Genomic DNA, 144,179 nt, shown 5'->3' with positions numbered 1-144,179 from the left:
CATACAATGTAGAATAAAAATTAATGTGTTCTTTACTTAAGGGGAGTTTTAACAATTTTTTTTTAAAAAAAATTCGGATTTTTATCTCATTATAAAATTTGCAATTTTCCAAATAAACTCACGTATAAACTCACATGGGAAGTATTTTATTGTTATTTTTTTAAATATAATCTACACTCATCAGTATCTAGAGAAACACCCATTAATGCTTCAAAGATTAAAATAAAACATTGTGATACAGTTTTCTCAAAAGTGATGTTAATGGTAGGTTAGGTTACATTCTGATAAGATTTACACATCCTAACAAGGGTGTTAGGTGAATTTGTGTGTTGTAAAATATGTGGAGGGCCAGTTAGTTTACATAAAGACAGTGAGGTTTCAAATGGAGTAGCCAGGAAACTTGTCATCAATTGTGCCAGTTATAAATATTGTCACATAGAGGAAGGTGTAATTAGATGAATGACAAACACTAACTTCACTTAAGAAAGGTTTATTCAGGACCTGCACATACAAGAGCGCAGAGCGAACTGCCTCTGGCCAGAACACATACGGTATATATACAGCTACAGTACATTCCAGTACAATGATTCTTGCCATTTGTGGATACTTCTAGAATGTACTAAAACCAAATATAGAAATTAAAATTTGCCAGTTCAGGTGAGTTTTGAACTCACGATCCTCCATGCAATAATCTAGTATCGTAACCACTACACTACGGTGACTGCATTACTTGGTTTCTTCTGCGATATTGCTCCCTCCTTAAGGGAATAGCGCCTCGGTGTTACATCCTCCTAGTCCGGGAATGAGTCATCGGTCAGCATACTCCGACTCCCGATGACTGATGTTCGCCTTGGCGGTGATCTTCTTAGAACTTCCCTTGCCGCTACATTCTTTGTTACCTTTTCGCTTGTTGCCTGTCGCTGGAGCTTCGAATTTACCCTGGGTTGCAGGATCCTTATAGGGCATTTGAAGGTCGTGAACCATATCTCTGACCTTTCATTGTCTTTGTGTTGGTGTCGAAATCTTCAACTTCATAAGTAACATCAGACAACTGTCTTACAACCTTATAAGGTCCACATTAGCACCTGAGGAGCTTCTCAGCGAGACCAACCTTCTGAACAGGAGTGAAGACGAGGTCACCAGGCTGGTAGACAACAGGGCTGTGGCTCGTGTCATACCTTCGGCGATCGTTTTCTTGAGCCTGCAGCGTGCAGAGTCGAGCTAACTGCCGAACTTCCTCAGCTCTGGTTAACAGCTGACCAATGTAGTCATCATCCACATCATCAGGATGTAACGGAAACACAGTGTCTATCGTCTGTGTCGCCTCACGCTCATGCACCAGGAAAAATGGCGTAAATCCTGTGGTGTCTTGTTTGGTGGTGTAGGCAAACGTCACGAAAGGTAGCACCTCATTCCAGTTCCTCTGCTTAACATTGATGAACATTGAAAGCATGTCGGCCTTATCTCAGTCACAGGATTCGATTGAAAAACTTTCCCTCGATCCATAATTAATGATCTTGGGGCACCATGTTTTAATACAATGTCTTCTACGATAAATTTGGCTACCTCGCATGCATCGGATGTTTTCACGGCTTTTGTAATGGCATAGCGCATCAGATAATCAGTGCAAACAATAATCCATATATTGCCACTAGAAGACTTTTGAAATTATCCGAGGAGGTCAATCCCAACATGCTGGAAAGGCATTTTGGCTGGTGGAATTGGTATGAGTCGGCCAGGTGGTTTCTGAGGAACTGACTTTCTCCTCTGGCACTCTCAACAGTGCGACATATAGTGAAGGACACTCGTAAATAAACCTAGCCAGAAAAATCTCTTGCAGATTCTATCATACGTCTTAATAAATCCTAAATGTCAGGCCTCAAGTGTGTCATGGATTTTCTGTAGAACATCTAAGCGCATGTGTTTAGGAATCACTGGTAGCCACCTCTTTCCAAATGGATCAAAGTTTTTCTCTCCACGTAATCCATTAACTACCTTAAATTGTCCTTTCACATCCTATGACCGATTTAAGGCAAGCATAATTTGAGATATCTTGGCGTCCTCCTCCTACTCAGCAGAGAGATCCTGGAGTGCAACGAGACAATCACTACCTTCATCAAAGTCTTGATGGTCTTGCACAGGGTTTCTTGAGAGAGTCGGCATCTTGGTGTTTTCTCCCACTTTATTACACTATGGTAATGTTATACTCTTGAACCCCCCCATGAACCATGGACCTTGCCATTGGTGGGGAGGCTTGCGTGCCTCAGCGATACAGATAGCCGTACCGTAGGTACAAACACAACGGAGGGGTATCTGTTGAGAGGCCAGACAAACGTGTGGTTCCTGAAGAGGGGCAGCAGCCTTTTCAGTAGTTGCAAGGGCAACAGTCTGGATGATTGACTGATCTGGCCTGGTAACAATAACCAAAACGGCTTTGCTGTGCTGGTACTGCGAACGGTTGAAAGCAAGGGGAAACTACGGCCGTAATTTTTCCCGAGGGCATGCAAATTTACTGTATGGTTAAATGATGATGGCGTCCTCTTGGGTAAAATATTCCGGAGGTAAAATAGTCCCGCATTCAGATCTCCGGGCGGGGACTACTCAAGAGGTTGTCGTTATCAGGAGAAAGAAAACTGGCGTTCTACGGATCGGAGCGTTGAATGTCAGATCCCTTAATCGGACAGGTAGGTTAGAAAATTTAAAAAGGGAAATGGATAGGTTAAAGTCAGATATAGTGGGAATTAGTGAAGTTCAGTGGCAGGAGGAACAAGACTTCTGGTTGGGTGACTACAGGGTTATAAACACAAAATCAAATAGGGGTAATGCAGGAGTAGGTTTAATAATGAATAGAAATGCGGGTAAGCTACTACAAACAGCATAGTGAACGCATTATTGTGGCCAAGATAGATACGAAGCCCACACCTACTACAGTAGTACAAGTTTATATGCCAACTAGCTCTGCAGATGACGAAGAAATTGAAGAAATGTATGATGAAATAAAAGAAATTATTCAGATAGTGAAGGGTGATGAAAATTTAATAGTCATGGGCGACTAGAATTCGGCAGTGGGAAAAGGGAGAGAAGGAAACGTAGTAGGTGAATATGGATTGGGGATAAGAAATGAAAGAGGAAGCCGCCTGGTAGAATTTTGCACAGAGCACAACTTAATCATAGCTAACACTTGGTTTAAGAATCATGAAAGAAGGTTGTATACATGGAAGAACCCTGGAGATACTAAAAGGTATCAGATAGATTAAATAATGGTAAGTCAGAGATTTAGGAACCAGGTTTTAAATTGTAAGACATTTCCAGGGGCAGATGTGGACTCTGCCCACAATTTATTGGTTATGACCTGTAGATTAAAACTGAAGAAACTGCGAAAAGGTGGCAATTTAAGGAGATGGGACCTGGATAAACTGACTAAACCAGAGGTTGTACAGAGTTTCAGGGAGAGCATAAGGGAACAATTGACAGGAATGGGGGAAAGAAATACAGTAGAAGAAGAATGGGTAGCTTTGAGGGATGAAGTAGTGAAGGCAGCAGAGGAACAAGTAGGTAAAAAGACGAGGGCTAGTAGAAATCCTTGGGTAACAGAAGAAATATTGAATTTTATTGATGAAAGGAGAAAATATAAAAATGCAGTAAATGAAGCAGGCAAAAAGGAATACAAATGTCTCAAAAATGAGATCGACAGGAAATGCAAAATGGCTAAGCAGGGATGGCTAGAGGACAAATGTAAGGATGTAGAGGCTTATCTCACTAGGGGTAAGATAGATACTGCCTACAGAAAAATTAAAGAGACCTTTGGAGAAAAGAGAACCACTTGTATGAACATCAAGAGCTCTGATGGAAACCCAGTTCTAAGCAAAGAAGGGAAAGCAGAAAGGTGGAAGGAGTATATAGAGGGTCTATACAAGGGCAATGTACTTAAGGACAATATTATGGAAATGGAAGAGGATGTAGATGAAGATGAAATGGGAGATATGATACTGCGTGAAGAATTTGACAGAGCACTGAAAGACCAGAGTCGAAACAAGGCCCCCGGAGTAGACAACATTCCATTGGAACTACTGACGGCCTTGGGAGTGCCAGTCCTGACAAAACTCTACCATCTGGTGAGCAAGATGTATGAGACAGGCGAAATACCCTCAGACTTCAAGAAGAATATAATAATTCCAATCCCAAAGAAAGCAAGTGTTGACAGATGTGAAAATTACCGAACTATCAGTTTAATAAGCCACAGCTGCAAAATACTAACACAAATTCTTTACAGACGAATGGAAAAACTAGTAGAAGCCGACCTCGGGGAAGATCAGTTTGGATTCCGTAGAAATACTGGAACACGTGAGGCAATACTGACCTTACGCCTTATCGTAGAAGAAAGATTAAGGAAAGGCAAACCTATGTTTCTAGCATTTGTAGACTTAGAGAAAGCTTTTGACAATGTTGACTGGAATACTCTCTTTCAAATTCTAAAGGTGGCGGGGGTAAAATACAGGGAGCGAAAGGCTATTTACAATTTGTACAGAAACCAGATGGCAGTTATAAGAGTCAAGGGGCATGAAAGGGAGGCAGTGGTTGGGAAGGGAGTGAGACAGGGTTGTAGCCTATCCCTGATGTTATTCAATCTGTATATTGAGCAAGAAGTAAATGAAACAAAAGAAAAATTCGGAGTAGGTATTAAAATCCATGGAGAAGAAATAAGAACTTTGAGGTTCGCCGATGACATTGTAATTCTATCAGAGACAGCAAAGGACTTGGAAGAGCAGTTGAATGGAATGGACAGTGTCTTGAAAGGAGGATATAAGATGAACATCAACAATAGCAAAACGAGAATATGGAATGTAGTCAAATTAAGTCGGGAGATGCTGAGGGAATTAGATTATGAAATGAGACACTTACAGTAGTAAAGGAGTTTTGCTATTTGGGGAGCAAAATAACTGATGATGGTAGAGTAAGTAGAGAGGATATAAAATGTAGACTGGCAATGGCAAGGAAAGCGTTTCTGAAGAAGAGAAATTTGTTAACATCGAGTATTCATTTAAGTGTGGGGAAGTCATTTCTGAAAGTATTTGTATGGAGTGTAGCCATGTATGGAAGTGAAACATGGACGATAAATAGTTTGGACAAGAAGAGAATAGAAGCTTTTAACAGACTTATCACGTGCACTACTCATGCAAGGTTTGTTTGTTAATATTGCCCATGGACCATATGAGTTGCTTGGAATGTTTGAAATTGATGGAGGCTTCACAGAGGCCCACGAGCAGCTACAAAAATTAAAGTCCTTCCAGAAAGAGCCATGCTTGCCTGCGCTGAGGTGCAGTAAGTTCCACAGAGTTTGCCCAATAATGATTATTTCACCTCATCAGCCATCCACTCATTGGTGTACAGCACCTCTCAGGATGAGTTCTTTTTTACTATCTATATCATCATCTATGTACATACTCTGCACCACTACTACTAATTTACTTTCTTGTTCCACTCACAAATTAGGTGACAGAAAAACAACGTACTACGTTCTCTTTACCTGCCCCAATTTCTCTTATCTTGTCTTCATGGTCCTTACACGAAATATATGTTGGCGGGAGCAGAATCATTCTGCAATCAGCTGCAACTTCCGGTTCTCTAAATTTCTCAGTAGTGTTTCTCAAAAAGAACATCATCTTCCCTCCAGGGATTCCCAATTTAGTTTACAGAGTTTTTCCGTAACACTTGCATTTGGCCAAACCTACTGGTAACAAATCTAGTAGCATGCCTCTGAATTGCTTTGTTGTCTATCTTTAATTTGATCTGGTGGGGATCTCAAACACTCAGGCGGTACTGAATAACTGCAGTACTGAAGAATTGGTCACACTAGTTTTCTGTACTTGTCTCCTGCATAGAAGAGCTACTCCTAGAACTGTCCCATTAAACTGAAGTTGGCAATTTGCCTTCCCAACTACTGTCCTTATGTGCTCGTTCCACTTCTTATCACTTTGCAATGTTGTGTCTAGATATTTAATCAAAGTGACTGTATCAGACAGCACACCACTAATACTTTGTTTGAACATTACAGGAGTGTTTTTTCCTACTCATCTGCATTAATTTATATTTTTCTACATTTATAGTAACCTGCCATTCATCACACCAAATAGAAGTTCTGTCTTTTTCCCAAGCACTGTAGCATCATCAGCAAACAGTCGCAGATTGTTGCTCACCCTACCTGTCACATCGTTCATGCGTATAGAGCCAGAGTGGTTGTATCACATTTATCCATTGTCTCTGGTGAACACTCACCATCGAGGATAATTTACTGGGTTCTATTACTTTCGAAGTTGGAACCACTCGCATATCCGAGAACTTATTCTGTTTGCTCAGACCATTGTTTACAGTATGTACTGGGGTACTATGTCAACGAATTTTCAGAAATCTAGGAATGTGGCATCTGCCTGATATGTCAATGGAAACTTTTCACTCTCAAGGAAATTTATGATACTCAAACATAGAATATGCTCAAGAATATTGCAGCAAACTGATGTTTTGCTTGTAATTTTATGGGTCTATTCTTTTACCCTTCTTATATACAGGAGTCGCATGCACGTTTTTCCAGTTGCCAGGGACCTCGCATTGGGTGAGAGATTCATGTTAAATGCAAACTAAGTAAGAGGCCAGTGGAAAGAGTACACTCTGTCAGTGGTGGATTAATGAAATTTGGTGGCTGTAGACAGTTGCCTGGAAGAGAAAGAAGGTCTATGGTTCCTCCCTATGACAGTTAAGGGTGAAAACCTCTAAAAACTGCTATTAAACCTGTTTTGATACTTAAAAATATCAAAGAATTGCAAAAATTTGCTTTATTTTAGACAAAAATGCTCTAAATTTCTTGAAAGGTGAAACATTCACAGCCTTTTTCTAAGTAGCTTCATTTATATAAATGTCCATTTAAAATCCTATAAACTGAAATTGGAATAAAATAATTTTAAAATGGCAGTTTTTAATTTGGTGACAGTTACATTTTTGCCACTTTTGTTCAGAACTATATATACTTATATATTTAAAATAATATCTGTATACAGTTTTGAAGAGTTACTTACATAGATTTTTTTATAATTTCTATTTTCGGTACAATATACAATTATTTTGAAACAAACATAGCAGGAATAAAAATGTAATGTGTATATATACTATATTAGTAAAACAATCTATTTGAGAGTAATACCTCCAAATAAGTACAATGTAGGCAGTGAGAATGATATGACCTATTCTTGAGTATTGCTCGAGCATTTGGGATCCCTATCAGGTCGGATTGAGGGAAGACATAGAAGCAATTCAGAGGCGGGCTGCTAGATTTGTTACTGGTAGGTTTGATCATCACACGAGTGTTACGGAAATGCTTCAGGAACTCGGGTGGGAGTCTCCAGAGGAAAGGAGGCGTTCTTTTCGTGAATCGCTACTGAGGAAATTTAGGGAACCAGCATTTGAGGCTGACTGCAGTACAATTTCACTGCCGCCAACTTACATTTCGCGGAAAGACCACAAAGATAAGAGAAGAGACATTAGGGCTCGTACAGAAGCATATAGGCAGTCATTTTTCCCTCGTTCTGTTTGGGAATGGAACAGGGAGAGAAGATGCTAGTTGTGATACGAGATACCCTCCGCCACGCACTGTATGGTGGATTGCGGAGTATGTATGTAGATGTAGATGTAGATATTATAGTGTTGCAGTAATTTGGAAGCTAAATTAAGGTGCATAAAACTGTAGTTTTGAATGTAACATTGTATTTTTTTAATATAGTGAGTGGTTAAAATCTTACACACAAGCCTCTTTTACAAAAAAAATTATTGTATGTATATTTTTTATTTTAGTTCTCTACTCGTACAGGCACGCATCATGCATATTAGCAGCTGATTTTCACTTTTTTCAATTTTTGTATGAACTTATACAGAATAATCTAAGTATGTGAAAGCTAATTACTCACCCTTTTAACGTCACCAGAGAAAAATTGGTTTATCTACCAGTACTTAAGAAAAATATCTTTTCTGTTCCTTCCAACCTGCTCAGTACACCTATCTATAGTTTTTTTCTTTTTAAATAATGATGTCTCTATGGACATAGAACAAAGTAAGCCCAGTTAAGCAGTTTCGCCCACAACAATTGCTCTACCAAGTCTCACTGAGTTTCACTGTTGAGGAAGATACCTCTGATGTTGCAGTTGCCACAAGAAGGAAAGAAAGAATCAACATTGAAAATTTCTGGAGTGCTAAACTGCAAGCATTCAACTGCATAACCTGAGAGAAGTATTTTGTTTGCATCTTCCCTTTTTTATTTTGCCACCCATAGCTTGATCTCTGCATTCAGAATAAAAATACAGCCACTTTCATCCTCCCCAATTTGTAGTACTTTGTAACCAGAGTTTCTGCATTCCTAATCACTAACGCCATGAACCTTGTTCGAGATGAGCAGATTTTTGGTAGGTCTGTATTGAGATTCTACAAATTGAGATGATGATTTCTAGATCAGTGTTTATTGTGTCAAGACATTCACACTAAAATAATTTTCTGTACTTGATGGAGGAGCAGTAGGCCTGTTAACATGTCAGGAAGTGATCCTGGGTGTTTCAATGGTGCTTCCTATAATATCTGCCGGTTTTTTTAGCTTGATAGTACAGCAGGCAGAACTCTGCAGCCACAGTTTCTCACTTTATTTTTAAAACTGATGACTATCAATCAAGATTACTGTTGCTTTGCTAACATCAGTAGTACAAAGGATCTGGTCCAGGATGTGCAGTAGCAGGGTGGTTGGTTATCAGGGACTCCAGGTGGTCACTACTCATAGGCATAGTCCAGTTACTCTTACATAGCTATTGATTACACGATAAGTACGTACAGTACAGCAGTCAATGCTCTTGCGGCCTAATGTCACACAGTTGTAACTAGTGACGACTGCAACATGAGAGCTGACTGAAAAAACTACTTGTTACAATTAATTTTTAGTAGATGAGAAGTCAACTACAATGTCACTGGGAGTAACAGGTTTGAGTGCAGGAGATGTTGAGGGCATTGACCGATTTAGCTCCAAGGAACCAAAGGCGATCAAACATAACAAAATGGTTGGGAAAGTAGTTGTTAACTCAACTGAAAACTTAAATACTCTGCATAAGTTGGCGATACTGGTCAATATTGTTAAAGGCATGAATTAAATCATTTGTACTATTTAGTTGTACAGTTTGTCTGTTCCACTTAAAATTGAATGAATTCATTGGCTGAAATAAATTGGTGTTATTATGGAATACAGTAGAAATGGGAGTTAGGGATAATTTGCTTTCTGAATATAAGGTAACTTGGAATATTTGGGTATGTAAAAAATGTCACTTGACAGTTCACAGTTTTCTATATCTACCAAAAGACTACCACCTTGCATCTGTTAGGTAAAGGGAGAGTAAGATTTTTTGCACATAAAAGTTTGGTCAGTTTTTGAGCTGGATGACTAGTGTTGCCATCTGTGAACTGTTGTAGGAAGGGCTGAATTAATATTTTCAGCTTCCTGGGACAGTAGTTCCAAGGTTGAACATTAGCAAAGGGATCTTTCTCTCTCAGCTGTATACACAGCTGTTGTGAAATACTGAATTTGAAGGACAGACAGATTTTCAGATGTGCTGACATTCACATGAAGCAGTTTGTGACAAAGCTATGAAATATCTTCAGTCTGTTTATTAAAAAGTATGTCTGTAGATGGTGCTGAACAAAGGCATGGAATGGCGCCCAGAATACTGGATAAGCATATACCCAGTGAACTTCAGAGTGATGCTTAGATTTAGCTAAGGGGATGGTGACAAACAGAATTGATACATTTTTCCTCATGATTGCATCACCACCATTCAGTTGATAGTGAAAATACAAATTTTGCATATTGACAGGTCAGGTCATAGTGGTAGGAGTAGTTAGTTTCCTTTCCACAGCCAACAGCAATGACAAAAAAAAATTAGGGTGTAGCAAAGCACTCTTCAAGTGATTAACCGCATTAGTTGCTATAGCATACCTCAAATAATTAGAAGCATCAAGCAGACTATCAGTAATTCTAAACGATAGAGTATATAGTTTTACATGCACATTCAAGATGTTGTATTCTTTTTGAAATTCTTTCTGGATCATTCTAGTCCAGTTGTAAATATCACTGAAATGAGGAATGAGCAGCTTAACAACCTTACGTAAGATGGTGTTATTGTTAACTGCCTGTTGTGTATTGTGTAATATTACCAAACGTTCAGAAGATTTTACAGTATGAGAGTATACTTTTCATAGCTGCTCTAAGTTGCCTCTCACTTCAACAAAGTCATCATTAGTTAAGGTTCCAAAGTCAGTTCGAAGTAATTACCACCAAAATCAGACAATGCCTCTTTATGTCTAACGAGACTGCTGGGGGAGGGGGTAAGGATCTAAAAAGCAATCAATTTTCTTTTTGTGGCCATAACTGCTACTTTAACTTGTGCTTTAGCTGTTACCCAACTATGGTACCATGAGATTTCTGAGTCCCATATGATGTGGTTGAAGGGAAATGACTCAATACGACTCATGATTTTGTGTATGTGCTGGAACTGCTCGTCTACTTCAAGATAAGTTTAAATTTACCACTAGCTACTACCATACTTGATTGTGGCTTAAAAAGAACACTAGATTGATGTGGAAGGATTCTGACAGATAGACAAAACTCATAATAAGAAATAGTCATCAAATCAAAAACAAGAATCATTATCCTTAAGCATAATTTAATGGAGTCAAGGAAGTTGAACATTTCAGTGAAAGAAGACAATGTTAACGTTTGACTCAGTTGTCAGCTTGTTGCTTACAAGAGATGATCATACTTTCCGCTTCTGAACATGGGAACTTAAATATTCACTCACTCACTGTTATCAACGTATAAATACTTAGCCCACATTTAGTGCCATCTGCGGCATTGTGGATACTGTCTTGAGTGCTGCTCATGCCCACACCCTGGTCTGTACAATGCCATATCATAGCTTGACAGTTTCAAACAGCGGATCTCGGTGTTGGTGGGTCACTGGTTGGTTACCATCTGGTGTGTTCTGTGGATGTCTCAACTGCTTCCAGGGTCTGAATCATGGTCATTTTTCTTGTACATCAGCTGGTACCTGCTCAAATAGGGCTATACATGGTTCACATGCATTGTGATAGAGCAAAATGTCAACTGGACGTTTAATGTGACTGGGGAGATGATTTCAAGGACTTTATAAATTCCTTTATGGTGCTGTTTAAACCTCCTGATGCAACCGTTCTTCAGTACTGGATTGCTCAAGTAATTAAGTCTCCAATAGTTTCACGATAACGCCGAGTGGCCTACTGGAGAAATGAATGGTGACTTTGAGCCTTAAATGCTTCCACACGTCATGTAGTTTGCTGGCTAAGTGTCATGTTTATTGCTGCTGCCTCTTGCTGATGTTGTGAGCCAGCCACTGTGGTCGAGAGGTTCTAGGCGCTTCAGTACAGAACCACGCTGCTGCTACGGTTGCAGGTTCAAATCCTACCTCAGGCATGGATGTGTGTGGTATCCTACTTAGGTTTAAGTAGTTCTAAGTCTAAGGGACTGATGACCTCAGATGTTAAGTCCCACAGTGCTTAGAGCCATTTGAACCATTTATGATGTTGCGAAGTCAAATGGTGAGGTCAGTTGCCTCCCATGGACGATTTCCTAATGACTGAGTTGTGTGCTGGTGTGGACCTTTGTGTTGTAAGTGGTGAGTACATATGGTAGGTAGATGTTCCATGAATCAAGCTTACTGAAAACATAGTGATTTTTCATTTTCATGAGGATTCTATGAACTCTTCCCACTCGGCCATTCCCCTCTGAATGAACAGGTGGTGTCCTTAGCTTGTCAGCCTTCAGTAACATGCATACTTGCTGTAGGGAGTTGGAAGTAAAATTGTAACCTTGGTCACTAATTATAGAAGAAGGTGAGCCATATTGATCCAGTATTTAACAAAACACACATCTTATGGTCTCAGCACTTGTCGTCATTAAAAGGTATCTCACGAAATGATTAAGAATAATCAAGATAATGACATGCATCTTTTGTTTCTGGTAGAGGACCTACAGTATCAAGGACCTACCCATTCAAATGGTGTACTTGAGTCTGCAAGTTCTTACAGAGGTGCTTTGATTTTGCCCACATCATTGCACTTACTGCACGAGTCACAATGTGAAATGTAACTACAAGCATTAGCTTTCCAGTTGGCCACTGATAGATTTGTGCTGTTTGTATGTTAGTTCCTCTTTTGCCTTTGTGTCCTGCCAATTGACTGTTATGACAGTCTTTTAACACTTGTTCTTGTAGAGCTTCAGGTAGAACTATACGGTGCTCTTGTACAGTATGCGATCAACAACTCTGAATTAAGGATCTTGTTTCCAGCATTGATGCTGCGCATCAGTCTCTTGCACATTTGTCAGTCCCTCTTTCCTGCTGATTGTGTGTGCCACTTTTCAGTTAGGTTGGACTCCATCTGTGGTTATCCCGTTTCCTAAAAATTGTTTTTGAGGCACAGCAAAATGACATGGATGTGGAAAGATTTGCACTTTGTAGTCTCTCACATATGACCTATAGTCATGCTATTGCATGTTTTGGCAGAAATTGATAACATCGCCAAGCTATACCAGACATTGAGTGGGTGTTAATCTCCTGAGTACAGTATATATCAGTCGTTGGAATGTTGCTGGTGCATTCTGAGGATGTAGGGAAGACACTTGTATACACCTGTAGGCACAATAAACTATGCTTTAGTCCTATCATCTGGATGTACAGGCAGCTGATTGTACCCTCTGGTTAGGTCACAAACTGAGACAAGTGTGTACAGATCAACTTAATCTATGGAGTATACTCGATTTAGCATTGGATGAATATCCAATAATGTCACAGCATTTAGCTTCCTGTACTCTGCTTTTATTCTCCTGTATGAGATTTCTTCCTTACAATTACTGTCCTATGAGTTATGCCCAGGGTGGATCTGACAGTTCTCTAGGTTCAATGAACCCCACTGCTAGGCATTTCATAATCATCATTTCGACTATATAGAATCCTGTATGCTAACGGGCACTGCTCCTCCTTTATGTATCCTGTGTTGAGTGATTGGGAGGGGGGGGGGGGGGCAGTTTATCCTGTTTTCAGAAATATTAGATCAGGTAAGTAGCATTGGCAAAATCATTTTGTGGCCCTCTGCTGATAAATGATTTAATTTAGTAAGCAGTTCTTGTGTATTGGGTTGAATGCTTCATAAGTTGATTTCTTCACACTGTCATTAGGTGGACAGTAAGGTACTACCTGCATGTCTTGCTTCCTGGTAGGTACTTCTATCACATCATGTGGTCCTACATTTGACACTGTGGAAACAATAGTTCCTCACAGTAGCTCCGCTTATGCATTACCCGTATTAATGATTCTCATTTCCTACTTGGTCCTTCTTTAATGACACCGAGAGTTCTCGTTACATAGCAATGCCTCTGGTCTAGCAAGTCACTGTTTACTGATGGCTCTGTTAAAAAAAAAAAAATCACTTCCATGCTCTTCAGCATTTTCATGTTGATATACAGAGTTTTTCCTGTTACTAGAGGAGGCACTCACTTTAGTCAAATGTACATCAACTCAGAATGGCATTATTGTGATGCTATTTGGTTTATGCATTACCTCAGTGGCACTAACATTAATTCAAGTCTGACCTATTGCAGCCATAATCGTTATGACTGAATTGGATTTCTCTTTGTGCTACACTGATCTGAGCATGGTCAACGCCAGGAAATCTAGCCTCAATATACCTTTGTAATATTTCTCTCCACTCCTTATCACTTGCATTTCAGCCACATAATCATATTGGTCTATCACCGAGTTAATCACTTATCCATAATAGTACACCCATTGCCATTTAACCTTTTAATTGTACAGCTTGGCTGCCACCAACTTTCTTCCTAAACTGTATGGCACCATATCAAAGAAATTTGAGCCCCTGTATTGACTAGGAAACGGACATTTTGTCCTCGGTAAATTGTGTTTACAAGCAACCTACAGAACTGTCATCAGTGGAACTTGCAGAATTACTGCTTCTTGTGGGGTGGAAGTAGTGGTGGCTCCTCTGTCATTTAATGTACTCTCTCAAAGGTCTCCACCTTCGGCCCTGAATTGCCCCTCTTACAGTTTCGCAGTATGCGACCTTCCACTTCACAGGCGAAACATTGAATAATTTTCCTATGAAAAGTGGGGCTTTGTTGCCTGTTTCCATTATAGCTGGTTCCCGAGTACATTTTGAACACACAACACAGTTTTGATCAAGTTGAGATATCCGAAGATTCTCAAAAAATCGAACTGCCATCTGTATTACTACTTCAAAATGTCTCACAAATTTCATTGCTCAGCTAACTGCACACTATAGCCAATTCAAAGATGTATCTAATGCCATTTGTATGGATTCAAACAATTTTGCTTCATTGTGTGAATTGTTATCACTGAGCTCATATGTGTTACAATTAACCTAATTCAATGCGCAAAATGCTCAATGGATTCTCTGTTCAAAATATGCATGCTGTGTCGTTGCACCCTGTGAAACCTTGCTGGGTTTTTCTTCTTGTATGTTGTACAAGTCTCTGTTTAAATTCATTGTAAGTAGTTGCATTCCTGCATATGGTATCAGATATGACAAAATGAGTACATCATCTTGTATTCACAGTTTTGCAACAGTTTCTTTGTCCGGGTCACTCCAGGATCATAAACTAGCTGAATTTTCCAGTTTACTAAAATACGCATGAACATACTCATCTGATCGCCTGTAGAAGAATAGGACTGCAGGGATCAAAGAGAAGTTCTTAACTACCACTGAGCCACTGTAATTTCATTGGTTATACCCCGAGGGCTGCCATTTAATTGACCATTGTCCCTTCTACCTTCTGTATCTGCTTTTATTGCTCAATTTCTAAGCATAACTGCGCTATAACAGTCTACAAATCCACACCTTGCTGTGTGTCCATCATGACTGATTGCCTGATTACTCCAATTATTAAAAATTTGCCATAATTACCGTTTGGATGCACATCAAGCCAAGCCTGTATCTACAGCAGATTTATCTTCAGTGCTGGGTATTCTGACAGAAGAATGCTATCTGCATCAGCCTTGCTCCACTTCTTCATACAGTGACCAAACATGAACTTCTGTGAATAATACTGATCACTGCTACACTCCATGGAAGGCTGTAGGTTTCATTCTCTCCTCAGGAATAGTGATGGGTAAAGGAACACTAATAACCCCACTGCTGACAACATTTTATAAGGGATGTGATACAGGATTAGTGGTTGAGGTCGTGAGGGTGAGAAGTTGGTTAGCCTCATAGTCATAGTCCAGTTACTTTTACTTTATTCATAACACTATACATACATATACTCTAGTAGTAAACACCCCAGCAAACATCCATCACAATCACGATGCACAGAAGCTGCAACTGGTGACGACACAATAAGACAGGAGACGAAAAAGACCTACATGTATTCAGTGTGAGTAGCTGTATCCACTGCCGACAAACTGTGTGTGGATTCAAAGGACACAGAAATGTGTAAACAGCACTGGTAGGTGATTGTTCAATTATCCTACTTCCACACTCAGTCGGGTTCCCACAGGCACGAATTTCTTACACATGCATCCCCCCCCCACCAGTTAGCTTACATGCGCATTAGCATTTCCACATGTCAAAGTTGGAATGCTACTTAGGCCACTTTCAAGATGGCGACAAGCGAAATTATTCATATGGGGGTTCAGCAGCTTTTAGCCAAAGAGCTTACAGTGATGCTGAGGAACAAACATCAGACACACCAATGTTGGACATGGAAATGGATATCTCGTAGGAATTGTTTGGGAATATGCAATAAGCTAACAAGGGAGTTATCTGCTGAGGAAAACACTTCATTCAAAAGTCACTTTCAAATGAGTAAAACCAATTTTTAATCTTTTTGAGACATATTTCTGGTTCCATACAAAAGTTTAACACATGTATAAGATGCTGTGCCAGCTTGTATTAAATTACAAGTAATACTGAAATACCCGAGCACAGAAGTCACTGCAATATATGTATTGCATTCCAAAGAGCACTGTTTCTAAATGTTTATGTTAACTACAATATAATGAAGGTAGATTGGAATGTAAGGTTTTTGTCTCAACAGTTCATCTTTGATACTATTTTCAGGGATAGTCAAGGTTCTGATAGATCACAGGTGCTGTAAATGAATGTTTTATTGGTGCAGTACTTAATTTTGTAACCAAATTTTATACTTCTGTGCAGAAGTCATTACTGTAATCAGTGATAGATATAAAAATTGTTATACATGCACAGGATTTTAATGAGGCTCAAGTCTTTTCTTTGCAAAACATTATATTTCTTGGGAGGCAGAATATATCATTCTCCAATGAGAGCTGCAGAGAATGTTGTTTCTGGTTTTGAGCTTAGCAGATGTCTGTGTCAAGTGCTCCTAGAAGAAAGCAGCCTGTCTAATGTGATCCCAAGGTATTTTGGATGCATATTATGATGTAGTTTGTCTCCTTCAAAATAGAATCGATGGCCGTGTGTCCCAATTTATTGGACAGATGAAAACATTAAACTTCTGTTTTATTTGAGTTTGGTTATAACTTCCATTTCCACAAATAGTGGCTAAAGATGCCTAGATCAGAATTTAGGATTTCTTCAGTTGTTTCAAAAGTTTTGTGTCGGGTATGTAATCTTACCCTTCCACACATCACCATTAAAGTTCTCAATCTTTGCACAACTTTTAAGAATTATGAGATGAGTAAGATTACAAAAGAAGAAATTTTTACTTATCTTGATTATCTCATTGTTGTTGTCGATGGCTTAAAGTTTTGCATAGGAGTATTTCTTGCAGCTGAAAATTTTTATTTCTTAGCTTCGTGATGACAAAATAACTGTTGAAAGGTTGACTGTTGTTATGAATATCTTTTTATTTTATCCCACTCTTCTAAATCACACTGACTTTCAAATTTCCACATTTAAAAAAAACAATAATTACATTGTTGTTGACAAGTTCAGCGAAGTATGCGTGTTTCTATCATAGACGTGCCCACCACTAATTACATTCTACAGTACTCACGTTAGTCCAAAGAGTTTACAAAGCAAAAGTGTTTACAAAACATAATTATTTTATAAAATAATCCAGAAATGAATTAAATAATTAGTGTTAGATTGTTCAATTAATAATATGAATTTTAAGTATGCCACAAATTTTGTAATTTCAAATATTCTGAAATGAAAAGTAAGTTTAACTGCTAGTACATATCAACTGTAAAACATTAATTTCTTTTATACACATTTTAGCCTGTAATATAACACATCATATACAAAATCATATGAATTCTTTTAATGAAACTGCTGGGATAATTTTAACCTATGTGAGATTCGAGATTACACATGGCATCAGTTACCTCAAAAGTAATATTAGAGGAAGATGAGTCATTAAAATATCCCCCTCACAAAATCTGGAAACAGGGTGTTTCCAATATTTTGTGACAGACTATAAGGTTTGACAAACGGTGCACAAAATGATGCCCAGGATAGGAGAAGGATGTATAGAAGTGTCTGATCCATAACATATTACAGAGAACATAGGAAAAATATCTACTATACAAATCATAATCTATATGTATATCAATATTTATATTTTCAGATCTGGGGAACATACTGTCACAACACAAATAACAGAAGGTAAAAACTAAAACATTACACCACTTAACTATAGAAATATTTACAGAGACAATGTAAATTACTATAAATTATTAATTTTGAGTTAAGATCTATACAATAAAATCTTCAAAAAAGAGAAGAGAAAAAAATTCAGAGCCTACATGTACAATAAGTGAGCCAACTCGCAAAATTCACAATGGTGGGTACAGACCAAAAGAATATACTCGATCACAAGTAGGAATCACTCAGCCATATAAACCATAGTATTTACGGATATGTTGACTCATGAAAGAACAAAATAATGAAAAAAATTTAGCGCCTAAGTTTACAATGTGGGGATTAACCTGAGTACAAACCAGGAAAAAAAAAGTTCATAATCATATCAATGAGTATTGTGAGAAGTATCCAGCTTCAATCAATGGTTGTACCTCCTCCTTGAGGGCATTCTGATGCTCCTGATTCCAATCTCAAATAGTATTCTTCTTCAAAAGTTCACACAAGCATGGATCATTCAAAGATTGGCAACTACAAAATTTTCTATAGATCCAGTTAATCCAAAAAATGATTTAAGCCGTTTTTTGTTGTGAGGAGGAGGAAAATTAGCAATAGCATCAAGTTTCTATCAGGTACAATTCATTTTTCATGTCCTTAAAATTTAGCTTCTTCCACACCAAATTTACACTTACCTGTTTTCAAAGTCATGCCTATGCCTGTTAATTCTAATTTTAAAAACCACATCTCTTAACAGATTCAACTATTGCTTCCAAGTCTTTTCTGTGACCAGAATGTCATCAACATACACAATTAATTTTGAACTCACTTTACTTCCTAAAACAGAATCCAGAGCTCTAATGAATTCAGCTACAGATACATTTAGCTCAAATGGCACCACACAATATTGAAAACACTTACCTCCATACAAAAATGCTGTATATTTTCTAGAATTAATTTCAAGTGGGATCTGGTGAAATCCAGAGGTCAAGTCCAAACTAGTCATGTATTTTAAGTAATTAAATTTGTGTAACAGCTCATTCATGTTCTCAGAATGATCATTCTCTCTCATAAGAAATTTATTAAGATGTCTAGAGTACAAAACAATTCTAATTCCACAATTTCTCTTACTTCCCACAACTAAAGGATCATTGTAAGCTTCTCTCTATTACACCCCATGTTTTCATTTTCTGAATTTCTTTCTCTACATCTTTCGTTTTTGAAAATGGTATATTATATAGCTTGAGAAAGAAAGGCTGATGATCTCTAAGGTCAAGTATACACTGATAGCCTTTCACTTTTCGTGGTTTTACACAAAACACATTTCTAAACTTCAATAACAAATTTTTAAGTTGTTGCTTTTGAATGTCATTAAGAGTCATAGCTTCCTTTACTTTAGAATCCGCTACACTTTCAAAATCTTGATCCTCAATCTCTTGCCTGGTACTCACCTTCGTTCACAATATTTTGCAAATAGTTACAACTTATCCTACAGTTTAAGATACGGAAATTAGTTTTCACATAAGTATTAGTTTTAGGTTCCAAAATAAAGAATTCTTTAGCATTCCATCCAAAACCAGCCTCAACTTTGACTACCCCATCCATACCGAGAATTATATTTTCTTCCAGACTAGGGATTACTAAGCATCCATGTTCAAGAGTCTTGCCTTCTATACTAAATGTTAAAAGCACCTGAGATTGCACCAATTTGCTTTGCTTGCCTGTAGCTCCTTTTGTCTTTACACTTCAATGGACATTTCCAAAAAAATCTTACAATACTGAATTTTGTCTTTAAATTGTTCAGATATACCACAAATTGAGCTACCTGTATCAATCAAACAATTCCCTTCACACTGATCAATCTTAATCTTAATGTAAGGACATCCAAAATCTGAATTATCATCTCTGCTATTAGACACTTCATGTGAAAGATCACTTTCAATCTCATCAAATGCTACATCTGCACTGTTTTTGGAGGGTTTTTGCCAGGTACTGATTGAACACGCTGAATGGCTTCCATAGCACAATTAACAATACATATTACAGAAGGAACACAAAATACATTACTGTCACTATTACATGTCCTACTTAGATCTTCTTTTATGTCAGTCCACCAATTTGGATACAAATTTTGACTAACCACAGGTAACTTATTCTAGAATGTAAATTTATCTACATTATCATCAATTTGGTCCCAAATAAATTTCAAAAAATTTTCATCTTTATTCCCTAAGCTAACAGATAACTCACCTTTACTGTTTGGATCATTACTCGGCAAGACATTAATGAAAAACTGCTTTGACTGGACTGGTATTCCACGACTCTCACTTACAAAATCCAAACATCGCTTACCTTGCCTGTATTCACAAACTACTCTGAAAACTTTATTAAATCACAATTCTCATCACTATCAAAGTTACACACCTCACCTACATTTATTTCCAATAAGCTACCAGTCTCAGACTTACCAACATCAGTCATTTCACAGCTCTCATTCACATCTACATCAAAAAGACCACCTAAGTCAGATCCAATACAGTTATTACCTGTTTTACATATATCAATAACAATGTTTTATGACCAAGAGAAGAAGTCATTAGTACACACATCAAAATTCTCATCAATCTTACATTCTGGTTCGTGATTAATATCTACATCATTATAATTAAACACAGTATTCCAAAATTTTAGATCAAAACATAAATGAGAAATCTGATCTTCCTTCTGTTCAACTTCAGATACCTGCACTACATTATTAATACTATTATTATTGTCTAAATGTACGTGTAAACTGGGGGTCTTGTACTTGTGTTTCCTCGCCCCAAAACTGTGGGCCTTCGTTGAGGTGAACCACCATTTCCCGAATAGTTGCCTCTATGATTGTTTTTCCTATTACATTGTCCATGGTTATCCCCATTGTCCCTGTTCTGCTGAGGATCAAAATTTCTGTCTCTATTACCATGTTGACTCTGAATAAAGATACCACCATATTTGTTTCTGTAGTTGTTACCAATGTGACCTCTATCATTTTTGATTGTTATGGTACATGTTTCTTTCTACTGAATATTCAACCTGTCAACGTATCTTAAAAATTGTTCAACCTTTCTGGTAATCTCCTTTTAAGAGCATCAATTAATGTCATTTTGTCAAATGACCTGTCAAGGTGTGCTAATTTCTTAAGCTGATTCTTACAAAATTCTTTCAGAGTGCCATCCTTATTCCTATAATCTGGACCATTCAGAAATTCACTTTTAATTCTTCCTTGTTCATTTTATGACCAAAATTTGTTTAAAAAACTTTTTTCGGAACTTTTATGTCTCCCACTTACTTAAATTTAGATTTACTCAGGACAGAGCTTAGCTTTGCCTTCAAGACATCTTTTAACAAATTTAATTTTTTTATCATCACTAATCCCCAAAACAAACCTGTCTCTACAGTAGTCTAGAAAATCCACTGGATGTAAATTATCTGATGGAAAACTTTTGATTGGAATGTTGGACCATGCAATACCATCATTAGAAAACAGATTGTTGTGAATGAAAATTTTCTGAACTAGTGAAATGTTTTGATCTAGAACATTTACAGTATTTAGCATACTGTTTTCAACATTTAAAATTTTTTGATCTAAACTACTGAAGCTCTGTTCCATTTTTTCCTCTATGACCCTCTGCTGAGTTCTGACATCGTTAACATTCTTCTCCTGTTGCGAACATTTTCTAACTAACTCATTTTGCAAAACAATAAATTTATTTTCTAATACATCGACTTTCTCATTCACACTTTTTAATCCATCAGACAACCCATTTTTTAGTTATGAAATCTGATTACTTAGTTGGTCTATTTGGTATTGTACCCTGTCCATTTTATCATCGTTCTCAGATCATATTTCATTGAATTAACTGATCATTGACTGCACTAAATTTGCAATTGATGTCTGTTTTTATTTCTATTAACTAATCATTATCTGCACTAAATTCGCTATTGTTATCTGTTTTTATTTCTATTAACTGATCATTAACTGCACTCAATATTGCCAAAATCAACTGCATAATGCCAGTTTTCACAGTTTCTTTGCCTTCTACACTTTCACTTGGTTCAAACACGTCTAGGCTGTGTCCTACGGCTTTCACTTCATCACCACTACCCTCGTCTCTATTCATTTTCCTAGCAGTCACGAGTCCACCAAGACAGATTAATTTCGCAAATGATTTGTACTTATCTTTTCTGATATCCTTCGTTGTAGTTGTCAAGTCCTCCTTCAATTCATCTGGTCCGTCATTGTTGATATTATATGGAATTCTTGTCACTGTTGATACGACTTTGTTGAGCAGCCTTCTGGTCTTCTTTCTCAAGGTGACTGGGGCTTCCAAATCTTCAATTATATAAAAACTGCAAATACACATATGCAACATCCATTCTTCTTCTGCAACAGACAAAACTTCGTTATCAGTCAACAAATCCCAGACGAGCCAGCTCCCACTTGTAATCTTACGCTCCCACACATCATCATTAGAGTTCTTATTCTTTGCACAACATTTGAGAATTACGAGAGGAGTAAGATTACAAAAGAAGAACTTTTTACTTATCTTGATTATCTTGTTGTTGTCGTCGATGGCTCCAAGTCTTGTCAAGTAGTACTTTCTTGCAGCTGAAAATTCCGATTTCTTAGGTTCGTGATGGCAAAATAACTGATGAAGAGTAGCCAGTTATGATGAATATCTTTTTATTTTATCTCATTCTTCTAAATCACACTGACTTTACAAGTTCCATATTCAAAAAACCAATAATTACATTGTTGTTGACAAGTTTAGCAAAACACGTGCGTTTCCATCAGAGGCATGCCCACCACTACTTACATTCAGCGGTACTCACATTACTCCGAAGAGTTTGCAAAGCAAATGTGTTTATAAAACAAAAGAATTAGAGTTACATTGTGCAATTAATAATATGAATTTTAAGTATGACACAAATTTTTATAATTTCAATTTTTTTTTAAAGAAGAGTATTTCTAACTGTTAGTACATATCAATTGTAACATAATTTATTTTTTATACATTTTAGCCTAAAATATAATACACTGTATACAAAATCATATGAATTCTTTAATGAAACAGCCGAGATAATTTTAACCTATGACTTTTCTGGAGACTAGAAATCTACTCTGTAGGAATCAGCATGGGTTTCGAAAAAGATGGTCGTGTGAAACCCAGCTCGCACTATTCATCCATGAGACTCAGAGGGCCACAAACACGGGTTCACAGGTAGAAGCCGTGTTTCTTGACTACCACAAGGCGTTCGATACAGCTCCCCACAGTCGTTTAATGAACAAAGTAAGAGCATATGGACTATCAGACCAATTGTGTGATTGGATTGAAGAGTTCCTAGATAACAGAACGCATCATGCCATTCTCAATGGAGAGAAGTCTTTCCAAGTAAGAGTGATTTCAGGTGTGCCGCAGGGGAGTGTCATAGGACCGTTGCTATTCACAATATACATAAATGACCTTGTGGATGACATGGGAAGTTCACTGAGGCTTTTTGCAGATGATGCTGTGGTGTATCGAGAGGTTGTAACAATGGATAATTGTACTGAAATGCAGGAGGATCTGCAGCGAATTGACGCATGGTGCAGGGAATGGCAATTGAATCTCAATGTAGACAAGTGTAATGTGCTGTGAATACGTAGAAAGGTAGATCCCTTATCATTTAGCTACAAAATAGCAGGTCAGCAACTGGAAGCAGTTAATTCCATAAATTATCTGGGAGTACGCATTAGGAGTGATTTAATGGAATGATCATATAAAGTTGATCGCCGGTAAAGCAGATGCCAGACTGAGATTCATTGGAAGAATCCTAAGGAAATGCAATCCGAAAACAAAGGAGGTAGGTTACAGTACACTTGTTCGCCCACTGCTTGAATACTGCTCAGCAGTGTGGGATCCGTACCAGATAGGGTTGATAGAAGAGATAGAGAAGATCCAACAGAGAGGAGCGTGCTTCGTTACAGGATCATTTAGTAATCGCGAAAGCGTTACTGAAATGGTAGATAAACTCCAGTGGAAGACTCTGCAGGAGAGACGCTCAGTAGCTCGGTACGGGCTTTTGTTAAAGTTTCGAGAACACACCTTCACCGAAGAGTCAAGCAGTATATTGCTCCCTCCTACGTATAGATCGCGAAGAGACCATGAGGATAAAATCAGAGAGATTAGAGCCCACACAGAAGCATACCGACAATCCTTCTTTCCACGAACAATATGAGACTGGAATAGAAGGGAGAACTGATAGAGGTACTCAAGGTACCCTCCGCCACACACCGTTAGGTGGCTTGCGGAGTATGGCTGTAGATGTAGATATTTGAGATCATACATGGTATCGGTTATCTCTCTCTCTCTCTCTCTAATACAGTGGAGGAGGAAACTTGTAGAAGCGTGTGGTCCACTGGGCTTGATCATATAGGAGGAGGAGGAGTAGCAGTAGTAGTAGAAGAAGAATGTTAGAGGAGTATGATTCATTACAGGTGGCTATTGCCCAGTTGTCTGCTTAGTCAAACTTTCTGGACTGTGTTGGAGGGATATCAGATATATATAAATTAAACAAGAGAGGAACAAGGATGGATCCCTCTGGTAAGCCATTACCATTACTCAATACTTTGGCGCAGCTAGTGTCTTTTTCTGTACTTACGGTAAATGTCCTTCCCGTTAACATGTTGTCAATTAGTTTTGCTGTCCATTTGCACAGGACAAGCTGCAATAATTTATTAAGCAGTCCATGCCTCCCAGCTGTGTCTTTTGCTATGTTTAGATCAAAGAAAGCAACTGATGTTTTCTGCTTCATTAGGTATCCTGCCTCAATAAATGTTGTAAAAGATAAGACTTGATCAGTTCAGCTCCATCCTGATCGGAATTCAGCTTGCTCAAGAGGAAGATTCTGAAAGATTACTGGACTAATCCGAATTTAGTATTCTTTCAAGAGCTTATAAATAGTGCTCAGTAGTGAGATTGGGTGACAGTTCTTAAGCTGGTCTTGTGCCTTGCTGAGCTTGAATATTGCTATGATTTTTGATTGCTTCATTTTTTTGAGAGACTGAACTAGATATCATAATCTCAGAGAAGAAATCCGTAGCCATCTTTTTGTGTAGTTCCCAATACGCAGAATAAATTCTGGGCAGATTCCTTCACTTCCCAGTGTCTTTCTGGGCTTTACAGTTTTAAGAGAAGTAGACATTTTAAGTATAGAGAAAGTTCTTGAGAAGTCAGATTGTTCATCAGTGTTCTTTTTGAGCAATGTAAGGTTGTGTCTGATGTATCTTGCATGAGTTTTACCTCTTGGTGCTCTTGATGTGGACAGTAAATGTGATACAATCCTATTAGCTGATATACGAGTGTTGTTCCTTACCTTAATTTTGTTTCCATCAAACTTCCTTAGTAATGACCATGCTTTTTTACTCGATGTTTGAAAACTGATTGACTCAACTGCCTCTGTACATTAATATGCCTGGCTATATTGAAGTTCTGAAGCAGGTTATCCACTATTTCCGGGTGCCTGCTTTTTTAGAAATTCATCATATTTTTTCTCCGTAGTTTCATTCCAACTTGGAATGGGTTGCTTCTTTGCTGCACTTATCATAGCTCCAATAAGCCTTTAATAGTTTTTTTTTTGCTTTTGGGGGAACCCAACCAAGACATTGTCCAGATTTTTAGAACATACATCCCAGTTTGCTTTTCTGAAGTTCCATCTAGGTCATGGAATGGATGAAACGAGTGGGATATTTGTCCCTATTTCAATTAAGATTGGATGGTGTTGGTTGGGTGGGAAGCCTTGTAATACAAACCGCGAACTTTGGAGAGGTAATTTATATCCATTAGTTGCTACAAAGCATAGTTCGCATTATACTCGTCTCCAAGCTTCTGATTTGAATATTACCTTATCCTTTGCGTCAAATGGCAAATATAAGCTATTGTTGTCTGCCCAATTTATAACAACTTCACCATTTTCATCATTTTCCTTATATTTCCATTGAGTATTGTGGCAGTTAAAATATGTGGTATATGGAGGGGTGTTATGATACCAGGATGACCTGTGGAGTCCAAGAGATAGCTGGGGGTCTGTATACATTAATTACTGTTAGTTCCCTACTTTTACTGTGACTTTGTGGATGCCATTGAGATCAGATACAGAGCATAGATGTGTATTCTTAACTGATGATCGTACATATGCTGCCACTCCATAAGCATGGTGGTATGTTGCTCCTACTAATTCGAAGCCAGGAATTTATCCTCTGATTCATTTGTTCTGCATTTTCAGTGAACATTTCCTGAACAACAACATCAATGTTATATTTTGATAAACTCTTCTGTAGGACTTGGCATTCTGATTTACTTATGCCTTCAATGTTGATTTGATATACCTTGATCACAGGTAAAAAAGTTTATAGCTGGAGGGTCCTGAGAAGAACTGTGCGAATCCATGTCTTGTGACAAATTCATTTTAGCCAGGAGGTCTTTAAGGTTATCTGGCTGCCTCTGCTTCTTGGATTTAGATATTTGCCTGGAAGTGACTGTTCTTTAACACCACTTAGAGGACATGTGTGACTTACGGTATGTCATGAACATGAACACCAATGAGTTGGATGGCTGAAGGAGCAAAATAATCATTATTGGGCAAACACTGCAGAACCTGCTGCACCTCAGCCCAGGCAAGCAGAGCTCTTTCTGTAAGAACTTTAATTTTCCTATCTGCGCTCGTGGACCTCTGTAGAGCCTCCATCAATTTTAAACATTCCCAGCAGTACATATGAAAAACTTTTTCCTTTCTACGTAGATAAAGCATTATAGGAATATGCAATACAACTTTAATCTATCTTGAGACTGTGTAACGGCACACTGTGGGTTGAGACAGTTAAATCTACTGAACTAAACATGCTGTTAAATGCTAAATCACTTGGAGGGCAAGACATAACAATGCACTGCACATCACATTTAATTGCTGTAAAGGAGTTGTAATTCTCTGGGATATCATGAATATTGATGCCAAAGATGTGCAACAGGAATGGGACAGCAAAGGTGTCACAAGAATTTCACAAGAAAAGGAAATACGAGCCAGAGAAGACACCACCTTTTGTTCTGACATTCAGTGTACCAAAGTTCCCGAGTACACTGCAGCAGGCCTTATCCACCTTAAAGTTAAGTCGTCCTACCTAACACTACGCACTAATTTAATTGTAAACATTTCAGTTGCACCACCCCAATTTGCAAAGGACAGTAATATGCAGAAGATGTGGTTCAGCTGCTCACGAATCAAGCACTCAATTCCCTGTTCCATCCGTGTGTGTTAATTGGTTCCAAAACCATCCAGTCTGGAGCAGACACTATCCAGTACATACGGAAGGGAAGAAAATACAGGAGATCGAGCTTATGCAATGCATCTCATATTTCAAGGTGAAGATTTTTTTGGCCACTCAGCCTCCTGGTTTTGTAAAGTCTTTCACCTTAGCATTGAATCAGCCTGCACCAAAGAGACATCCAGACACTGATGGATGAACAGAGTACAACAACCTGCAGTTACAAACCTATGACTTTGTTTAAACCAAGTATGCGTACAACACAGACAATGCTGGCAACCCCATATCCAAAAGGTACCATTTTCATACTATGACCATTTCAATTCTGATATTTAACTTATCCACTTCTGTCTGAGGAACTGAATTAGGTGTGAATAAATACTAGTTATAGGTAACATTTCGAAAGGAAACATAATGAAAAGCACCCATTAATCACTTAATCACATTTCTTTGTATTAACACTTAAACATCAGGTGTTTATATTATTCCAATACAAAAAAGGAACCTGGGATACTGTATGTGCAGAACAGTACAGATGTATTACAACAGCAGCTCGATGTGGTGACCACCACTGTTGTTACAGACATTGTACGAGGGTTGAGCCAGAAGTAAGGTTCCAAAAGGCCTCCAGTCACACGGGAAGATGCTAGGCGAAATCAGTCAACAGCATTGTGCACAGCTGTTCCCAAACCCTTGATTTCATCTGGCCGCACTTTGCTGTGCCACTCCGTATTGGTTCAGCAGCTGTCTGCGATGGAATTGCCCATTATTGATCCAGTCATGTGAGAGGTTCGTACCATAATACAGTTTTTGCATGCAAAGGGAACTCCACTTATAGATACTCATAATCAGTTGACAGAAGTGTATGATGACAAATGTATGTCCATTCAACAGATCTGAAAATGGTGCAGGGAGTTTACTGCCAGTTAGGAGGTGGCCCATGATGAAGAACGGAAAGGAGGACCTTCAGTTTCTGAGGAAGTTATTGAGATGGTCCTATGTGAAGAGCTTCAAAACAGGGGGATCACTGTCCTTGAACTAGTTGCTTGGATTCCTGGTAGTTCTTACAGTACAGTTGAAAGAGCTTTGACAAAAAATTGGGGTATCACAAGTGCTGCATTCGACGGGTACTTCATATGCTGACAGCAGAACACAAGGAGAAACGCACTCACTGTGCACATGCCAGTGTCAAGAAGATAAGGAAGGATTGTTGGACTCCGCTGTTACAGGAGACAAAATGTGGGTGTTGCGTTTCACACCTGAAATGAAAGAAAAATCCAAACAATGGTGTCACTCAGGGTCACCAGTTGCAAAAAGTTCAAACAAACTCCTTCAGCTGGCAAAGTCATTGCTACTCTGTTTTGGCATCGTAAGGGGAGTGTGGTGATCGATTTCATGGAATATGGGGCAACAATCAATCCAGGCAGTTATTGTGAAACACTACAAAAACTCATGCGAGCTATCCAGAACCACAGGAGAGCATGACTGACAGAAACTTCACGTTTCCCACCAAACACAGGAACTTTTGACAAACTTCGGTTGGACTGTCATGCCTCACCCACCTTATAGACAAGACCTCAACCCTAACGATTATCACTTGGACCTCAAGTTAAAGGAACAATTGAGAGGCCAACACTTCCAGCATGACGATGAAGTCAAAGAAGAGATGAAACGCTTCCTCAGTGGGCTGGTGGTGGAGTGCTATAACATGTGGAGACAGAAATTGGAGCACGGTCTACAAAAATGCATAGAAAAAGATGGTGATTATGTAGAAAAATAGACCTAAGTTTCTTCTTTCCAACAATGTAAATTTCTATGAAAATAAAAAAATGTTGTCTATTTGTAAAAATGAAAAGAACCTTCTGGATGAAATCTCACACCTATGAAGCATGTTGGTACACACTCCCAATCCCATCTGGCGTCTCTTTGGTTTCTAGTACAGCGGCCAGAACTCATGCCAGCAGATCTTCCCCCGTCTCTACAAGTGTCTTGTAAATTAAACTTTGTACATGAACCCTTGTCAGGTGACTGCGACACATCACCCTATCTGCCCCACTGCATACCAGGACAAGCAATTCTGAGATTTTTCCCTTTCCACCAGCAGACATAGACATGTTACAGATCTGGACAAAAACCGACATAGAATGGAAATGGTACTTTTACAGACCTGGATTTCTATTCAAAATGTTATGTGCTCACCCCCATCTTACAAGTCCTAGAAGTCTGTAATGGGAATTAACACCCTGCATGTTCTCTCTACCTGCCTACCCCAGCCCACTTCATGAAGACGCTCCGAATGAACTCAATATTCAGCTACTACTCCTTCATCTACACACCACATATAATGTGCTATGAGACCAAGCAAACAGCTGCCCCAGTAGTACAGTCATTGAGGACCTCTTAGTCATCACATACATGTCTGCTGAACAGAATGCAGAGGAAGTGCTTCATCACTGCAGCAGGATTACTCATACCTATCTTGATATGCTCTCCATCTCTCACATACACTGTTCAATGGGAAATTGTCACAGTGTTGCCCATGAGTGACCATGCCACAATCTCGACTCACCTTCCAGACATACCAGTGTCAAATAAAACTGCCATGATGGATGCTCAGTAAGGCAAACTGGATGCTATATAGACAGTTTTCTGCATCTGAAGACTGTGACATCATCCACAAATGGGAAGATAACATTACCAAGATGATCCACCACACCACTGAAGCATCCACTGCAAAGGCTCAGCCCGCAACAGAAAAATGTTGCTGAATTATTAGGGACAGCAAGAAGAGATCATAAAAAAAGTTCTTCAACACCATTCCAATGAAAGTAAAATTGTATGGGAGAAGGAGTTCTGTTGGTGTGGGAGATGCACAGTGGCAGCTGTAATGTGGAATGATAGTCACCAGACCAGATAATGGTGGAATATTTTGCCAGCTTTCCAAAATTACTGAGTGGCAGTTGAGAAGAGCAATTGGGAATTCAGGTCCAACAATGAAGAAGAATACTACTGCCCCTTTTTCATGTGGGAGCTAGAGTCAGCATTATGTAGAGCTCCAGACACATCAAAAGGATTCTGCACACCTAGGAGGGAGCAGATCTACACCTTGGCTCCTGAAAAGACCTAGAATTATTTTAGATCCGATAAATTTTGATGAAGAATGCACTCCAGATCTAAACTTTAACTCTTCCACACACAAAACAGTCCAGACCACATAGTATATAACTGTTATGATCAGTCCATGATGAATTAGGTCATCTTCAGATTTACAATTAGAATAATTTGAATACATTAGTATTCACTATCATCTAAGCTATTTATAGTAATATGTGGAAGAGATAAATATGTAAATATACCATCTTACTTAAAATAATGGAGAGTTGCTACCACCAGCATTAGCTACTGTGCATTGTTATAATTAAGAAGACACGTTAAGCTTTGTGACTATATATGGCAGCATCAGAGACTTGGTATTACCAATCATAATAGAATGACAGTGCCAAATAATGTATATGTTGATGAGTGTTCTTGTGTTATTAGTACATTTATCTCATAGTCTAAGGTAAGAATAAAATGTATTCAAACATAGCAGCTTAAAAAATTAAATTAAAATATGTGGTGCTACCATTTTATGGGCTAGTAGTTTGGTTATCATCAGAATGTAAAATGTTAAACAAATTGGTTAACTGGGTTGTTACACACGGATTTTAATATGAAGCTATATTAAATTCAAAAGCTTGTGACATAATTGCCACTGTGTTGTGTGTATTGTAGATGGCACAGTTGTAGTGTAGTAACTATTTGCTTCTGAAGAAGCTAGGCTGGTGCTGGTTCTGTAATTTTGCTGGCACTGTAGACATAGCATCCATTTCCACGCACCACAAACAGCACAACTTCCAGAATAGTGTGTTCTGAGGCAAATCTCATTCAGTTATGTGCATCTACACCGAAAAATCTGAATATCGTTGAATAGAGTCTCTGTAAATGTTAAAGTAAGCACTAAGATTAAACTGAGTTTGTTCACAGGGTGTTGACTCTGGTTTGTTCTTTATGTTTGTGTAAATTTCATTATCTTGTAAAAAGGTTAATACACATCCCTTTTGTTCAATATGTAAAATAGTTACCTGCTCTCCTTTATTTTGAACACAGAATGGTTTCTGTTTAATAGGTGCACTCCAAAAGCCATTTTGTAGTTGAGTGTGTGAATGCTCCTTGAACAATATTTGAAAATTCCTCCCCCCGCCGTTTATCAAACGTATTGTTTATTGCGATCTCCACATGTAACTTTGTAAGCACCTCTGTACATGTATTACATTTTCACCATTATCAGTTTGACTTAAAAGCAATTTTTACATCACATTATTGAAACCAGTTAGTGATTATGTCCAATAATTTACTACTGTATTTTGTCACGCCAAAATTATTCTTCAGATGATCTTTTGTAGTTTTGGTATTATTATTTTCTCTGTTTTCTTTCCATAAATAATCTGTAAATGTCAGCTTAATGAGACAAAAAGAGCTAGCTACCTTAAAGCAAATAGTGTTCGCCAATAGTCATCATGAGTGAGTTCACCCAGTCAGTCATGTGGATTGGGGACAATTTGTGATGTTAGGGTCTTGGGTTAGAGGAAAGTAAGGGCATATACTCTCCAATAGGACACCATCTAATGAAGCACTGTGATGTTCAAACCAACCTTCAATTTGAGGAAAAAAGTCAGGATTTGGGAGTTTTTTAATTTACTTTAATATTAGCAAATTTAATCACACTTATTTTACTGCACATGCATTGTTTTAATATTGTATTTTTCCTTTACTCCTGTGCAAACTTCATTCTCTTTTTTGCATCAAATGTCTCACAATTATACCTCAGGTTTTTATTTCCAGAATACCAAACAGTATCACAAGATAAGAACCATGATGATTTATTGAGACCACATTACAAGTTTTAATCAAGAAACCAACTGTATCAATCACTCACAAACATTAATGCAATCATTGGTAATTGTAATAGAGCTCTGCTTATGTAGTAAAATATGTATGCGTATAATTATGAAAGAGAAAAAGACACCAGTATAACTGAAAGTAATGTAACATTATAAGGGCCATATTTGCTACCACACTCACTGATTTTAAGTAAACAACATTATTTTCAAAAAAAGAGAGAATTGTTTAAGTTTCTTTGTAGTTTGGGGATTTTGATTAATATGGAGGCAGATTACCTAGTGGGAGTCATTTCTAATGGAACCATATTCAAACATCTTAAGAGGCTGTGTGAAGAATGCAGTTTTAATGCAGAGGGTGTTGTACAGTGAGGAGATGTGGTTAAGGAAGAAACTGAATAGTACATTCAACACATTATTTCTAAATAACACAATAAGGAAATAGAGATTTTCAAATGTCTGAGTTGTTGAGTACATGAGGAAGATAAATTAAGTAAAGAACACATTAATTTTTAATGTGATTGTATGCCATAGTACCTTTATGCGAGGCTCTCACTAGAACTTAGTGTGAAACAACAGTCTTAAAGAGAAGGGGTCTACACTCAAGAAAGAGACGTTAAAGATTGCAAAAGAGGTGGCAGAACTTTACCATGTCTTAGAGAACAAACAGAGTTAAAACTACAGGACACTTCAGTAACCAGAAAAGAGAGAGCCATGTCCAATAAAAGGCACTGCAGTTAAGAAAGGCTACATTCTTCAGAGAATATCACAATAAGATGTCAAGGACTCTTTCCTTCATGAAAGCACTGGACAGAAAACCTTCAGAAGATTCTGAGAGAAAAATTGTGCGTGATAAGAAATTCAGGTCATCTAAAGAAAATACGAGGAACTTGAAGAATTAGAAACATCTTTTCAAGAAGAGGTTTTGATGAGAGAGAACTACATTAATAAAGTCTAACATAATCTCAGAAAACTGTCTGTATATCTTCAGGAGACCACAACTTATCAAGAAAATTTCTTAAATACCATCACAGCCACTAGTATTTCAACTGTACCCGCTCAAGAACACAAAATATGAAGATGTGAAATAAGGAAGCGAGAGAATATCCCCTGTACCTAAAAGGTATCAAAGCAGTAATTCAGGAGCTGTGGAAGAAGTTGTGTTTTGGAAAACATCAGCTTTTATCATTACTGGGGTTTTACTCTGAAGCAAGAATTTAAGCCTCATTTCAACATTTGCATTGTTGTTGTACTGGACACCACATTGTGTATTATTTACTGGTTCAATAGTGCAAAATTGAAATGGTTCAGAAAGACCAAAGTTTTAACCAGTTATGAATGGAGGGATTGTACCAAGTGATAGCTGTAGTTCGTGTCATGACTGCGTCCAAAAAATCCTGCCTGTGACTGGTCGCAACAAATACTGGTCTACTTCATATGAAACTTTTGCCAATGAACTAGTCTCATTGTATTGGTGCAACAGTTCACGATTTCGTCACTATTATCCGTTGAGCTAGGTGACGGGAGCTGCACTGTAATCCAATACTGTAAGAGAAGAAAAATATTATATACATACTACTGTTTCTTCTTCAAAAGATGCTTAAAAAGACAATAATAAAATCAAACAAGTATATTTTAAACACGGAAGTGTTTTTTCAGCATATAAAAAAACTGAGGTGTTTAATAACACCATAATATGGTAGGATGGATTTGTGATCCCAAGTAATGAAATTTTTGATAAACTCCTAAATAGTTTTTTTTAATATCTTGAATAAAACACTTCCAGTTAGAACTTGGGGCAATCAAGTGACAAATAAAGTAAAGTGGATCATCCACAGCATTAAGAGTTCCAGTGTAAGAAAAATGCAGCTGCACAGGTAACAAAAATATAGTAGACATTATGATTGTATTGAATTTTGTAGACTTCATAAAATTATAGTTAAAAGAGTTGTCAATGCAAAAAAAATAGAAGGATAATTTTAAATCATAAAAATAATACAAAGGCCGAACAGTCAGTTACTACATCGGTAGTAGTTGTTAAATTCTGTATCCATGAAGTTTGAAAAATAATCCTTGAAGGAAAGGTTATTGTAGGTCCCAACTGAAATACCTGAGTGCTACAATGAAATCTTTACAACTGTAGCAAAATCTGATCTCAATACAACAAATTATCAAAACAAATACCTTTGGTCTTGATGAAAATTCTAAGCACCCGTCTGTGACAGATGTAAAATAAATAAATAAATGCAAACTTAGCATTAAAAACACGGACAGGGCTGCAAAATTAAATTTTTGTTCAATTCTTTTAATTGTGAAGGGTAATTTTCATTCATTGCTGGCCTCTGTTGAAGAATGTGAAGTCAGATTTGGGCTTTCACATATGAAAAAACTGTAATAATGCTACAAAGTACTGTCATATTTATACAATATTAAGATATTTTAATGTAGTAATAAAGACACTTACAGCTATACTAGTAATGTCTAAATAGTTTAAAATTGTAGCCATTAAACAGAATCAAACTGCCCTCATTTATTCATAAAACCTAATCACAATTTAGGTCCAACATATTCCAAGTCTTACAGAGACACTGCACTTTTCCAGTACCATACTGCTTCCTCTTCATATTGAAATTTTGTCTTCAAGATTTTCTTCTATGCTGTTGACCACGTATCTCTTTTTAGAAAGCAAAAGTAGTCAGGCAGCATCCTTCATCCTGTCTTGATAATATGATACTATTTCTTTGATATCTTGATGAGGCCTTTCTCCACATTCGTTACTAACATCTCCAAGATTTTCATGGAAGAAGTTAAGATGACTATGAAGAAAATGGATTTTAACACTCATATTGCATCCTAAATTTTTCAGTTATCTTATCCATGTGCTGGTGCCACCTTAGTTTATTACGGATCTGGATGCCTAGGAACTTTACACATGGAGCATCATTCAATGTGTGCCCATTGAGCTTTATTTTGCTCTCTTTTAAGTCATTTTCATTTGAAACTGAGTAATATGAGTCTTTGTAAGATTAAAGGTTAAGTTGTTTTTTGTGAAACAGTTGTAAGCCTTTTTCTTTATTCTCCTGGTGTATTTGCACCATTCATCAGTATTCTTGTGTCATCAGCATACATCTGTTACTGAAGTACATATACTTTGGGTAGTTGGTCTGTTGAACATACGAAGAAGTCATTACATAGTCAACAGAAAAAGTAGCTGTTGCAGAAAAGAAAATGAAGCTTGTTGGGCAGAAGACAAATAACTGAAGTGAATTTGGGAAAACATTACTATACACAATGAAATCTTTTATGTGAAGCAAATCTCCCACTGTAGATCAAAGGAATGGCCAGGAAGAACACCACACAGAACTACAGAAAAGATTTCAATAATTACAATCAACAAAACTTGACATGTAGCACTTATGTGGTCAGTTTGATAAAATTCTACAGAAAATTATTCAAGAAGCTAAATTGTAAACAACAAAGTTGTATATGAGAGATGATAAAGTTACTAAATGAACTATAAGAAACTACATACATAAGTAGAATACTCATGGAGTGAGAAAAGCAGTAGAGCAGTATAGCTCATTAAAATGCTCTCCAAGCACAACACAGCTTTTGCATCTATGTCTACAAACATACTCTGTAGGCCACCATACGAAGAATGGCAGAGGGTACCTTGTATCATTACTAGCCATTTCCATCCCGTTTCATTCCCAAATGGAGCAAGGCAAAAACGACAATCTATATGCTTCCTTATGAGCTCCGATTTCTCTTCTCTGGCATTTGTGGTGCTCTGATGAGATGTATGTGGGTGACAGCAGGTTTCATACACTATAGTTTCATCAGCAAACAGTTACAGATTGCTGCTTACCCTATCCATCAGATCGTTTACATATACAGAAGACAAGATTGGTACTATCACACTTCCAAAGGGCATTCCTATTTTATCTTTGTCCCCAATGACCACTCATAACCCAGGACAAAATACTGGGTTCCATTACTTAACAAGTCTTTGAGCCACTCACATATATGAGAACCTATCCTTTATGTGCAGACCTTTATTAACAGTCTACAGCGTGACACTGTGCCACGAGCTTTCCAGGAACTTACAAATATGGAAGCTGTCTGTTGAGCTCCATCCATGGTTTGCAGGATATCATGTGAGAAAATATCAAGTTAACTTTTGGATAAGCAATACTTTCTCAATTGGTGTTTATTTGTCGTTAGAGGCTTTTCTCTCTCGAGGTAATGCACTATATTCAAACTCAGAATACTCTCATGAACTCTGCAGCAAACAGATGTTAAGGATTGTACACTTCTTTTACATGGGACTCACCAGCACTTTTCCCAGTCACTTGGAGCTTTGCACCAGGCAAAGGATGCACGATAAATGCAAGCTAAGTAAGGGGGCTATTGGGATACCATCTGGGTCTGTAAACTTCATTGTCTTCAACTCTTTCAGCTGCTTTTCAGTGCCAAGGATGCCTATTTATATATCATCAATAGGGGAGTTTGTGCAGTGGTCAAACAGTAGTATGTCCATACTATCCTCCTGTGTGAAAGATTTTTTTTTAATGTAAAATATAAAACTACTGCTTCTTCTTCTTCTTTCTTCTTACTGCCTTCTAGTGCCACACCAGGCTGGTTTATGAATGACTGGGTAAAAGCCTGCGACTCACTTATCAATTTTATGTAAAACCAGAATTTTCCAAGATGTTTCACTAACTTATGACATGGAAATTGTTGTAAACTTCGTACATTAATCTTTTTACAGACACATGATTTTATACTACCTTTTGACAGTTGACATTTTTGCGTTATTTTTTGAACAGAGTGTGCAATAATGTCTGTTTCCTCAGAAGTTCCTAAATTTTCTTTTTGAACCACTGTGTGCCTTTTCCAGTCTTAATCTACTTACTCTGAACATACTTCTTCAGTATGTGATTTATAACCAGTTGAAATTTTACCTACCACCCCTCTATGTTCATCATACTGCAACTAACTGATGTCCACTCATTATCTTAGTAGTGAGCTAACAACTGCTAATCTACTCTTTCCAGCACAAAAAAAAAAACTACTTCACAAGAATTACTGTCCATACTACCAGCAATAAACACATATACTTCCCAGGAAGCTTCAGGAAGGGAATGGGTGGGATGTCTGTGATATGTCAATTGTGTTCCTCAGACAGGAAGAAACAGCATTCTGAATATAACTACAACATTCTATCAAAACATGTACAGTTGTGCAGGTGCTGATGAAGGAGAGGAACAGTAGTAGTAGGATTAGGAGGAGTTAGAGATGGGCAAACTCGTTCACCTTGGGAACTAGTTCACTGGTGATCGCTCTTTTTTGGGAACCATTCATATATACTCATTCACCGTTCATTTGTGCATGGTATTTGGTTCTTATGAAACTGAAGATGGAAGGCGCCAAGAGAGGGCACTTGTCTCCCCTCTGGAATACAAAGTTTTTATTCATTACAGAATTCTCACACACTTGTAGAAGTAATTTTCATGACTCTGCAAAACCTCTCGTTTAGCCAACTGTAGCATTATGTGGCTGATCACAGTGAAATAATATAAGGTGGCACATGAAAAACTGGCCCTTAATGCAGACTGCTTGCCAATTACGTGCAATTTGTTGACTGCTACAATCAGAATAGATAAGTGTGTAATAATTAGGCAGAAATAAATAACAAGTAAACTAATGCAGTCTAGTACTCGGGGCTGATTTTTCGTTCGCCACCCTGTACCACTGAAATAATATTGTAGAAGTTATTGTATTCTCTTTACAAAATGTGACACCAGACGCTCTATTATGGAGTGCAGGCTTCATACGGTTGTAAGTTGGTCTGCCTTCCATAACAATGAACATGCTGTTTTACCATGGATAAAAAAAAAGACAGAAAATGGCCACTCCTGTGTGCTGTGGCGACTTCCTTTGCATGTGTAATAACAAAAAAACTTGCCATTTATAAGTATATCTTCTGCTGTTTATTGAAGTACGCCAATATGCTCTTTTGTTACCTGAAAAGATGTATGTATGACATACCACATAATTTTTATGTAATTTATGTAATTATAAAATAAATTTAATTACCAGTCATGGACGCTGAATAGAATATGAAAAGAACCACAGTCCAGATTCCAAGAAAGGTTTGAAACAGATCTAGAATAGGCATGCACAGTTAACGAGATGAACAACAACTCGCTACTGAACTAACTAGGAGCAGTCGGCAGTGGAACTGTGAGTGGTCACACAAAGAAAGACGAGACCGGCTGAGGGAGACCAAGACCGAGACAGACGGGAATGGGACTGAGGCTGGTACGAGACCGGCCGACATGCCATAGCGGGAATGAGACCGACTGTTTCCCATTCCCAGAAACTATAAGAAGAAAGCTGCGACCGAAGTGAATTATGAAAGACCTTTCCTTAGAATTCATTCCTCGCTCCTTTCGTTCATCCTGGTGAACTGTTCCTTTAGATCCATTAGTTTGCGAACGACCCATCTCTAGGAGTAGGAGTAGGAGTAGGAGTAGGAGGAGGAGGCCTGTTGATATTCCACTTATAACAGCCGCAAAAATTCAGTATGAACCAACAAAAAATAAAAACAGCAGACTTGGTTCACATGGATTAGATTAGATTAGATTAGTTTTCGTTCCATAGATCCGTGTTGAGGAGATCCTCGTGGATGTGGAACTAATAGTATAAATATATACAACACATCATTTGTTTCTATTAAAAAATTCGTCAATGGAGTAGAAGGAGTTGGCCACTAGTAAGTGTTTCAGGCTCCTTTTAAACTGATCTCTATTTGTAACTAAATTTTTTATGTTTGCTGGCAAATTATTGAAGATGAGTGTTCCTGAGTAGTGGACCCCTTTTTGAACTAAAGTAAGTGCTTTTAAGTCCTTGTGCAGATCATTTTTGTTCCTGGTATTGTATGTATGAACTGAGCTGTTTGTTGGAAAAAGAGATATATTATTTAGGACAAATTTCATTAAGGAGTAAATATACTGAGAGGCAGTAGTTAGTATACCCAGTTCTTTGAGGAGGTTTCTACAAGACGTCCGTGAGTTTACTCCACAAATAATACGTATTACACGCTTTTGGACTCTGAAAACTTTTGTTTGACTTGAAGAGTTCCCCCAAAATATTATACCATATGACATTATGGAATGAAAGTAGGCAAAGTATGCAAGCTTTTTCACTTTTATGTCGCCTATGTCTGCTAACACTCGAATTGCAAATACAGATTTGTTAAGGCGTTTCTGCAGTTCTGTGGTGTGCTCCTCCCAACTGAATTTATTATCAAGTTGTAATCCCAGGAATTTAAGACTGTCAACCTCTTCTATCTGCTCTTCTTCGTACTTTATGCATGTGCTGGGTGGAAAGCTCTTACAGGTTCTGAATTGCATATAGTGAGTCTTTTCGAAGTTTAGTGTCAGTGAGTTGGCTTTAAACCATTTATTAATATCCATGAAAATATCATTAGCAGATCTTTCTAGAACTACACTCGACATACTATTTATTGCAATACTTGTGTCATCTGCAAACAAAACGAACTCCGCTTCTGGCAGTGTAACTGATGAGAGATCATTAATGTACACAAGAAAAAGCAATGGCCCTAAGATGGATCCTTGTGGGACACCACATGTAAATTCTTCCCCTTCTGATGATGACTGATGACTTAGTTCACTAGTCCCTTGCACTGACACCCTTTGTTTCCTGTTAGCGAGGTATGACTTGAACCATTTTGCAGTACTGCCCGTGACACCATAGAATTCTAATTTATTTAAAAGGATGTTGTGGTTTACAAAATCGAATGCCTTTGACAAATAACAGAAAATACCTACTGCTTGTAACTTGTTATTTAATGAATTGAGTACATTTTCACTGTAGGTGTAAATAGCCTTTTCGATATCAGAACCGTTCAGAAATCCAAACTGTGTTCTTGATAATATGTTATTTGTGGTCAGATGGTTGAGAAGCTGCCTGTAGATTACTTTTTCTAAAATTTTTGAGAATGCTGGCAAAAGTGAAATTGGTCTGTAGTTTGATGGCATCTCTTTATCCCCTTTCTTGAATAGAGGCTTAACATCTGCATATTTCAGCCAGTCAGGAAATGTCCCAGTTATAATTGACTGGTTACGCAAGTAACTTAGAATTGTACTAAACTCACAAGAACATGCCTTAATTAACTTTGTTGATATTTCATCGTAACCACTAGAATGCTTTGTTTTTAAATATTTTATTATGGAAGTTATTTCTTTTGGTGATGTGAGTGACATATTCATGTTCCTACAGCCATTTGTAAAGGCTAGTTTCAGATATTCAAGGGCATTATTTACTGATCCTGACAATCCCATTCTATCAGTAATGGATATAAAGTACTTGTTAAATAGATTTACCACACTATGCCCATCGGTTACTAATCTGTCATCTACCCTTAGTGCTATTTGCTCCTGTTCCTTTCTGGTTCTACCAGTCTCCTCTTTCACTATATCCCATATTGTTTTTATTTTGTTCCCTGACATTGCTATCTTCTTCTCGTAGTGTATTTGTTTAGATGCCTGAATTACTTTTTTTAATATTTTACAGTATTCCTTGTATTTAGCTAAATCATCAGCACTGGAGCTATTCTTGGTCGACAGATACATTTTCCTTTTTGTCTTACAGGAAATCTTTATTCCTTGTGTGATCCATGGTTTTATTATAGACTTCTGTTTAATTTGAGTAACTTTTAGAGGAAAACAGTTTTCAAACATGGTACTGACATTGTTCATGAATGTGTTATATTTTTCATTCATGTCATGAGCACAAACACCTGTAATTATAAAAAAGAAGTATGCAGCGTATCCCAAGATGAATGGTCAGTACTAAGGGATATGACACAAGCAATCATTCAAAGCACGAATGTCAATTTTTTAAATGAACACACCGCCATTTGACTGTATTGTTGTTTATTTAATTACGACCTAGGTTTCGGCATTTTATGCCATTTTCAATTGATTGAGTTGATGTCATTAACATACATTGTAGGATATCAAGCTCAAAATTGACCGTGAATTAAGAAAAATATTGGTTCCGCACACAATGTAAGATGTAAAATCATCATCGAAAAATATCAACAAATAATAGTGGGAGCACATCATATTTAGTAAAAGCATGTTTACTTGGTATGAACCATCTTTTATATACCTGTTTTTACTAAATATGGCGTGCTTTCACTATTTTACTCCCAATGATTTTACATCTGGCATTTCATCGGGAGCCAATATTTTTCTTAATTTAAAACCAATTTTGAGCTTGATGTCCTACAACATATGTTAATGACATCAGCTCAATCACTTGAGCTTGATGTCCTACAATATATATATATATATATATATATATATATATATATATATATATATATATATATATATATATATATTAATGTCATTAACTCAATCACTTGAAAATGGCATAAAAGGCCGAAACCTAGGTCGTAATTAAATAAAAAACAAGACAGTCAAATGGTAGTGTGTTCACTTAAAGAATATTGTATGATTGTTGCTCAGCAACATAAAAAATACCTAGTAAACATGGCCTCTATGAAAGAGCTATGAGCCCTTAAACTTCTACATTGTGAAACAAATCACTTCTATAGTAAGCTCTTTGCTTTCCATATTTTGGGAGCAGATAGTATGGACCAAAACAAAAAAAAATTGTCTAGTAAACATGGACTCTAAAATGAATAACTTAAAAGCTAGGAGGACTTGTTGACCAGGAGAGATGTTGTCACAGTAGTGAAGAAGAACAAGTATTCACAGCTCTTAAGGTGTGCACTTGAGACCCCATGTTTATTGGATTTTTTTTTCTTTCTTGTTTTGGTCCATACTACCACCTCTGCAAAACTGGGTAACAAAGAGCTTGCAGTAGACGAGATTTCTTAGTTGATGAAGGTTTCTTGGGTCTCCAGCCGTATGGTAGCGTTGATATCTCACGAATCTCTCCAAGAATCTCGACACTTCGTCAGAAGATGGGTAGTATGACACTTCCCAAAACGTTGTGAGATATCAGCGTTACCACCCGGCTGGAGACCCGAGAAACCTTCATCAATAGTTCACACTGGGAAAGCCTACAGTCACATATACGACACCTCTACGGCAAGATTTGGTAGATTTGTTGCACAGTATCGAATATGAAGAAGTGCTCATCGCTCTTAAGGTACGCATTTTCGAGGCCATGGTTACTAGACTGACCAGCCTGTTTTGCTTTCAATGATTGCTCCTGTCATATTCCTGAATACTGACAATTCCTCATGGAATACACAACTGAACAATTAAAAATTTACTTTCACAATGTTCATGAAGTTTCTTAAATCTCCTGTAGCTCTTAAGTTCCAGCACTAATCCATCTTTCACTCAATGATACCTTTGCATGTTAAAAATGTTTGTGATCTTTAAACAAACAATCACAAAAAGATTATACAATAATAGTAACACAGGAGCCAAACTAAGAACGAATGCAGTGTCTTCAAACATTTTCTTTCAAATGGAACTATCCTTTCCCCCTCCCTCCTGCCCATTTTCCCTCCTCTCCAGAACACCAAGTCTCATTGAGTTGCACTTAGTGATACAAATATTTCACACAGTCGTTAAGATATTGCAGAGTATAAATGCATTTAAAATCCAGAGTCTTCTGTTGTTATTATGGTGTGTTGAGTGGCACTCAACTCTCAAGTTTTGGCACTGTCAATAGACAGATGCATTGCTGAGATTCCTTATTGGCTTTCTAGTGCAGTTGGGCATTCAGTAAAATGCAGTGGACTCTCCAAGTACAAGATCACATCTATTGGCATCAATCTTTTTTGCATTATTATAGATGTTGCAAGAACTATTACTTTGGATGCTATGTGGTAATATCTTTAATTCACAATTGTTTCCTTGCAGTAAAACTGGGGTTTTAAAAAGCCTTTTCACACTACCGATGTTGATGCAATGAATTAGATACTTTTCCTCAGAAACTTATCTTCATAAAGTTCTGTTGATTTGGTTCATTTTAGCATCATTCTTCATAAATTAATATTTTCCTAGCATTTCTGTGTTTCTAAAAATAGTTTCAACCTAAAGTTAGATTTAGAAACTAACTGAAAATGTAGGTATTTTATACATTATGTACTGTAAATTATTGAAGGCATACCTCAAAGTAAACTTGATCTATGGAGTTAGTTGTCACAGCAAGCAATGCTCAAACCTTTTAATTAGCCAAGTATGTCTTATCCTTCTTCTAATAATTTCCGGGTATGCAGCCGGATCCCGTAGACATTATACCACGATATTTCGGCCCAGAGACGTCTGGCCATCATCAGGTCAGTACAAAACTACTGAAGAGCCCAGGTGCAGTCGCGGTATTTATGCCGAATCTCGCGCACACGAAATGTACTGGCATCCTACAGCGCATGCGTCAAGTGTTGACATGCGCGGCAAAGCCGAGTTGTATGTGCTACCTGCAGTGGTGAAAGTAAAAGATCATCTAGTCATTGAGTATCGAATGACGCTGTTTATTCTGCTGTGATTGTATAATTTTAATAACAGGATTCCCATTTTTATCCAGCTGAAAGCTGGACATAGTTCCACTGATTCTTTGATTACGGAATCCCAAAATCCGGAAATCGGAGCTAAAAGTTTCGTTCTATTCCATTCCATTGAATGTCCCAAAGAAATACAGTGCTCTGCTACTGCCGATTTTGATGGTTGCCGCAGACGGGTGTATCTTTCATGTTCTGTACATCGTTCATGGACAGTTATTGTCGTCTGGCCAATATATGCAGAGCCACATTCACAGGGAATTTTGTAGACGCCTGCTTTCTTCAGTTGTAAATCGTCTTTAACAGATCCAATTAGGGCCCGGTTCTTTGCTGGTGGACAGAAGATAACCTCGATTTCATTTTTCTTCAGTAATCTGCCTATTTTCGACGACACATTCCCGGCGTACGGAAGGAACGCAGTTGATTTATAGTCGTCATCAGCATCCTCAGTGCGTTGCTTCTTGTTATGATAGTTGCGCATGGCCTTCCTTATTTGGCGTGAAGTGTACACATTCTCTTTAAAAACCTTCTCCAAGTGTTCTAATTCTGTGTGGAGGTTTCCATCATCCGATATTACATGCTCTCGATGTATTAAGGTATTGAGAACACCGGCTGTTTGTGCTGGGTGATGGCAGCTTGACACCTGGAGGTACAGATCTGCGTGAGTTGGTTTCCTGTACACAGAATGTCCTAATGACCTAACATTTTTATAGCATACTAGCATGTCTAGAAATGGTAAAGTGCCATCTTTTTCAATCTCCATCATGAATTTGATGTTCTCATGTAATGAGTTTAAGTGATGAAAGAATGTCTCCAGTTCCTGTCTGCCAAGAGGCCATAAAACAAAAGTATCATCTATGTACCACCAGAAGACTGTAGGCTTTGAAACAGGAGACTCAAGTGCTTTCTCCTCAAAGTCCTCCATAAAGAGATTAGCTCCCACAGGGGACAAAGGGTTCCCCATGGCGACGCCGTCTGTTTGTTCAAAGAATTCATCATTGGATAAAAAGTACGTTGAGGAGAGTATATGTTCAAATAAGGCCGTCGTTCTGCACTGAATAAGTTACCACTAAGATGTAACGTTTCCATTAAAGGCACTTTGGTAAAAAGTGAGAAAACATCAAAGTTGACTAATAAATCCGAGCTGCTAAGCTTAACTTCCTTCAAGTGACTGACAAAATCCCCAGAATTACGTATATGGTGGCAACACTTACCCACGTACGGCTTTAGTAGCGATGCCAGATACTTTGCTGTACAATAGGTCGCAGCACCAATATTACTCACTATTAATTGTAGTGGGGCACCATCCTTGTGTATCTTGGGAAGACCATAGAGTCTTTAGTGGTACTGCATTGTGTGGTCTCAATCTCTTGATAACTTGTTCAGGTAGAGAACATGTCAACACCCGACACATGCGCTGTAGGATGCCAGTACATTTCGCATGCACGAGATTCAGCATAAATACCGCGACTGCACCTGGGCTCTTCAGTAGTTGTGTACTCACCTGATGATGTCCGGACGTCTCTGGGCTGAAATACTGTGGCAGAATGTTGACAGAATCCGGCTGCATACCCGGAAATTATTAGAAGAAGAAATGCACCAGGAAAATTTCAGAAGTCAAATGCCTTATCCTAGCAATGCGTATTTCTCACAACAGTAGTATTAACTTTTGGATGGTGCTCCACCCTTCCATTGGCAGAATGGAAATATATGAATTTTAAATAATTTTTTACTTAACTTCCTATCAGGTCTAAGACATTTTCAAGACACCAAATTTACCTTATTGACAAAAACAACTTTCATTCTGAACAACGGCATTAGTCCACTTTTGAAGAAAAGTGTTGGACGTCAGTTTTGAGCCCCTTGTGACTATTTGTACAAGTGAAAGCACATCAGGAATATCTTTAATACACCAAAAGATATTTGACATGATACAGTGGCACATCTTGTACATATCATTTTTCTTCAGCCTGCCCCCAGTAGCTGAGCGGTCAGCGCGACAGAAATTCAATCCTCAGGGCCCGGGTTCGATTCCTGGCTGGGTCGGAGATTTTCTCCACTCAGGGACTGGGTGTTGTGTTGTCCTAATCATCATCATTTCATCCCCATCGACACGCAAGTCGCCAAAGTGGCGTCAGATTGAAAGACTTGCACCCGGCAAAAGGTCTACCCGATGGGAGGCCCTAGTCATACAACATTTTTTTCTTCAAAGTTTTAATGATTTTCTCATGAAAGGATCATTTTAGCTATGAGTGGTTTACTATGTTTATGCTGTTCAAGACAAGAATCATCTGTAAATGACATTGTTCTTTTAAGAATGTATGTATTTCCTTCAAGTTTCTTGAGAGTTCTTTCCTTTACTCGTCAAAGTATAGGCTTAAACATCTTAACAACAGTGTCATGACACTTTAATAATAAAATATAAATAGCAGCTTGAAATACTGCATCTGAACAGAAATAGGAGAAATTTCAGGTAACTCTTTGGATTAGTTAGTTGGTTGATTTGGAGGAGGGGAGCAAACAGCGAGGTCATCGGCCCCATCGGATTAGGGGAGGATGTGGAAGGAAGTCGGCCACAGACTTGCAAAAGAGGCATCCCGGAATTTGCCTGAATTGATTTAGAGAAATCACGGAAAGCCTAAAACAGGATGACCAGACATGGGTTTGATCCATCGTCTGCCCAAATGGGAGTCCAGTGTGCTAACCACTTTGAACTTTAGAGATACTTATGTTACAATTAATGCTTTCCACTAAACTGTTCCACAGAACGTACCACTGCGACCATGTGCATCAGTCAGAGAAGTGTCAGCTCCCAGCTTCATCAAAAGATGAACAACGTCACTCTGTTTCTCACGAGCTGCAACATGTAATGGTGTCACTCTATCAATGTCTGAAACACTGTTAACATCTGCTCCTAGTTCTTTCACCAGGAACTCAATCACCAATACACTTCCTGTGCGTGCAGCATGATGAAGTGCACTCAGTCCTTTCTTGTCCTTGTCACCTAGGGCATCATAATATGACAGGATAACCTTCACTGTTTCCAAGCTTCCACTAGCAGCTGCGTCAAGGAAAGGTGAAACACCACACATGTCAGTACAACTCAGCATCTCCCTGCAGCCACACTCTGAGCTCAAAAGGAACTGTAGTACTGATGCCCTACCATGGAGAGCTGAAAGAAAAATTTGCAAGACACACTTATATCAATCATAGCATTGATAAAAGAGAAGTAGGCTTTATCAGCCTTAACATGTAGAGTAAGTTATGTAGACAAAACTGCAGAAAAACAGAACATTATTTGCCTTCCAGTTTCAATGCCTTTAGGTATAGAGATATTTTAAGAAATGGGACAGCTGCAATGCAGTGAAAGAATATTTACAGTTTTCTTTCACTGTATGCTTGATTATCAAGAACCATGAAAGGGTCCATGTTGAAATAATAATATCAAGTGCCACTCTATGGCACCATTAAATCTGAAAGTTGTGTGTGAAATTACATGCCACTCCAAAATTCAACAGTGTCTCTTTTATAAATTCCTTTTTGTAAAAATTCCCCCACAAAGAAATTACATCCAGCCCAACAATGAGCTGCACTGGTCCAAATAAACAATTCCAAAAACAAAGCAGTCATACAGTGTGACATTTTTATGCATACAGAAACACCGCCTGCTAAAAGACACATAATTTGCAGAAGAAACAGCCTCTTCTATCTTTTGTTTGACCAGAAGTTTAGTCAATAATTAATGTCAATTTTTTGTTTATATAACAACCTTCAAAAACCACCTGTAGCCCGAACAGGCAGCCGTGCATGATCTGCACAGAAGGTTCAAGTTGAGAAAGAAAACCTTGTGGCCAACATGTGTCATCAGGTGAAGCAGTTTCATGAAATACTTATAATGTGATGTTCTGTGCATGAATCAGTTAGTTTTATGTTCTCTTAACTTTCATTTGTGAGCTAAAGAAAAGCAGTGATAGCTTTGTAAATACTGGTCTGCATGAAAAATGATTCATGGACTTTTATTCTTTCCAGCATTATCCGCACATCTTTGTTTATCTGTACACAATGAAAAGTCACCCTGTATAATATTGTGCATTCAAGACTGATATCTGATAAGGCTCCAGAACTAGTCTCAGTTATAAACACATAATGCCCACATAGTACTAGGAACAGAAAGCTGGCTGAAACCAAATGCTAATAGCAATGGAGTTCTAAATTCTGACTGCAAATTATATTGGACAGGTAGGGATTCCAATTTACCAGATGCAGACTGGGAGACTCAAATTATTAGAGTGAGTACTATGGACAGGGTATCATGTCAGGCAGTAGTAGCCGACCGAGACAGACGCAGCAACAGGGAAGTAACAGCTTTTGTGACATTTCTGAGTTCCTAACCGGGAGCGAATTTTATTATATCATCTGTGTGCTTTAATAGTTTAGTTTCTTGAGTTTCTGCATGTAAATTTAATATCTAATAGCCACAGGTCTCCCATTTTCATTTGCGTCGGAAAGTAAACAGATTTTGCGACATATTACAAGTTCCTAATCAGGGGCACATTATTTAGTTTCATCTGAGTGCTTCGGTAGTTAGGTTTTTGAATATCTGCGTATTATTAGACACAGTTCGTGCGTTTTCGTCAGGGTCTACAGTAGAGTTGCGCAATACGTGCCAATAGTCCATTTATCTGCATAGTTTAGTTTTCCACAGTCTTTAGTATGGACAGGGACAGCGATTGTTGTGTGCAGATGCAAGCAGAGTTGGTGAGACTTCGCTCTCAGCTTCAGGCTGTGATGGCTTCGGATGCACAGCTTGAGGCTGCAGTGGATGGGCACCACTGTTGTGGGCTGGCTGTGGGAATCCAACGAACGTACAGCATATCAGAGTCCTCCGATCGGTCCTTGCCAGTGGCCAACCCAGTTACAGCTCGCACTGAGGCTACCCCTCACCTGTGGTCAAGTGGGAGGTCGCCCCGGGGCAAAGCAGGTGGCGAAAGACTTCCCAGGCGGCCGCTGTCTGGCTGACACTGTTGCTGAGCCAGATGCTGTCGCCTGTCCTGTTTCAGAGGAAACCACTCAGCCTGCAAGACCCGAGCAATCACAGAGGGTGGGATTATTGGTAGTTGGGAGCTCCAACATTAGGCGCGTTATGAGGCACCTTAGGGACTTGGCTGACAAGAAGTGTAAAAAAACCAATGTGCACTCCGTGTGCATGCTGGGTGGAGTCATTCCAGATGTGGAAAGGGTCCTCCCGGATGCCATGAAGAGCACAGCGTGCAACAAACTGCAGGTGGTTGCTCACGTCGGTACCAATGATGTGTGTCACTTTGGATCAGAAGAGATTCTCTCTGGTTTCGAGCGGCTAACTGAAGTGGTAAAGGCTGCCAGTCTTGATTGCAAGATGAAAGCAGAGCTGATCATTTGCACCATAGTCGACAGGACTGATTGCGGACCTCCGGTACAGAGCCGAGTGGAGGGTCTGAATCAGAGGCCAGGATGGTACTGCGACTGTGTAGGCTGCAGATTCTTCGACTTTCGCCAAAATGTGGTTGGGTTTCAGTTTATGCTGAATAGGTCAGGAGTCCACTATATGCAGGAGACGGCTACACGGGTAGCAGGGGCTGTGTGGAATGGACTGGGCTGTTTTTTAGGTTAGAGGGTCTCAGAAAAACACAAGAACAGCTTCAGTCACAAAGGGTGCAGGATGAACACAGGAAGAACATAGATACAGGAACTATTGGTATAACAGTTGTAAATTTTTGTAGCTGTGTTGGGAAAGTACCAGAGCTCCAAGCGCTAATAGAAAGTACTGATGCTCAAATCATAGACACTGAAAGCTGGCTAAAGCTGGATATAAGCTCAGCCGAAAGGCTAGGCTAAACACGGTTGGCAGTGGCGTGTTTGTTGCTGTCAGAAGTAATTTTAGTTATCGCAAAATTGAAGTAGATACTTCCTGTGAGTTAGTATAGGCAGAGGTCATTGTTGGCAACAGGAATAAAATAATAATGGGATCCATTTACCGACCTCTCAATTCAGATGATACAATTGCTGAAAGGTTCAAAGAAAACCTGAGTTATTTCAAAAATGTACCTGACTCATACGATAACAGTTGGTGGTGACTTTAATTTACCCTCGATATGTAGGCAAAAATACATGTTTAAGTCTGGAGGTACGTATAAAACATCATCTGAAATTGTGCTAAATGCATGCTCTCAAAATTATTTCGAGCAATTAGTTCACGAGCCCACGCAAATAGTAAACAGTTGTGAAAACACACTTGACCTCTTACCAACAAATAATCCTGAGTTAATAATGAGCATCAAAACTGATTCAGGGATTAGTGAACACAGGGTTGTCGTAGCGAGATTGAATATTGTAATCCGCAAATACTTGAAAAATAAGTGAAAAATATACCTATCCAAAAAGCAGATAAAAATTCACATGGCGACTTCCTGAGAGACTCATTCTAAATTAATAATATAAGTGTAGACCAGATGTGGCTTAAATTCGAAGAAATAGTATCGGCAGCAATTGAGAGATTTATTCCAAATAAATTAACAAACAGCGGAGCTGATCCTCCTTGGTATGCAAAACGGGCTAGAACATTGTTGCAGAAACAATGAAACAAACATGCCAAATTTAAATAGATGCAAAATCCTCAAGATTGGAAATCTTTTACAGTAGCTCGAAATTTAGCGCGGACTTCAATGTGAGATGCTTATAACAGTTTCCACAACGAAACTGTCTTGAAACCTGGCAGAAAATCAAAAGAGATTCTGGTCGTATGTGTAGTATGTTAGCGGCAAGAAACAATCAATGCCTTCTCTGCGCGATAGCAATGGAGTAAATATTCCAGAGATTGAATCAAGAACAGCTGCCAACATGAATAACTTGGAAGTAAATATCGTTGGAGTAGTCAAGCAACTTAAATCACTTAATAAAAGCAAGTCTTCTAGTCCAGACCATACACCAATTAGGTTCCTTTCTGAGTATGCTGATGCATTAGCTCCAAACTTAACAATCATATACAACCATTCGCTCAACGAAAGATCCGTACCCAAAGACTGGAAAGTTACACAGGTCACACCAATATTCAAGAAAGGTAGTAGGAATAATCTACTAAATTACAGGTCCATATTGTTAATGTCGATATGCAGCAGGGTTTTGGAACATATATTGTGTTCGAACATCATGAATTACCTCGAAGAAAACGTTCTATTGACACACAGTCAACATGGCTCTTTATTCACATGAAGTGTTGAGTGCTATTGACAAGGGATTTCAGATAGATTCCCTATTTATGGGTTTCCACACAAGTGGCGCATAGCAAAACTGCGTGCTTATGGAATATCGTCTCAGTTATGTAAGTGGATTTGTGATTTCCTGTCAGAGAGGTCACAGTTTGTAGAGATTGACAGAAAGTCATTGAGTAAAACAGAAGTGATTTCTGGCGTTCCCCAAGGAGGTGTTATAGGCCCTTTGCTGTTCCTTATCTACATAAACGATTTGGGAGACAATCTGAGTAGCCATCTTTGGTTGTCTGCAGATGATGCTGTCGTTTCTTGACTAATAAAGTCATCAGAAGATCAAAAGAAACAGCAAAACAATTTAGAAAACATATCTGAATAATGAAAGGTGTGAGGTCATCCACATGAGTGCTAAAAGGAACTCATTAAACTTCAGTTACACGATAAATCAGTCTAATCTAAAAGGCATAAATTCAACTGAATACCTCGGTATTACAATTACGAACAACTTAAATTGGAAGGAACACACAGAAAATGTTGTGGGGAAGGCTAACCAAAGACTGCGTTTTATTGGCAGGGCACTTAGAAAATGTAACAGACCTACTAAGGAGACTACCTACACTACACTTGTCTGTCCTCTTTTAGGATACTGCTGCACGGTGTGGGATCGTTACCAGATAAGACTGATGGCGTACATCAAAAAAGTTCAAAGAAAGGTAGTACGTTTTGTGTTATCGCGAAATATGGGCGAGAGTGTCACAGAAATGATACAGGATTTGGGCTGGAAATCATTAAAAGAAAGGCGTTTTTTGTTGCAACGGAATCTTCTCACGAAATTCCAACCACCAACCTTCTCCTCCGAATGCGAAAATATTTTGTTGACACTGACCTACATAGGGAGGAACAATCACCACGATCAAGTAAGGTAAATCAGAGCTCATACAGAAAGATATATGTGTTCAGAATTGTGAAAGTGGTTCGATGAACCCTTTGCCAGGCACGTAATGTGATTTGCAGAGTATCCATGTAGATGTAGAACTGTTCTACATACCATATCCGAAAACTACACTGAAGTTCCAAAGAAACTGGTACAGACATGTGTACACAAATACAGAGAGATGTAAACAGGCAGAATACGGCACTGTTGTCAGCAACGCCTATATAAGACGACAAGTGTCTGGCACAGTTGTTTAATTTTTTACTGCTGCGACAATGGCAGATTACCAAGATTTAAGCGAGTTTGAATGTGGTGTTATAGTAAGCATGAGCGATGTGACACAGTATCCGTGAGATAGTGATGAAGTGGGGATTTTCCGGTCTGACCATTTCACGAGTGTACCATGAATATCAGGAAAATGATAAAAGATCGAATCTCTGACATCACTGTGGGAGAATCGTTCACCATAACAGAACTGCAACCCTTCTGCAAATTGCTGCAGACTTCAATGCTGGGCCATCAACAGATAGCAGCGTGTGAACCATTCAACAAATCATCATCAAAATGGGCTTTTGGAGATGAAGACCCACTTATGTACCCTTGATGACTGCACGGCATGAAGCTTTATGCCTCGCCTCGGTCTGTCAACACCGACATTGGACTGTTGATGACTGGAAACATGTTGCCTGGTCGAATGTTCAAATTGTATCGAGCGGATGGATGTGTATGGGTATGGAGACAACCTTATCAATCCGCGGACACTGCAAGTCATCAGGGGACTATTCAAGCTGGTAGAGGCTCTGTAATTGTGTGGGACATGTGTAGTTGGAGTGATATGGGACCTGTGATATTTCTAGATACGACTCTGACAGATGACATGTACAAAAGCATCCTGTCTGATCACATGCATCCAATCATGTCCAGTGTGCATTCCGGCAAACTGGGGAAATTCCAGCAGGACAATGTGACATCCCACACATCCAGAATTGCTACAGCGTGGCTCCAGGGACGCTCTTCTGAGTTTAAACACTTCCACTGGCCACTAAACTGCCCAGACATGAACATTATTGAGCATATCTAGGATGCCTTGCAACATGCTGTTCAGAAGAGATCTCCAGCCCCTCATACTCTTATGGATTTATGGAGAGCCCTGCAGTTTAATGGTGTCAATTCCCTCCAGCACTACTTCAGACATTAGTCGCGTCCATGCCACATCATGCTGTGGCACTTCTGCGTGCTCGCAGGGGCCCTTCACGAGATTACGCAGGTGTACCAGTTTCTTTCGCTCTTTAGTGAAACTTGGGCAGTTAAGCATAAGATTAACATGTGAGGGAAATATCATTGATTTCGAGCTTTAAAAAAGGCCTGAACTTTTCAACTCAGTTAATGAAGGGTGGGGAATCTGTGCTTACAGGGGTGTTATAACAACATTGATTACAGGTGCAAATAGGAATGTGAAGAAGGTATATCTGCTAGGTGAGTGCAACGTGAAGATTTCAGATTATCAGAACAATTAAGGGGACCAAACAGTGTTTCAGGGAAAAAAAAAAAAAAAAAAAAAAAAAAAAAAAAAAAAAAAAAAAAAAAAAAAAAAAAAACGATTTTCAGTTTTCATCATATTTCGATAGAGTAATGTTTTATTTAAGTACTCTGAAAAGGATTTTGCTGAAATTTTCTTTTTTCGAGCATTTAAAGAGCATTTTCCTACCACGTGTGTTTATGTACTACACCCTCTTTTCTGCATATATTTTAGATCTTTATATTCCCTACATTGCATGTTAGTGGTTTTTTTTTCCCCCCTCCCGAGTTTGTTGGCTATCCTTGGAATGCATCGGTTGGTATTCTTTTGTTTCTGCTGTTTGTAAACAACACAAGGGTGATAGCGAGTAGTTGTTATAGAAAACTTGCAGGTATACTCTGGGCAGGCAATTAGGAGAAATAAAGAAAATCTGGAGGCAATGAAAAGAGATGATTGGGCCATATTCTTCCATAAGTCATCTACTGATGATAAGCCATGTCATGGATTGTGCCCATCAGGAGAAAACTTGTGGTGCAAATACAATAGGGCTCGGGCAACTGGAGAATCTTATTCTCACCAGCATTCTCTTCCTGCTTCTGTTATTACACCAATTAAACATATTTTCAGAGACTTGGCTCATCCTGACCTTCTAAGGAAATGTCTGCATGGGCAGACACAGAACCCAAATGAATGTTTCAACAGCATAATTTGGAACCGCCTTCCTAAAACTGTATTTGTAGGCATGCATATGATGAAACTAGGAGTTCATGATGCTGTTATTACATTCAATTGTGGTAATATTGGAAAGTGTTTGGTATTGAAAAAGCCGGGAATTAATCCTCGTGAAAATATGATCACTGGGCTGCAACATTGCGATAAAATGAGGATAGCGTGTAGGCTTTCACGGCCGGCATCGTCAGTAGTTAAAACTTCCGGGCTGAGAGGCCGTGGTCGAGAAGGGAGAAGAAGTTCTACTGTTCGACCACGGCCTCTCAGCCCGGAAGTTTTAACTACTGAAAATGAGGATAGCTGATGCAGACAGGTCTGCATCTAATATGGCCAAGAAACCAAGACAAACATCCAGGAAGGTGAAAAAGAAGCTGGAAGATCTGCTAGAGGCCAAAGGAGGGCCATCATATGCAGCAGGACAGTTTTAATTAACTGTAAGTAACAAATTTCAAAAGTTTTTTCTTTAAAGTCAATTTTCCACAAACTAAAATTTTCAGTTCATATGCCCCATTATATAAGAAACTATCATAGATAAATAAGTGAAATTTTCAGAGACTCTGCATAACATAAAAATCCACCTCTGGTACTATATTCATTAATATTCCCCCATTAGGAAGTTCACAAAAAAAATATTTTCTGCAGAAAAAACTTAATATTTTTTGTTAATAAATTTAAAAAAGTATTTCTTGAAAACTATAAAAGGGATTAAGTAGATTTTAGTACAGTTGACTCTATTAACATCATGTAACATACAGTAAAATATTAAGGTCCTGCATCAAATAGTTTTTTCTGAAATGGGTCTAATACTTGCCAAAATTAACATGGGTTAGATAGGCAGGGTGTGGTCCCCTTAACATCAAAAATTCATTTCTGCGACAAAAAATATTGAGAATAAATGTACAAGGTTCAATACTGTTGTACCATGTGCCTTAGAGGCGTATGTGTCGAACATGTTTTGAGGACTGGGAAAAAACCTACTGGGGTTTGTGAAAGCTAAAATTGAATAACATGGGTCAGGGAAATCTGTCATAAATGGTGTGTGTGTGTGTGTGTGTGTGTGTGTGTGTGTGTGTGTGTGTGTGTGTGGCGAGGGTGGGGAGTGGGGGTTTAGAGGCACTCAACAATGAGGTTATCAGCACCGAAATGAGAAGCAAAGTAGTCTGGAAATTAAGAAGCAACAGTGAAATATATCGAGAGAGAGAGAGAGAGAGAGAGAGAACAGAAACAATAAGAAAAAGAGTAACATTTTTTGACATTTATACAGAAGCCAACAGACTGACGAAGCAGACCTACAAATATCTCTGGGTAAAGAAATTAACAACAAGCCAGATTCAAGAATTTAAAAAGAATTTAGAAACACACAACATAAAAGTGATGTAGAAGGACATCAAGGAAGAAGTAGTATTAACAGTGACTCAAGAAAGGGGGAAAAAACCATGGTTGAAAGATGCAACAATACTGGAGGGAAAGAAAAGAGGAGATGAGAAGGAACTGAAATTGTCATGTGGTCCCCATTTGGGTGTGAGATAAAAAAACCTCTTGAAAAACAAACAATGTAATACTAAATAAGAATAAAATACAATAAGTCCATATCCTACAGTTATGCACCAGATATATACACTACTGGCCATTAAAATTGCTACACCAAGAAGAAATGCAGATGATAAACAGGTATTCATTGGACAAATATATTATACTAGAACTGACATGTGATTACATTTTCACACAATTTGGGTGCATAGATCCTGAGAAATCAGTACCCATAACAACCACCTCTGGCCTTAATAATGGCCTTGATATGCCTGGGCATTGAGTCAGAGCTTGGATGGTGTGCACAGGTACAGCTGCCCATGCAGCTTCAACACGATACCACAGTTCAGCAAGAGTAGTGACTGGCGTATTGTGACGAGCCAGTTGCTCGGCCACCATTGACCAGACATTTTCAATTCGTGGGAGATCTGGAGAACGTGCTGGCCGGGGCAGCAGTCGAACGTTTTCTGTATCCAGAAAGGCCCGTACAGGACCCGCAACATGCCGTTGTGCATTATTCTGCTGAAATGTAGGGTTTCGCAGGAATCGAATGAAGGGTAGAGCCACGGGTCGTAACACATCTGAAATAAAACGTCCACTGTTCAAAGTGCTGTCAATACGAACAAGAGGTGACCGAGACATGTAACCAATGGCACCCCATACCATCACGCCGGGAGATACGCTAGTATGGCGATGACAAATACACGCTTTGAATGTGCGTTCACCGCGATGTCGCCAAACACGGATGAGACCATCATGATGCTGTAAACAGAACCTGGATTCATCTGAAAAAAAATGACGTTTTGCCATTGGTGCACCCAGGTTCGTTGTTGAGTACACAATCACAGGCGCTCCTGTCTATGGTGCAGCGTCAAGGGTAACCACAGCCATGGTCTCCGAGCTGATAGTCCATGCTGCTGCAAACGTCACTGAGCTGTTAGTGCAGATGGTTGTTGTCTTGCAAACGTCCACATCTGTTGACTCGGGGATCAAGACATGGCTGCACAATCCGTTACAGCCATAGAGATAAGATGCCTGTCATCTCCACTGCTAGTGATACGAGGCCGTTGGGATCCAGCACGGCATTCCGTATTACCCTTCTGAACCCACCGAGTCCATATTCTGCTAACAGTCATTGGATCTCGACCAACGCAAGCAGCAATGTCGCGATATGATAAACCGCAATCGTGATAATCCTACCTTCATCAAAGTCGGAAACGTGATGGTACACATTTCTCCTCCTTACACGAGGCATCACAACAACATTTCACAAGTCAACGTCAGTCAATTGCTGTTTGTGTATGAGAAATCGGCTGGAAACTTTCCTCAAGTCAGCACATTGTAGGTGTCACCAGCTGCGCCAACCTTGTGTGAATGCTCTGAATAGCTAATCATTTGCATATCACAGCATTTTCTTCCTGTCAGTTAAATTTCGCATCTGTAGCACGTCATCTTCGTGGTGTAGCAATGTTAATGGCCAGTAGTGTAGTATACATACTGCTCAAGAGAATTAAGAGGAACATGACTTAGGGTATCTGTCATACTCCAATGAGCAGTAATTTTGGACTGGGAATGTTAGCAAATTATACCTCTATCTTTTTCAAATTAAGCACATTTTTAAGTACACAACAAAACATCATTACAATTTCATTCATTTCCACCATAAGAACTGAAATGTCTAACAGTTGTCAAAAACAAAGTGGAAACAATCATTCAACCTGTCATCTTGGGTGTTTTTCATTGGGCTTTGAGAGTTTCAATAATGTGTAAGCCATCCATGCATGTTTATCATGGCCCGACACCTATGTGACATGCTCCTTATAATTCTACGGAAGTCAACCAGGTCATGACCCACTGTGGCCATGCCACTATTTAAATGCCCTGGCTTTGCAAGACATCACATAAGTGACGCCCACCACACATGCACAAGGAGGAGTTCAGGAGAACCACCATATGCAGCAGCCTACAAATAGTCCAACTATCTATTTGGTGTACTGCCCGGTAGTAAGGTAACTATGGACCACGACAAGATCCATACAGCTGTTAACACTATCTCTCCACATCAGCACAGAACTTTCCTGGACAATGTTTGGCAGGTACCACACACCACGTCTCCACACATGAACGTGGCCATCACGTTGTGTCAGAAAAACCTTGACTCGTCTCTGAGTAACACACTTCATGAGTGGCAAAGTTGCCAGTTGACACAGCAATGGCAGAACTGAAGGTGAACTGCAAGATGTTGTGATATCAAGCAAGGTACTCGAACAGGATGTCTGGGTCATAAGGTTATTTCTCATAACATACACCCTACATTACAATAGGACACAGTGGCTCTTCTATGGTCATCTTGCAGCAGTCTGGAGGTAGCCGTACAATGCCACAATGCAGAGATGGATCTCATAGCGGTCTTCACGTGGGGGTGTAATGCATCGGTGACCTAGTACAACTCGTCTTGTATACTGACCTGTCTCCCTGTAGCATGTCCACAACCTATGGAAGAAAGATGGAGAGCCATTTGCATCTGCAGCAAAAGAATGGAAAGTTCATCCTGCTTGGCTCAGACAACTCTTGCAATTGATACTGCATTAACATGTCGCATTGCATGTACTTGCACTTGAGTACAAAATTCACAAATGACAACTGCAGTCTATGTATATCATTAGAGGTTAGTGGGACACCAGTATTCACTTCCTTCTGCAAGGTCAGAAGTCATCTGATACTGTAACACAAACACAGCCAATAGATGGCAAATGGTTTAAGCTGTTGCATACATTAAAAGTGAAGATCTCAAGCTATGCAATAAGATCACAGATACTGTCTGTATCAAAACAGATTTAACATGCCAGACATTGATGCATGTATTCCCCTAATTCTTTTGAGCTGTACACAAGTCCTCAAATTAATTCTAAATAAAACCCCAAAACCCACATATTTTGCACTGACCTAGGTAAAACTTGAGTCACAGTGCTGATGTACCTCAATGGGATTTTTATATTCTGAATAAATACCAATAGTTTTCTGAGACTCTAGAGGACTCGAATCACTACACTCCAAGTCAGTTGGTAGTGGTTAAGTTTTATGGTAACAGTATCCCTACGCAAACAATAAATAGCATGCCAAATCAATTATAAACAATTACATAAGGTATAAAAGCAAAAACAGAAAGAACTGTTACATATATTGTAAACAATAATCTACTGGATGCTATTCAATCTGTATATTGAGCAAGCAGTAAAGGAAACAAAAGAAAAGTTCAGAGTAGTTATTAAAATCCATGGAGAAGAAATAAAAACCGATGGCATTGTAATTCTGTCAGAGACAGCAAAGGACTTGGAAGAGCAGTTGAACGGAATGGACAGTGTCTTGAAAGGAGGGTATAAGATGAACATCAACAAAAGCAAAACGAGGATAATGGAATGTAGTCGAATTAAGTCGGGTGATGCTGAGGGAATTATATTAGGAAATGAGTTTTGCTATTTGGGGAGCAAAATAAATGATGATGGTCGAAGTAGAGAGGATATAAAATGTAGACTGGCGATGGCAAGGAAAGCATTTCTGAAGAAGAGAAATTTGTTAACATCGAGTATAGAGTTAAGTGTCAGAAGTCGTTTCTGGAAGTATTTGTATGGAGTGTAGCCATGTATGGAAGTGAAACATGGACAATAAATAGTTTAGACAAGACGAGAATAGAAGCTTTCAAAATGTTACGCTACAGAAGAATGCTGAAGATTAGATGGGTAGATCACATAACTAATGAGGAGGTACTGAATAGAATTGGGGAGAAGAGGAGTTTGTGGCAAGACTTGACTAGAAGGAGGGATCAGTTGGTAGGACATGTTCTGAGGCATCAAGAGATCACCAATTTAGTACTGGAGGGCAGCGTGGAGGGCAAAAATCATAGAGGGAGACCAAGAGATGAATACACTAACCAGATTCAGAAGGATGTAGGCTGCAGTAGGTACTGGGAGATGAAGAAGCTTGCACAGGATAGAGCAGCATGGAGAGCTGCATCAAACCAGTCTCAGGACTGAAGACCACAACCACAACAACATCTGAAAATGTAACTGATGCAATAAACAAGTGCCTGACACTTCTGTTATTTGTATTCCCCTGCACGTTTGAACCTTGTCGAATCTCTGTGGGAACTGTAGTACGCAATGTTTTTATACTTGCCCAGGAAACAGTGTTTCCCAATGTGCAGAGAAGGTTCGCAGCTACAACACTGTTGCCCCTACAATGAACAACCTGAGAGTAAACACGTGAACAATAATGAAAGGAAGACAAACAACAGAGATGGCACAGCAGAATAACAAGCCCTGGGAGTAAACCAAGGTCGAAAGCCTAATATGTAGCGAATTCACAACCAGGACAATGATGTGTTGTGAGATTATTACAATAGCCCAGAGAAATTGAGACTGACTGCAGAGCCACTCACTGCTGGCTTTAAAGGGCAGCCGCAGGTGCTGACAGACTGGCAAAGAGGGCTAGTCCTCACAGTGGTGTTTGCAGCAGCAACACCAGCACGCTGTCTAGCAAATGTTGTCAAGTAACCCCCGTGATGTGGGACCTCATTCTTCAAATGTTCTCCCGCTAAGTGGACTTGGTGCTGAGCATCACCTAATAGTTTCTTCAGTTCAACCTGGAATTTGTCCCAGCTATTGAACTTCTCTTCATTGATCTTCAACTGCTGCTGGACTGTACCATTCAAGTAAAGGTACAAATCATGTCATCCCACCTCTTGTATTTGGTGTCTCAGTTGAATTCTTTCATCCCTTTCATTAGGTCCTCACCAGTGTCTCCAGAAAATGCTGATGGATGCATGATGTACAGTTGACATAATGCTCATTTGGAATCCACTAATCTCCTGAATATACAGGCCTTGGGAACAATGTGCTGCTTTGTACTTCAGTTCCTGGCCATGTAGAAAACAGATTTTATGTTGCTTTGTTGGAGCAGTGGTGTTGAGATTTTGAACTACACGGTATGTGCAACAAAAAATATCAAGTTGTAACCTCATCCAAGTCCAAAGTCTAAAGCAGGGTCATCAATGAAGTTTTCCACTGAAAGCACATTTAGTACTGATACCAACATACTGGCAGAACAGAACTACATCCTGGATGGAGGGTGCTTTTATTTATACAAACAATGAATATTCCATAATATGCAAATATTATGAACATAAGAGATTTTGAGAACATTCTAGAAATGATAAATACTAAATAACGAATATTTGCTGGTGACTGGAGTTGCAACACGTCAGTCAATAATGCAGCACAGCTCATGACAGTATCGTTGGTTCAAAGAATTTCTGTGCACATCTAACCATTCCCACAATACCCTATACCCATTTTTAAAATCACTTTCACATTTAGTAATTCCTGGTGGTGACTTTCAAGCACACTATTCTTCATGCTAGCTGGTGGCAACTGGAATCATCTAGGTAAACATCAGAGTACACAAGCTTGCCGTACATGCTATGCCTCACCTTTTCATTCAACAAAAACATTCAAACATGTGAATTGTTCTTTTATTGCACAAACCATAATGAATTTGATGTCAGGACACAGAGAGTGACTCAAATACTGTTTGGATTCAAAGGTCATTTTGCCACATCCCACAAATATTGTTTTAAGCGATGAAAGTTAAGAGCTATCTTTTCTGACAGTTCCATAAACAGACTGAAAACCACTTGTGACAGGGAAATACATGTCCACATCATTCACTTGTTTGTAGTACCCTCTACTGAACAGATGGAAGGTAATTGGTAGCTCTTGTTTGAAGAGTTAAGCTATAAGCTAATCAAACTTGTCACTGATGAGCTGGAGTTAGTCTTCAGTAAGTATTTTAGTGAAAAATGAAATTATAGAATGTAACAGAACTACCAGCGTTTTGAAAGGGTAATTCTTGCAGACAAGTCGGTGGAGTTCTGTAAATGGTATTCACAGTGCTTGACACACGGACTGAGAAGAGTTTTAATGTACACTCCTGGAAATGGAAAAAAGAACACATTGACACCGGTGTGTCAGACCCACCATACTTGCTCCGGACACTGCGAGAGGGCTGTACAAGCAATGATCATACGCACGGCACAGCGGACACACCAGGAACCGCGGTGTTGGCCGTCGAATGGCGCTAGCTGCGCAGCATTTGTGCACCACCGCCGTCAGTGTCAGCCAGTTTGCCGTGGCATACGGAGCTCCATCGCAGTCTTTAACACTGGTAGCATGCCGCGACAGCGTGGACGTGAACTGTATGTGCAGTTGACGGACTTTGAGCGAGGGCGTATAGTGGGCATGCGGGAGGCCGGGTGGACGTACCGCCGAATTGCTCAACACGTGGGGCATGAGGTGTCCACAGTACATCGATGTTGTCGCCAGTGGTCGGCGGAAGGTGCAGATGCCCGTCGACCTGGGACCGGACCGCAGCGACGCACGGATGCACGCCAAGACCTTAGGATCCTACGCAGTGCCTTAGGGGACCGCACCGCCACTTCCCAGCAAATTAGGGACACTGTTGCTCCTGGGGTATCGGCGAGGACCATTCGCAACCGTCCCCATGAAGCTGGGCTACGGTCCCGCACACCGTTAGGCCATCTTCCGCTCACGCCCCAACATCGTGCAGCCCGCCTCCAGTGGTGTCGCGACAGGCGTGAATGGAGGGACGAATGGAGACGTGTCGTCTTCAGCGATGAGAGTCGCTTCTGCCTTGTTGCCAATGATGGTCGTATGCGTGTTTGGCGCCGTGCAGGTGAGCGCCACAATCAGGACTGCATACGACCGAGGCACACAGGGCCACCACCCGGCTTCATGGTGTGGGGAGCGATCTCCTACACTGGCCGTACACCTCTGGTGATCGTCGAGGGGACACTGAATAGTGCATGGTACATCCAAACCGTCATCGAACCCATCGTTCTACCATTCCTAGACCGGCAAGGGAACTTGCTGTTCCAACAGGACAATGCACGTCCGCATGTATCCCGTGCCACCCAACGTGCTCTAGAAGGTGTAAGTCAACTACCCTGGCCAGCAAGATCTCCGGATCTGTCCCCCATTGAGTATGTTTGGGACTGGATAAAGCGTCGTCTCACGCGGTCTGCACGTCCAGCACGAACGCTGGTCCAACTGAGGCGCCAGGTGGAAATGGCATGGCAAGCCGTTCCACAGGACTACATCCAGCATCTCTACGATCGTCTCCATGGGAGAATAGCAGCCTGCATTACTGCGAAAGGTGAATATACACTGTACTAGTGCCGACATTGTGCATGCTCTGTTGCCTGTGTCTATGTGCCCGTGGTTCTGTCAGTGTGATCATGTGATGTATCTGACCCCAGGAATGTGTAAATAAAGTTTCCCCTTCCTGGGACAATGAATTCACGGTGTTCTTATTTCAATTTCCAGGAGTGTATTTTAGAGGTAGTAAATAAGTAACCTCAGTAGTTCATAATGGGATTGGCACGTCTGCGATCTTGAAGAGGCCACATTATCTCGGTCAAACTATTCCACGAGATTGAATTCTTCTTATAATCTTCTAAAATGGTTCAAAACTGTTTCAAAAAGCTATAGTTCTTCTGAACATTCATTGTGTAGGATCAACAATGTGTTTGGTATAGGTGCTGTTATCTAGAAAGGCACTGATTCTTCCTCACTGTGTTCATCTTGCTAGCTGTGAATAGGAGAGGCTGTAAGATGTGTTGATCAGTAACTGTTCTGGAGGTCTTCTCGTATTTTAGCTTGGTAGCCAGTTGTTATCAATATCAGTGCAAGAACTCACACTATGTTAAGTTCAAGGAGTCTTGGAGAGACAGATATTCACAAGCTTTCGACAAAACAGTCTACAAATACGGAAGCTTGTGTCATGATTTTTGTGTGGTAGTATTTCAACACATGTTTACAGATGATAATGTGTTACCCAACAGCTGGTTTATTTCACTGCAGAATTCTGGTGTAGTAACTGCATTTTTGAAAACTTCCTCACATCCTTTGTATCGTGTTAGAGACTTTTCTTTTCACTCTAGGACCTGTGACATACTTGCTCCAACTCTTCACAAAGGCCATCACTAAACTCCTCCTACAGATGCAGTCACCCACACACTATGGTTAATGGTAAGTATTATCAGTAAATATAGGGTGTGGAGAAAGGCTGCCCCATATCCAGTGGGTGCTAATCTGTTTATGAAATAGTTTGGGGAGACAGCTCTGAACTTGTCACAAGTGAAACCAATCCATTTATTTAAATATGTTAATGGCACCTTTATGGCATACTAATGCAGGCCTGTGGAACTGGAAACTACTTCTGCATAATCTGAGCTCAGTACTTCCAAATGCGAAATTCATGATGAACCATGAAAAGGATGGATAACCCCACTTCTGTACATTGTTGTTTTTTATTTTTTATTTATTTTTTCCCCTGTCAGATACCAATATGAATATGTAATCCATAAAGAAAGCCAAGCTTGTTGAAAGCAGAACACTGAATGAAAGCCAACAACTAGAACAAGGAACTTCAAGCACAACACAGTGTCGAAACCCAATGAGCAGAATGGTATGATTGATATTAGCTTGTGCATTGGACTGTACTAGAATGAATCATGGCTGGCTGCCTGGCTCCATTGGCATGAGTGGTGTGGCCCATAAGACATGCTGTGCATGCTCCTGGTGGTGATCGACAACTGTGAGCTGTAGCGAAGCATGAAGAGCCGGAGAATGAAATCAAGAGTTTGTAGTCAGTCAACAGATGGAATTTGCTGTCATACAAACACTCATGAAATTTCTTGACCTCATAAATGATTGTCAGAGCCTGCTTGTCAATTTCTAAATGGTGGAGGTGTGCTGCAGTTAACGTTTTACAGGTGAAGGCAACTGGCCACTCAGAATCCTCTGACAACTTATTGGAAAAAAACTCCCATTATTCTGTACTGGGACACATCTGTCATGAGTGGCAACAGCGGACCCAATGTATATTACATCTGGCATGGCACCATCTTGAGACCATTCTTAAGGTGCTGAAAAGCCTGTTAATGGGCATCCAATCATACTCATTTGATGTCGTCCTTGTGCAGCTGATCTATGGAGCATAAAATTTTCACTAGCTGTGGAATAAACTTGGGATAGTACACAATCAAGACATGAAGAGAATAGAGGATTTTGAAATGTGGTACTACAGAAGAATGCTGAAGATTAGAGGGGTAGATTGCGTGCTATTTTTCTTGCATCACTCCGAGAACCAAGGCTTTAAATTTGCATGTATGTCGCCTGTCCATTGCAGTTTGCCTTGAAAATGGAGGGGTGTTCTCCCACCGAAATATCAGCGGTCACTGAAAGTGTTACTTGGCTGAATTCCTGGAAGTTATTCGAAAATTGTGTCACTTGTGCACTCACATCTGTCAAAGTATTCAAACAGATATTTCTTATAAATATCTGTGGTTATGTTAATGAAATTTTAAGCTATTACTATCATTTTACATAAATGAAATATTTTCATAACTTATTGTTTTTTTAATTATTGTCTTTTTCATCACATTAAGGTTGTAACAATCACTTTTACAATATATACACACACTCTAAGACAATAAAATAAAATAAAATAAAATAAAAAATGACGCACCTCGAAACAATTATCCCCATGGCACGGAAATCTGTAGATGTGATGAACAAACAAATGATGACAAGCTCAGAAAATTGGATGATTTATTCAAGAGAAAGAACTTCACAACTTGAGCAAGTCAATAATGTGCTGCTCCACCTCTGGCCCTTATGCAAGCCATTATTCGGTTTAGCATTGATTGATCGAGTTGTTGGATGTCCTCCTAAGGGATATTGTGCCAAATTCTGTCCAATTGTCATGCCAGATGGTCAAAATCTCATGCTGGTTCGAGGACCCTGCCCATAATGCCCCAAATAATCTCAATTGGGGAGAGATCTGGTGACCTTGCTGGCTAAAATAGCATTTGACAAGCATGAAAGCATGCAGTAAAATCTCTCATCGTGTATGGGTGGGCGTTACCTTGCTGAAGTGTAAGACCAGGATTGCTTGCTATGAAGAGCAACAAAATATGGCATAAAATATTATCAATGTAGTGCTGTGCTGTGAGGGTGTCATGGGTGACAACCAAAGGCATCCTGCTATGAAATGAAATTGTACTCCAAATCATTATTCATGGTTGCTGGGCCACACGGCGAGCAACAGTCAAGTTGGTATCCCACCACTGTCTGAGTCATCTAGAGACATTTCTTTCACTTGGAATCTCATTGACTGGAGTAGAATTGTCTTCAGCGACGATTTCCACTTCAAATAGAGACCCGATGACCAGTGAAGGTGTGCCTGGAAATGCCTCGGCCAGTGGAGGGATACCATCCTCTCTGTCACTCACCATATGGCCTGACAACCAGGAGTAGTGATTTGGGGTGCCATTTCTTTTCATAGGTGGACTCCTTTGGTTGTCATCTGCAACACCCTTACAGCACAGCACTACAGCAACGATATTCTATGACGCATTTTGTTGCTCTTCACAGCAACCAATCCTGGGCTTGCACTTCGGCAAGATAATGCTCAAATGCACACAATGAGAGTTTCCACTTTTGTCTTAGTGATTGCTAAATCCGACCATGGACAGCAAGGGAGCTGGATCTCTCCCCAATTGAGAACATTTGGAGCACTATGGGCAGGGCACTGCAACCCGCTCAGGATTTTGACAATCTAATGCACCACCAATTGGATAGAATTTGGCACTGTATCCCTCAGGAGGACATCCAACAACTCTGTCAAGTCAATGCCTTGCCAAATCATGACTTGCATAATAGCCAGAGGTGTACCAACGTGTTGTTGACTTACACAATTTGAGAAGCTTTTTCTGTTGAATAAATCATTCAACTTGTCTGAAACTGTATCCATTTGCTTGTCTGTACATGTATATAACATCTATTGATTTCTGTGCCACTCAGATAATTTGTGGTGTATTGTTTTATCTGTCTTAGTCCAGCTCAATTTTGCTTGATTTACTTATTACAAACAGCAAAATACATACCTGCAGTATGTAGTATGGTTCGTTGGTTGTTTGTCTTGATTTTCAGTGCATCAATATCAACAGATGCTAGAAGCTTTATTTTGTTTTCATCACCTAAACGCACAGCAAGATTGACTGGTGTCCATCCATCTTTGTTCTGAGCTTTTGTCTTTGCCCCAAATCTGAGAAGCAAACTGACAATATCACAAGATGATATGCCAGAATTAGCACAAGCAAGCATAAGTGGGGTCCATTCGCCTCGTTTCACAGCATCCACAGTTACACCTGAAAATAATTAACAAAATTTTATTGCAGATTTTCAGCTCAGAAAAACTAATTTAATGCATCAGTTTTGTAATAGCAATATCAGCAGCTGGAGTGCTTGGATTGTGCAAAGCAATTAATTTACTTACTTTACTACAAATTTCTGAATGGACATGAATGTTTGTTACCTTCTGTGTTTGTAAATTAGTACTTTGTTCTTGTTTTCTTTCGTTTTATGATTGTGTACATGAGTTAGGCTGTAATGTAAGAATTTTGTAATGTAGTTTTCACTCACCTATAAGTGCCACTGTCACCTAATTTGAATAGATGAAAACTTATCTCAGCAGTCTTTCGGCAGCTTTCTCAGGAAGGAAGATTAAGAGCACCACTTATGCCAGCCAGAATAGTTGGTTTGTGCAAAACATTTAGTTAACAGACAGAAACAGTAGTCATGCCAAGTAGAAACATGGCCGTAGTATGACCGTTGTAGGGTCATTTCATCTCAGATGTGAAGGAGGCTCAATCAGATGGGATTCATACTGGATCAGCTAACAACAAGTAATGATACTTGTCACCATCAATAATACCAGTTATATGGTTAAACTGTAGAGAACCACTTAATAGTGTCAGATACACTTTACACTGAGAATGAAGCCACTTGGGTAGCAGTGTATGTGTTGCTTCCACATGATGGTTGCTTTTTCAGGTCAGAACTACTCTTATATCAGACCAATATGTAATTAGGTGTAGAGGTGCAGTAACAAACAGAGCAACAAGCAAGTCATCTGAATTTCTTATAGAGATGAATACAGATCCTCGAATGTCAGAACAAGTAAATGTAATATTATGCAACTGAAAAAGCATTCAGAGAAAGATGTCAGAATTACTTTCACTAATTAATGGTAGGAAATCACATTTAATACTTTGAATAGGAAGGTAGCTAAAATCAGAAACAATCAGTAGCAATCACAAGTACATGCAGGATATCAATGGTGACGATATATTTCTCGATAAATAAAATGACAGAAGTGTCAAAGGTGGGCCATAAGTCGTCTTTTGGTGTTACTATCACAAATGCACAGCAATCATCATGTGTGTGGAATTTTTCAATAGAAATTATGAAAGTTTCATATGTGAATGGCCTTCTCAAGCCATAGAGATAGTGGGAGTTTTTAGTAAGTAAATAATGTGGTTCACACAGTCATAAACACTGTCACAATACTGCAAAATAGTTCACTTCACAAAATGCAGAATAGTAGTATTCTATGATTACAACATCAAAGAGTCAGAATTGGAATCTGTCAACTCATTCATTGGAGATGCCAGGTGAATAAACTTCAGTTTATTTATAAGATAGTGGGAAAATATTGAAGGATACAGTCTACTTACAAAACACATGTGCGTCTCATCCTAGAATACTGCTCAAGTGTATGGCACCCACACCACACAGGACTAACCAACAATACTGAATATATACAAAGAAGGACGATATGAATTATCATCAGTTTCTTTTACTCATTGAAGAGTATCACAGAAACACTGAAAAACCTGAATTGGCAGAGGCTTGTAACTATGTGTGAACTATCGTGTGAAAGCCTACTTACAAAGTTCCAAGAGCCATAATTATTAGGTAAATAAGCTAGGAATATATTACAGCCTGTTACATGCTGCTCCAGTAGGGACTGCAAAGACAAGATTAGACTAATTACAGCATGCACAGAGACATTTAAACAGTCATTCTTGCCATATTTCATTTGCAAATGCAATAGGAAGAAGCCAAAATATGTGGTAAAATGGGAAGTACCCTGTCCTATACAGTTCATTATAGTTTTCTGTGTAGTGATGTCGATGTAGATTCAAACATAGAATGTTGGATGCTAGAACATATTGTTGCTAATTTATTTCAGACACCACTCTGTGTAATAGTTATATCCACCAAGGTAAATAGTCATTGGAGTGCAGATCATTGATCACTCACTACTGAGGAGTGTCTGTGAGGGCCGGAAAGCACATTGAGTAATCAACATTGGAGAACCACATCGTAGCAATGATAAAGTGTTGGTGCTGTGCCCGCATTTTAAATAAAATAACTCATGTTTTCCAAAAGCATGAAGCTCTCTCCAGCTCAACTCGTGGGTTAGGTTGTTGCAGAGACCCATCACACATAACCAGTAAATCCCCAATTCTTTAAAGAATCATACTTTCATGAATAAAATATGTAAAAAAAGTTTGATTATTTTACAAACGAATTAGTGTGTTAAATATTCGACATTAAGGATGTAAGTGAGAAAAGTTTGGAAAAGGTCTGAAATTATGCTTAAGTTTGTCAGAAACTGCTATATGCTCTCATTGTGAAACACTGAATGAATATTATCTGGGTAATTTGTGCTGCATTTTAAGCAAGAGCTAGTATTTCATGCCTCTCAATGTTTATGATGTCATATCTCATGAAGTATGTGTTGTACAATAATATATTTTGCATGTACATTCAGTGGTATATGTGGATCCTGACTGCAAACTGTGTTTTGAATAGTCAGTAGTAAAAAGTAATAAATTAAAAAATCATGTCTGATGCTTAAGTTTTACTGCATGCAGAGTGAAAATGTAGTAAGTGGTAAACTTGATTCCTTCCATCTTTCTTGGGGGTGTCAGAGTGAAAAAGTTTTTTAAAGCTTTGAAATTATCTGTGAAGTTTGTTGGAAGTCACTAAGCATTCTCATTCTCAAATACTGGATAAATAAAGTCCAGGTATCTACACGCTGTCAGTTATGTGCTTCAATACAACAGTTTCTGACTGTAATGCTTGTCTTCTTGTGTTCAACTTTTAACACAAGAATACACCTTTTAATGAGTAGAATATAACAATCATTTTAATTTCTTAAATTTTGTCAGTAATTACACAAAATAATGAAAATGAAAATTTTGTAACCAAGGCCTTCATCAACAAAACAAACACACAAACACACAACACACACACACACACACACACACACACACACACACACACACACACACACGACAGCAGTCTCCGGCAACTGAAACCAGACAAACAGAGAGAGAGAGAGAGAGAGAGAGAGAGAGAGAGAGAGAGAGAGATATGGCCAAAAGCTATAATTGTGAGAGTCTTTTTGTTGTGCCTACCTGCGACTCAGCATCTCCACTATATAGTGAGTAGCAACCTATCTTTTGTTTGACCACACGAAAGGAAAATTCATTTCCAGTTCACGTAAATTGGATTTACTTTCATTTCTGTGCTGCTTTTCCTTGACTGGGCACACAAACCAGTATAATTTTAATCTAAGAAGTACTCCAATACAGTGTGCCTATCAGGTTAAACCGCGGATCAACTGCCACAGTCTCGAGCAGACAACCCTGTTTTGCATGCCAAATGAAGAGTTCTGCCTGGTAAGTTGCATGTAACAATATGCGGCTCTAAATTACTCCATTTTTAGTTGATATGCTGGAATATCTGCTCCGAATAAACATATAGAAAATAGTTTACCTAGAAAAATAAAAATGGACATAAATAAACTAAGATTGACTGGTATTCAGAAACAACACATTATATTGTTTTCCACTGAACAAAGTTCTTCCCAAATGAATTAGCCTTGATATGTGCTTGTTATTCAAAATCATTAACGTTATGTTGGGAAAAAAAAAAAGTGCAAAGGTGAACACAAAAGTTTCTGCTACATGGTTAGCAAAGACCATGTGTGTGGCTTGGTGGCTCAGTGGTAAAGTGTCAGGCGAGAGTTCCAAAGACGATGGGTTTGATACTCAGGCAGTCCTTGGATTCTGAGCCCTCATTTTTCACTTCTTTCATCACTGGCAATCTTCGTTATTGTTAAGAATGACAAGTTCACCATGGTTCAGAATCCACATTAAACTATAGGTCCTCCTATAAATGGCTCGGTAAGTCAAGGTCAGAGGAAGGAAACAACATACCACCTCTAATGGAACGGTACCTAGTAAAGCACTGTAGTATTCAAAACCTTCAGGTAGACGACAGATTTACTTTATTTAAGGCCAAATAAAATTTATAAAATAATATACTTTATTGAGCTCTTCACAAAAACAATATAATATTTACTATAAATGATTTAGGAAAGTTCTAGACACACACACACACACACACACACACACACACACACACACACACACACACATGCACACGCTATGACCCTAGGTGGTGCAAGCAGGATGAACAGTGCCATGCTCCAGTTCGGCAAGTGGACTGGTTGTGGTGGAGGCAGTGCAGGGTGAAGTGGGAGTGGATTTGAAGAGGGGGGCGGGGGGTGTGACAGGATGGATAAAGGGGAAGCTGTTGGGTGGAGAGCGTGGAAATACTGGGTTACCTGAGATGAGATTGAGGCCAGGACAATTACGAGAGTGGAGCATGTGTTGTAAGGATAACTCCCATCTGTGTTGTTCAGAGAAGCTGGTGGTAGAGGAAGGCTCCAGATGACATGAATTGTGAAACAGCCATTGCAGCTGAGAATGTTGTGTTGCATCTTGTGCTACTAGGTGGTAAACTCTGTTCTTGGCAATAGTTTGGCATTAATCCTGGTGGACAGCTGGTTGGTAGTGATACCAACAGAAAAACCTGTGCAGTGTTTGCAGCATAGTTGGTATATGCTGCTTCCACAGGTGGCCCAGTCTCTGATGGGTCAGGATTTGCATGTGACAGGGCAAGAGTATGAGGTATTGGTTGGGTGGAGTGGGCAAGTCTTGCACCTTGGTCTAGCACAGGGATATGATCTCTGTGACAAGGGACTGGGAGTGGCATAGGGATGGGCTTGGATGTTGCAGAGGTTGGGTGTGCGACAGAACGCCACTGACCAGAATCCCTAGCCACGGGGATCGTATCCCTCTGGTAGACTAACGTGCAAGACCTGCCCAACTGACCATCCAGCACCTCATACTCCAGTGCTGTTACAGGATTATCTCACCAGAGTCTGGGCCAACTGTGGAAGCAGCCATTTAATATACAAGCTCTACTGCAAACACTGTACAGCTTTTTATTTTGATACTGACTACCAACCAGGCTGTTCATCAAGATCAAGACGATGCCCACCGCCAAACTGTTGCCAAGAACAAAGTTGACCACTTTGTGGCACAACATGAAGCTGAGCACAATTTACTCAATTTCAATGGATGTGTCATACAACGCAAGTCACCTGGACCCTACCTTCCACAACCAGCTTCTCTTAACTATGCAGATGGGAGTATTACAACACATCCTATGCTCCTATAATTGTCATGGCCCCAATCCCTGGTAACCCATCCAACAGTTTCCTTCCTCTGTCCCGTCACCCCCTCCCAATTCACCTCTCCACATCATCTTCAAGCGTGTGCCCCTCCCCACTGGCTCTGACAACCATGCATCATGTCCCTGGCCTATAGACCAGCAACCCTCTCTCCCATATTCCTAGCCAGCAAACCGGTTGCCTCCCTCCGAGCTGCTAGCCTCTCACCCTCAACACCTCTCCCTGCCTCCTGTTTCTCTCTCTCACCTTCTATCCACCCAACGAGACACTATCCCCACTAAATCCAGTCCACCTGCCAAAATGGAGCATGTCACTATTCATCCAGTTGGCACCATGTAGGGGGTATAGGTGTGGTGCGTGTGCTGTGTGTGTGTGTGTTTTTCACTCTAGCTTGAAAAAGGATTACTTTGAAACGTAGCAAGCTTGTTTTCCTTTGTGAGTGCCTATTGACAACTTAACACTTCTGATTTTCAGTGCATGGTCTCCTTTAATACAGAGATATTTATAAAATTTACTATATCAAGATAATATTTACTATGCCCATTTCCTTCAACAGAGCTGCAGCCCGAACTTGTACAGTTGTTCATACCATTAAGTACAGAAGTGAGTCAGCTGTTACTTGGGAGTACATATTAAGTTGGGCTGGAATCAGCAACCTACATTTCACTAAAGGAATAATGGGCAACATTACACATTGATATACTGAAGCCAGAAGTGCGCAAAGACAAAACAAATAGGTTTGAATGGGAAACAGTGGTACATGAAGTACTAATTGTACACCTAATATTACCTTTGATGCAACCAAAGTAAATGTTGTATGCTGTTAACCAGCACTGGTCATCATAAGAACTAAAAGCAGAAAGAGAATAAAGTTAAATAAGAAAACTACTAACTTGAATTTCCTCTTTTCAGACAAAGAGCACTAAAAAGTTATGAATACAAGTATGCTGGTAACGGGAATGTAAATTAAATTTCGCAAAAAAGGAAAGATAAAACAGTCTTTATAGATTTATGTATCAAGGAATATGTTACCAACAGGTCAAATCTCTTTTTCTTCTAGTAAATAAAAGTCCTAAAAAACAAAATCTATGAAAAATCAGTGTCAAAAACAACAGAACCTTTAGCCTTGAAGTAAAGAATAGTGTGATCCCTAAAGGAGACACTTCTGCATAAATGGACATTGAAAATTTATACATGAATGTACCTATTGAGGAAACATTCGATACCAAAAACGAACTAGCACATCACAATTACATGAATCAAGGAGAAATAACTGAATTAATGAAAATGTTACAGTTTCTTTCCTAAAATTATTTTGTATCTAACAACACACATCAAAAAAAGATTTCCATCACCAAGGTTCCCAGAAGTCCTGAAGATAGATGTTACTGTGGATAGTGTGTCACAGACACAGTCCCTTTGACTGTTCAGAGATATCACTAAACCTGCCCGAAGATGTAAACAACCATGCATGAGCAGCACCTACTAGACGGAGGAGGTCCACATTGTTACTTCGTGCCAGGAAGGGCTCTCAGCAAGGGAAGTGTCCAGGCACCACAGAGTGAACCGAACTTATGTTGTTCAGACATGGAGGAGATACAGAAACTATCGATGACATGCCTCATTCAGGACGCCCAAGGGCTACTACTGCAGTGGATGACCGCTACCTATGGATTATGGTTCGAAGGAACCCTGACAGCAACGCAACCATGTTGAATAATGCTTTTCACGCAGCCACAGGACGTCGTGTTACAACTCAAACTGTGTGCAATAGGCTGCATAATGTGCAACTTTGCTCCTGACATTCATGGCGAGGTCCATTTTTGCAACCATGACGCCATGCAGCGTGGTACAGATGGGCCCAACAACATGGTAAATGGACTGCTCACTATTGGCATCATGTTCTCTTCGCTGATGAGCGTCGCATATGCCTTCAATCAGATAATCGTTAGAGACCTGTTTGGAGGCAACCAGGTCAGGCTGAACAACTTAAGACACACTGTCCAGCGAGTGCAGCAAGGTGAAGGTTCCCTGTTGTTTCGGGGTGGCATTATGTGGGGCCGCTGGTGGTCATAGAAGGTGCCATAATGGCTGTACGATACATGAAAGCCATTCTCCGGCCGATAGTGCAAGCATATCGGCAGCATATTGGCGAGGCATTTGTCTTCATGGATGACAATTCGTGCTCCAATTGTGCACATCTTGTGACTGACTTCCTTCACGATAATGAGATTGCTCGACTAGAGTGGCCAGCATGTTCTCCAGACATGAACCCTATCAAACATGCCTGGGATAGATTGAAAAGGGCTGTTTATGGATGACATGACCCACCAATCACTCTGATGGACCTAAGTAAAATCGCTGTTAATAAGTGGGGCAATATGGACCAACAGTGCATTGATGAACTTGTGGACAGTATGCCACAATGAATATAGGCATGCATCAATGCAAGAGGATGTGCTACTTGGTATTAGAAGTGCTGGTGTGTACAGCAATCTGGACAACCACCTCTGAAGGTCTTGCTGTATGATGGTACAACACGCAATTTGTGGTTTTCATGAGCAATAAAAAAGGGCAGAAATTATGTTTATGTTAATCTCTATTCCAATTTTCTGTACAGGTTTCGGAACTGAGGTGATGCAAAACTTTTTTTGATGTGTTTCGATAATATATTGGTCTTCGTATGGGGAACTGCATAGCTGCAGCCTAGTCAAAGATTTTTAACAATCTACAGAATGCATTTTTAATAACCAATAATGATTTCAGGGCTCATACTGTCTACAATAAATGATATGTGGGCTACGCCATTATTCATTATAGAGAAAATAACACACAAAGGGAGGAGTTGGGGTTGGATTGTTTGGGGGAAGAGACCAAACAGTGAGGTCATCGGTCTCATTGGATTATGGAAGGACGGGGAAGGAAGTCGGTCGTGCCCTTTCAAAGGAACCATCCTGGTATTTGTCTGGAGCGATTTAGGGAAATCACAAACAACCTAAATCAGGAAGGCCGGACGTAGGATTGTACCATCATCTTCCTGAATGCGAGTCCAGTGTGCTAACCACTGCGCCAAATGGAGAGTTAGCAGACAAATTTAGTGATATGCATCTAAAAATTGTTTACCCAGAATTTAAACTAAACAGTGTAAATAAAATATTGGATTTCACAATCTGTAACACAAATGGAAAGCACAGTTTTTGGATACACGGGAAATTGACTTGAACTGATGCCATTATGAATGCTAACACTAAACACTCATTGTGGCACAAACAAACATTCATTGTGGCACAAACATGAATATTTTTAAACCAGGTTTTTTGTCAGCAATGATAACAAACCAGATCTAGAGGCTTTGATATTCAAGAAAATTACTAAGATAAATAACATAGCCAAATAAAATCGGTATACAAAAAGTTTGCCATAATGAGGTTCAATAGCAGTATGTCAGACACGATCAAGCGTGTCTTCCACAGGAAAAGAACTATTATCAGTTTTAGAACAACCAATAACATGAAAGCTAAGATTTGGCATTTTCTTCCTATTGCAACAGAATAATACGAAAGATCCAGGTATAGAATATGTCATGGACTGTTACAAAAGCTACATTGGCCAGACTGACATATCATTCAACATTTGTTTTACAGATCATTCTTACGCCAATAACAAAATGACATTGGATCTGAATATGAAAAAAGGGGGATATAACATTCCAAATTCTGAAACTTCCTGGCAAATTAAAACTGTGTGCCCGACCGAGACTCGAACTCGGGACCTTTGCCTGTCGCGGGCCAGTGCTCTACCATCTAAGCTACCGAAGCACGACTCACGCCGGTACTCACAGCTTTACTTCTGCCAGTATCTTGTCTCCTACCTTCCAAACTTTACAGAAGCTCGCCTGCGAACCTTGCAGAACTAGCACTCCTGAAAGAAAGGATACTGCGGAGACATGGCTTAGCCACAGCCTGGGGGATGTTTCCAGAATGAGATTTTCACCCTGCAGCGGAGTGTGTGCTGATATGAAACTTCCTGGCAGATTAAAACTGGGTGCCCAACCAAGACTCGAATTCAGGACCTTTGCCTTTCGCGGGCAAGTGCTCAACCATCTGAGCTACCGAAGCACGACTCACCCCCGGTACTCACAGCTTTACTTCTGCCAGTATCTGTGAGTACCGGACGTGAGTCGTGCTTCAGTAGCTTAGATGGTAGAGCACTTGCCCGCAAAAGGCAAAGGTCCCGAGTTCGAGTCTCGGTCGGGCACACAGTTTTAATCTGCCAGGAAGTTTCATATCAGCGCACACTCCGCTGCAGAGTGAAAATCTCATTCTGGAAACATCCCCCAGGCTGTGGCTAAGCCATGTCTCCGCTATATCCTTTCTTTCAGGAGTGCTAGTTCTGCAACTTTCGCAGGAGAGCTTCTGTAAAGTGTGGAAGGTAGGAGACGAGTTACTGGCAGAAGTAAAGCTGTGAGTTTCGAGCATGAGTCGTGCTTTGATAGCTCAGATGGTAGAGCACTTGCCCGCGAAAGGCAACGGTCCCGAGTTCGAGTCTCGGTTAGGCACACAGTTTTAATCTGCCAGGAAGTTTCATATCAGCGCACACTCTGCTGCAGAGTGAAAATCTCATTCTGAATTCCAAATTCTGTATATATTCAACAAGAGCAGGTATTTAGATGTCCTAGAAGAATTTGGACTTTATACAGTAAAAAGAAAGGAATGCACTGCCTTCAGCTACCCTGTTGACTGTGCAAAGTGAGCGATTGTCACCTGGTACATTGTGCAGCTGGTACACAAGTGTCACCTGGTGTTCAGGTGACAAAGCATTTTTCTTCTAAGAAGAACAAATACGCCGGGAAAATTTCAGAAGTCACATCAAATACCTTTACGGGGAGGAGATGGTTCAGGATATCCACGTACTGGATAAATTACGTGAGAAAAGAGCCAGGTTGCTGTGTTCACTAAATTTTTTACTGAAATGTAGAAACAATAACTTGATTCCAACTTTCGCCAGAGTTGTTCATTTTATTAACAGTGTGGCCGCCAACAATATAAAACGCAAGGCGAGTCTGGCTTTATTAAGAGAACGAATCCGTTATACGCGTCGTGAGTTAGACACTGTTGCCAGGAATTTATATTATTTACATCTGAAGATTGCAGCAAGATGTTCTTCCCTTAGCTGGGACTGGATTGACGGTGTATCTTGGTCCAAGGCAGACTGGGCTCACAGGAACAGTACGAACAGGCAAAGTGTGAAGTTTAGCCAACTCGTAACACGAAAGCCGCGAGAAGCTATCTCTGGACGATCCGTGGTGAACCTTACGGAGAAATCGTTTGACGATGCGACGATGTCAGTGCTTGCGAAAGGTTTAAACTTCGCCCCTACTCCTGTTTCACTGCCTTTAACGGATTTCATCAGTTCCATTGAGGAAGCTATTAGACGTCTCCCTGCGGATAATGCAGACGAAATTCGACGTGAATCTTGCCGAACGTTGTTGAAATGTACGCCACAACGGAGTAACATCTCGCCAGCTGAAAGACCTGCTCTCCGCAGCCTCAGAGAAGATACTAGCACAGTCGTACTGCCTGCGGATAAGGGTAACGCCACAGTTCTTCTGACAAGGGAAGCCTACAACGAGAAGATATATTGTCAGCTAAATGATTCCACGTACCGCAGAATTGAAAAGGACCCAACAAGCCGAATATCAAGGAAAACTGCTACCCTTTTGAACGACTGTTCTCTACCTGAACAAATTATCAAGAGATTGAGACCACACAATGCAGTACCACCAAGACTCTACGGTCTTCCCAAGATACACAAGGATGGTGCCCCACTACGATTAATAGTGAGTAATATTGGTGCTGCCACCTATTCTACAGCAAAATATCTGGCCTCACTACTAAAGTCGTATGTGGGTAAGTGTTGCCACCATATACGTAATTCCGAGGATTTTGTCAGTCGCTTGAAGGAAGTTAAGCTTAGCAGCTCGCATTTATTAGTCAGCTTTGATGTGGTCTCACTATTTACCAAAGTGCCTTTAATGGAATCGTTACATCTTATTGGTAACTTATTCAGTGCATAAATGACGGCCTTGTTTGAACATATACTCTCCTCAACGTACTTTCTATTCAATGACGAATTCTTTGAACAAACAGACGGCGTCGCCATGGGGAGCCCTTTGTCCCCTGTGGTAGCTAATCTCTTTATGGAGGACTTTGAGGAGAAAGCACTTGAGTCTGCTGTCTTAAAGCCTACGGTCTTCTAGCGGTACGTAGATGATACTTTTGTTGTATGGCCTCATGGCAGACAGGAACTGGAGAAATTCCTTCATCATTTAAACTCTTTACATGAGAACATTAAATTCACGATGGAGATTGAAAAAGATGGCACTTTACCATTTCTAGACGTGCTAGTATGCCGTAAAAATGATGGGTCATTAGGACATTCTGTGTACAGGAAACCGACTCACACAGATCTGTATCTCCAGGCGTCAAGCTGCCACCACCCAGCACAAACAGCCGGTGTTCTCAGTACCTTAATACATCGAGCGCATGTAATATCGGACTATGAAAACCTCCACGCAGTATTAGAACACTTGGAGAAGGTTTTTAAAGAGAATGGCTACACTTCACGCCAAATAAGAAAGGCCATGCACAACTGTCATAACAAGAAGCAGCGCACTGAGGACGCTGATGACGACGTTAAATCAACTGCGTTTCTTCCATACGCCGGGAATGTGTCGTCGAAAATAGGCCGATTACTGAAGAAGAATAAAATCAAGGTTATCTTCCGTCCACCAGCAAAGAACCGGGCCCTGGTTGGATCCGTTAAAGACGATTTACAACTGAAGAATGCAGGCGTCTACAAAATTCCCTGTGAATGTGGCTCTGCATATATTGGCCAGACGACAAGAACTGTCCATGAACGATGTACAGAACATGAAAGATACACCCGTCTGCGGCAACCGTCAAAATCGGCAGTAGCAGAGCACTGTATTTCATTGGGACATTCAATGGAATACAATGGAACAAAAATTTTAGCTCCGGTTTCCGGATTTTGGGATTCCGTAATCAAGGAATCAGTGGAAATACGTCTTGCCAATAATCTTATAAATCGTGACAACGGCTTTCAACTGGATAAAACTTGGAATCCTGTTATTAAAATTATACATTCACAGCGGAATAGACAGCGTCATTCGATACTCAATGACTAGATGATCTTTTACTTTCACCACCGAGGGCAGCACGTACAACTCGGCTATGCCGCGCATGTCAACACGTGCGCGAGAATCGGTATAAATACCGCGACTGCACCTGGGCTCTTCAGTAGTTGTGTACTCACCTGATGATGGCCGGACGTCTCTGGGCCGAAATATCGTGGCAGAATGTCGACGGGATCCGGCTGCATACCCGGAAATTATTAGAAGAACATTTTTGAGGAATTCATGTTATTTTCATTCCAGGTATCACTACATTACCATGATCCTGTCACAAACTTGCACTACATAATTCTGAGTAATTTCTTCTATGTTTTTAAAGTTTTGTAAAAGCTTATATCACTAAAACTTTACCTTGAGGTTTTTGGCATGTATTTTTGACATTACACCTCATCTTTATATACAATTTGCTTGTAAGTTTTATTATAAAAGTCTTTCCATAAAGATATCCTTTTATTACAATATTTTAATAAAAGGGCATTTTTAATGAAGTCATTAATATGAACTTCACAAACTCTGTGCCTTGAAATTGTGTACCTGTGCATGAGTGGGATAACAGTCTTCATATAAAATTTGCACGCTGTGCATTACCCAGTTTGACTAAGCATCACTTGGTGATCATCTTATACTGCATTTGGTCAGTCTAGAAGTGTTCTCTTTTTACTTTTCATGTTGTTTGTGAAAATTGTTAATTCTGAATGGTAATTTTTTCTTTTCTCTTTTTTACATCACTGAAATACGGAAACATTATAAGTATCTTTAGCACATTATGTGCTAGTTCTGTTGTTAACAAGTAATAACTGTGCATCACTTTTATTATGTTATGCTACATATTTATTACTAACATGTTCATTTTTGGGTATGCAGTATTTCAATTTTATGTATATCTTTTTAGCAACTTTATTAAATTGAATGCATAAAGCCATGTATCCACAGGCAAGGAAAACTTGCACATACATCGCCCTTCCCATCATCACCCTCAGAGGCCAGTAAAGTGGCCCACAGATCGTCAATATTAATGTGCAATATTTCTGCATGTCTTGGATTAATGGTGTTCTGCAAGTTGCTGAAAGGCTTCTTGTTTATTTTTGTTTTTACTATGTGTGTGTGTTTTGTCATTCATCAATTCCTAGGTGTGCAATAATACTGACAGTGTGGGGGTTGGTTGTGCAATAATACTGAGCACATCAAAAACTTCTGAAATCTGTTGCACGATGGATGGATGGATGGATGGATGGATGGAGGTAGGTAGGTAGGTTCAAATACAGAGCCAGAAGTATGGCTCATTCCACCAGGATACAGGCTTTTGTCTGTACAGCTCCACAACTACAGTGGGGGATGAGTGGAAAGGGGTCAGTACATAGGATAAAACTATGGGTTAATTGAAATAAAATAGGATGGTGGATTTCTTTCAGGAATGAAAGGAGAAGTGCCATACATCAGTAGTCTCCTTGATAGTGCATAATTTATTACATAGGACAGTGGCCCACCAGCTGTTGTTCCAACTCTGGCTGAGGAGAGATCTTATTTGTACCCACAATATGCAATTGGGATCATAAAAGTGAAACTTGGGTAAGTAATCACTGCTCTAGCCAAATGATTAGTCAGTTCATTCGCTGGCATACTCACACGACTTGGGGCCCAGAGGAAGACAAGTGAGCAGGCAGTAAAAATAAGGTCAGGGAGAAGGTAGTGAACAGCAGATATCACAGGATGGCATGAGTAACATCAATCAATAGCCTGGAGCTGCTCATTAAGTCACTACAAATTAAAACATGGTCAACACACGTCTCTAGTAAACCATTGTGCTCTGTTAATGGCTATCAGATTTTCTGCAAAACATTACATGTTCCCAGCAGCAAATGTTGTTCCTGACTGGCTAGAGATCTAAAAGTATATCTTGCCCTATCCATGGTTTTAGAGCCATCAATGTAAATGATGGTGACACCCTGTCACTCTTGAGGAACAGAGAATAACAAACACTGAAAGGTATGGGGGCAACTAAAACTTTAGGTCCTTGAAACAGATCAGTTCTAATTTGTGGTCTGGGTACTAACCTAGGGCGTGTGTGTGGCATAACACAGGGAGCACCATCTGAGGGAGATGAGCAAAGGTCCTGACAGGGCCTTTAGGTGGACTCCAACTGGGTATCCCATCCAAGGTCAAATGTCTGATGGTCAACACCCTTTGCATGTAAAAAGAATTCGATAAACTTAATGACTAGGAAGTTGTCGGATGATAATTAAGCTAGTGACCAAGAGCTTGTACCACCAGAAATAGAAAAGTAAGATTCCCCACTTTGACAAGGAGACTGTCTACGGGACTAGTTCTGAAGGTGTCAGTGGCCAGTCTTACTCCACGATGATGGGCTGGGTCCAACAATTTCAAATCTGAAGGTGCCACTGGTCCATTAACCTGGCGACCAAAGATCTATCGAGCCACAATCAGAGCCTGGTAAATACAGAGGACTGTTGTGTGATCCACACTCCAAGACATTTGGGCAAGGAAGCACAGTGTGTTAAAGCTTTCACATGCAGCTAGTCTTCAGTTGATAAAAAGAGGTCAGTTATATCAGCTTTTTATCAAAGAGAAGACCCAAAAATCAGGACTGTGCAACAACATCCAAGTGACGGGAACCCAAGTAGAGTTCTGGGTCAGCATGATCAGTGGTAGGATGACAGAAATGTAGGCCTAGTCTTTTCACAGAAGATAAATGGAAGCTATAATGAAAGGTTCATGCCAGATGTCACCTTGGATTAAGGATTCAACTGAGGCTAGAACCAGTGGAGGGCTGAGTGATGTACCAACTGTGAACCTGAAACAACTGGTGGGATAAAAACTGATGCATAACTATCAGAAGGAAGCCCCCCAAAAGCCCCGATCGTGGAGGGCTAGTAAAATGTAAATGTGCCAAGCAGTGTTGTATGCCTTAGTAGGTCACAAAAAGACTGCAATCAGATACTGATGTTTAGAAAAAATCATGTTGGATTGTTGTTTCCAACCTACACAGATGGTTGGTTTAGATAATCCATACTAGAAATCATACTTATAGTGGGACAAAATACCCTGTTATTCAAGAACCCAGCATTACTGTTGATTACACCATTCTTTCAAGCAGTTTGCAGAGCACATTGGTGAGGCTAATTGGTCAGCACCTGCAAAAGACACTGCGTTTTAGCCTAATGTAAGGATTGGGACAATGAAGCTATCTTGTCACCGCAAAGGGAACATACCTTCTAGCCAAATACAGTTGAAGAACTTGAGAAGATGGAGTCTTTGGGTAACATTTATATCTTGAATCATCTGATTATGGATCAAACCTGGCCTGGGGCCATGTCATGCGACAAGTCAAGAGCCTGAAGGAGTTCATTACAAAATTCAGTCTGACACAGCATAAAGCAGGTGTGGGCAAATAGTGGCCTGCAGGCAGCATTAGGTCAGCTAATGGTTTTCGTATGGCCTGCCAATACAGAATTTTTATGTGACAGTTCCTATCTTTTCTGAAACACAAAGTTAACTAATGCATGCAAACATTTTAAAAGGTGTGGTCCTTCACTAACCTCTGCTTCCATATAGTGGCCCACAAGCCAAAACTATTGCCCAACCCTGACATAAAGGATAGGGAAATGTCTTCGGGGCTTTTGTGTGTTCGAAAATTAGCTGAGTAAGAAGAGGAGGCCAATACTGTCGCAAAGTAGGTTGCAAAGTGTTCAGCAAGAGCTGATATGTTGGTGGAAATACCAGTATGAAGCAGCAGTCTTGGAAAAGTTGTTGATCTTTGGTGGCCCAGTAGACTACAGAGCCTGGCCCACACCTGAGATGAAGAGGCATATGTCTATCAAGGAGGAGAACTTAGCGGTCCAAGTATACCTTTTTACAGCATTTAATTAGATAGGAAGCCTTAGTGCAAATCTGTTTAAAAGAGATGAGTGTGTTCTGTGAATGATGTCACTTAAAATGGTGCAGGGTCTCTCTACAAATCTGAATAGCCACTGCAATGTCTTTGGTCCAGTAGGGCACTGGCCAGCGGCACTAGGGAACTGTAGATATAGGAATAGAAGCTCCAGAAACACATGTGATTGCACCAAAGATGTAGCCCACCACAACCTCATCAACACAATCTGACAGAAAGGGAGCACAATGTAGTATCTGATCAGTCAGGCAGTGACATGATGACTGAAAAGTGGCCGCCATTACAAAGATCATCATGTAATGACAATTGTAGCAAAACCACAAGAATTGGGGGGGGGGGGGGGGAGATCATACAATTACTATCCAAATAGGTGTCTTGGGTGGCACTGAATTGGGTAGGAGTACCATCAATGAGGAGACAAAGATCATGATCAGAAAGAAGCTGGTCAATCAGGCCTCTACCAAACAACATGGTATTTCTCCACAGGGAGTATTGCACATTGATATCCCCAAAGCAGGGCAATTGCTGGATTAAGGCGGTCATGTCAAGGTATGTAAGTGCACTGCGTGGGACTAAATAACCATTACTAATAGTGATCACTGGAGTCATTTGCATTCTTGCACTGCTATTATTTCCAATGTGGTATGGAGGGTGAATGTACTCACTGACAACATCAATAACAGGGTTTCACAGAAAACATACTATGCAAGCAGATAGTTTGCGAAGGCCAGCGAGCAGAGAGAACTATGGCCCCTCTATCAAAACAGGGGTGGGGAGCCTTGTGGAGACTTGCATAAGTGAGGAAATCGAGCCTGAGGGAAATCGATCCCGAGGGAAATCTAGAATATTTTTACATCCCTGTCACATTGTAGATCGATTACATAAAGCTGCAGATCAGCAAGAATTGGGTTCAAAAAGCTTTTTCATTTTCTCATTCAGTTGCAATACGAATCCTGATTTATTCCCCTACATGTTTGAAACTTGGTCTCTAGACATAAACAAATACATTCCACGTCACACCTACATTTTCTTCTTTTAAGACTGTCATCTTCAGCTGTGAGCCTGTGATTCCTACACTTTCACAGAGCACTAAATAATACCCAACAAACTATTTGTAAAGATTCTGCAAGCTGGCTCTGAATGTTGTCTGCCATAGCCAGTGTGGGGCAAGTGACCTGCATCTCCAAGGTCACCAAAGTAACCTTCCTGAGATTTCATTCTTTCTCTCTCTTTCTCTTTCACTGCTTCTGACACCTGACAATCTTGTGAGGACTTCTCCGCATAGGTGTATAAGTGGAAGAGGAGAATACAACCTTGGAATCCACCATCAATGGCACCTCCACCCACCGGCTGGTGTCTGGCTGCCAGTCTGTAGGTTTCTGGGGAGAGAATTCCCAAAAGTGAGCCCTGTCACCAGTAGATGCAGGAGTGGGATGCCACTTGTCCAGCCAGGTGCATAAAGTGGTTGCTGAAGATGGTGCTGCAGAAATCTTGAAAAGGAAGGTCCTATCATCCTCATGGTCTAATTTATTTGCACGATTGACAGAGAACGATGTCAAGTGAGTAAATATGCCAGTTGCTGCTGATGACTCAGCCACATTTGTGGTGGAAGTCAATATCATAGTGACAGCATGTAAATGATCACACTTTTTCTGAGCTTCAAAATAAGTGAGGTGATTTAGGACTGTCAGTTGTTGTATTTTACCTTCCTCTTTGTGGATTGGGTAGGATGGGCGTTCGTGAGGTTGACACAGAGAGTTGGTAGCGCACATGGTGAATTTTTATCAAGTTGTCGGCCACAGTCTCCGCAAACTGGGCCGTATGTATATCAGGAAGACATTTAATGCAATGCGTCAGGGGTTGGACACATGCCTTCACATTGCAGTGGCAAACCATTATTTTGACCTTCTCTGGAAGCAAATACCTCTCAAAAGCAAGATCAAATGCTCCTGTGTCAATCTTGTTGTCTAGTCAGCACTGACGTACCCAAGGGATGAAGTGGATACCTCTCTTCTCTGAGTATTCGTGTAGTTCTTTATCTGTCTGCAGCACTAGGTCCCAGTGAAAACTTAAATCCTGCACCAGGTGCAGATTCCTATAGGGTGTGATGGTAACAAATACATCACCAAGCTGTTTATGAGAGAATAATGCCCACGAATGGCATTATTCTTCCTACGGGAAGAGAGTTCGCCAAATATGTTTTCAGTACTGTGCTGCCTAACAAAGGAATCTCTATACAGTTAACGTGGCCTTGAAGAATTTGCATTCATTTTCCAAAAAAAAAATGTAAAGAATTTTTTAAAGGACTTTTTGGAGAATTTTTTTATTCACAGTGACAATGTTTTCAATATTCTCCACAAAGAACATTGGTTCAGTAAAGAGAAAGGACCCTCCATCTGTTTGGATGCAAACAACAAACTGAGGGGAATAACTGTCAAATAAATTGCTTGGTCTTATTTTCCTGCCACAGTGTAACCAAAGAGATCAAGTCCTTAAGACTGTAATGAGTTGAACTAAATTGCAGTCTGTCTGAAGAGACTGCCTGGGCCTCATGGCCACTGCTTGATAACTTTTGTCATCACACCAAATATCCATCATCACACTGCCTACTCTGAATGAGGGCTATCCCCACAGGTGCCACCCAGCAAGGCAAAGACCACTTGACATGATGACCAGAGCTCTGAGACACAGTGTCACCACATAGACGTGCACCTACTCCTTGAAACGCACAAGGGCTTGACAACTCAGTTATCAATAGTGTGGTGCCTGAGTGGGCAGGAGTGCTACCACATGGACCGGGTACCATTTTGGTTACTGACTGACCTTCCTTGGATGGCCGAGAACTTCTGTAAAAAAGCTCGAGATGGTGGAGCTGAAATCCAAGTGTGGGGACTGAGAATAATTTACTGGAAATATGTGGTTTAAAATGAAACGAACAAAGTGGGAGAAACCATAATGTACATCCTATGAGCAAGCTAGGTTGTCAGAAAAGAATTTGTCCTAGAAAATAAAATAGCCCCGCACCTTGCTCAATGTTGGGAGATAGGACAGTCTCAGTTGTCTTCTGTCCGCCGTCCTTGTCGCATCTCACATTCATGTGTCATGTTCTGCTTTGATGGTACTTAGTATTGGCTTTCATGCCTTTCTCAGTAGGAAGCCAATGTCCCTCTTGATTAAATTATACATCATGTGAAATTCAACTACTACATTAAAGATGCAATCCCAAAATTTATCAGTGATAGTCAGAACTTTCATTTACTAGTAATTCATTTTATGTTTGTTTTGGATTGCCTGTCCAAAAGAAGTTTTCCCACATTCACAAGGAACTTGGTACATTCCCACTTTTTGGAGACTCAGGTCATCTTTCCCCTCATAAAGCTTGTGTTTTGGCTGTTGGGTGGAACACTGGCATTATTTGGTGTTTCTGCAGTAATCTGTTATTTTTTGACAATACATTGCCAGTAAATGGTATGCAACTGCTCTACTTATCTTCTATTTTCCTATTTCCATCTTCCGTATTGTTCTTGGGGCTCTTGCATCACAGAACCATTAAAATATCATCATTGCTGTATCCATTGTTGTGGAAAACGCATTCCAGGTACAGCAGCTCTGCCATCAGAGATGGAGTATGCACTGTGTACTAGAGTGTTGAGCATGCTGTTCTTCTGTGAGGGATGGTGGCAACAGGAGGCATGAAGATATAGATCCATACGCATTGGCTTAAGGTGTATGCTGTGCGCAAGTAAGCCGTGGGACCTACATTGAAACAAGAGGTTGAGAGAAGCAAGTCTGCCACCTTTTTCTACTTCTATGGTAAACTGGATGTTTTCATAGATGGAATGCAGATGTTCTAAAAAATTCTGTAGTTTTTCAGGTCCATGTGCCCAAATGAAAAAAATGTCATAAGCACACCGAAAGAAACAAACAGGTTTTAGTTCAGCAGTTTCTAGTGCCTGTCTTCGAAGTTCTCCATCAACAGATTTGCTACAATTGGTAAGTGGAGGCCGCTCAATGCTACATCATTGGTCTGCTCACTCTATAGTTCACTGAAAACCAAATGAAGAGCCAGCCTGGCCGTGGTCAAGGAAAGGATCCCTTTCACTTGACATGAGCTTAATGTTAATGCCAGAGTGCTCTTCACACTTCATCTGCAGATACCCTCTATACTCTCAGCAGATTCAGGGGACTGGGTTCATGGAGTCACCTGGGGCCAGTCAGACTGGATGTACAAGAAATCAACCAAGAACCAGAGTGCCCGATTTCCAGTTAAGCAGTCACAAGATGGTGCAGTCAACAGATGCACTGTGATGAATCTCATGGGAAAACCACAGGACAACACAGCAACAGCAATACTGGAGAAAGGTCTGAACTTTGTGTCAACACCAGCACCTCTTCCAACTCCTGAGATTGTGAGCACTGTGGAAGAGGCTATCTGAGGAGCACCAAGTGATACTGTAGAATTCTCACCAACTTGGCTCCACCATGAAGCAACATCTCCAAAACATCAAGGACAGCACTTTGCACCCTCAGAGAAGACAAAGAAATTGTGGTCCTTCCAGCTGATAAGGGCAGTGACACAGATCTCCTCCAACGTAAGGAGTATGAATGGAAAATGCAGCAAAGTACCTCCACTTTGTTAAAGAACGTGGTGTTTGCCGGCAGCATTGCCAAATCATTTCACCAGTGGGCTGCTGTACCACCCAGATAGTATGGCCTGCCAAAGACCCACCGGGAAGTCATGCAACCAACAGTGAGCAATACTAAGGCACCAACATATCCCCTGGTGAAGCATCTGACATATGTGTTGGGCCCTCATGTCGGCAAGTGTACACATTTCAGTTGAAACATTATGGTCAGTTTTGATGATGTCCAACTTTCCACTTGAGTCCCTTTGGAAGACTCCATAAAACTAATCAGCGAGAAGTTCGTTCTTGAGCTGACACCGCTTTTTAGACATTTCTTTTGGGGGACATGCTTTAGCATATGTGTTTTCAGTAATGTTGTTAGGTAATTTTGCATATTCAAATGTTGTTTTTGGTAAAATATGTACACGCTGCCAGGGCCCCAGAATAAAGAGGGTTATTTCTCATTGGGGTATAGTTGACAAAGTAAAATAGATATTATTTTCCTAGTCTTTTCTACATATACAGGGTGTACATAAAGTTCAGGAACACTTTCAATTATTTATTGCATGAGAACTAAACATCGTATAGATGTCATACATATTGTATTTTGAAGAGAAACTCTGAAATTTTTTTTACAAACATTCAATATGCGATGAGTGACACAGCAGATGTCAATACAGTAATTGAATTCTTGCCATACCTGTCCCAGCATGGCATCGTCGACTGTGGCAATCGCTTCCCGTATTCTCTCACAAACATCTGCTACATCACATGGTAGAGGCAGTACATACGCCAGATCTTTCATGTGTCCCCACAGAAAAAAGTCACATGGAGTGAGATCTGGTTATCAGGGAGGCCATTTCGAACTCCAAAACACAGAAAGCTCGCTCCGCACCTGAACTCGCCATGCTTGCGACTAGTGCTGACTATAGGCAAATTACCAACTCCGCTGTGGCAGTATACATGTTTCTTTTCTTTTCTTTTCTTTTTTTTTTTTTTTTTAAGTGTTAAGGGTTTTTCTTCACAATGATGTATATAAGATATCTGTACAATGTTTAGTTCTTGTGTAATAAATAACTGAAAGTGTTCCCGGACTTTACGTATACCCTGTATTTAAAGGAAGTGATTTCATCTTATAACAGGACAATGGTAATAAGCACACAGCCATAAATACTAGAAAATGGTCCTGTACAACACCACAGAAGACATTCCAGTCTCCTGGAGTTGAAAATTTGTGGACCATATTACAATCATATTGCAAATAAAAGGAATCAAAATCACTTCCGGAAGCCCCCATGAAAACTGATAGAATCAATAATTGCTTTCAATTAGTACTTACATAGACTAAACGAAGCACCTGCTTACTGTGGTACTTAGTATGGCGCGCGCGCGTGTGTGTGTGTGTGTGTGTGTGTGTGTGTGTGTGTGTGTGTTCTCTCACAACCCCCCCCCCCCCCTCCCAGGTGGCAGTTCCTTTGTATCCAGCTAAGTGGGTATTGCTAATGGATGTCATACATCTTTTTGCATTCTTCTTCTTCTTCTTCTTCTTCTTCTTCTTCTCCTCCTCCTCCTCCTCCTCCTTTTTTTGTCTGTGGGTCTAAACATAATTTCAGCCCTATGGTTGGCCAACACTTTCCACATGCAATGTGTATCTTTTTAATAAAATGGATTGGAAACTTTCCCATTTGGTGATCACTGCTCATCATTAATCCTGGCTTTCTCTGTTCTTGGATGGAGGGCTTGCTCTGTTTCCTTATTGGAGTCACCGTTTTTCTTGAACTCTGACTGTAAGTGATTCAGCTCATCTTGTAAAAGCAAACAAATTTTATTAGCCCTGTCGACCAATGCTTTAATAACACCTCTTTTTTGGTCTTGAGTGATGGCTGTATTCTATATGGAGATATTGATCAGTTTGTGTAGCTTTCCTGTAAATCATATGGCACAAAGTCTCCAAAACCTTTCGATTGCTGATAAATCTAGAATAATTAAGTAGTGTATCGTTTTTTTTTTCTCTTCATTTTAAATTCAATTTTTGGGGTAATACTGCTCTGAAGTACCAAGAAGACATCAAACTCCTCTTCACCATGTGTCTTTACTACGAAGGAATCACTTAGATAGCAGTACCATTTGGCTGGTCTTTTATTGGCTGTTTGAAGAATCAATTCTTCATAAATCCCTGTAAACAGGTTGGCAACAACTGAAATAAGAAGTCTATCCATGACCACCCCATAACTTCACTCGTAAAATTCACTGCTCTATCGGAAATAGGCTGTAGGGAGACAATGTCTAAATACAGCTACTATTTCAGTCAAAGATATCTGGTATATATGAAATAGTTTTGTCACCGGAATCATTGGACAAGGGTGGTTTGAAAAGTTCTCGGAATCACCAAGAGAGGTCAGTGCTATCACGAGTTGTTCACAGGATATTCATTGGACTGCTACCTGTAAACACGTGCCAAGTCAGTGCTCCTGGAAGACAGCTGTGGTGATGACTTGGCACTGTTGTTGTTCACACATACAGATTTGCGAAGATGGGGGTGGAGAGGGGGGGGGGGGCAGCGAGATTCGAGCAGTCATTAAGTACTTCGTAAAGAAAGGTATGAAAGCAAAGGATATTCATGCTGATTTCCAGAATGCAATGGGGGAGCCTGCTCCTTCATATTCAATTGTTGCCAAGTGGACAAATGAATTTAAATTTGGCTGGGAGAGCTTAGATGATGATCTGCACAGTGGTCAGCCAAGATGTGTCACTACTCCAGAGATCATTGCAAAAGTGCACAAGATAGTCACGGAGGAGTGCCAATTCAAATTGCATATCAGAAGAATGTTTGCCTCGTTTTAGGAGAAACTAACAAAATTCTTTGCACCATTTTGTGACCACATCTGAAATTCAGGAGCACTACTATACCCCAGAGACAAAACAACAGTCAAAGCAGTGGACATATGTTGATTCTCTGCCACCAAAGAAAGCAAAGACAATTCTTTTGGCAGGAAACGTCATGTCATCAGTGTTCTGGGATGCGAAAGGGATTCTGTTTGTAGATTATCTCTCCACTGGGCAAGCAATTACTGGAGAATACTATGCTAACCTCCTGGACAAATTGCAGCAAAAGATATGCGAAAAAAAGGCCATATTATCAAGGAAGAAAGTCATCTTCCATTAAGACAATGCGCACCCGCACACATGTGCCATCGCCATAGCAAGATTACACAAACTAAGGTATGAACTGTTGCCAAACCCACCTTATTCAACTGATATGGTTCCATTAGACTTCCACCTCTTCCCAAAACTGAAAATTTTTCTTGGTGGATGAAGATTCACTTCAAACAAAGAAGTGATAGCCAGAGTTGACAACTATTTTGCAGGCCTGGAGGAAACTCACTTTCGAGATGGGATCAAGACACTGGAACATAGTTGGACCAAGTGCATTCATCTACAAGGAAACTACATTGAAAAATAAAGAAAGCTTCAGTGATGCAAGTACTTTTTTTCTAATCTGTTCCAAGAACTTTTCAAACCACGAAATAAGGACATATCACAGCTGACAAGAATATCACACAGGTTCACATTAATGTTTCTTAGCTTTTCAATAAAATTCACTAGGTTTTTGATATAATTGTCAGTTCTACCAACAAAGGTTTGTAGCAAAGAGGCTAAATATCTATCCATCCTGTTGGTGGGAGACCCTATGTAACTCTCATTTCTCAAACGAACCACTGGCTTGTGCACTTTTGAAGACAGTCAGTCAGGGGGATAAGCTTCAGTTCAGCAGAGCCATTTCTTATTGTGCCCAGCAGGGAGGGGGGAGGGGGGGGGAGGACTTTAACAGTTGATTGATCCAAAAGATCATTAACCTTCCTATGATAATCTTCAATCATCATCATGATTATCTTTTTCAGCAGTAAGGACTATGATGATGTTATCCACATTGATAACCCTCAGCATCTTCCTTTCTGCTTGTGACAAATTACTGTTAGTGTTAGTGGCATGGGTCAGACTGTTCCGATAACAAATGGATGTTGATGATATGAGAATGGTTTCAGTACCATTACCTCTTGATGGTGGCTTAATGAAGTAACTTATTTGTGGTTGAGGCTTTTTGTGTACTGTTCTTTTATCACTTGTTGCCACAATATCTTTCAATCCAAGAAATATGTTGGGTAATCTGGATTAATATCAATAAACTTGATAAATGTGTCCAAAGACAAATTTCCCTCATCAAAAACAGTCTTTGAGTCTTTATTAAGTGCATATCTGCAATGACGCACAGTGGAAAAAATGCAACTGTAAAACAAAATGCGCCTAAAGCCTAAATAAACTTGTCATTGACACCACAGTGCAATGCAGTCACCATGAATAGTCTAGCTGTACATGGCTGAAAAAATAATGTTCCCATAATACCTTCATCTGATGATGCCGCAGTGGCTGAAAAACTACACTATACAATCAAAAGTATTCAGACACCCTCAAACACATACATTTTTTTATATTATGAGCATTGTGCTGCCACCTACTGCCAGGTACTCCACATCAGCGACCTCAGTAATCATTAGACATCGTGAGAAAGCAGAATGAGGCGGTCCGCGGAACACATGGACCTCCAATGTGGTCAGGTGATTGGGTATCACTTGTGTCTTACACATGTACGTTAGATTTCCACACTCCTAAACATCCCTAGGTCCACTGTTTCCGATGTGATAGAGAAGTGGAAACGTGAAGGGACACGTACAGCACAAAAGCGTACAGGCCGACCTTACCTGTTGACTGACAAGACCGCCAACAGTTGAAGAGGGTCATAATGGGTAGTAGCCAGACGTCTATCCAGACCATTGCACAGGAATTCCAAACTGCATCAGGATCCACTGCAAGTACTATGACAATTAAGCGGGAGGTGAGAAAACTTGGATTTCATGGTTGAGCAGCTGCCCATAATCCACACACCACGCTGGTAAATGCCAAATGATACCTCGTAAATATTGGACAACTGAGCAGTGGAAAAACATTGTGTGGAGTGCTGAATCAGGGTACACAATGTGGTGGTCCAATGGCATGGTGTGAGTATGGCAAATGACAGGGGAACGTCATCTGCCAGCATGTGTAGTGCCAACAGTAAAATTCGGAGGTGGTGGTGTTATGGTGTAGTTGTGTTTTTCATGGAGGGGACTTGCACTCCTTGTTTTGCGGGCACTATCACAGTACAGGCCTACATTGATGTTTCAAGCACCTTCGTGCTTCCCACTGTTGAAGAGCAATTCAGGGATGGCTATTGCATCTTTCAACATGATCGAGCACCTGTTCATAATGCAGGCCTGTGGCGGAGTAGTTACATGACAATAACATCTCTGTAATGGACTGGACTGCACAGAGTCCTATAGAACACCTGTGGGATGTTTTGGAACGCTGAATTCGTGCCAGGCCTCATCGATCGACATCAATACCTCTCCTCAGTGCAGCACTCCATTCCCCAAGAAATCTTCCAGTACCTTATTGAACGTATGCCTGTAAGAGCGGAACCTGTCATCAAGGCTAAGGGTGGGCCAACACCATACTGAATGCCAGTGCTACTGATGGAGGGCGCCACAAACTTTTAAATCATTTTCAGCCAGGTGTCTGGATACATTTGATCACATAGTGTAGTTAATAGTACAATAAATAGTACCAAATTAAAAAAAGTGACTGGTTGCATATCACACTCACATAAACCATAATGTAAATCACAATTGCAGTTCACCATTCACAATGGATATGAGTTTAGCAATCCCATTGGACATATCAGTGGAAGACATGCATTAACTGTAAAATGTCATTACGTCCGTCATCACATCTGTGTTACAATATAGCAGTTGGATTCTATTCAGTTTGACCCACACACATGGTGAATTAGTTATGCTAATTCTTTAATTTTCTTGTGACTCAGAATAATTTTTTTATTTTACTGTTAACGAATCACTCGTTTCCTGTTGCAGTGTACTTAAGAGAATGCAATAAATAAATACTGCCACAGAGCAGCTAGTAAAAAAATTATTTTTTGCACTCAAACTGACTACAGAGATTTCCTCTAGCATCCCCCGCTGCCACATCACTGTCCTCCCCCCACATCCCCTTGAACATTTTTTGCACTCAAACTGACTACAGAGATTTCCTCTAGCATCCCCCGCTGCCACATCACTGTCCTCCCCCCACATCCCCTTGAACATAGCAATGGTAGATGCTGAACTATTGCAAGTGTATGTCTGGCACTGGCAGCAAGGAAAACACAGAATCTGGTTGGTTTGTAGGAGTTGAAGGGACCAGACTACGAAGGCCATTGGTCCCTTTTCCATGATCATGAAACACCCACAAGAAACAAAAACAAGCAATGGAGATGACAAGGGACGACACAGAACAAGAAAGAAAAGACAAAGACCAGAAAAGAGGAATTAAAACACATACAGTGTTACAGTGGTTGCACTCACAGTGGTTGGCTGACCAAGGAAACAAAAAAAGGAAAAGCCAACCACCAAGAGACACACTAAAAACCCTAATCTAAAACCGTACGCCAAAGGCCAGACTCGACACAAAAAAAGACACAAATAATCAGATCGAGTGATAAAAGCCCCCTGCTCAAATAAAACTCAAAACAAAGCCCGCCATTGCCATGTCACCTGTTAAAAGTGCAGGGAGCATATCAGACAGCGCAAATGTCTGTCTGAGCACAGTTAAAAGCAGATAGTCCAAAAAAATGTGGACAACTGTCAACACTGAACCACAGTGACAGAGAAGTGGGTCGTCGCAGCACAATAAATAACCATGCGTCACCCAGGTGTGGCCAATGCGTAGCCGGTAGAGGACAACAGAGCCCTTGCAAGAGGCCCACAAGGAGGAGTGCCACACATGATCCGAAGTTTGTTGGGTGAAGGCAGTGTGCGCCATTCATCACCCCGGGTGCCACGGACCTTCTGTTGCAAAACTGACTGGGGAGCACACTCCAAAAGGCCAATCTCCAGGGCCGGTATGCCGATAGCCTGTTTGGCCAGCGTGTCAACACATTCATTATGTGGGATGCTGACATGGCTCGGGGTCCACACAAAGACCATGGAGTGGTCGCAACGGGCGAGAGTATGGAGGGACTCCTGGATAGCCATCACCAGACGACAGCAAGGAAAACACTGGTCGATAGCTCATAAACCACTCAGGGAGTCACTACAGATAACGAAGGAATCACCTGAGCAGGAGCGGATATACTCTAGGGCGCAAGAGTTGGCTACCAGCTCTGCAGTGAAAACACTGCAGCCAGCCAGCAAGGAGCATTGTTCAGAATGATTTCCAACAGTAATAGCATAACCAACTCAACCAGCAACCATCGAACCGTCGATATAGACCACATCAGAGCTGTGGAACGCGGCAACGATGGAAAGAAAGCAGCAGCGGAGGGTCTCAGGAGGGACTGAGTCCTTCGGGCTCTGTGCCAAATCCAGGTGAAGACATGGGTGGGGCATACATATATGGACCCAGAAAAGAGGTGGAAAAGGGAAAAACTCAAGCCCAGAGAGAAGAGCCCGGATGTGGACCACGACTGTACACCCTGACCAGGGCTGCTGTTCTGGAAGATGGATGACCAAGTTGGGGAACAGGAGACGGTAATTTGGATGCATGGGCAAGGTACAAACGTGTGCAGAATAAGTGGCCAGTAGTCATTGGTGTTTGATCCGCAATGAAGGGACACCAGCCTCCACAAGTATGCTGTTTACAGGGCTTGTGCCGAAAGCTCCAGTTGCGAATCGGATCCCGCAGTGGATGTATGGGATCAAGCAACCACAAAACAAAAGACGATGCCAAACCATAAGCCAGGCTCAAGCAACGAAGAGTGTTAAGATGGCGCCAGCACGTTTGTTTAAGCTGCCGAATGTGAGGGAGCCAAGTCAACTGGGCATCAAAAAGCAATCCCAAAAACCTATGTGTCTCCACCACAGCAAGAGGTTCGCCATCAAGATAAAGCCGTGGATCAGGGTGAACAGTGCAACACCAGCAGAAATGCATGATGCAAGTCTTGGCGGCAAAAACTGGAAACTGCGCAATACAGACTAAGGCTTCGCCTTGCGGATAGTGCCCTGCAGCTGCCGTTCAGCAACAGCAATGCCAGTGGAGCTATAGTACAGGCAAAAGTCATCAGCATACAAAGAAGTTGATACAGATGTACCCACAGCTGTAGCGAGCAACTAAAAAAGAGGCGGACACTCAAGACAGAGCCTCCTGGGCCCGGGAGGAACTATGGGAGGGACCAACTTGCACACGGAAGGAGCGAAGCGACAGAAAATTTTGAACAAAAATCAAGAGCGGGCCCCACCCATGAAGTGTGGTAAGGATGTGATCTTGCCATGTTGTATCATATGCCTTTCGCATATCAAAAAAGATGGCAACCAGATGCTGTCAGCAGGCAAATGCTACACGGATGGCAGACTCCAGGCAGACCAGATTATCGCTGGCAGAGCGGCCCTTACGAAACCCACCCTGAGATGGAGCCAGAAGGCCCAGAGACTCAAGTAGCCAACTCAACCTCTGGCTCACCATGCATTTGAGCAACCTGCATGGGATCTTGATGAGGCTAAAGGGGCAGTAGCTGTCCACCTCCAGTGGGTTCATGCCAGGTTTCATCAGGGGATGACGATACTTTCCCGCCATTGTGATGGGAACTCACCCTCAACTCAGATACGGTTGAAAAGGTTTAGGATGCGTCACTGGCAGTTCACTGAGAGGTGTTCGAGCATCTGATAGTGGATGCGATCCGGCCTGGGAGCGGTATCAGGGCAAGCGGTTAGGGCACTTTGGAATTTTCACTCACTGAATGGAGCATTGTACAATTTGGGGTAGTGTTTATGGAATGAAAGGCTCTGACATTCCAACTGCTCTTTCAGGGAGTAATTCGAAGAAGCAGAACTCTGAGCATAATGCTCTGCTAAGAGTTCTGCAATCGTGTCGGAGTCAGTACAGACTGCCCCAATCAGGGAAAGCCCAGGTATGCCAACGGGGTCCAATAGCCATAGAATCACCTAATCTTGTCCCAAACCTGCGATGGAGAGGTACGGATGCCAATGGTGGAGACATATCTTTCCCACCACTGCTGCTTCCGTCAGCGAATAAGGTGTCAGGCTTGGACATGGAGCCGCTTAAATTCAATGAGGTGGTCCAGTGACTAGGGCCGCTTATGACGGAGGGCCCACCTGCGATCGCGAATCGCCTCAGCGATCTCTGGTGAGCACCAAGGCACAGTCCTCCTGCTGAGGGGACCCAGAAGAACAGGGAAGTGCATATTTCACTGCAGAAACAATGCCAGTGGTGACCGTGTGAACCACCACATCAATGGCATCATGAGATGGAGGTTCAATAGTGGGAAAGGAGGCGAACGAGTTCCAGTCAGCCTTATTCAATACCCATTTGGGGAGGCGCCCAGGTGAGTGACGCTGGGGCAGTGACAGAAAGATTGGAAAGTGGTCACTACCGCACAAGTTGTCATGCACCCTCCACTGGACAAACAGGAGAAGGCCAGGGCTGCAGACCGAAAGGTCGATGGCTGAGTACGTGTCATACGCCACACAAAAATGTGTGGAGGCACCATCACTTAAAAGAGAAAGGTCGAGATATGTCAACACTTGCTCAATGACAGTGCCTCGGTCTGTTGCCACCAATCCACCCCACAAAGGGTTATGGGCGTTGAAGTCGCACAGTAACCGAAGAGATCGCGGCAGTTGGGCTATTAGCGCAGCCAATACAGGGGAAGATAGATACTGCAGACGGTAAAAGCCTGTGACGTCCACACCCTAACAGTGACAGCCTCTAAAGGTGTTTGAAGAGGCACACACTTGCTGCAAAGAGAGTTAAAGATGTAGATGCAGGATCCACTGGATACCCTCTCATAAGCTGCCTGATTCTTATAATAACCCCAATAGCCACAGAGGGCAGAGGTTCGCAACGCCGGAAACCAAGTTTCCTGGAGAGAAATGCAAAAGATAGGGTGAAGGCTGAGAAGTTGTTGGAACTCAGAAAGGTGGTGGAAAAAACCGCTGCAATTCCACTGGAGAATGATATTGTCTGCGGCCGAAAAAGGCGTGAAGGGACCGAGGAGGCAGATTACACCGATGGGTCACTTACAACCACCAAAGGAGAGCCTGAATCGAGGACCATTGCATCTGAGGAAGATGTGAGATTGAGGTCATCGGGGACGCCAAAATCTTCAGATCGTCCTCAGAAGCAGAGCTGGTAGAACATGTGGCACAGAGGCAACCTGAACCTCTTCCGTTATACCCAGCTTCTTCTTCTTCTTCCTCTCCTCCTCCCACTGCTCCTCAAGAGCAACCTGGGAGGGAGTCTCAGAAAGAGGCCATAGACAGACGAAGCTCTGTGATCTGCCACTCCCGGCGCCTTGAGCCACCGACTGATGTCAGCTGTCGCACTGGAGGATGCCTTAGAAGGTAGACTTCCAAGAGACCCTTTCTGTGCAAGAGAAGCCAGAGGAGGCTGGTGTACCTCCGCCGGGGGTGCGGGGTCCGATATCCTCGTCAATTTGGGAGGTTGTTCTCCCAAAGGAGGTACCTTGTGAGCACCAGAAGAAGCAGTGTCCCCCATCACAGACACGGAGGAAGAGCCACGGTGGCCCTGAAGGCCCACTGGAGGCTTAACCGCAAGGACAGCAGTCGCCACCAGGGGGCAACGAAGTCACAGTTGCAACATAGGAAGTAGTCATCTAAACAGGATGAAGCCGTTCATACTTTCTCTTCGCATCCTGATATGTGACCCTGTCGCTCTTTATGGAGAACAGGGCAGTCAGGCGAGCAGGGACAGTGGTGCTTCCCACAGTTGACACAAGTGGGAGGAGGCACACACCGAGCGCCCAGGTGAAGAGGACGACCGCAATCCCTGCATGTGGTGCTGAAAGTACAACGAGATCACATGTGAATAAACTTCCAACACTTGAAGCACCGTATGGTTTCACATCACAATGGTAAACCATCACCTTGACCTTTTCAGGCAACGAGTCACCCTCAAAGGCCAAGATGAAGGCACCAGTGGCAACCCTGTTGTCTTTGGGTCCCCTATGCACGCTCCGGGCAAAGTGGACACCCCGTCGCTCTACTTTGCTGCGTAGCTCTTCATCTGACTGCAAAAGGTGGTCACAATAGAAAATAATACCCTCGACCATGTCAAGGCTTCTATGGGGCGTAATCGAGACAGGGATGTCATCCAGCTTGTCACAGGTGAGCAACACCCGTGACTGGGCTGGGGAGGCTGCTTGATCAAAATAGCCCCGTAGCGCATTTCAGACAACGCCGCCACTTCCCCGAACCTATATTTGAGGTGGTCTACAAAGAACTGGGGTTTTGTTGCCTGAAAGGTCTTTCCATCAGTCTTGCAAACTAGGTACCGAGGCGAATACGGCTCACAAGACCGAGTCACCCTACGATCCTCCCAAGGCGTAGCTAGGGAGGGGAATGATCGGGACTCATAGGCCGCAGCATCAAATTCATCTTGTATGCACTTAGAGACTGCTGGGGCCAAGTGACCACCAGCTTGATTTGCTTTAACCCATTTCATTGCGGGTCATCTGCTCTGATGCCACCCATTCTGACCAGGGGCTCTCCCCACAGGTGCCACCCGGCCTCAGCAAGGGCCACCTGGCAGGATGGCCACTGGCGGGAGTCCTGTTACCCCAGAAGGATGGGCACCTACTCCTTGGCATATGCAGGGAGGTCTCAGCTCTGGCATCAGCAGTGCGATCCCTGTGTTGTCAGGGGGCTACCACCAAGAGGGTACATGACAACCCCACCACGACGAACTGGCTACCACACTGGATTTAAGGTGCTACAATCATCCACAATTGTTGGTGCGAAGGATAGTATGGCGCAGGAGATGAGAAGTAGGCAACCCGTAAGACATTGGGTGCACAGCCCACTACACGACAGTAAGTAGCATGCAAGATCTTGGTGCATGGTGGACAAACAAAAATTACCAGGTAAGGCGTCCTTCCCCAAATGGCACACACTAGCAACAGAAATTTGGTTCAAATGGCTCTGAGCACTATGGGACTTAAATGCTGTGGTCATCAGTCCCCTAGAACTTAGAACTACTTAAACCTAACTAACCTAAGGACATCACACACATCAATGCCTGAGGCAGGATTCGAACCTGTGACCGTAGCAGTCACGTGGTTCCAGACTGTAGCGCCTAGAACCGCACGGCCACTCCGGGCGGCAGAAATTTGGTAAGGATGGCAGTCAAACCCAAGAGGGGACCAACAAATAAAGGCCAAAATGTGTGAGACTCCTTTTAGTCGCCTCAAATGACAGGCAGGAATACCTCAGGCCAATTCTAACCCCCGAAGCCGCAGGCGGGACACAGCATCTCCGGCCAATCAATTACATGAGACTACCTAGCTGGCCAATTTAAACCTGAGCGGCCATAAACTTGCTTTCATTCTCTGTGAGTTAGCCAACCTCGTATTATGATCCAACCGACCCTTTCCTAGACAACGCTTCTGTATCTATGGGCTTTGCCGGATAACAAAACAGACTGCTCTTACAGCTGTGCAAGCTGACTACGTCTGGCGTGCGAGATTGCTCGTGAAGTTATGCTCAGGCATCTATGGACTGGTATACTTATGCAGCCAGGTGAAATAACAATTATAGCAGTTGCACCGCTGTCTATCAATGCTGCCACAGCTGTGTTATTTTATGGTAAGTGTCTAGTGAGTAGTTTAATGTCCAAAAAAGTGAATTACCTGTGCAAATCACTTAATTTTCTTCTGGCTCAGAAATTATTGACTTTTGTTCCATGCTGCAGTGTACTTACGCAAGTGTAATAAATAACTGTTAACATAAAAGGATGTTGTCACAAAATTAACAATGAGGTGGTTACTTTCGTATCAAGTCGCAACTATCATGGACCCAAAGCTTTTGAACTGTGGCAACAACTACTCAATCAACTTCAACAACCAGCAAACCTTTTAACAAATTTGATGTGTTCAATGATGCACAGGACGACTGGGGTCCTAATGCGATAAACACACCTTTCATGGAGGCAGCCAACCAGTCCCACTCTATGTCACCCCATGTTGTTCTAAGGCACCGGTTTCAGTTGTTTCCTAACTGTTCAGACTGTTTTTCAGTGCATGCACACCATGAAGATCTGCATTATGAAGCAGAATGCCGCAATTGTTTTCATAAAGGGCATACTGCACAGATGTGTCAAAGTGCAGCAGGTATCAGTTGACTGTCTTCATCAACTGAAAATATATTTCAGTCAGGGATTGTGATGTAGTGCCTAGTCAGATACTGTTATATGCAGAATTACTAGAAATGTCAGTGACGTTTCTCTCTGATACTTGTGAATTGGCGGCTTTACAAACTTTTTGCCATTGGAGGAGCACCCCACATCTTGATTATGGGCAACGGGCCTTATTTCATGGCATCCAAGTTCCACCAATTCTGCATGGACAATAGCATTAAGCATTTACAATCTCACACCCTTCCATCCATCTTCTTATGGCTTAGCAGAATGCTTTCTAAGCACTTTTAAAACAAGTGGCAAAAGCCATGGGGACAACTAAATCAGACTCTGCTCTTAACATCTTTTTACCTTCTTGCATATCAATGCCCAAAAATGGTCATAGCCTGACAGAATTATTGCATGGGCATCCTCACTGGACACTGCTGGATCTTCTCACCACCTGATCAAGTTGAACAGGAAGCAACACCATTTTCCGAAGCTGCCCTGATGTGGGTATGCACTTCTGGGCAGACCCAGGGTTGGATCCAGTTGTAGCACTGTCACTATTTTTTGGCACTACGAAGTAAAATATCAGCACCACCACAGTTGTCGCACACAGTGGACCAAAACACCCACACATCATATGTAGCAATACCACAAGCTAGTCTCCACATTGTGGGCCCAGAGTAGCACTTGCAGTAACGACAGGGCAGTAGAAAGGTCAGCCAACCACAGCACTGGCAGGCCAGTTGTCACACCTTGTCGTCATTTTTAGCTGATTGCATCACAATCTGGCAGCACCAACAATGAGGCAAGGTCCATGCCAGGTGATGGGGTGACATGACTGTGCAAGCCACCACTAAGAGACTTGGGCACCACCTCTGACAATCCAACTTCTGCTTCTAAGTTAAGTCCTGTGGATTTGGTGCCTTCCAGATGGTGGGCCATCTTCGGGTTCACTTCAGCCACAGCTGGACTTCTGCTGTATAGGGCTGTCATTCGTTACCGTGGCGGTGCAGCCACCTATCTGCCTATACTGATGCAGGCAAACTGATGCTATACACCTCTGCTCTCGCAATGCTGGACACCACCACTGGGGGCTGTCTTCCTCTGCAAGAATCTTGGTGGACTTCCATGCCTGCAGGCATGACCCCGCCCTGAGCTGCCAAGATGTTATGGGATGGTGCACTTGCTGCCAGTGGCATCCCGAATCAGCATTTCGGCCCAGCCACCAGCCCGTTGTCTCAGCATCATGGTCCTCGCACTGTCAGCACATGCCAAGGGGGCCTTGCTACTACAAAATGACACTACAAGTGCTGTATCTTGTTTTCTAATAAAATGTGTAGCTGTTAATGATGTTTTCTTGAGACCCACCAGACAACTTTCTCCCGTCAACATACCTGCCACAGTAAAAGCCACCCACCCCAAGGCTTCCACATTTTAGTGTCAGACACAAGACTGATATCTGCAGCTGGATCCAACATCATGTCACTACTGTAACTTGTAGCATCAACATGCAGTGGGGTGAGTGCAGTGGTGTGTGGTGTGTGTGTGTGTGTGGGTGGGTGTGTGTGTGTGTGTGTGTGTGTGTGTGTGTTTGTTTTGCTTCACAGCAAGTATCATTGGAAGTGAATGGGTCTTTTGTCAGATGTTAAATTGTATTTATACGTACAGTATGTGGCAGATAAACTCAGACAGTGTTATGTAGATGTGTAAATTTAAGTATTAGCTTTCACTTGGTTAATATGGGCAATATGCTGTGTTATGGGCGAGGGGTGTGGCTCATTACCTAGAAGTATATACAGTGTTAACCATGCCATTTCAAATACTAAAGGTGGCTACCCGGGATGAAATGTTACGGATTTTAGCAGATGAGGTAGCTTGGTTGCAAGCAGACAATGTGTGTATGTTTACAAAAGTAAAGGCCGAGCAATAGTACAGAGCAGTGTGCAGTAGAATAGAGAAAAGGAATATAGAATTTTATGAGTGGATGGCTGAAAATGGACAGTTTTCTGGGAGTAGGGGATGTGAGGATTTTGGAGGAATTAAGAAAGAAGAAGGAAGCTATCATTGTTGTTGTTTTTGAGGTATACGGACACTTGACAGCGAGGTTATCACCTCCCTTACAAATATGGGTAAAAGAGTTGAAGAAGTTGGTATGTTCACTCACTCACCCCTCAATCGCATTGACACACACAGTCTCTTGATATCACATGCCATAAATCAAAGGAGATACAGTGAAACATGCTACACCTTGGATGAAAATGCAAGTAAAATGACAGAGGAGCTAAACAATGGCACAGGGATATATGATGGCTGACCTTTTACAAAAAGCTTGGGTGAGCAAGTCACCCTGTGAACAGATTAACATCTCCCTAAAATTTTTGGAAACACGTCGGAGAGATCACAAAACCTTTATGATCTAACCACATTCACTTCAGTGTTACTGAAAATAGAAAGTAGACCTATCACTACCATCTGGTCCAAAAATAAAACACTGTCTAGTAAACTGTGGCACACAGTGATCTGTACTCCACAAGCACCACACATTGGAAGGTCTTCTCACTGATGCAAGAAGCCATGTGTAAGAGGCCTGTAGCCTATGCGAAGATGAGTAAGGAGGACCTCATCTAGTCTTTGTGGCTGAAAGAAGGTATGCCATGGCCGCATAGTGGGCTTTACTAGACACAGCTTGTTATCTGTCACTTCAAGCCACTCATCTATCCACTGACACATGACTCCACACCTAACAAGTGAGGTGATGGCATGCAGGAGGGTGGCACATTGAAATAACTGAGGCTGCTGCATCTGCCCTTTCATTCCCCACAATACACAGGTAGATACTTCCTCCCCAGCTGTTGTAGTTGGAGGAGGGCATCCCGGATATTCTGGAATACTTTATCTGCTGGTAGAAATGTTGTAGAAAGTGAAGAGCACTCAAAGAATTTGAACAGACAAGAAATGTAGGACTCAAAGCACATCTCATCTGCTCCAGTTCCAGCAAGACTGCACATAATTCTGCATCAAAGACAGTAAAGTCTCGAGGCAGTCGGACCTTAAGGACATGATTGGGGAAAATAACAGAGCAAGTAATGGAGCCCCTGTTTTGACCCATCTGTAAAGACACTGTATAGTTGTGGTGCTCAGTTAAAATGTCATAAAACAATGAATTAAAAATATATGCAGGAGTACAACATCTCCTGTACTGCACTAAATCTAAAATTACTACGGGTCTCTACAGTACCCATGGCGACAAACAGTTAAAACTCTGGATTTGAGGTTGTACTTGTTCCATGCCAAGTGGATCCAGCACATGCTGCACACAGATCCAAAACGGCATTGTTGCTCGTGGACAATCAGAGAAAACGCGTTTCACAGGTCGATGAGCAACAGCATGGTGTGCCAGTGAAATTGGAGCTGTGAGGCACTAACATGCCTGACACACCACGAGAAGTTTCCACCGAATAGTGAGTCATGGTTCCCCAGCCCAGCTCAGAGACCGGGTATGGGGCTGATCCTATAAGCACTGGTGGCCAGCTTAGTCCCTTCATGGTTGACAGGATCAATAATTTTCAGGTATGAAGGCCTTGCTGACCTGTATGCTGTGCACCCTTACTCAAGCTGCAAGCAAGTGAAAGCCCTATAAAATTGGAGCAGATGCTCCATGTCTGCTTCCCAAGACCTGTGGCTAAGAAAAATTATGATATTGAGTGCCTTCTGGGTTCTGACTTTCAGACCTCTCAGGTGTTGTAACCATGGTCGTTTGGAGTAAAAAATGAGGCCTTGAAACTTCACAGAGTCTATAAAATGTAGAATGATATCCCTTACATTCAAGTCAGATAAATTAAAAACACTATGAGAATGATTAAAATGAACACCAACAAAGACACTTATCTGGAGGAAACAGAAAACCTGTCTTTGCAGTCCACTCCTCTAACCTCCACATTGTAAGTTTAAGGGTTTAGAGTCATAACAAGGTTTCTACAAAATTAGACATTTACAAATCTGCTTCCCACTGTACTGATGTTAAAGCTGGGAAATTGCTGAACGGATGGAAACACACGGTAAGATCCATGAGGTATCACGGTTATCAGCAGTGTGAACTTATGTGGTAGCAGTGATAGTTTCTACTCTTGCAAAATATCTGTTGCCTTTATCTCAAACTATGTATTTTGTAGATACATTGATTTGAATGTAAACCCCATGCTGCAACTGGCGAGTCGCTGTTGCGACACTGGAGGAGAAACAGCAAAATTGTCCATACATGAGGAGTACTATTTGGGACTCTGTGCCATAGATGTGATATTGTTTATGGTTATGGCACAGCACGTAACACTTAAAACACTACCCTGAGAACACCATTCTCCTGCTCAAAACGATCAGACAGTGTTTTGCCAATGTGCCGTGTAAAACATTGCCAACACATGGAAGACCATATAAAGATGGGGAGGTGGCCATGAAAAACACTGAAGGAGTTGCATGATAATACTGTGTCTCCAAGTAGTGTTGTACACCTTACTGTCACGGTGTTCAAACACAGCCAGCTGGATGAACAGCATCCAGTTGGCCCAGCGGACCATCCATTTCAGTGTGGGACTGCCTGTGTTGTGGATGCACAGCTCCCGAGACATCATGAGATTCTCCAAATTTGACCACTGAAATTTCAGCCCCAAAATACATTACGGGCACTGAAATCATCCAGTAGGAGAAATGGGCAGGGGACTTGTGCAATAAGACCTGTGAGAGCCTCAGAGTCTATCGCGTCCTGCGGCAGTGAATACAGGTATCAGATAGTGATCCTCCGACCCATATGAACAGCAATGACTACTGCTTGTAAATCAGTAACCAAGGAGAAAGCAGAGGAGTGGTATATGTTACTGACAAACACAGTAAACTCTCTCTTTGCTCTTTAGCCAGCTAGGCCATCCTTTCAGTGGTGCATAAGCCCCGTAGCACAGGGCTTTAAAATGTGTTTCCTGTAAACACAAGGACAGAGGGTGTGCCTGTGCCAAAAGTTCCAGTTCCTCCACAAGAGTCCTGAATCCATTTGTGTTAGCTGAGGCAAAAAAAATTAGCAAATGTAGGAGGTTGCACAGCCTTATAAATCTCTTTGGCCTCACCATAAAGGACGTGTTTTGATGTTTTAATCTCCTGTAACTTCCTTTCTTCATGCAAGACACTGCACTCTCTACTCTAGACAAAGTGATCCCAACATAAATTTACACGCTTTAGAGGAGAGGAGGAACCAACTCCATTGTGGGTGGCCTTGCTACACGTGGCTTCACCCTGACATCCTAAGTTGGTGTGCCCAGAGTGCTGACATTTAAAACAGCACATTGTGTTGGGGACACAGAGCATATGCTTAGGTGAAGGAAACCTGCCTTGATATTCTCTGGGAGTTTTGTGCTATTGAAGGTAAGGGTGAAGGAGTCAGATTTTACAAGATCCCCATCCATCCTTTTCAATATATTTTGCACATCAATTATCCCTTCTTGAGCCCACTCGTCTCTCAATTCCTACTTGGGAATATCAATTAGATGGCTACAAGACACAACATCTTTGCTGTAGTTCAAGGTGTTGTGGAGCGCCATTTCTACGGCATATTCCCCTAGGCATTTAGCTTTCCAGAGGTTGGTCACTTGTTGGGAACTAGCAGTTTCAACCAACATGTTCCGTTATAAAATTGCACGACTGATTTTGATGTATCTGTGATGCCCTCTAAACCTTTCTTAATATGAAAAGGCGAAACCTACTCAAAGCTGCTCTCTTTCCATTTCACAATCGCAAACGCATTCTGACCAGCAGCATGTGTTCTGTTACTATATACTGAAGAACTCTGTATAACTGCAGAGTCAGGACTGCCTAAACAAACCCTCTTGTTAGAATGGGTATTGGTCCCTACCAGCGGCCCACTCATTTCCCTGGGAGGAAGAACGGGAAACTTTGAGGGCTCCATCTCAGTCCCACTAGCAGCTAGGGAAATAAAAGTCCACCTAGATAGAGTGGTGCATGCCTAGGTAAGCCTTATACAACTGAGGTGCGGCAGATTCCCCAAAGGATGCCAGCTAATCACCGTTCCACCTCAACAGTCATGCAACTCACTGGTGCACAGAACACCTTGAGACTGGGGGTTTTTGTTATAGAGGTTTCTACCATGCTCATGACCCAGATGGTGAAGCCAAGTCCCCATTCTCCTTAACACCCAACATTCCACTGCTGATTCACATGGTGGTCACATGGCAGCACTTACCAGTCCCTAGCTCAGGAAACCCAGGGTTGCCAAGACCATACCCAGCAAATGACTGTTGAGTCTCAAAGGGCAAGAAGGAAGCAGAAAGTAAGGAGAAAGAAGTTAGAAGTGCAAGTTTAATGGATGCAGAAGTTAATGTAGAAGTTAAAGAGAGTAATATAGAAGTATCAGTGCCAAGATCTCAAGAAAATGTGATAAAATGCGAAGTAAGTGTGAACTGTACTGAAGTAAATAAATGGTTGTATAGCAACATGGGAGATGTAAGTAAGTACCGTAGTATCTTCCCCATTGTGTAATAATGGGTGTTGTTTAGAGGCAGCGAAGCCACAGTCCCATGTACAGGGAAGTACATGTGTCAATGATTTTTGTGTTATGCAGATGGAAATGCAGACTATAATGTTGTTGTAGATACTGCGGAGACTGCACAAGACATTATTGCTGAGGTTGATTGTGTTGCAGATATTATAAGTAATGAAGTAGTATAGATGTTTATTTCTGAAGGACGCAGATTTGTCGTCACCTGAGGTGGCACTGTCTCCTCAGGAGGAGGAGGAGGAGGAGATTAGTGCTTAACGTCCTGTCAACAATGAGGTCATTAGAGACGGAGCGCAAGCTCAGGTGAGGGAAGGATGGGGAAGGAAATCGGCCGTGCCCTTTCAAAGGAACCATCCCAGCATTTGCCTGAAGCGATTTAGGGAAATCACGGAAAACCTAAATCAGGATGGCTGGAGACGGGATTGAACCGTCGTCCTCCCGAATGCGAGTCCAGTGTCTCCTCAGAAGTGGGGAGGGGGATGAGAAGTAGGAGGGAATACTGTTGTAAGGGAAACAGTCAAGCTACAAAGGATGAATTCTTTGAGGAATGTGTGCCTAAGGATCAGAAGGGAACAGTAATGTGACCACTAAGTCACAGCCTTGCAGAGTGGCAGACATGACACGCTCCTGACTCATACAATGGGTTGTTTACAACACAGCCATAGTTCATTGGGTCATTTAAATAAAACAGAGAATGGACTTTACACTTGGCATTTCAGAAAATATTCTCCTAGAACATTCTCCTACTTTGTATAAATAAAACTAGAGAAGTTTCTCACAAGCAGAGAAGTGGTACCTATAGCATATTTCGAGCTCAGTAATTTCTGTTGTTGTTGATTGTTACCAAGTGTTCTTGGTCAAAATGGCAGTTTTTATGGTGCTTCAAGAGAATCAAAAGATTTACATAGCCCAAAGAAATACAGAAGAGAGAAAGTATACAAACATTATCTGGCTGGTGAATCACTTCCTTCCTGAAAATCACAAAAGAAAAGGGGGGGGGGGGGGGAGTGCCCTTTCAAATCAAAAATTTTAAAAAAAATTATGCTATTTAGCAGACCCTAGTTTTCAGACTGGTTTAGGAGAAAGACTTGAGTATGCATCAGACAACTGTATGTTCTTCATGTTAATAAAAAAGGACCACTGTGGATCTGATTTCCCAGAAACACAGGCGCACTCAAACCACCAAAAGTGAAGTGGCAATCAACATATCAGTTTCAATGTGCGATGATGCAGGGCCTTGATTGCTTGTACATACCAATAAAGAAACCTTCAGCACATGGAGACAAATTTATTAACCGAAAGGACTTTCCTAGTATCAATGTGCGGATGACGTGATTTACCAATAAAGACACCTTCAGCACATGGAGACAAATATATTAACCGAAAGGACTTTCCTAGTATCAATGTGCAGATGACGTGATTATACTGAAATGTTTAAAAGTGTCTATGTTTCATGGCTGGATGCTACAATATGGAAATACATTGATGTACGCCAGCTATTAAGAGAGAACTGTACAGGATGGCAGCCAGTAGTCAAGGAATATTTTAGGGAATTAGTTTAATAAATTTATTTCAAAGGCCCAGTGGAATCTTTACAAGTTCTCTCCCATAGTAATTCACGCCGTGTCTACATGACACAAGTCGCTTGCCTTTCAAAACCGAGGCAGTACTGTCCAGTTAAAGCTGCTGACAGGAGATACCATGAGCCTTCTGCTGAAACTCAAGCAAATTCACACCATTGATTTTCGCCGCCAATAGCATGCGCGGGAGAGTGATTACGTGTGTGGATGCTGGAGTGTTCTGCGGTGCAGAACACACTTGCTTCTCTCTCTTGTAACCCAGACATAGAGCACAATAGACGTCCTTTGGGAATGCAGAGCCTCTGGCTCTGCTCTTCTCAACCAGCCACCATGAGCCCTTTGTACTCCGTATATTGAAATACATCCTCTTCATTGTACTTAATTCCCTGTTTTGTCATTTAACAGAAGCCCTGGATGCCCACTATCAAATCCTGATGGCTCAACCTCCTGCACACTGCTGCCACAAGGCATATTTAACAAGCTTCTTCCCCCTTCCCTGCCATTTTATACATCAACATTGGTGTCAGAAGTTTCTCTCCCCATCCCCAACCCATATATTCTTTTACAATTGGTGACCAGAAGTGGGACGTTAGTGTCCGTATAACTTTACATTGGTTGCAGAAGTCCCTCGTAAATTTCCCCTAACTTTACATTTGGTTGGGTTGGATTGTTTGGGGGAAGAGACCAAACTGCAAGGTCATCGGTTTTACATTTGGTCTCAGAATCGGGATATGTTCCCACCATTCGGTTCATAGGGTGGCCGTTTCTTTTGGTTCATATTTGACGTTGTGTGCTCAGTCAATATTTGCCGCAGTTATTCCTCTACGAGCTGAACCTGGATGCTGTAGTGTGTCACCTCGACATCGCACCAGACACTGCGTCCGCACATATCAGTGCCCTGGGCAAAGTCTGCCTGCGTCTCGCCGAGCGCGGCACCAACATGTGCGTGCCAGACGTCCGAGCCACGGCCGGGGCTCCAGCTGTTCACGGCCGGCTCGGCTCCCATGCTGCTGTCGCCCACCCACCCCTGTTGCCTCTGATATCACCAGTCCTTCGAGATGCGCCTTTTGCCACCGTGTAGCCAGCCGCCCCGCCGCCCACACTGCTGCTGTGCAAGTACCGCATGCGTACGGCCCTCAGCCGCTGCACTGCTGCCACTACTGTATCTTCTGTACTGTGAATGTTGATATATATGCTGAAGCATTTCCTCTGGCTACAGAGAAGAACTTTTAGATCTCCTTTATAGAATAAATTTCGCACCAATAACACAGTTGCTGCCTGTGTATTTTAAAAACACAACTCTGCTGTCTAAGAAGTATGTCATGCTTAGTTGTTGTGATGAGAAGTGTTTTAAGATTACTTTTTTTGGTGTGTGTAGCTTTTAGTTAACCTCCAGGGATGTGCAGCTTGCACAATGTGTTTGGCAACCACAGAGTCTCCCAGCTGTTCATGATACGAAAATGAAACAGAAGAAAATACCATGATGAACTCTTTTCTCTTTCATCTTCCCTGTAAGCATCATTTCTCTGCCCTATAATCAAAGTAGGTTCCTTATCCTTGCCCCACAGACATGAGTGCTTAAGGGCCCGGTAATCCCCTGTGCCGTCATACTGCGTCCACAAGGTATTCGAAATTGTTGGCACCCTAAATGAACTGTTTCTACCTTCTCTTTCTTTCCTTTCTTGTCTCTCTGCGTCCTCTTTCCTGACCATTTATTCTTTTTCTGTCCATTCTTTTGTTTTCGTAAGTGATAGTTACTTGGTTAACTCAATGCACGAAGCTACGAGATGACGTCCGGCTGTTAACACCCAGAGGGCAGTGAAGCTTTGTTGTTGATGAAAGAGAATTGATTTGTTTTAGCCCTCTAAGTTGATTGGTGAGCAGGCAAGAGGTCCTGTGTGTGTTGCTTTACGTGATGCTAAGTGGTCTGTTTTATACCATCATCTGAGGTCAGAGCAAAACCGTTAGCTAAGATTCACTTTACCATGCAGTGGATTTCCAGTTGAGACAATGTTTTTTAGTTGTCTAAACTGCGACCTATGTTCCCAGCGAATGCTTACTATAAGCAGAGACTGCATGATGCAACCACGTGAGCTGGCACAGCTGTCGCCTTGCATTAAGTCAGTCACGCCCCCAAACACTACCACTTCTCTCCCTCTTCTTCTTCATTTTGCCTGTCATAAATTAAGTCTAATTTTCATTTGATTTATAAGTCATTTATTGCAAGTTTTGAGTGACCATGTACAGAAAGTATTAAGTGTTTGAAGGTGCCCTCTCCCAACTACTGTATAAGTATTTGTTATTTGATGATATTAAGCTATTTGCCTTGTATTCAGCTTTGTTGCAGAATTTTTGTATGGTACTGTATTTCACTTTTAGGGCTCCTTTATTGATAATGATTTTGTTTTGCCTTTTAAAAGAATGCATCAAGTTTACATTACGAAAGTTTTTCTACAATGCTACTCTTTACAAGCATACATTGTTGAATGTTTTGTTTTGTTGTCAAACCTAGAATGTGGAGCCCCTCCTTGCAGTGTCTATACTATTTGTCCTTTATTGTTCAATAGACTGTGATACTTCAAATTTTCATCTAACTTTTGTATCTAATATTCCACTGATCCACTGCTTTCCAGATGAGCTAAGTCTACTGCCGTTTTAGAAGCATTTATTTCCCTGTTTTCTTTCAAGAAGCCTAAAATTAAAAAATGATTGTGAGTTTTTCATTCTCATGCCTGCTGGCCAGGCTATAATTCCGAATGGAGTTTGGTTATGCTGTGTCTTCCTGTGAACTGCCATTTAGTTTGGCAACACTTTGCACTTCCAAGCCTCCGCCGAAGTATAGTACCACCATACCATCTTCCATAAACCCTTAACATGCCCCCTACGATATGAATTTTTGTGGAAATCCTTGCTAAATGAAACACCCATGTTATCTACTCAATAGAGAAGAGCTGAATGTGTCCCTGAAGTTGAGAAGAAGTGTACTACCCTCTCGCTGTAGAGCTGTAAGTGAGATAGAGAGGTCACCCAGATGAACACAAGTTTCTTTATTATTCAACCTACTTCTTACAAAGTAATTTATTCACGAAGTGAGGATTTTACAAGCGAGCATGGAAATTGAGACTGCTACCATTTGGAGACAATGCCCCGCCGTGTGTTTAGGAAATGAGACACCCGTTTGTTTATTCAAACCAACACACCCATGATGTTACAAGATTGAAGCTCCTGCTGAAATAAGCACTAATTTGTTGATGTTTTGCACTCATGATGTGACTCATTGCCCAAGCGCAGTAACGCGTTATTATGTTGATAATTTAGTTAGCAAGAGACTTCCAACCAAATGAATAAAAAGTTTCATTGTACAATGTCGCAGTAGTTCGTGCCCCCCTTTTTTTCATAGCTCACCCTGTTACTTCAGGGATTTTGGGAATTTCGTAGTATTTACTTCCCACGAGACGTAATCACCCTATGTCTTCCTTGCCCATGAATTGCATTGGGTTACTACCACTGCTGAGTCGCTCGTCTATCTGAACTTGTTCCTGATAATACCCAATTCCTTATCCTTTAACGTGAGCACCCTTCCGGATCACTGCGAGTGCGCCGCTCGGCATAAATGGCCAATATGTCAAGCTACCCTGGTGTTGCGATTGCGGATGGTTGCCCATGATTATACACAGAACAAACCCTGCGTTAAATACAACATGATTTTTGCCATTGATCAAATCCCTTTTCTTCCAAAGCCCCAACATCCAGTACTAAAGCTTCCAATTCAGTGAATCACTTATGAAACCACTAAATTCCACCGGTACACTCTGCCAAGTGTGCCGCGTGCTGATAGTGCCACTGCCAGCCACTTCCTCTCCACCCATCTTGCCCTTCCTCATCCCTTGCGCTTACCTCTCCACTCTTTCCCCTCCCACAAGACGTGTGTTATGCCACACCCCCTCCATCACCCTACTAGAGAGAACGGCCAAGACTTCCCCACCGGACAAGCAACGTGCTCCTCTCCCGTCAGCCAAAGTTTGTTTACAAACAGTCTGTGCACATTTTTCGCGCAGATCCACATTCTAGATGTGAGCCAGCCTCTTTATATTTTATGATCTGATTATAAACTCACCGCATTCTTTCCCTTCCTTTATATGAAGTTTTGTAAATAGGACGAGAATATTATTAGTTGTTTTGTCACTATGGACACACTTTTTAATTACTTTTTCTCGAGGTTTTCCTGTGTGTTCTCCATGCCTATAACTTTGTTTTACAAGCTTATTTTACGCCATATGACAGTCCCCTGATTTCATCTTTCATTCCAGTGTTTTGTCAGTATATGTTGTAGCCCGTGGAACTTTACGTAACCATTACCTGTAACTAATACATGGAGGATGTACTAAGATTTTACATTAGTTATCACTCTTCTTTGGATGTACTTAACACAGTTGTAACCCAAGCTAGGTGTTAATGATCTGCAGTAAGGCGACTTATTATCGTTTTTTTACCCAAATATTTTGATTATCACAGAATTAAGTATTTTGTTATAACAGCAGATTTTTCACTCAAACTAACAGAAACCATGATAGTTCATTCGTATTTTGTGAAACGTTATGGCATCACTTTAACTTCGTTTGTCTTCAGACTTGATTGTATGGACAGTGATGATTTTAACTATTTCAGGAGATACTGTATTGTAATTTGAACAAGTAAATCTTTTACTATTTTCTTACTCATGAAATTTGATAAACTTGACTTCGTGTAAATCCCCTCCCATTCACATACACTAAACGAAATATTGTAACAGATCCCTCCCATAGTATTAGTGCCTCTACTACGGCACACCGTCTTTCCGGGGAATGACCGACGGCCTTTTGTAAACAATATTTGTCACCACTTCTCTGGAACAGGAAAGGAATGTACAGGATGGCAGCCATCAAGGAATATTTTAGGGAATTAGTTAAAAAAAATTATTTCAAAGGCCCAGTGGAATCTTTACAAGTTTTGTCCCCGAGTAATTCATGCCGTGACTATGTGACACAAGTCGCTTGCCTTTCAAGACCGAGACAGTTCTGTCCAGTTAAAGCTGTTGGCAGGAGAAGCCCTGAGCTCTCTGCTGAAACTACTAGCGAATTCATGCCATTGGTTTTAGCCAATAGCGTGCGCAGGATACCAATCACATGTGTGAATGCTGGAGTGTTCTGCTGTGCAGAACACACTTGCTTCTCTCTCTTGTTATCCAGACGTCTAGCAGAACAGACGTCCTTTTGGAAGGCAGAGCCTCTGGCTCTGCTTTTCATGACCGACCACCAATGTAAGTTAACATAAAACACTTCCCCTTCCATTGCCCATTTTAATTAATAATTCAACCTCCTAGACTGGTCTAAACCTGCTAACTTCGAACCCTAGGCACGCCTTTTGTACTCCATATATTGAAATATATCCTCTTTTTTTGTACTGAATTTCCTGTTTTGTCATTTTACGGCAGCCACTATCAAATCCCAACTGCTCGACCTCCTGCACAGTGTCGCGATGAGGCATAATTAACAACCTTCTTGCCCCTTCCCTGCCATTTTATACATTAACATTGGTGTCAGAAGTTTCTCTCCCCATCCCCAAACCACGAACTCTTTTACAGAACCACTGTAATGCTTTAATTTTATAAGAAGGGTATGGCATTGGACCATGGTTAATGAAATCATTCCAGAATCGACAGAGACCTGAAGAGAGAGGACCTGCAACAGACTTCACTCGTATGAAATGGTGATAAGCAATTGGTGCTTTGGACAGGTGAAAAGTATTATGCAAAACAAAGTAAGACTTGCCCAAATTAAAATCCCCAATGTGATTACAGTCTGTTTTATTTTGCACAATGTTGCAAAACAGATAGGAGGTGAAGATTTTGAGGCACCTGGTGGTGGTGACGATCTCCCCGTAATGGGAGAATTAGCACACAAACATGTATGTGGTACAAACAGAAGACAAGAATTGCTGATGGTATATGTCAGCTGTAGTGTTTGGGGGATTTGTACCTAAACTTTGTCTACATAAGGCTAATCCCCCCCCCTTTTTTTTCATTCTGAAGTATTTTGATATTTCTTGGAACTTGCTGAAATTTGATTTGGAAATTTTAATTTTACCAAAAATAGTTTAAAGGGTACTACAGTGAATAAGTGCACAAACTGTTTAACATGTAACATTTCAAACTGAAACATGTTACTCTTATTGTTTCACTGAAAAGGAATTGTACTGAAACATTTCCTTAAGAGGATATGGAGCTGTGTAAATGAATAATGTGAAGAAATATTCCTGCTTTCACCAATTTCCCATTTTCTCTTCAAGGCATCTAATTCGCATAGCAATAGCAGTAGCTGTAATTCAGCACTGGACAAATCGTTTGTCTCTTTGATGTCCCTGCTTAATCGTCTTCGCTTCTGTGCTCTGTGAGGACACAAAACAGCCGAGTATGCCGAAGCGGTACTGTAATTTCTGGGCACATTATATCTGGAGCACCTTCCACTAAAATTTGGGAATGTTGGAGAAAATGACTGTACTCAAAATACATTGAGTCAGAATCATTCTGACTTCTGAATTCCATGCTAGCCTCTTAGAGAGTGAAACAGGTTGAGGTATAAGCTCCTGAAACAAATAAAAAAACAAGAATACTAGTGTGTATCACACTCCATTTTTTGAAGTGAGCAAGCAAGGAAATGTGAGAGGGCTTTATCCAATATTATGCATGCTTCACTGTACTAGTTTCACTGTACAGTGGTCTAATATCACTCAAGTGTTACCGAAATCTGTTGCATTTTTGCAGAAGTTTCTCTCCCCATCCCCAAACCACGCACTCTTTTACAGAACCACTGTAATGCTTTAATTTTATGAGAAAAAGGGTATGGCGTTGGACCATGGTTAATGAAATCATTCCAGAATCCACATAGACCTGAAGAATGAGGACCTGCAACAGACTTCACTTGTATGAAATGGTGATAAGCGACTGGTGCTTTGGACAGGTGAAAAGGATTCTGCAAAACAAAATAGTTTACTAATTCATAATATCAGAGGGTTAAGCACATAATAAATAATGAAGGGAAGGGGACTGTGTGTCATAGGGTTGCAGTCATTCCCACCCAAAAACTTCAGAAACAGCTCTTCTCATTTCTTTAAAGTAATTTTCATGTTCCCCATGTTTTTAACTCCAGTCTTGGACTTGATGTGTAACTTCATATTGTGCATATTTTTTAATACTTGGGCATCACTAATTTCTTTTCCGAAAATTGCCATGTAGTGATGATGAATTTCTTTCAAACTCTCAGCCTTCTTCCTTCTCACGGTTGGCATTTGCAGTTTATTTATTATCATCAGATGATCTTTTATAATATTTACGTAAGTAAATGCTGAATCTGCCAATTCAGCAAACAAACACAAGCACTTTTCGACAAACACACACACGCCCTTAGGCATAAAAACGTAAACAAACTGAGAACCAAAGAAGTTAAATTTTAACCTCCTCCCTGAGAACTTACTCAAGAAGGAGATAGTGAGAAAGTATTCCCTGGCCACAGAATATGCTTCAAAAATTTTATTACAGCAAAATTAGAGAGAAAGTACTCCCTGGTCAGAGATATGCTTAAAAATTTTATTACAAGGAAAGTGAAAACTTTCTCGGAGAGTGTTCTTTTGCTCTAAGAATCTTGTTTGGAGAATGTTCTCTATTTTATTAACCAACCCCATGTGCACAACAGGTTTAATGTAGGTGAAGTATACTATGTGAGCCTGTGGCCAGTCTTTCGGTTCAAGCATCATGCCAAAATTAACTTTTGGTGATGTAAGGTGGAACCAGAGAGGACATTATCCCATGAGGGGGGAGGGGTGGAGGTGTCAAACTAGTTGAACTGTGGACAAACTCATTAAGGCTTAGCTTAATTCACATGGCATAATGCCACAAGGCACGGGGAAGTTGCTTTGGGTGAGCGAGGGTGTGAGAAAGCCTAGCACTGTGAGAATAATTCAGTCTGTGATTGACACTGCAATGAGGGAAATATGTGGAACTACCTGTCAATGTATTTTGTGTGGTAGTACATATGTAGTTTGTGTGTGAGCATGATTTTAGATGTATGTTTCCTTCAAAAACCAAAGAGAAAGTTTGGATGTAGAGACAAAGTTCTGAATGATTTGCCAGAACAGTAAGTAAAGAAACCACTGGATGGATGAATAGAAATGTCAGACATACAAGATTAATGGAGCTGGATCATTTCATGTTAAGAATGATTTGTTACAGATTATTTGTAAGAGAGGAAAAGTCTATCAGTGTTATTTTTAGTTCGTTCTACTTTTATTGTGGTCAATCATAGGAATATGTGTATCTACGCTTTAGGATATTCGCATTACACTGCAGATTCTTTTCTTGCACTAAAGTACACCACATGAATTAATGGCATAGTACTCCAAATGATTTTTGTATAATAATTAATAAGGAATGTAGACTGTTTATGAGAAGCTGAGGAGTTGCCAATGGTATGTGTATTAGTGGGAGTCAGTGTAACATTCCAAGGAACCTACAAAGTCAATTTCCTTTTATGGGCTATCCAATGGAAGAGCAGAGTCTGCTAACATTATCCTGTTAGGTGATAAGTATTAACTTGACTAAACTTCAGAGCATGTGTAAACAAAAGCCGGTGAGCTAATGTTGTGGACTTTATGATGTATCTGACGAACCTTACAGTTCAAAGTGACTAGACTTAAGAAAAATGTATTGTACACTATTACCAGTGTGGAAATTATGCTGAGTCTTTGCAACTAAGATCCAGGGGCTGGATCTACCAGAAAGGGGGGGGGGGGGGGGTATGCAATACCGCTACTATTTTTCGGCATTGGCAAAATAGTTGCGCTGTCAGAGTGAACAGCAGACACCAGTAGGTGTAGAGCAGATCAAAACATCATTGCATCTGATGCAACAATACCACCAACTGGTTTTCACACTATGGGTCAGCACTTGCAGTACTGACAATTCAGTAGAAAGGGGGGGAGGGGGGGGGGGGGGGCGACCGATGCAATTTGCATGCCAGTTGTCACACCTTCTGGTCACTGCCTTGTTTTAGTGTATGCAGTCGGAAGCGGTGCCTTGGCAAAACAAGTGAGTATTAAACAGTTTCAGTCAAAGGTACTGCAGTCTGGCAGCACCAACTGTGAGGCGAAATCCGTAGCAGATGGAAGGGGTGACACAGTTTTGCAAGTGCCGACACAAGACTTGGGCTCCACCACCAACAAGTCAACTTCTGATTCTTAAGTCCAATCCTGCGCACTTGGCATCTTCCAGCTGGTGGGCTACATTCAGGCTCACTTCAGCCACAAGTGGACTCCTGCATCGGACAGCAGTCATTCGTGACTGAGGCAGTGCATCTGCACACACTTGTATAGGCAAACTAACACTGTACACCTCCAACCGCAATGGTGGCCACCACCTCTGGAACCCTGTAAGACTCACAGAAGACTTTTACCTCTGCAGGCACACCCTGCCCTGAGTTGCAGGCTCACGATGGCCAAGGCACGTGCTGCCATGTGGATCCCACATCAGCATCCCGGCTAGCTGCCAGGCAGCCATTGCCCACCAGCTGCCCCAGCATCACTGGCCCCACATTGTCAGCATGGGCCAAGGGGGCACTGCTATTGCAGAATAATGTCACAAGCGCTGTAGCTTGTTTTCTAATAAACTGTGTGACTGTTAAGGATGTTTTCTTGATCATTACCGAAAACATCAACTTCAACTCAACCTTGCTAGAGGCCACGCAGTCAGGGTCTCCACACCAGGTATCAGGGCAATTTATGCCTCAGCGTGCTCTCATTCACTGTGAATCATGTGGTACCGTTTTCTGATCCAACCATCTCTTCTCTAGACAATGCTCATATCTCTATGGACTATAAGGGATAATGTAGCAGACTGCTCTTACTGTTGTGCAGACTGACTGTCCGAGGGTGTGTTGCTAGAGTAACTTACACTTCAGCACCTAGGGTCGGGTATACTTATTAAGCCAAGTGAACTAAAAATTATGGTAGTTTGTACAACTATCCATCAACACCACCACACCTATATTACTACATGGAAAATGGAGTGTATTCAGCCTGCATGCACAGTGAGTCAATTGTGGAAATTCTTTAATTTTCTTGTGGCTGAGAACAATTAAACATAAACTAATTATTTGCGGCATTCTAGTGACGAAATGATCAAACGCTATATCAGAACATGGTCCTGGGAAGGTTTTTGACTAAAAACTTAACATACGAGGTGTGATTGGAAAGTTTTAAGAATGGATCTGCTACTGCTTAGTGGTTTGGTGGGCAGGTACACCGAAGATGGGGAGTGAGTCATTGCCTTGTCCTTGAACACCCTCTGACAGGAAATTGTGTTTCCTTTATTCAGTTCATTGTGGCAGCTGGTTGAGTGCGGGTCTGTTAGGGCTTGTTGCCGGATTCTGTCTGCGCGAAAATGGGCATGAATGGAGCAACGAGTTGAGTTTGTGTGTAATTTTGTTTTAAAACTGGGAAATTCGCCTCTGAGATGTACAAATTACTAAAAACAGCTTTAGAAGATAATTGTATGAGTCAGTCAAATGTTTTTGTCTGGTTCTACAGATTTAAAAATGGCTGCAAATCATTTGAAGATGAACCACAGTCCGGCCGTCCTTCCACCTCAAAAACGAACGACAATGTTGTGAAAGTTTGCGACTTAGTACGCTTTGACCGTAGACTTACAATTAGGGAGATGGCTGATGAACTTAATTTAAGTTTCTATGCAGTTCTGTCAATTTTAACTGAAGATCTGAACATGCATCGAGTGTCCGCAAAATTCATTCCAAAAGTGTTATCAACTGACCAGAGGCGATATGACTAAGTGTGCTAAGAAGTGATTAATCAGACTAAAAATGACCCAGATTTGTTAAATAGGGTAATTACAGGTGACGAATCACAGGTATACAGATATGATCTTCAAATCAAAGTGCACTCTTCGCAGTGGAAGTCTCCAGGTTCACTGCGACCGAAAAAAGCATGGCAAAGTCGGTTGAAGGTGAAGACAACGTTGGTGGTTAATGGGGATTTTCGCCTTGTTATACACAGTAGGTTACACTTACTAATACTGGGAGATACTTGCCAGTCATTACACAGGGTGTAAGGAAAAACAATTTCCGGATTTCTCGGTTAAAAATACACTTTCTCCTGGGTGGAAACATAGTTTTTCCCTGTTAATTGACAGTATTTTTTCTCTCGGAACTGTACAACTTATCAATCCTTTGAATGGTTATGGTTTTATACATGGGCGTAGAATTTCCCGGCGCTTTAGAAAACGAAACACCTTTTGGAAAGATGTTTGATGTGCAATAACATGTACTTTGCATACTTTCATATTACGAAAGTTTAAAGTCAAATTCCTCCAAACATTGCATGTTACTTTCCAAAGCACTGAAATCAAGATTGCGATGCATATTTGTAAGCCAGTCATAGCTCATGTCATGTGATCTTGCCAGCCAATGACAGCAGATATTCAGAGCTTCGAACACGTGGTGTAGTCAGCCAATAGCAACATCACTGTTCAGTAGCGCAAACACACAAACAGGAAAAGTTAATGGTTTAAATTAATATATATATAATGTTACTACAAGAAAAACAAAGCTTTGACATATAATATTGGTCTTTTATGCACGTATTAAGCCTGGTCCACACGCAACGATCTGTCTGCGCAGACATTGGCGCAGATGTCTGTACATGCAAAAGATCGCTGCAAATGTGGTGTATTCACACGACACAAACCCCAATCTACTACTCACCCACCATCTGTCGGTGTATAAAAGAATTATCAGTGGTGACTACACTCCTCGTAAACGTCAAAAACTTAATTCAGCTATTTTGAAATATATAAATTGAGGAAGTTCTGTTGTGGTCTGTGTTCGCAACTTGTGTTGCAAAAAACATTCAGACCAACCACAGGAAACAGAGAAGGCGGTCAAAATGGTGCAGACAGTGGCTGCTAAAGCGAAAGCAGTTTTCTCACGTACATTTACTGCGAGAGTTGCAGGGCGAACCTGTTTTGTTTTACATTACCTCGTGTTCCAATTCCTGGCACATAGACACTCCAATTTCATCTTCAATTGTACTCCTGCTTGGTCTTGGCGTTTCTTGATCACTAAGAAAGCCAAGCAGATCAAAATACCACAATGTTGGCTGGTATACTTGATCTACTCTTACACCAGATCTTCTAGATTTCTGAACTTTGGATAACTCTTTTCGGTAAACAGTTCGCTGACAGACTTAATTTACTTGACTTTCCTTCATGAAATCATCCTTCAGGACAGCGTAAATAGCTTCACATGTGTTGGGTATTATTTTACTCAACACTTGTTTCGAAATTGCAGTTGATAATTCCAAATCCTTATAGCTCCTTCCTGCTGCTAGGAATCTTAATGTTACGCCAGCCGTTTACGAGGAGAAACTGCCTTTCTCATACAAGTATTTTTTCTCATAATATGAGGGGTTACAAGCTTTAAGAGATAATTGTAAGTTTCGACGTCCATCTGCAAATAATTTCGCCAGTTCGCAAAGAATTTATTTTTTTATTACTGTTTCTCTGTTTGCCGAGGTGTCAACTGCCCTCAATTTTTCAATTAGAGCATTGTATGCTGCTGTCTTTTTGTCTTGGGTCACTATATTCTTTACTTTTAATCTTCCACAAACATGGGTGGTTTCTATATATTTCAATGAATTCACTTACAAACTCTCGAGAACACTGACGAGTATCAGTCATTTTAATGCCCTATGCGCACAAATACAAACACTAGACTGAGCAAACAGCTGTTTCGCTTCAGATTTGTGGCGATCTCCTGTCCACATGCTCTAACTTGTCTGTGCAGATGTGGTTTGAACCCACAGATTTGTGAGGTTTCGCTCAAACCTCAAACTCCAACTTCCAGGTTTGCACACACCTCAGGTTGGTGCAAATCTTCTGTCCACACGCAACGATCTGTCTGCACAGATGCGATGTGCGCAGACAGATCGTTGCGTGTGGATGGGCCTTTACATTTTAAGATATATCACACAAATATGCCAGTAAATTTTTTGAATGACGACATATTCTTCTGGGCTATAAATTCTTCTAAGTGGCTCATCATCAAAGAGCTGATTTTTAAACGAGTCCCAGATTCCCAGTGAAGTACGCATCAACCTGATATTAAGCTTTTCAATGTGGTTTCAGGATGTAAATTTTCTTGGGTACCAGTACTTTGTTTTCACATGTCTGGTTCTTTGTTATGGCATAATGCCATACGTGCTAGAAGATGAAAACGTACACTTAAAATGCACCGAACACTTGAAACTAGCCAATAGTTTGAAATTAAATCCTTTGTTTCAAATATATTGACTGCATCAGTGGAAAAGATTAATAAAAGTAAATTTCTTCAGCAAACCGATAAAAATAACTTCATTGATCTGCATGGCAATTAATACTTGACTGTCAGAAAGGTAGAAATAAAATAAAATCTGAAACTAATAACATATTTTAGCCTTCCATTATTATGTGAATGTATTTTAACTCACATGACAGTTCTCGGCCAAAGAAATCCATTTTGTTTTCATTTGACGTGAGTGCAGTAGACAAAGAGGAAACAGCAAAATCACTAAATGTAAACACAGGTCACATGGAGACTACTCGCTTCCCTATTTTAACTCAGACTGCTCTGAGCATCAGACCCGTATCTACAATAATTCCGAACCGGGGCAATAGTAGATAGTGGCGTCCCTCGAGCATTTGAGATAGGACATCAAAAATTTTAAAATCGAATTTTCAGAAATACATTCATTTTGTAGCGCACATCTTTCTGAAGACTCTGATACATACAACATACGTGTCCAAGGAATTGTAAGACATGTTATCTGATCTTAAAGTGTGCCAAAGTGCAGTGCCACACCTCTTCACACAGCATTCTTCTATCGCACGTCACTGTCTTTCGGTCTGTGGAATTGAAACGTGCATATTTTGTACTGGATGCCATCAAACTATATTCAGGACAGCAGAAATTAAAATGTCCTATGGTGCCTCTCCTGCTTCCAGTCGGCCGGTTTGACATCCCAGTAAAGGGAAGAGACAAGCAAGACAGTACACATTTCTTCAATCCTTAGCTCCTAGAATTTTTTTCTCTCTAATCTTGCTACAGCCGTACATGGCGTACTTTCCTTTCTGCGAAAGGACCTGTTACCTCATCAAAGTTCGTAAAACGTTTTGCTACTTGAAAAATCGAAATGTCGTTGTCTAATACTGAAAAATCTGTAAGCACAAACAGGCCCAAGACTGGTGTGGTTTCTCAACCTGATTACCTATATTTTGTCACTGTATGCAAGATAAAACAAAATAGGCCATTGTAATATTGCAGCAATTGTAACACATGCCAAATAATCGAGACTGTTTTGGCAGAAATGGTCATTTTTATAACACGGCAGAATATAATTCACGAAGTACCAATATCAAATGTCTATTAGGAGTACTACAAGCAACAACCTTTATGTTAGGAAATAGTTTTACACTTCATTCATACGCTCCGGTTTCTCAAGCATGAGATCGAAAAGTAGTAGTGCAAAATTTTTATAGAAATTTGGAATCGTCTTATTCTTCCATGATTTTTGTGATGTCCCCATTTCTTCTCCTTCCTCGTTCTAACAAACAATGTTGTCATCACTAATTCTGCATCTATTCCAGCCAATGTCAAAGGTTATTCGCCGGTTAACTTCACTAACTCTGCCAGAATCATCAGTTTAGTTATCCCGCAATTATTCTCCGGTTAGGCATTGTTACGTGTTCGTACAATGCGTTTTCCGCACTACTACCAGAATAGAGCTGCTGCTAGACCGGCTGCTAGCCAGAGACTGTACAACTGGCCCTTGCCACACCCTGTTACACCACACATTTATTTCCTGCAAATCCTCATTGATTTGTTCACAACATTTGTGTGATACTACTTTCCTGTAGACTACAGCATCATCGGCTAACAGTCTAATGTCACTGTCAATACAATTAACCAGATCATTGATGTAAATCGTAAAAAGCTGCCCTGGGGCACACCTGAAGTTACGCTTGTTTCTGTTGCAGTCACCCCATTCAGGAAGACATACTGCTCTCTTTCTGTTAGAAAACTTTCTATCCAACCACATGTCATTGGGTAGACCATAAGTGTGCACTTTTAGGAGCAAGCGACAGTGCAGAACTGAGTCGAACGCCGTTCGACAGTCGAGAAATATGGCATCAACCTGGGAGCCGGTATCCAGAGCCTGCTGTATATCATGCACAGATAGGTCCAGCTGTGTCTCGCATGACTGCTGTTTCCTAAAACCGTGCTGGTTTCTGCAGATGAGCTTCTCAGAGTCTACAAAGGTCATTATGTCTGAACACATAATATGTTCCATGATTCTACAACAAATCTATGTCAGTGAAATTGGCCAGTAATTATATGCATACGATTTTCTGTCCTTTTTGTAGATTGCTATGACCTGGGCCTTCTTCCAGTCCTGTGGAACTTTCCACTGTTCCAATGATCTCTGACAGATGATGGATAAGAATGTTGCTATATTTGTAGCATAGTCAACATATAATCTTAAGGGGATACTGCATGGGCCAGATGCCTTCCTGGTGTCTAAGGATACACTAAACATTTCACATGGATCACCCGCATTCGAGATGACCTTCGACGCCTACCAATGACACTGTCAGGAACATAAATGAAACTGTGCATACCAATTGAAGACTGACTGTCCAAAAGATTGCAGAAGAATGTAACACTTCAGTTGGATCATGCCATGAAATCCTAACACAACATCCAGAAATGCATCAAGATGCTGCAAAGTTTGTCCCAGGACTCACGATTCAAGACAAGACCTTTGCCTCACTATCTGTGAAGAGCTTTTGGATCACGCAAATGAAAACAATATGTTCCTTAAGAGAATCACAGGACTTTTTTTTATTTCTTAAGTTGAAAACCCTGTTGAAAGGATGAGGATTTGCAGCAACAGATGAGATAAAAGAAAATTCGCAGATGGCCCTTCTAGTGATCCAGCAAGAGGTGTACCAAGACTGCTTCTGGAGGTGGAAACAGTGTTGGGAGCGATGTAGCAATCATGGAGGAGAGTTATTTTGAAGGAGACAATGCATAATAAATAAAATGTAAGCACAGATAAATTTTGTGGACAAAGTTCTGGAATTTTCTGAACAGACCTCATACATATAGTTTCAAGCTGATGGGAAAGGGGGGAGGGGGGAGGAGGTGGGGTAGAAGCTATTGGTATATCTGTAAATGAGGCCATATACGTCAACTAACACTACGAACTATATATCTATCTGCATATTTTAAAGCATTACCCAACATATTACTCCAACCTTGACTTAGTCATCACATGTAACAGATAATCTTAAGAACCCCCTGCTCTGAAAACGTTGCTCTCCTCAAATCACTCCTTTCACCCTGTATCTGATCCCCACCTCATCTCCCCCTCCCCCCCCCCCCCCCACCGCCATTCTCTCTTTCCCCCCCTCTCTGCCTCCATCCTTTCATCCCTAACTCTGAACCCAAGAAAACACTGCATTTTATGTATAATTTTACCACTGTTGGCAACATAATTATTGTATTGTACTTAAAGTCTGCAACAGGTCACCTGATTATTTAGACAAGTATGAAATTCAAAATATATAAACTTGACAGAAACGGATTTGTATACCTCCTGAAATATTTATTCCAACATATGTATTCAGCAACTCAAACAAATATCTCCACAATCCTTTAAAACTTATTCCAAAATAATAAAGTTGTTATGATATATATTCTTTGTACTTTGACATAACGTTTCTGATTTTCTATATGTTCTTTGCACCTAGTAGTTTCCAGAACCAGCCTTTGTTTGCAAAATAAGACAGTTTACATGTCAAGTGTTATGATACAGAGAGGACCCTTTGAAAACACACACACACACACACACACACACACACACACACACACACACACAGAGAGAGAGAGAGAGAGAGAGAGAGAGAGAGAGAGAGAGAGAGAGAGAGAGAGAGAGAGAGAGTCATAGCAACACATGTAAATACACCAGATGACGGAGGCTTAAACTTTCAAAACACACTGTGGGTATAAATAAACAGTGGCCAGTAACAGTATACTTGTTGTTTCATTCAATATGAATAATGTTCATGGGTAAAGCCTAACCTGAAATGTTCGCATTTAAAGTTAATAATGCCTACCTTATTCACGTTAGATTACCATAATCATGCAGCTAAATGTACCAAATTTCATTTAAATTTTCTGCAAAATTTAAATTTTCTACAAACTGACTATCTCCAACAAATTCTTGGGATTCGAAAGAAATTAGATGGGACAACAATCATTATTCATACTACACCAATTCATACACTCCTAGATATTCTCTTGCTCTGATTTTTCTGATCTTAATTTTCCTCAATCCTCTTGTGTTCTCCCCAGCAGGCCACAAGTTTTAAACCTTATCACAGGCATTCTATTGATCTAAGTCCACTTTTATACCTTTTAACAAAAATTAGAAATCCGAAAGCTAAGAAATTTTGTGTTGATACCACATAGAAAACCACATTACACTCTGAACAGAATGGCTGCAAAAATTTAAAGCACTGCATGTTATTCCATTTTTACTATCTTCCTTTACACCTAGAATTCTCAATCATGTATCTTGGATTTTATATATGTTTCTGTAATCTTCATTATTAGGGATACCTTGAAGCAACTCTTCGCGATATTCAAGCATGGGATAGTTTTCTCAACTCTTTAACTACTGTAACCTACATATGTTTAAATCTGTTTACTGCATTCAAGCTCTGGTCTTCCTCTAAAATTTTTGCCCCCCCACCTCCCCTTCCTCTACACGTATCTTTTCATCCATCTACAATCCCCCCCAACACACACACACACACACACACACACACACACACACACACACACACACACACTCTCTCTCTCTCTCTCTCTCTCTCTCTCTCTCCTCTTGCATTGTCAAATGAACTACTCTCTGATATCTCAGAATGTGCCGTATCAACTGAGCCCTTATTTTTTTGGGTCAAGTTGGCTTTTTCCTCCCCCGTTTGATTCAGCGTTTCATTAGATACCCAATCTATTTATCTAATATTCAGAATTTCTCTGTAACACAGCATTTCAAACTCTATTCACTTCTTAATGTTCGTATTACAGTTCCACTTCACAGTTCACTTAGAACAACTACTTTTAGAGAAGACTTCGTAACACTTAAATTTATATTTAATGTTGACCAATCTTTCTTTTCTATCAAAGCTTTGCTTCCTAAGAAAACTCCTGTACTATTTTTAATGCCTTATTTCCTAATCTAGTTCCCCCAGTATCACATAACATAATTTAACTACATTGTTGTTTTGTTTTTATTGGCATTCACCTTATGACCTCTTTTCAAGGCACTGCCCATTCTCTTCAAATGATCTTCCATGACCTTTCCATCTCATATAGATTTATAACGTCAATGGAAAACCTTAATGATTTATTTCTTCTCGCTAACCTTTAATACCTTTTCAAATTTTCCTTCAGTTGCCTTTGACACTCAATGTACAAATTGCACAACATGGGTGATAGGGTATAACCCTATCTCACTCCCTTCTTAGCAGCTGTCTTCCTTTATGTCTTTTGATACTTACAACTGCAGTCTGGTTTTAGTACATGTTGTAGATAGTCTATTGCTCCCTGCATTTTATCCTGGATTATGTCCAAAATTCAAAAAGTGTATTCCAGTCAACAGTGTCAAAAGCTTTCTCTAAATCTCCAAATTTAGGTTTCTCTTTCTTCTGACTAATTTCTAAGACAAAACAGGTGGTTCGCTAGTACTCATACCTCTTAGTACCTGCCTTCTTTGTTATTGGTATTTTTAAATTCCTCTGGGAGTACTTCATCCGTTAACATAGTCTACATAGTAAATGTAACATTTCTGCCATGACTGTTTCTCCCATAGATCTTAAATCTTCTGACGAAATATCGTCTACTCCAGGTGCCTTTTTTCAACTTGTATCTTTTAGTGTTTGGTCAAATTCTCGCAGCAGCACATCATGCATTCATCTTTTTCTTCCCTTGCCCTTACATTGTCTTCAAATTTCTTACCTTTATATGGCCCTTCTATATATTTCTTTCAACTTTCAGCCTTCTCTCTCATGCTTAGTAATGACCTCTCATCTGAGCTCTATGTTCATACAGCTGCTTCTCTCTTCTGCAAAGGTTTCTTTAACTTTTCTTTAATTGGCATCAGGCCATGTATGATTTCACAGCTTTGCATTTCTTCTCTATGCATTCCTACTTTGACACTTTCCACACTCTCTCACATTTTGGGCAGTTGTATTCTCTTCGGTCTGTATAATTTTCTGCATTTTTTATATTTTTTCCCTTTCCTCAACAGAGTTTAATATCCCAGTAACGCCACATTTCTCGTGGGCATTATGTTTTCCTATTTTATCCTCTGAGCCCATCAGTACTTCATCTCCCAAGGCTATCCATTCATCTTCTATTTGATTTTTTCCCACAGTTTCAGTTCGTAGTTGTCTAATACTGGTTGTTCTAGCTTATTCAGGTCTCTTCCCTTTAATCTCCTCCCTTTCTGCAACTTCTTCTGTTACAAATAATAAATTATGGTCCCTTGTGGAGATCTGAATGGTGGAACTATTTCACCATCACAATATTTTACCCAAGAGGCCTAAAGGAGGGAGTAGAGCTGCATGTATTCATGGAATATAATTGCTACAGTTTCCTCTCACTTTCATCGGTGCTGCAAAGGACCATATTGGCTAATGTTGCATGGTCAGATCTACATCTACATGACTACTCTGCAATTCACATTTAAGTGCTTGGCAGAGGGTTCATCGAACCACAATCATACTATCTCTCTACTATTCCACTCCCGAACAGCGAGCGGGAAAAACGAACACCTAAACCTTTCTGTTCAAGCTCTGATTTCTCTTATTTTATTTTGATGATCATTCCTACCTATGTAGGTTGGGCTCAACAAAATATTTTCGCATTCGGAAGAGAAAGTTGGTGACTGAAATTTCGTAAAAAGGTCTCGCCGTGACGAAAAACGTCTATGCTGTAATGACTTCCATCCCAACTCATGTATCATATCTGCCACACTCTCTCCCCTATAACGCGATAATACAAAACGAGCTGCCCTTTTTTGCACCCTTTCGATGTCCTCCGTCAATCCCACCTGGTAAGGATCCCACACCGCACAGCAATATTCTAACAGAGGACGAACGAGTGTAGTGTAAGCTGTCTCTTTAGTGGACTTGTTGCATCTTCTAAGTGTCCTGCCAATGAAACGCAACCTTTGGCTCGCCTTCCCGACAATATTATCTATGTGGTCCTTCCAACTGAAGTTGTTCGTAATTTTAACACCCAGGTACTTAGTTGAATTGACAGCCTTGAGAATTGTACTATTTATCGAGTAATCGAATTCCAACGGATTTCTTTTGGAACTCATGTGGATCATCTCACACTTTTAGTTATTTAGCGTCAACTGCCACCTGACACACCATACAGCAATCTTTTCTAAATCGCTTTGCAGCTGATACTGGTCTTCGGATGACCTTACTAGACGGTAAATTACAGCATCATCTGCGAACAGTCTAAGAGAACTGCTCAGATTGGCACCCAGGTCATTTATATAGATCAGGAACAGTAGAGGTCCCAGGACGCTTCCCTGGGGAACACCTGATATCACTTCAGTTTTACTCGATGATTTGCCGTCTATTACTACGAACTGCGACCTTCCTGACAGGAAATCAAGAATCCAGTCGCACAACTGAGAAGATACCCCATAGCTCCGCAGCTTGATTAGAAGTCGCTTGTGAGGAACGGTGTCAAAAGCTTTCCGGAAATCTAGAAATACGGAATCAACTTGAGATCCCCTGTCGATAGCGGCCATTACTTCGTGCGAATAAAGAGCTAGCTGCGTTGCACAAGAGCGATGTTTTCTGAAGCCATGTTGATTACGTGTCAATAGATCGTTCCCTTCGAGGTGATTCATAATGTTTGAATACAGTATATGCTCCAAAACCCTACTGCAAACCGACGTCAATGATATAGGTCTGTAGTTAAATGGATTACTCCTACTACCCTTCTTGAACACTGGTGCGACCTGCGCAATTTTCCAATCTGTAGGTACAGATCTATCGGTGAGCGAGCGGTTGTATACGAGTGCTAAGTAGGGAGCTATAGTATCAGCGTAATCTGAAAGGAACCTAATCGGTATACAATCTGGACCTGAAGACTTGCCCGTATCAAGCGATTTGAGTTGCTTCGCAACCCCTAAGGTATCTACTTCTAAGAAACTCATGCTAGCAGATGTTCGTGTTTCAAATTCTGGAATATTCCATTCGTCTTCCCTGGTGAAGGAATTTCGGAAAACTGCGTTCAATAACTCCACTTTAGCGGCACAGTCGTCGATAACAGTACCATCGGCACTGCGCAGCGAAGGTATTGACTGCGTCTTGCCGCTTGTGTACTTTACATACGACCAGAATTTCTTCGGATTTTCTACCAAATTTCGAGACAATGTTTCGTTGTGGAACCTATTAAAGGCATCTTGCATCGAAGTACGTGCCAAATTTCGGGCGTCTGTAAATTTTAGCCCATCTTCGGGATTTCGTGTTCTTCTGAACTTCGCATGCTTTTTCCGTTGCCTCTGCAACAGCGTTCGGACCTTTTTTGTGTACCACGGGGGATCCGTTCCATCTCTTACCAATTTATGAGGTATGAATCTCTCAGTTGCTGTTGCTACTATATCTTTGAATTTGAGCCACATCTCGTCTACATTCGCATAGTCAGTTCGGAAGGAATGGAAATTGTCTTTTAGGAAGGCTTCTAGTGGCACTTTCTCCGCTTTTTTAAATAAAATTATTTTGCGTTTGTTTCTGATGGATTTGGAAGGAATGGTATTGAGCCTAGCTACTATGACCTTGTGATCACTAATCCCTGTATCAGTCATGATGCTCTCTATCAGCTCTGGATTGTTTGTGGCCAAGAGGTCAAGTGGGTTTTCGCAACCATTTACAATTCGCGTGGGTTCGTGGACTAACTGCTCGAAATAATTTTCGGAGAATGCATTTAGGACAATCTCGGAAGACGTTTTCTGCCTACCACCGGTTTTGAACAAGTATTTTTGCCAACATACCGAGGGTAGGTTGAAGTCCCCACCAACTATAACCGTATGAGTGGGGTATTTATTTGTTACGAGACTCAAACTTTCTCTGAACTGTTCCGCAACTGTATCATCGGAGTCTGGGGGTCGGTAGAAGGAGCCAATTATTAACTTAATTCGGCTGTTAAGTATAACCTCCACCCACACCAATTCGCACAGAGTATCTACTTCGACTTCACTACAAGATAAACCACTACTGACAGACACAAACACTCCACCACCAATTCTGCCTAATCTATCTTTCCTGAACACCGTCTGAGACTTCGTAAAAATTTCTGCAGAACTTATTTCAGGCTTTAGCCAGCTTTCTGTACCTATAACGATATCAGCTTCTGTGCTTTCTATTAGCGCTTGAAGCTCAGGGACTTTTCCAGCGCAACTACAGCAATTTACAACTATAATTCCGACTGTTCCTTGATCCAAGCACGTCCTGTAATTGCCAAGCACCCTTTGACATTGCAGCCCATCCCGCACTTTCCCGAGGCCTTCTAACCTAAAAAACCGCCCAGTCCACGCCACACAGCCTCCGCTACCCATGTAGCCGCCAGCTGAGTGTAGTGAACTCCTGACCTATTCAGCGGAACCCGAAACCCCACCACCCTATGGCGCAAGTCAAGGAATCTGCAGCCAATACGGTCGCAAAACCGTCTGAGCCTCTGATTCAGACCCTCCAACCGGCTCTGCACCAAAGGTCCGCAGTCGGTTCTGTCAATGATGCTGCAGATGGTGAGCTCTGCCTTCATCTCGTAAGCAAGACCGGCAGCCTTCACCAAATCAGATAGCCGCTGGAATCCAGAGAGAATTTCCTCAGATCCAAAGCGACACACGTCATTAGTGCCAACATGTGCCACCACCTGCAGCTGGCTGCACCCTGTGCTCTTCACGGCATCCGGAAGGACCCTTTCCACATCAGGAATGACTCCTCCCGGAATGCACACGGAGTGCACACTGGATTTCTTCCCCTCCTTAGCCGCCGTATCCCTAAGGGGCCCCATTACGCGCCTAACATTGGAGCTCCCAACTACCAGTAAGCCCACCCTCTGCGATTGCCCAGACCTTGAAGGCTGAGAATGATCCTCTGAAACAGGACAGGCAGCTGCATCTGGCTCAGCCAGAGACAGTGCCTGAAACCGGTTTGTCAGACGCACCGGGGAGGCTTTCTGATCAGCCTCCGGGGACGCCTTTCGCTGCCTGCCACGCCTTGGAACGACGATGTTGTTGTTTAATTACGGAAAAGGCTGTTGTACCCAATCCCCAAAATAGGAGAAAATAATTATGATTGTTCCAGTTTCAGTTGCCCTTGCTATCACCCAAGAGATAGCTACACAACGGACGGATTGCAAAGTCTCATAAAACATTTCATAACCTCGCACCAACACTTTCAGAACATAAGATACACAATAATAATAATAATATGATTGTCAGCACTTAAGAACATAAGATACACAATAATAATAATAATAATAATAATATTTTTGCCCTATATGGATCCTGTAGATAGGTACAATGAATAAAAAAACACACAAACACACACACAGAATTTGAGCTTTCGCAACCAGCGGCTGCTTCGTCAGGAAAGAGGGAAGGAAAAGGAAAGATGAAAGGATGTGGGTTTTAAGGGAGAGGGTAAGGAGTCATTCCAATCCCGGGAGCGGAAAGACTTACCTTAGGGGGAAAAAAGGATAGGTATATACTCTCGCGCGGGCGCCCACACACACACACACACACACACACACACCAGGTGTGTATTTGTTACATAACCTTAGAATCTCCAAGTCTCCCAATTTGCAGATCAAGTGAAAGGCTGTATCTCCGTGTGTGTGTGTGTGTGTGTGTGTGTGTGTGTGTGTGTGTGTGTGTGTGTGTACCTATCCTTTTTTCCCCCTAAGGTATGTCTTTCCGCTCCCGTGATTGGAATGACTCCTTACCCTCTCCCTTATGACCCACATCCTTTCATCTTTCCTTTTCCTTCCCTCTTTCCTGACGAAGCAGCCGCCGGTTGCGAAAGGTCAAATTCTGTGTGTGTGTTTTTTTATTCATTGTGCCTATCTACCGGCACTTTCCCGCTTGGTAAGTCTTGGAATCTTTGTTTTTAAGAAAATCAACAGTAATGTTGACTGACTGACCAGGAATGTGACTAACAGATGATGCTAGTGAAAATGAAACCAGCAATACCATGAAATATAAACTGTGTTGTGAAATACATTTTATTACAACTATTATAATTTCTCTATTATTACATTTTCTCATAAATGTACCTTTTTCCAGAAGATATTTCACCACACTGACATTGCAAGCTGTTACTGCCTCATGTAAACATGTTCTTCGGTCAAAATTCATGGCCTCCAGATCCTCTAGTGAGTCTACACACACCTCTACTAAGAATCTATAATATAAAAAAATAATTAAATAAACCATTATTACACCATTTAGAAATAGAATTACAACATAAAATTCAGGTATTTGTTACATAACCTTAGAATCTCCAAGTCTCCCAATTTGCAGATCAAGTGAAAGGCTGTATCTCCAGATTTTACATCAGTACACATCTTGTCAGTCACTTTACAGTTACTAAAAATTTCTTTTAATTCATTTTTGTTTCTTCCAGTAACAGCATGAAATACTTTTGTCCATAACTGGTTCTCCATTTTAACAAAAAAGGTCCTGAAAAAGGGAAAAAAACATTACTCAGATTACTAAAAGTGGGTAAGTCTTAATGATGTAGTTAAGTTCTGAGGTATGCTAAAAGTGAGCAAAGTTGTTTAACTTTAATTTTTAGTAATAAAGCAGCAATCAAGTCAATTTGCTGAGTGGAACAGTCTATGAGATGGGTTGTGCCAAGCAACAAAATTGTAGAAAAGACTCTACCAAGTCACATTAGTGAACTGAAATTGAACTTGTCACCATTCCAAAAGTTAATTTGAAAATTTGAAGTGTACGCTTTCATTTGTATAACACATGAAAGGCCTCTAGCTTTCCCTGACTTGGTCATTACAGATGGAATAGCACAAGCTTAGATTGGGGAAGGATAAGGAAGAAAACTTATCACTTATTTTTAATAGAAACCATAGCACCAGAGATATATTTAAAATGGAGAAAAAGGCAATGAGTATAATATGCAATCTGAGATATAATGACACATACAGACAACATTTCAAGAAACTTTGCATTATAACATTATCATCTGTTTACATTTATAGCATTATATCATTTGTTAAAACCTACATACTATGCACAGACAGTCCTTTTTTTAGCTATAGAACAAGACAACAGTCAGACCTAGCCTACATACATTTCAGTCCAGAGGAACTTGTTAGCAAAAACGGGTTCTACATGTTGGGATACAGATGTATAACAACCTACCAGTTGGGAAAAATAAAAAAATAATAATAATAAAAACCAGAGATACCAAGAGTTTTCACATATAAATTTTTAAAAAAAAATCTTTTGGAGAGAAATTTTACACAGTAAATGATTTTTTTGAAAAAGGTAATCAATGTTAAGATATTTCTTAACCTAATAATTGATCACTTAGACCTGATTATCGGGTGTTTCCTTCAAGTATGAACAAGTGAAAGTACAATGTATAATGTCTATTATCTTCTTGTAATATTGAAAAAACTGTCATGAAAGAAATAAAATTGAACAATATAACAAAAAATGCATGCTGACTTGTCCCATATCATACATGCAAATTGCCTTATTTTCCTTAATGTTAGTCCGGTGTCTTAACCTGTTGGGCACCTCATCTGGTTAAAGAGAGATTAATGTTTAACATGAAATCCTGTCCATCATGCATTTTCATATGCACATTATAAGTGAAATTAAAATTTGATATGGATTACTAGCAATGGCACAATTCCTTATTTCCATGAGCAACAATGTCAGAAAACAAACAAATGGCTTCTAGAGTAATCAGAGACTGAATATTGGCTCTTGCAACAGCTTGTCACTTGAACAGTTTTTGAGTCTCCACCTTCATCTTACGAGTGCAAGACCTATAACGTAATCAAAGAATTGTTTCCTGGATCTAGCACAAACCTTTTGCCCGTTACTTTGTCTCAAAATCTATTTGTCATTCAGTATATTGCTTACGCATTTTGCTTCCCGCCTTTCTATTACCATGATACAATGCCTTATTTCATTTATTTCTTGCACCCACATAATCTGACAAGTTATTTCAAGGCAATATGACTTACATTAATCAGGACAACTGAGCCAGTCATAGGAGCTGCTCCCATGAATAAAAGGTGACTTATTCAGAATTACATGATTGACCTAAAAAAAAAGTCTTTGTGACAACCCAATTTTTGATATCTTTCCTGCGACTTTCTGTTTTGTCAACAATCACATGTTGCCCTGCAATACATTCAGACAGTTGCCTCTCTTGATTCTTACCAGCTCTCTAAAAAATTTTATAGAAACTGTTTGTCTGCCCTTTATTGTAATAAATCATCATTTTTACTGAGAAAATCGTAGATTTAAACTCCAGCTACAACTCCAAATCATAGGATTCAGATAACACTGTTTTTTGAGCCTCTGAGGGCAACTGAACCTACCATCAATGGATGTTGGCTGTGTCTACAATGAAAGATACAAAGTCAATTGTAGTCAACAATTATGACTACAAAACATTATTTCTGATATACTAATCTGCAGGCCCGAGCCCTAGGTCAGACTGACAGATGAAAGAGTCGTAAGTTGGCGGAGTGGTACTACGGGCTTCAGTTAACACAATTATTCGTTCAAATGACATAACAGACTCAGAATTACAAAACTTTGAAGAGTATTTTAATCACCACTGCTACGTTTTAGTTATTTCATACAAAATCAGTTACTCACCAGTAGCTTACAGGAGAACGAATGCAGTAACATACTACGTCTTCGACGATTTGTTTGAATTCATGACTACACACTGGACTCTTACAGATTACCGGTATCAAATAATAGGGCTTTAATTACTCTTTGTCAGTACTCATGCTAGCAGTGAAAAAAATTACATCTCTCTACAAAAATAAACATCTGCCTCTTATAAAACACATACCACATCAGTTTCTAAAATAAATTCGTCTACAGTACAGTAGGATTCGTACACATTAATTTTACACTTTTTCAAAATTAAAATCTTGTTTCTCTACTTATATGTAGTTGAGTTCACGTCCTAGCTTTAAATCATACGGTATACTTTAGTATTCTAAGAAAAACTCTCTACTAACCGCAAAGAAAATTTCCGCGTGCTTCCTACATAAACATTAATACAATTGTTGTCAAACACAGACCTGCAGTGCCGCCAACATAACACGGACAGAGACAGGACTCTATCAAGACAACTCCTGTGTGTGTGCGTGGGTGTGCAATGAACCAGGACATCTTCGAGAAAACTGCCTACAGCATGTGTGTATTCTACGAAATAATCTGCAACAGCAAACAAGACCGCAGGCACAACAATTGATTCCTTCAAGTACTGCAACGGGCAACACAGAGAATACTCCACTGACCACTTTCCTAGTTTAATTGAAGAGGAATCCCCACTCTTGGACAAGTCACCATTGTTCAGGAAAACTGCTAGAGTCCTTGAGATTTCAATTCAAGGGCAAGAAAACGAAAAAGAAATGTAAAATGAAAGTCTTTCTTGTTCTCATCACAATCACAACAACTGGCCATTAGAAAAAGGCTGTACCAGCTCCAAAAAAGACCCTGAAAAAAAAGAGAAAAGAAAATCGGCACAGATACCATGGAAACAGAAGCACGATAAAGTTCCAGCATTACAGAATGGACCCGAGATTGAGGTGGAAAGTCAATCGGACATAGACATTCTTCAGTCCACAAAACCATACGAGGCGAGCCGCTTGAGCCGTCCACAGCAGGAAAGTAAACACCAACCACTGCAGGAAACAACATGGCAGGCAACAACACAGGAACAGAAACAGCTGAGTACAACCACTAACATAGAAGATTGTGCGGAAACAGTTTTCAGTGTCACCACACGATCTGCAAAGCACGCAGTTAGGGATGTATAAGCAACCAAAAGACTATGAAATCTCAAGGTGCCGAGAACGAAAGCCAAATCAAATCTAAATGTGGCACGTCGGAAAAATAAGAAAGATGCAGAAAGAGAATACCAAGACAACAAGAAAGGAGAAATGGAAAGTGAAACTCCTGGAATCCTGGAAACGAATGTGGAAACAGACAAATTGACAATAGACGGGTGCTTACTCTACTCACCTAAATATCTGCAGAATAAGAAGTGAAAAAAGATCAGGATTCTGGGGAATTTCTTAAAAACCAATGATGTGCACATTGCATTCCTTCAGGAAGTAGCTTGAAAAGAGATGAATCTATAACAGCATTACAATGTGTACAACATTGTCGGCTCCTGCTGTAGGGGTTGCTTAATTTTAACCAGAATGGGACTGGAATTAGAGACCTTACAAAAGCAACTGGATGGACGTGTTATCAAAGCCAAACTAAATGAAACAACAATATTAAAACTTCACATAACAGAACTAGCACAGAAGTTTTTTTAATGAAATTATCCTCTACTTTATGAGACATGCAGTTGACATAATAATGGAAGAAGATTTCAATTGTGTTGTAAGAGTGGCAGACACAACAGGATCAAATCCTGACTGCAGCCCCTTAAATACCATGACTGGAGAACTAAAATTGATAGACGTCATAGATCGTCTAGCCATCACATTATCCCAGTATACGTACTAAACTGTACAGTCAGCCTAGAGACTGGACAGATTTTATACCACCACAGGAACAGCCGTACAGGACCATGAAGTAATCGCTGTCAGCTTCTCGGACCACCAGGGGCTAGTCGTTAAAATAAAAGGCTTACCTCGGCCCACCGTAGTGGGAAAGGGGTGCTGGAAGTAAAGTGCAACCTGTTCAATGTTCTGCGAATGCTATCGAAGATAGGTTCATCGGAAGAGGCTCTTTATTAGCGTTATTGCATGGTGGGATAAATTGGTCAAACCTGGAATTCTTAAACTGTTCAAAAACTTAGCGCATAGTATCAGTGACACTAGATGGAAAGACATCGAATTCTATTATGTGATTGCTCGAGAAAAAGTGGATAATGGAGAAGAACGATCTCGCGAATTGAATAAATTGAAATAGAAGATCCTAGAACTACATGCAATAGAACTCGAAGCCAAAATAATTACTTGCAAGGAAAGGAATACATTCCAGACGAAAAATGGAGCCTTTACCACGTCAGCAGAGAACGGAAACGGTGCAGACAGAGATTTATTGGAAATCTAACGTCTTCCGATGGGAACGTCGCCGTTAATACGGATAATATTAAGGTCCATTTTCGGAGACTGTTTGGAGAAAAACCATCAGATCCTACGAAGAGCGCAAGTTTGCTACAACACTGCACGACTTCGTCAGCAGCGAAAATGTCGGTAGATTGATAGCGCCCAGATCCGAAGAAGAAACTGCAGACATTATAGCCCAATGCAATTACCATGATATAGAAATCCGAGCACTGACAGCATACCATATGAATTTTGCTAAGGATTCTGATCAGTTATCAAATCGGAATTAATGGAGGTTGTGAAAAAGAAACAAAGGTGCAGTCAAATAAATTCAGAAAATGAACCAGGAATTATAGTCCTTGCACCTAAAACTTCGAAGCCAAGAATAATAACTGATTATAGGCCAATAGCATTGTTATGTGCTGAATCAAAAATAATGGTATGCATAATAACTGCAAGACTAAAGGAGATTCTTCCAGAGCTAATCAGGCCTGGCCATATGTGTAGTGTTTCCAACAGGAAGATCATTCATTGAATTTTCTTGGTAAGAGACATGACCTTCTTCTCATGGATGTACCAAACCGCAACAAAGGGATTGTTGAACATAAACCTACAAAATGTCTTTGACAAAGTCAGTCACCAATACCTAATGAATGTGTCACAACGATGTAACTTCTCACAGGCCACAATAGATCAGTTACTACCAGACCAGAATCCAAGGGTCTCCAAAATACAAATAAGTGGCCACTTCATGAGGGAATTCTCAACTCGACGCTCAGTCTGTCAGGGATATCCATTATCCATGATATTATTTATAATTTCCTTGGAGCTAGTGATCCGCTCAGCCACCAACAAGATCTCTGGAATAAACAATGGTGCACAAAGACTTGCCATTAATGCTTATGCTGATGATATTGCAATTGTACTCAAGCAGCATCAAGACATTGGGAAGATATTAGAAATGATGTATTCTTATAAGGAAGCAGCAGGCGCAACAATAAACTAAAACAAAACCCGGCTCCTATGGTTGAACAAAACTTCACAACTCATGCCACATTCCTTCACAGCATACAACGAGATGGAAGTGCTAAGCGTTAAACTGAAGAAGCATATGAAGGTACTGGTTGAGGATAATTCCAAATCAGTTGTGAAGAAAGTAAGAGGCGCCTTAATAGCGAACAGTACTACGAACTTAAATATGATTCAAAGGATACAATATGTCAATATGCTGGCCCTTTCAAAAATTTGTGTACAGCTCAGATAATACCCATAGAGTGACAATATATTGCTCAAATAAAGAAGTGTATAGGACAGTTCATCTAGAAAGGGATGTTACTCTGTTTAGCCAGAGATCAGTTAACAAAACCGTTAAATGGAGGTGATTTAGACATAACAGACTGCGAGGAAAAATGCAGTGCCCTCAAAGTTAAAAATCTTATAAAATCCTTAAAAGAATCGGGAAGTCAGTCGAATTTATCGAAGGCCGTGTTGGGAATTAGCACAAGAAGTAGAACTCAACAATGAGCACTCACATATATTACTCACACTCTTAAAATCACAACGGGAATTGTAAAAAAACTCCCACGTGAAATGAACTTCACCACAAAAAGATTATAGGAGAACTGCAGAGAAGAAACAATCCACACACCAGTCAGCCAAACAAAAGACAAAGATCTTAATTGGAAGCTATTGTGGTCTAAATTTTCAGATGCGACCCTAAGTTCAATGTTCCACTCGGCCGCTTACACGTTCTTAAACGATCTGTTTCCGGCAGCATCATGACGACACTACCCAAGACTCACAGGAAACTCTTACTTTGAACATTGTGGCTTGACTGACACAGCACTGCACCGGAAAGCGGACTTTTCACGAATCCTAGGCTTGTGGAATTGGATTAAATTTAAATGTGCAATGTTATTAACGATGACAATGGTTGAAATTAACACAAGGAGATATGTTCATGGATTTCAAAACGTTCCTGGCTTCAAAGAAGAGAACAGTCACATGGCTTATACATTCCTATATAACCTTCATCGTCAACAATGAAGGTGAATCTGTAACTGAATTCAAACTATACTTGCACCAAGAAAGGGACAAAATTCTCAGAAACAACTGGAAATAAATTGGCCCATAGATACACTTTTTATACAAATAAGGATGTTTTAAAAAGGGAAACATCAAACAATTTCTTTTAAAAGGAAATCTCAAGTTCATGTAGATTTATAGCTAAGTTCCATTATTTCAAATGTAGTCAGAACAGAAATTGAATTCTTCTAAAATGCCATGAATCACCAATAACATGCTCTCAAGAAGAAGGAGGTTTTGGTTTTGAGAGGAAATAGGAATAATCCACAAAGCAAATCATATTAAGAGAGTAATGACAATAATGCTGTATACTTCTGCAACTCTAAAAACTATGAAATTTGACTTTTTTGTAACTTACAACTACAAATTTGTTATAAATTATAAATAAAATATATGTTGTATAAAAAGGCACAGTTGCAAAGTCAGTTAAATGAAGTTTTGGAGTGAAAGAACTCTTGTATTCGTAAATTCTGAGGACTTGATCCTTTTTTTTAATGCAAAAATTGCTGCCAAGTAGCAAAGTGGAACGAAGTTTACGTTAAACTCAGTGCAAGTGGGAATTGTCTTAAGAAATGATTCAGTTGTTAAAATTAAAGACAGAAATGTCTAACCCCAAGTGGGAATTGTCTTCAGAAATGACTCAGTTGTTAAAATTAAAGACAGAAATGTCTAACTCCAAAGTATATTCTTCTATATTGTCGACCATTTATAACATATCAGCAAAATGCAAAGTTTTGTTAACATTAATCATCACAATTCTACTAGGGCATGACTGATAGCAATGTGTTTATAAAAAATATACTGTTCTGACAACTGGAATATAGATATAGACGGAAACAACATGCCATAGGTTATTTTTTCCGGTATTTTAATACCTTCATCACAATTTCCTTGAAAATGGAATCGTTCAATCCAGTATTCATCATAATTTGGTAGGTGAAATGAAAATAGTGCTACAAATGAGTAATGTTAACAAAACTCTTGCATTTTACCGACATAAAGAACTATTTACAAATATTGTCAGCTCAGTGCAGTCACATCAATATGGTTTTTGGGAAAAAAGCTCTTTGGTCACTTATTTTTAACAAAAACCCTGCACCTATCATGTATACAGAAACTAAATGAGAAGTTAAATTTAGCATTAGATGTAACTAATGATTTCCCTGATGTCACATAGCAAATAAGTCAGACTGGCACTATTCTCTCTCCCTGGTGAGATTGAAAATCGCGAAAGAGTGTTTGGAGGTCATATTCAATAACTCTTGCTAACAGTACTGGAACAGCTACAAATACACTGATGCAATTTTTTAACGATATTTGTAATTGGATGCCAGTATGGAGGATATGCTTTGGCATTATACATTTAAGTCATTAATTTTCACAACTGAATCATCTCTGGATGCAGTTCCCTACCTCTGTCGAGTTTAATGTGGACTCCATATCACACTGCTACTTGGAGGCATACCACACTGTGGCACTGATGGCCTTGCTGTTTGGTCCATCCCCCAAATCAATCAACCAACCAACCAATCAACCAACCACACTTCACACTGGTATTCATGAGCCAATCTAGCATTAAAAAAAAATGACCCTCACTATCTTCGAACCTCTGTTACTACATTACTTTGTTTACCTGACTGAGCCACTGTGACATTGATGTAATTAGCTCCCAAATTTATAATTTACAAAGCATATTGTGAGCTCTTTTTTCCAAAAAATGGCAGGTTCACATTTTCAATGAAAATAAAAACATCAATAGCTTCCAAAATTGCACTCAATATACCAGTTGAGGATAAAATGAGCTGCTCCTTTAATTCGTCTCCAAAAATGGTTGCCACAGTTTACCATCATGAACGATCACAGAAGTTGATATGGGGTCTTTTTCGTTTTTGACATAGCATGTACACATCATTATGATGTCACGCTTTTGCCTACCAATGTGCAATAAGGCTCACATGGCTGCATTGATTTTTTGGACCAGAAATTGGCATCACATGATTAGCTACTGTACACCATATGTGCCTGTCTGCAATGACAGATGAACATCTGACATGGAACTTTATGCAAGAGTGGAATATGATTGTTTATTCACATGCACTACATAAATTAGTGAGTATACTAAAATGACTGACTGCTGTAAAATGAAAAATATGGTGCTAAGTATATTTCAGGTGTGTTTGAGAAAGAGCATGATTCCTATTTTTGTAAATTAGACTCAAGATTAAACAGTAATCAACGATTTTGACGTATGTGGGTAAGTTAATTACTATTGTGCATTAAATATTGAGAAATTTCCCGCAAAATTAATACCAGGACATCGTACCATACACTGCAGGTACATTGGGGATTACTTTAAATACATTTATACTGATATTTTAAATGTAATTATTGCTCTGTGACCATAAATTAATGTTGTATATTAGTTTGGCTAAATCAAGTAAATGATCTACAAATTTCATAACAGCCTCTCCATTAGTGTTTGATATAGGACACAAAATACATATTTTTCTAGTTATCTGTATAACTGCTAGTTCATTGACATCTTCATCCCAGAGAAATTAAAACTATTAAGATTTATTCAGTCTAAAGGCGGAATGTAGATTACTGCCATGACTAGGGTGAAGGCTGTGTATCATGTCTTTCTGATATTGACCCAGCCGACTTTTGTTTTTAGAATAAGACATTTTTTTAGTGGTCAATGGTCATACAGTTAACGTTGTAAGTTACTGACAGGGGTGGCCTATATGATCCACATAAGCCAACTTTTGTTTTTAGAATAAGACATTTTTTTAGTGGTCAATGGTCATACAGTTAACGTTGTAAGTTACTGACAGGGGTGGCCTATATGAGCCACACACTTATTCAATATTTGTATGATAGCTCTGGTTGTCTTCATTTGCCACAGGAATAATATTAGTGTACAGTATAGTTTCCACAGAATATAATACAAAGAAGAAATTTTTAACAGAAGAAAATGCAGCACGCAAGCAACTGGTTTGTGCTTACATTGGCTCCCAATTTGTGAAAATGAAACTACTTTTAATAACTTGCTATACTTCTGCTGAGTGTGTGCATGCCACGTCAATTTGAGATATAGGTGTATGACTAGCCACTTGACAAGGCATACTTGTTAACTCCACCACCGTATTTGTGATGGAAAACGTAAACACCATCAGCTTCTATGTTATTTAAAATATGGAAGTCATGTGGAAGAACAATTAAGAGTACCTATTATGCCTCCTTTCTTTCCCATGTTGAATATGGGGCATAGCGTGGGGTAATTTCTCAGCAGCTAAGTGAGTTTCTGGAATACAAGAAAGGCCATTAGAATCAACCTAGAAACGTTTGTAAGCCCTTGTTTAAGAGTTTTGCTATTCTACTTATATACAA

At 40.5% G+C, this 144,179-nt stretch overlaps 1 protein-coding gene across 1 annotated transcript; it reads right to left on the bottom strand.

Moving 5' to 3' along the window:
* Positions 1 to 31,944: 31,944 nt before the first annotated feature.
* On the bottom strand, positions 31,945 to 137,022 carry LOC126298812 (ankyrin repeat domain-containing protein 16-like). Its single transcript, XM_049990277.1, has 7 exons — positions 136,984 to 137,022; positions 136,653 to 136,851; positions 133,912 to 134,100; positions 133,695 to 133,822; positions 66,541 to 66,804; positions 46,332 to 46,730; positions 31,945 to 33,528 (listed from the first exon to the last, which is right to left on the bottom strand). The coding sequence occupies exons 3-7, from the start codon at positions 134,082 to 134,084 to the stop codon at positions 33,497 to 33,499; spliced, it is 996 nt and encodes a 331-aa protein (XP_049846234.1). The 5' UTR covers positions 134,085 to 134,100; positions 136,653 to 136,851; positions 136,984 to 137,022; the 3' UTR covers positions 31,945 to 33,496.
* Between the last annotated feature and the right edge of the window lie 7,157 nt (positions 137,023 to 144,179).

This window comes from Schistocerca gregaria, chromosome X (assembly GCF_023897955.1).
Source record: "Schistocerca gregaria isolate iqSchGreg1 chromosome X, iqSchGreg1.2, whole genome shotgun sequence".
Taxonomy (NCBI): Eukaryota; Metazoa; Arthropoda; class Insecta; order Orthoptera; family Acrididae; genus Schistocerca; species Schistocerca gregaria.
The sequence above is the reverse complement of the archived record's forward strand: the minus strand, read 5'-3'. Positions and strand labels throughout refer to the sequence as shown.

Coding starts and splice junctions, on each gene's coding strand:
- LOC126298812 (XM_049990277.1), bottom strand. CDS start 134,084: ATGGAGAACCAGTTATGGACAAAAGTATTTCATGCTGTTACTGGAAGA. Junction 66,805..133,694: donor GAAATATCTTCTGGAAAAAG/GTACATTTATGA, acceptor AATTATTTTCAG/GTGTAACTGTGGATGCTGTG. Junction 33,529..46,331: donor TGATGCACATGGTCGCAGTG/GTACGTTCTGTG, acceptor CTTCTCTTACAG/TATTGGATTACAGTGCAGCT.